This window comes from Ceratotherium simum, chromosome 22 (genome assembly GCF_057802395.1).
Source record: "Ceratotherium simum simum isolate JZ-2026a chromosome 22, ASM5780239v1, whole genome shotgun sequence".
NCBI lineage: Eukaryota > Metazoa > Chordata > Mammalia > Perissodactyla > Rhinocerotidae > Ceratotherium > Ceratotherium simum.
This window is the reverse complement of record NC_141921.1, coordinates 23,516,315-23,660,493: the sequence shown is the minus strand read 5'-3', so window position 1 is coordinate 23,660,493 and position 144,179 is coordinate 23,516,315. Positions and strand designations below refer to the sequence as shown.

At 45.5% G+C, this 144,179-nt stretch overlaps 2 protein-coding genes across 5 annotated transcripts; both read right to left on the bottom strand.

Annotated features, from left to right (window-relative positions):
- Nucleotides 1–34,679: 34,679 nt before the first annotated feature.
- On the bottom strand, nucleotides 34,680–38,590 carry SMIM12 (small integral membrane protein 12). Of its 4 annotated transcripts, none has more exons than XM_087446342.1 (3): nucleotides 38,494–38,576; nucleotides 35,780–35,814; nucleotides 34,680–35,633 (listed from the first exon to the last, which is right to left on the bottom strand). In XM_087446342.1, the coding sequence occupies exon 3, from the start codon at nucleotides 35,626–35,628 to the stop codon at nucleotides 35,350–35,352; it is 279 nt and encodes a 92-aa protein (XP_087302468.1). In that variant the 5' UTR covers nucleotides 35,629–35,633; nucleotides 35,780–35,814; nucleotides 38,494–38,576; the 3' UTR covers nucleotides 34,680–35,349. The 4 variants fall into 4 exon arrangements, with proteins under 4 accessions (XP_087302468.1, XP_087302466.1, XP_087302465.1 ...); XM_087446340.1 differs by having other exon boundaries at nucleotides 35,720–35,814; nucleotides 38,494–38,575; XM_087446339.1 differs by lacking the exon at nucleotides 35,780–35,814 and having other exon boundaries at nucleotides 38,494–38,590.
- A 4,776-nt stretch (nucleotides 38,591–43,366) lies between these two features.
- On the bottom strand, nucleotides 43,367–100,025 carry DLGAP3 (DLG associated protein 3). Its single transcript, XM_087446337.1, has 12 exons — nucleotides 99,862–100,025; nucleotides 78,910–78,992; nucleotides 76,301–77,458; nucleotides 71,853–72,058; nucleotides 71,466–71,538; nucleotides 61,555–61,768; nucleotides 60,961–61,274; nucleotides 60,472–60,557; nucleotides 46,287–46,771; nucleotides 45,221–45,312; nucleotides 44,813–44,956; nucleotides 43,367–44,223 (listed from the first exon to the last, which is right to left on the bottom strand). The coding sequence occupies exons 3-12, from the start codon at nucleotides 77,405–77,407 to the stop codon at nucleotides 44,005–44,007; spliced, it is 2,940 nt and encodes a 979-aa protein (XP_087302463.1). The 5' UTR covers nucleotides 77,408–77,458; nucleotides 78,910–78,992; nucleotides 99,862–100,025; the 3' UTR covers nucleotides 43,367–44,004.
- Between the last annotated feature and the right edge of the window lie 44,154 nt (nucleotides 100,026–144,179).

The window sequence follows — 144,179 nt, the reverse complement described above, 5'->3', positions numbered from 1 at the left end:
GAGAACACAAATTACTAATATCATAAATAAAAGAGTGGACATCAATACAGATCTCATGGACATTAAAAGGATAATAAACGAATACTATGAACAAGTCCATGCTCACAAATTTGATGACCTAGATAAAACAGACCAATTCCTTGAAAGACACAATCTGCCAAAACTCACACAAGAATAGATGATCTGAATAGGACTACAACTATTAAAGAAATTGAATCAATACAGAAAACACCAAACTTCCAAAACAGAAAGCACCAGGCCCACATGGGTTCACTGGTGAATTCTTCCCAACATTTAAGGAAGAAATTTTACCAGTTCTCTACAATTTCTTTCAGAAGATAGAAACAGAGGGAATACTTGCTAATTCATTCTATGAGGCCAGCATTACCATAATACCAAAACAAGACAAAGACATTATATAAGAAAAGAAAACTACAGACCAAAATCTCTCATGAACATAGATGCAAAAATACTCAACAAAATATTAGCAAATCAAGTCCACCAATGTATAAAAAGATTTATACATTATGACCAAGTGGAATTTATCCCAGGTATGCAAGGCTGGTTCAACATTCAAAAATCAATGAATATAATCCATCACATCAACAGGCTAAAGAAGAAAAATCACATGATTATATCAATAGATGCAGAAAAAGCATTTGACAAAATCCAAACCCATTCATGATAAAAATTCTCAGTAAACTCAGAATAAAGGGGAACGTCCTTAACTTGATAAAGAATATCTACAAAAAATCTACAGCTAACATAATATTTAATGGTGAGAAACTAGAAGCTTTCCCACTAAGATTAGGAAAAGGGCAAAGGTATCCCCTCACCACTCCTTTTCAACATCATACTCAAAGGGGTTGAAAACTTATGTCCACAAAAATTTGCACATAGATGTCTATAGCAGCTTTATTCACAATTTCCAAAACTTGGAGACAACTAAGATGCTCTTCAGTAGGTGAATGGATAATAAACTGCGGTACATTCAGACAATGGAATATTAGCACTAAAAAGAAATGAGCTATTAAGCCATGAAAAGACATGGAGGAAACTTAAATGCATATTACTTAGTAAATGAAGCCAATCTAAAAAGGCTACATACTGTATGATTCCAATTATATGACATTCTGGAAAAGGCAAAACTGTGGAGACAGTAAAAAGATCAGTGGTTGCCAGGAGTTAGAGAGGAGAGAAGGATGAAAAGGCAGAGTATAGATGATTTTAGGACGACGAAACTACTCTGTATGTACTATAATGGTAGATACATGTCTTTATGCAGTTGTCAAAACCCATAGAATATACAACACCAAGAGTGAACCCTAATGTAAACTATAGACTTTGAGGGATGATAATGCATCAATGTAGGTTCATCGATTATAGCAAATGTACCACTCTGGTGCTGGATTTTGATAGTGGGAGAGCCTGGGGGAGCAGGGGAGAGGCAGGGGATATATGGGAACTCTCTGTAATTTCTGCTTAATTTTGCTGTGAACTTAAAACTGCTGTAAAAAATAAAGTCTACTTTTTTAAAAAAGGATGGAAAAATACCATGCAAATCCTGAGATAGTTGAGTGGCCATATTAATATCAAACAAAATATACTTGAGAACAAGGAGCATGACCAGGATAAGAGGGGCATCTCATAATGTAAAGGCACCAGTTCAAGAATACATATCAATCCTAGATGGGTATGCATGCATCTAGCAACAGAATCTCAAAATACATGAAGCAAAAATTGATAGAACCGAAAGGTATTAAAAACAAGACAACAGACCCAAAATAGAGTCACTTATGTTGAGCCCCATGTCACCAAACTGAGACCTAACTTAATTACAGTTTCAGCTCTCCCAGAAATGGAATCTTAAACCAGTCAATCAGGAATCATCTGACCAGCACTAGTTAGGTAATCTGCCTGATAGACCCCCGCCATCCCGTAAAGGACAGTAACCTTGCAATAACCAGCCCACTTTTTTGCCAGTATAACTTCCTTGTTCCCGCTCCCTTCTGCTTATAAAAGTCCTGCATTTGTACAGCTCCTCCGAGCTCCTTTCTATCAGCTAGATTGGATGCTGCCCAATTCAGGAATCATTAAATAAAGCCAATAAGATCTTTAAAATTTACTCAGTTGAATTTCGTTTTTTAACAAGGGAGAAATAGACAAATCTATAATTATAGCTGAGGATTTCAATCTTTCTCTTTCAGTAATTGATAGAACAAATAGACCAAAAAATTAGTAAGAATAGAAAAGCCTTTAACAACACTATCAACCAATTTAATCCAACTGACATTTATGCAACTCTCTACCTAACAAGAGAAGAATACACATTCTTTTTAAGTGTATGTGGAATATCACCAAGACAGATCATATGTTGGGCCATAAAACCAATCTCAATAAATTTTAAAGAATTGAAATCATATATGTTCTTTGACCACAATGGAATTGAACTTGAAATCCATAATATAAAGATGGGCTGGCCCCATGGTGTAGCGGTCAAGTGCACGTGCTCTGCTGCTGGCAGCCCGGGTTCGGATCCCGGCGCACACCAACGCACAACTTGTCAGGCCATGCTGTGGCAGCATCCCACATAAAGTGGATGAAGATGGGCACAGATGTTAGCTCAGGGCCGGTCTTCCTCAGTGAAAAGAGGAGGATTGGCATGGATGTTAGCTCAGGGCTGATCTTCCTCACACACAAAACAAACAAACAAACAAACAAACAAAATATATATATATATAAAGATACCTGGAAAAAACCAAAATATTTGGGAAATAACACACTTATAAATAAGGATCAAAGGAGTCACAAGGAAAATTTTAAAATATTTTAAACTGAATGAAAATGAAAATACAACATAAAATTTGCATGGTGCAGCTTAAGCAGTGTTTAGACAGAAATTTGTAGCTTTAAATACTTCTATTAGAAAAGAAAAAGTTCTAAAATCAATAATCTAAGCTTCTACTTTAAGAAGCTAGAAAAAGATCAAAGTGAACCTAAATTAAAGAAAAGAAATAATAAAGATAAGATCAGAAGTCAATGGGGCTGGCCCCATGGCTTAGTGGTTAAGTGCGCACACTCTGCTACTGGCATCCCAGGTTTGGATCCCGGGCGTGCACCAACGCACCACTTGTCCGGCCATGCTGAGGCGGCGTCCCACATACAGCAACTAAGAAGGATGTGCAACTACGACATACAACTATCTACTGGGGCTTTGGGGAGAAAAAGGGGAAAAAAGGAGGAGGATTGGCAATAGATGTTAGCTCAGGGCTGATCTACCTCACAAAAAAAAAAAAAAGAAGTCCATGAAATAGAAAATAGATGAACAATAGAGAAAATCAATGAAACCAAACTGGTTCTTTAAAAAGACATACAAAATTGATAAACCATTAGCCAGATTGATCAAGACAAAAAGGAAGACACAAATTACCAACATCAAATATGAAAGAGTGGCCCCCTCTATAGATCCTACAGACATTAAAAGGATGATAAGGAAATATTATGGACAACTTCATGCCAACAAATTCAACAATTTAGATAAAATGTGCAAGTTCCCTTGAAAGACACAAACAACCAAAGCACACTCAAGAAGAAACAGATAACATGAACAGCCCCATATCTACTAAAGAAATGGAATTTGTAGCTTAAAATCTTCCCACAAAGAAAACTCCAGACCCAGATGACATCACTGGTGAATTCTACCAAACACATAAAAATATTAAAAATTCTACACAAACATTCCAGAAAATAGAAAAGGAGGGAATATATCTCAACTCAATTTATGAAGCAAGCATTACCGTGATTTAAAAAAAAAAAAAAAACAAATAAAGACATTCCAGAAGGAAGGGAGGGAGGGAGTAAGGAAGGAAGGAAGGAAGGGTGGGAGGAAGGGAGGAAAAAGAGAAGAGAAGAGAAGAGAAGAGAAGAGAAGAAAAGAAAAGAAAAGAAAAGAAAAGAAAAGAAAAGAAAAGAAAAGAAAAGAAAAGAAAAGAAAAGAAAAGAAAAGAAAAGAAAAGAAAAAAAAAAAAAAGAAAAGAAGAAAAGAAAAAAAATAAATGATAGACCAATACCCCTCATGAACATAGACACAAAAGTCCCTAACAAAAATTTAGGGATATATAGAGAGAATAATACATTATGACTAAGTGGGCATTATTCCAGAAATGCAAGTTTGGTGTAACATTAGAAAATCAAACCATGTGAACATTTCAATAGACACAAGAAAAGCATTTAATAAAATTCAACATGTAATCACGATTAAAAACTCTCAGTAATCTAAGAACAGAAGAGAACTTCTTTAGTCTGATAAAGAGTGTCTACAAAAAATCTACTGCTAACATCATAATGGTGAACTAGGCAAGGATGTCTGATCTCACTACTTCTGTTCAACATTTTACTGGCCAATGCAATGAAGCAAGAAAAAAAAGCACCCATCTTTGCAAGGAAAGAAGTCAAATTGTCTTTATTCTCAGATGACATGATTGTTTATAAAATCCTAAGGAATCTACAAAAAAGAGATACTAGAACTAATAAGTGAATTTAGACTAGGTTGGAGGACATATATTGCCTGTTTTTAAGACTTACTATAAAACTACTATAATCAGAAAGCTATGGTATCATTACAAGGATAGACATATAGATCAACAGAACTGAATAGAAAGTCCAGAAATAGACCTACATATATGTGGTCAGTTGATTTTTGACAAAGACGCCAAGGTAAATAAGAATGGAAAAGATAGTTTTTTCATCAAAGAGTGCTGGAACAATTGGATGTGGAGGGGAAAAAAGGAACCTGAGCTCTTACCTCACATCTAAAAATTAACCCAAAATAGTTCAAAAACCTAAACTTGAGAGCTAATCATATAAATCTTCTAAAAGTAAAAAGAAGAGAAATTCTTGGGTTAGGTAAAGATTTGTGAAGTTAGGTTAAGAAAAGATTTCTTAGATAGAACACAAAATGCATAAACCATAGAAGAAAAAATTGATAAATGGGACTTCATCAAAAATAATAACTGAAATACACGGAAAGATGCTCAATAATATTAGTAACTAAGGAAATGCAAATTAAAACCATAATTAAATACCACTACAAAACCCACTAGAAAGGCTAAAATGAAAAAGACTGATCATACCAACAACACGGATGAATCTCAAAAACATACTAAGTGAAAAAACCAAACATAAAAAACAATATACTATATGATTCCATTTATATGGAATTCTAGAAAAGATAAAACTTCAGTGAGAGAAAGCAGATCAATAGTTGCCAGTTTCCTCAGCTGTAAAGTGGGGAGTCATTTCCATTAATATCTACCTTACAGGGTTGCTGCAAGGATTAAATGAGAATTAAATGAGATAACCTCTATAGGGAACTAAGCACAGTATCTTACATATGGAAAGAGTTCAATAATTGTTAGCTATATTTTTTAATCCATTGACATTTTTGTGGCAGAGCCTGCTAGGGCTCACCCATATCATGTTGTCCTCTTCTTCCTGGACACATTGGTAGATCCCATTTCTAGCCTCCTTGTATCTAGGTTGGACTATGCAACTAGTTCTCACCAATAGAGTGTAGATGAAAGTGATATGAGTTACATCTGGACAAGGCGTTTAAGAGTGAGTTGCCTTCTCGGTGCTCTCTCTGTTTGCTGGAGGATGGAGAGGACCCAGTGGAGGACTCTGAGACCCAAGAACATGGTGGAGCCACAACACAAAAGGAGCCTGGGTCCCTAAATGACTACATAGACCAGAGCTCCCACCACCCTGCACCAGACTGTGAAATAATCAAAAAGTAAACCTTTATTGTATCAAGCCATGGAGAGCTAGGTGGGTTTTTATTGTTGGCATTATTGTTACTCTGAACACAACTCCCCAAAAGCCCTACTTCGTGGTGGGCTCAGCTCCCCACTCCAGTTTCCATCTCCAACTCTATGCTCAAACCTTCATCTTGACTTCCTATTATAATCCTGAGTCCAAAGTCAATGATTTTTTATCTCTTTATCTTTATCTCTAGGCAGTGAGGCACAACAGAATGAACATAACTTGGCTTTCTAAGACCTAGATCTTAAACTCCTTATGAATTACCAGCCATGTGACTCCATCTCTCTGAGCCTCAGGGTCCCCTTCTGTAAGATGAGAATCATAACGTCTTCTTCACAGCGTTGTTGTGAAGATTAAACTAAGTAATGGATGGTAAGGGCCTACACAGACCCAGATGCAGGAGGCCCTCAGTAGACCCAAAACTGCTTTCCTCATTCCTAGGGGCTACCAAGGCTGACCAGGCTCCTAGGAGCCAGCCAACAACACAGAGGGCTGTGAATGGGTGGGGAGAGGGATAGCATCTCCTCAGCCCCTCTTCCTGTACCCATGGAGACAAAACTATAGACCTCTGACTACAAATATTGTGGCAACCTCCTCTAAATTACACACTGACGATAACACCAACAGCAACAATCATGTACTAACGCTAGTTATAATATATTGGGCTTATTGTGTTGTATGCTCCTCAAGAGAAAACCAAGATGCTAGAAGCACATGTAATTTTCACAACAATTCTATGAGGTACTTATTCTACAGATGAGGAAAGTAAGGGTTAGAGAAGTTTAGTAACCTGCTGAAAGTCACACAGCCACCAGGTAGCAGAGCTAGAAATTGAACCTATTCATAGGTTTGATCTTTCATTGATTTAGTCAACAAATCACTTCTGCCATCTGCTCTGTGCCAGGCCCTGTGCTGGGGCACAGGACACAAAGATGCAAGGAGACAAAGTCCTCAAGTTTCTTAGGGGAAACTGACCCGTGACTCATTAGCTACCCAGGCAGAATGGAGCCTGTGCGATGCTGAGCCCTCTCTGGTCCCCTCCCTCAGCTCTGCTAACTCCCAGAGCCGTGGAACCCCAGCAACAGACCATAGACATTTCCTGAGGCCGCTGTTTTCCTTGGCCCCACGGTGGGAGACAGTGTGCCCAACAAGGTGGAAAACAAGACAGTGGGTAGGGGAGGTGGTGGGGGGCAGACCTACCAACAACCTTTCGCTGTCTCTGGTGGGAGCAGGGAACAGAAGAGCTGGCCTTCTACCCACCCACCAGCCCATCCAGGCTATTGTTCCCTTGTTGTGACAGGGGGTTTGGCTGGGGCCCGCAGACCGGGGGCTTCCTCCCCAGCCCGCCGTGCTTGGACAGCTGGAGGAAACGGGAGGCTGGTGAGCCAGCTCTCCACTCCAACAACAACAGGCTGCCCGCCTGCTGGCGGCCTTGCTGGGGGGCCAGCCTAAAGCCAGAGAGGCCACCCCACTCTCCACCCTGCCACTGGCAAAACATGTTTTCTTGTTTTCTGAGGGGAGGAGGAGGCCCTTACCCATCCTGAGCAAACATGGGAGCTGATAAGCCTGGACAGGCCTGGCTGCCAGGCTGCTAGCTAGGGCTGTGGAGGCAGGGGCAGGGCCAGGCCCTCCCTGGAGCTCACTCAGTCCAGAATGCCAGGTTTAGAGTCAGAGGTGGGACAGCGAGGTCCCAGGCACTCCAGAGATAAAGTACCCAACCCAAAGTCTGCCTTCACTGGAAAGGGAAGTCCCCAGGGGCTGCCAGCCCACAAGTACCGTCACTGACCTCAGAAGCACAGCAGGCTAACCTTTGAGAGCAGGAGTGCACCCACCACTGGGTGCCTGCTTCTCGGCCAATCTCTGTGCCTGTCCCCTTACCAGCATCACCGTTCTCAGTGCTCATAGAGAATAGGAGAAGTAAGATTTGCTGCCCAACACCTTTCTCAGATGAGGAGACTGACGCTCAAAGAGGCAAAGCGATTTGTCCAAGGCCACACAGCAACTGGTACACAGTTGGGATATAAATCCACGTCTGCCAGACCACAAGGTCCGTGTTCTTCTCATCGTGCCCTAGCCAGCCCCACAGCCCATTGTATTTGTAGGGGTCTTTAGTTTACAAAGCACTTATCAGGCTACTATATTATTTTCCTAAGAAGCTGTTACCAACCTGCCATAGCTACTCCTCATTTTTTACCAGGAAGCTCACAACGGACCCATTAGGTTAGTGTCTTAGTTTGGGTTACCCCTAAAGCAGGCCCTGAGGCAAGAGTTTAAGTGCAAAGTAGTTTATTTGGGAGCTGATTCCAGGAAGTTCCCATAAGGGGAGAGAGAGAGAGAAGGGAGGAAACTAATATGGGGGCATCAGTGGGCAGGGACCGTTGGCAACTGGAGCTCAGTCCCACTGGGGATCTCTGGAACACAGCACAGAACACCACTGTCCCCCAGAGATGCAAGCAAGTTGAAACATTTATCCACCACTCCCACCTATCTTTGGGTGAGGGCTGCTCCTGACACCTTAACTCTCCAAGCTTCCAGACTGCCCTGTGAGGGGGCTGAGCAGGCTCCTGTAGCTGGAGAAAGTCCCCAGACAGAGAAATGCAAGTTGACACGGCAGCAGGTGCAGGAATAGTCAGTGCCAAGGGGACATGAGTGGGGCACTGACAGCCTCTGCTACAGTTGGTAAAACAGGGAGCATCACCCCCATCTTGTAGATGGAACCCAATGTCCTGCTAGGCCACATCATCCCCATACCCTATGCATACTAGGACTCTGGTCCTATAGGGCCCTCTTCAGCTCTAAGTAAAAGGATGACCTCTCCTCAAGGGTCACAACCCCTGCAGCCAACCCCACATGGTCTGAACCCCACCACGTGATTAAAAGTCCCACCATCCTCAGCAACCCTGACCCTGTCCAGAGAGAGTTCACGTCCTTCAATTTCTCCCACTTCCCCCTCTGCCTTCCATCCTCATCCATGACCTCCGCCTCCATTTAGTTCCTCTCCTTTTGGGGAGAAGATCTTAATATTACTGTCCAGGAGCCATATAATTAATCCCCAAATACCCTTCACCATTTTGCCCACTACACCCAGGGGTTCTTGTGCAAACCAGACCCCTGGTGGCCTACTGAGGCCAGAGTGCCCAGTGCAGGCATACAAACAAGGCCGCACCAGGCACTTCACTGCACAGACAAGGAAAAGCTCTAAAAGTCAATGGTTTGTCCAACTTTAATGCAGCAAGCTATCTTCTGATTCCAAGTCTTTGGAAAAGAGAGAGTGTGCAAAGAGGCAATAAAGCAGTGCATTGTCTACAGCAAATTTTAAAAGAATAAGAAAACTCAGCCTCATTTTTACTATTACCATGCACTGGCAATTCTAGAGAATATTAGTGACAAAAAAGCCCCCACCCAGGTGAACTGCTCCCCCACAATCCCAACGCACCACTGCACTGTGCTACTCCTCTCCTATTCTCTACAGCACACATTATGAATCTATCAGGTCTCTCTTTCCCACTGAAGTGGGATGCTGCCTCATACATTACTCTAAGCAACCATATTCTGAACTGGCATCAAAACTGATCACTGGCACCTAAGATCCCTGGGACCTTAAGTTTCTTAGCCCAGACGCTGTTCAAAAAGTATTCCATAGGCTATTCCCTGGGCTAGGGGTCTGGCCTGGACTCCATCCTCTCACACTTAACCCACCTCCCCGTCCCTATCTCTCTAATTTCACAATCCTCATCAATCTTCCCTCACTGTCCTCAGCTCTACCTTTGCTCTGCCCTTGTCCAACTACACACCTGCTTCCTGCCCCCAGGGCACCTAAGGCCCCGGCCTGAGAATTCAGTCCAAAAAGGCTTGGCTTCCTGCCAGTCTGCCTTGGGCCAGATCTCCGGATGGTCACACAGCACAGACCCACAGGGAGCACCAGACGGTGACTTATCATCTGTGCCTTGTGTGATCAACCCAACCTTGAACCCTCTGGGAAATCCTCTATAGAGAGACCTGGCCTTTAGTGCTTATAACTATCTGAAGTTCTATTATGGATTTGTTTATAGGTTTGGTGTGTCTCCCTCCATTGGAAAGTAAATTTCAAAAGGGCAGAAACCCGGTCCGGCTTCTTCCCCGCTGTACCACGGTACCTAGAGCAGTGCCTGGGATGTGATAGGCATGCAGTAGCCAGCAGTTGAAAGAAGCAGTAAACGAGTTTTCCTCAGCCCACGCTTTGGCCCCATAGGCCCAGACCCACCTGGGGTAGCCTCAACACTCAGAATGGCTCTGCCTCCAGGATCTCAAATTCGGAGCCCCCTTGGAGCACACTGCCCTTCCCCCGACAGAGGACCTCCAGCTCTTCTGCCACCCCGTCCTCTGTCCGTCAGCCCTGCTGTGCTCTCCTGCCTCCTCCCTGGGCTCTCACCTGTCCTTTGATTCCCTGAGATCTGTGTCGTTCTCCAGTTCTTGTTCAAAAATCAGCAGCCCCAGGGATGGACACATGGGTGGTGGAAAAGCAGAGTATTTGAGAGCTAAGACCCTGAAATGGCTGATTACCTAACCTCTCTAAGGTTCAGTGTCTTTTCATCAACAACGTAGCAAAAGTAATAATACCCATCTCGAAGTTTCTTACAGTGATTAAATAGGGAGCTAAAATATAACACATATATAGCAAGCACTCAGTAGCGTTTACCATTACTAATATCAAGTTAATAATACATTATTAATAATACATTATTAATACCAAGTTAAGAGGCTTTTGTAATAGCCCAGAGGAGAAATTCCAACATACTCAGCCTCCTCCAAGCCTTAAAGGAATCACTGAGGAAAGTGTTCAAAATTTAGGTTTGCATAGAATTCAGATTGAGAAACCCTAGTCTGACCGCTACCCATTTTGCATTGCATCAATGACCCTAATCCTTCACCCCTCCCTGGACTCATGGCCTTTGTCATATGACTTAGTAGTTTTTCTCACTGAAGAGATGGAGTCTACTTCCCTACCCCTTGAATCTGGGCTGGCCTTGTGGCCTGCTTTGACCAACAAAATGCAGTAGAGTGACCGTGTGCCAGTTCTGAGCCTAGGCCCCCAGAGGCCTTGCATGTTTGCCTCTGCTCTCTTGTATCTCCACCACAACCAAGAGACATGCCTGGGCTAGCCTGCGGGAGGATGAGAGACATGTGGAGCAGAGCCGAGCCACACCAGTCAACCCAGCGGAGACGGTGTATATCAGCCAACAGCCAAGCAACCCCCAACATGTGAATGAGCCCATCCAAGATCAGGGGAGATGCCAAGTCAACCCCAGTTTACTCCAGACCTGTGAGCCATAACTCCTTACTGTTGTATACCACTGAGATTTTGTGGCTATTACACAGAAAAAGCTGACCGATACACGACCCAACCAGCTACTGGACCCTTGTGCCTTTCCACCAATGGCTGACCAGCTTCTGCTCATACACCTCTGTGAACGAAACTGGGACCCTGCTCCCTGGCCTAACAGGCAAATCTAGCAAGCAAGTTGCATAGGCTTAAAGTTAGTACGATAATCCATACTCTGCCATGAAGCAGCCATGCAGGCCACCCTAGGCCTGTGTTGGAATTTCCTATTCTAACAACCCCACACCTCATAACTAAAGACGCCAGCTGGACAGATCCACAACAGGAAAAGATAAAGGGTATCTCGCTCCCACATTTCCCAGCTGCGTTTCTTAGAGATTGAGAGAAAAAGTGACGACCCTGGTCCTTGCCTCCCTCCACACATAGCTAACACCAACATTACAAGCCTTGTTTGATGTATAACCAAAAAGTTCTTGTTTATGTTATCTTTGAAGTCTATGATTATTAGATGTGTAAGCCCTTTCCTGCAGATGCACTATTTTGTTAAAAGGTATAAAAACTGCACTCAGATCAGTGGACCTTGGAGCAGCTCCTCAGAATACTCTGTTGGACTGTTTCCTGGGACTCGAGTTCCTCAACTTGATTATCAAACAAACTCCTTTAATTAACCTTTACCCAGACTCTTTATTTCAGTTAACACCTCCATCAACAGGAATCTGATTACCTTCGAAGGCAGACTATTTCCAAAATCTTTCCATATTTTGAGCTAAAATCTCTCTCCATGTCCTTCAACCCTTGGGACAAACTCCCAGATCTACACAAAAATAGCCCATACTCTCTCCTAGGCCCATCTGGACGTCCTCCAACCACTTCAAAGTCAGCACGTCCAAAATAAAAAGCTCCTTTTCTCGTTCTCTGTTTTGCCAGGGCAAGAACCTCTCAGCTCTCTGAAGCCTCGTTCTTCCTCACTCCCAACATTGAAATAGTTGCCAAGACGTAAAGCTTCTATTTCCTCAGAGTCACACATCACTCTCGGTTCTGGCCTCATGTCTCTGGTCTGGATCCCTCCAACAGTTACCTCCAGAGAGTCTCACCCCTCCATTCCTTCCTCCACACCAGCTACAGTACTCCATCCAACCATCTTTCATTCAAAGAATGTTACCTCGCATCTTCTCTGTCCCAGGAGCTGTGCTAAGGATGACCAGATAAAAGGCACAATCCCGACCCTCAGGGAATTCGTCCAGTGAAGGTACTCATCCTTCTAGCACAGGGATCTGATGACGATAATAACATCAACCTTTATTGGGAGCGTATTATATACCAAGTACCTTATACCACACAATATCTCAAATCCTCCCAAGAATTCTTCTGAGTTTTATTGTATCCATTTTTATGGATGAGAAGACTGAGGCTCAGAAAGTTTAAGTGACTTGCTCAAGCCATAGCTCATAAGTGGCAACATCTGCCTATTGGTCCCACAATCCAAGCTCTGCCTATGGCACCAAACTGCCTTTCAGGCTGTCATCATGTCCCTCCCTACTCAAAACATCAGTGACTCCCACGGCTAACAGAATAGAAGCCAATCTCTTTAGCATGGACTTCGGTCCTCGCCTGTTGCTATACTCATACCAGGTCTGCATGCTCCACGCTTGCCCACTTCCCTTAGCTTGTGCCATTTCCTTAGCCTGGGATGTCCTCCCTCACATCCTGACCTACCCATTCCTCAAGACCCAGCTCAGGGGCACCTTCTCCTCAGTACCAGGACTTTCCTGTGTTTCCACAGCACTCTCTCAAGCCCTCTGTGCTGGCACAGGTCAGTATCCCATGACTTAGGGGTCCTTGCAGACAAAGACTGAGTCTGACCCTCCTCTGGATTCCCCTGCTGCATCCCACGGAGGCTCTGCATTCAGTAGCTGTGAGACCAGACAAAATGAATTGGACTGTATTGCTGAAAATAGGAAAGTAGGCTCAATCATGGGACAAAAATTGGTTGTGTACAGTCATGCAATCAATATTTATTGAGCACCTACTATGTGCTCAGTCAGGAGTCTCGGGGATCAGTAATAGTAACAATTCTGGCTAACATACGTGGAAAAAATTACTGGAGGGATATAGAGTAGCAACAGGAAGACTTAAAAATGAGGCTCAGAGAACCACCAGAAGCCCAGGGAGGCTCGGCAGCAGGAGCTCCAGCTGGGATGGCACTGCAGGCAGAAAATTCGTGCAGATGCTGCTGCAGGAGCCGGCCCTGCTCCTGCAGCTCAGCCTCTCTGAATGAACCCTCTGCTGACCCTTATCTTTGGATCATTCTCTCTGGATTCAAAGTCCTGAACCTAGATCATCTGCCCCCACCTGAGCTGCTAGAAAAGCCAGGGGAGGATATCTTGCAAAGGCAGACCTCTGTAGTGAGTGATGGAGCTCTGCTCCCCTCCAAGACTCATATGAGATTCCCTCAAAACAAAGAGGAGGCTTGGGGTGCTGGGCAGCCAAAAATATATGAGGAATGTCAACAATAAACCTTTGCTTCAAGGAGCTTAGTAGACGTGAGGAGGGACCTGAGAGATCATCTATTCCAACGTTTCCCGACATGTTCCAGTGGAACACCAGTAGGACAGGAGTACAAGGCAGGTTAAGTGAGAGACACTGGCTAACTCGGGTTTCTCCATTTCAGGACTTCTCAGAGCCTTCTACACTCCCGTGTGCACTGTGAAAGTCCAGGGGTGGAAGAAATCTTCAGCTTTTCCCTTATTTGACCACGCAACCCTTTTCTTGGAGAGTATTCTGTAGGACTAATGTTCAGCAGACCACACTCAGGGAAACCCCACTCTAACTCAACCCTCATTTTCAGACAGGGAAACTGAGGCAAAGTCCCTTATTGGGCCCCTGGCCTCCTGACTGTCAGCCCAGGACTCAGTGAAAGGACCTGTGCCCGGGAAGAGGAGGCAAAGATGGAGGCAGAGACCTGGGCCAAGGGAAGTGCTCAGGCCCTTCCCTCCCTGGCGCTGCCTTCCCCACTCTCTCTGAACGTGAGCTCACCCTCCAGGTGCAGCTGAACAATGCACACCCCCTAGGCCTTCGGGGCCCACTTCCACCCTCAGGAAACCCCTTCCGGGGGAGAACAGTCACGGCAGCTCTAGGCAACCAAAGCCCAGCTCCCAGCTGCCTCAGCACCAGAGGGAAGTAGGCAGGACATCCAGCAATTAGCAGGAGCTCAGGGCCTGGCTGAGGAGCAGGTGTGCTGGGGTCCAGCCCCAGCTCTGCCACATAGCTGTGGGGCCTTGGGAAAGGTTAGTGAATTCCCTGAGCCTCGGTTTCTTCAGCTGAAAAAAAAAAAATGATCAGTTGAGACATTACAAATGAAAGTACTCTTTAAAGGATGAAGCATTCTTCAGATATGAAGAGCTATTGTTGTATTGGAGATCAGATATGAAACAAACTTTCCTTTTGTTCCTCATGAGAGACCCTGAAAAAGACTTCTCAGGGAGGTCATGGCAACTCTCAGGGGACTTCCCCAAAAGGAGGTGTCTCCTATTTGGTTGTTTGGCAGGGCCATGACCTACCTAGAAACAGAGATAGGATAGCATTAACACTGAAGTATTCATTACAGAAATATTTCCTGAGTGCTACTAGTATGCCAGGAACTGTGCTCATAGTTACTTACACACACACACACACACACACACACACACAGCCCTCATGCTGGCTCGCCACTTCGTCTCCATTCCCTTGCTCTGACAGCCCAGGCTGCTAGAACATGCTTCCCCATCTTCACCTGGTGAATTTCTATTCATCCTTCCAAGCTCAGATGAGGTGTCACCTCCTCAGGGAAGTCTTCCTGGCCTCTCCTCTCTGTAGGCTAAGTTGGGTGCCTCCTCTGTGCTCCATCTGTGCAGATCCTCATGACCAATCTTCCTACCCTAGAGTGATCTTCTCCGTCTGTACACCTGTCTCCTCCAGCAGACTGTGAAAGACCTGAGGGCACGGGCCTATAAGCCTAGCCTGGCACACACAGATTGAGTGAACGAACGTGTAACCCAGCTTTCAGCTCTTTCTGTTGTGGGAAACCTGGGGTTTTTCCTCATGTCACCCTCAAAGCAAGAATCCACACGTCTTCACATCTCCCCCAAAGAAAATACATTCCATGAAGCATCTGAGTGCTGGAGATATTGTAAGGAAAACAGAGGACTTTCACACCCCACAGCAAGATCCCCCAAATACTCATCAGACATGTTTATTCCCAGTCTCATTCTCACCACCAGTAGTCCTCAGTGGTAGGCAGAATAATGCCCCCCACAAGATGTCCACGTCCTAAGCCCCAGATCCAGTGAATATGTTAGGTTACATGGCAAAGAGGAATTAAAGTTGCAGATGGAATTAAGGTTGCTAGTCAGCTGAGATTAAGAGAGGGAGATGATTATCCTGGATTATTAAGGGGGTCATTAAAAAGTGTAAGAGCAAGGCAGAAGCGCAGGTCAGAGTGATGTAATGTGAGAAGGGCTCAAGCTGGCTTTAAAGATGGAGAAAGGAGCAAGTTGTCATGTGCCAAGGAATGGAGGTGGCCTCTAGAAGCTGGAAAAGGCAAGGAAATGGACTCTGCCCTAGAGCCTCCAGAAAGGAACACTGCCTGACAACAACCTTGATTTTGGCCCAGTGAGACCCATTGCAGACTGCTGACCTCCAGAATTGTAAGAATGCATTTGTGATGCTTCAGGACACTATGTTTGTGGTAACTTGTTTCACCAGCAATGGAACACTAATACATCCTCTCACTCCTGCCCCTTACCATGCCCAGACTCTCCTGACTCAAGCAATTCCGCTCTGGCCCCAGATTTGCGCAGCTCACTCAGTTAAACAAAAGCCCTGCAGCTGCCCAAACCCACCCTCCTCAAAAGGCAGTTTGGCAGCCATCTGTTGTCACCCAAGGATCTAGCCCTTGACAAGAGGGCTCATAGCCTAGCAACTCGTCAAAGTATTCCTTCCAAACAGATACAATATTCTCCCTGAGGGAAGTACCAGTAAATCAATTTTCTCCATCTTACTGTGAGTGAAAATAATAATATAGCTAACATTTGGGAGCGCTTACTATGGGCCAAGCACAATTCTTCCATGTGTTAACTCATTTCATCCTCCCAACAACTCACCAAAGCAGGTACTAGTCTCAGCCCCTCTTACAGTTGAGAGAACTGAGAAACCAAGAGTTTAAGTAACTTGCCTAAGTAACAGCTGAGATGTTAATCCAGGCAGTCTGACTACAGAGTCTGAGGTCTTAACCACTGCAGTCTCCTGTCTCCCACTACAAGAGTAAGTGAATAAATCAGGTATATGTACACGGATGCACGTGTGGACATCTGTCTATGTATGCAGACGCTGAGAAACAAAGTCATTAGGGCACCTGCGCTGAAGTTTCTCACAGTCCAGCCGGGAGGCAGAGACCCATCCACACAGCACAGTGCTCTGGGAGCATCCTACACAAAGCGTTGGGAGCAAAGGGGAAAGGAATCCAGATTGGATAGGAGGAATCAGGGAAAGCTTTCTGAAAGACGTGGCACTGAGCTGAGTTTTGAAGGGTATGAAGGCAATCATCAAGTGAAAGGTGGCAAAGGGCATTGGGTCAAAAAGACCCTGAGGCCTGAAAGAGAAATAGAGACAGGACAGAGAAACACTGACTGTAAATTATAGAGGCAGAAAAAAAGCCACAGAGAAAGAGGCAGAAAACAGCTGACTGTGTCATGACTGGCTGTTCCCGGCCCAACCTCCCTCCAGCTCCGGGACAGAAAATAGCCTGGCTGACCCGTAATGTGCACAGCACTTCCTGTGCAGCCCTGGGGACCCCTGAGCTGTACTTTCTCAGGGGTGGGGCTGGTGGTGGGGGGGCAGTGAGGGCGGAGGAGGAGGGGACAAGAAGTCCTGGGCCTGGATGAATTCTCCCGGACAAGAGTGGCTGAAGATGGGAAGGAAGCAGCATGCATATGTCAGGGTCTGTGTACATGCATGAGTGTGCGTGTGCATGAGGGTGCCCAGGGTGTGGGTGATGAGCATCCATGTGTGCACATGGCTAAGCCTGGGGTCTTATGTGTCTCTTCATGGAAAATGAAGGCTGGATGGACATCCAGTAGGTCATGGTGGCTGCCTCCCTATTTTAGGTCCCAGGGGAAAGGGCAGCTCCAAGAGCCTTCTTGAACACACAAGCCATCTCCTCTGGGAAGCCACCAGCTTCAATGTTCCTGAAGCAACTTCCAATGGACTCTTTATCCTGCCTGGTCCCCAAGGATATCACCTCTGTGTGCTCCCTTCATGGGTCAATGACTTGGTCCCAACTTTTGCCGGGGACTGAATGATCCAACCAGAACCTTCTCTGAGAGCCTTCCCCAGGGAACAGGGGGAGAGGTTGGGGGACAGTTAGGCCTGGCTCCCAGAACCCAGAACATCTCATTAGGAAGGATATCCTTCTCTCAGGCGGATCCCAAACTCCCCCAGTGACTTTTCCATGCCTCAGCCTAGCCCCTTCCCCCCCACCTCCTCATTCAGTCCCCATCCCCACCATCCCCAAGGTTGTTTTTAGGACTAACTGTCTTAATCCAGCTCTCCCCATCCTGTCTTTATGCAGGTTATTATTTTAGCCTCTACCCTTGTTAGATTTTTACCATTCCAACGCATGGAGATGTCTTTGACTAGAGCACGCGTTTTTCCTATTTGATAGACCCACTCTCTGAAACATTCTAGCAGAGACTGCATGGCCATCTGCCAGACTGCCGCAGAAGGACCACTGCAGAGGGGATTCCTGCCCGGGAGGGAGGCCGGGCTTTCACTTTCAGCTAGGTAGACATGCGCACTGCAGGAGGAGTCCAGGTGAAACAAGGGTTTTCAGGACACTCAAAATTTACATTCCCTCACTCTCCTCCTAAGTCTGAGGTCTCAGCCGGGGTTACCGCTCCATGACCTTTTGGCTCAAACTCTGACACACCTAACAACCAGCCGGGATCTTTGATTCCACCACATTGGGATCCATGGACCTCATCCCAAAAACCCACAGAAGCGCTGCTAGGCTGGAAGTACACCGGCTTCACCTGGCCAGGCCATGCCCAGCCTTCCTGGCCCTCAGTGGGCCTGCTCCCCTGGCTCCCAGGCAGCTACACAAAGAAGAGGTGCTATCATCCCTGCCTTCCCAAAAGGAGCCAATGATCTCCTGGACTAAGAAAAGGGAAGTAACATTTGGTGAGCACCTATCACGTATCTCCTTTAATCAACACAACAATCCTTAGAAAAGGGAATTGCTATTCTGGTGAAGAAGGGATTTCCAGGGGCTAAATCGGGATTCAGAGTTGGGTTGTGTCTGATACACTGAAAGGACAGCGTCCCCTTCTCCTGGCATCCCTTCACAAGGAGAGGGTCCAACATGGAGGGAGTAAACAGGAGGCGGGCTGCTGCAGAAAGAGAGGCCAGAGCAAGATGACCTTTCCCCAACCCAGCTCACAGGACTGGGGCAGAACCGTAGGCAGAGAGGAGGAGCTGCTGGCAGAGGAGGTTTCTTTCCTGGGAGATTCTGCGAGAAAAGGCTCACAAGCCTCACTGCTCTGTGGCCCAGTGACAAAGTATGATCTGGATTCAGTGAGAGGAACCTAGTCCCCACTTCGTGGAACTCCAAGTGGCTCCAGCTCAGTGAGGACTGAGGGAAACATGATGCCACCTGGCACCCAGTCTGAGAATTTGAGGGCACTGGGACATCACCGGGCATGGAATAAGGGCTCTTTCAGGGGCCCTGTAGCCCTTCTGTGGCCTGCAGGCCAGGACCAGTCATGAAATACCAGGCTAAGAACACACATGAGATATCCTGGGGACTCTCTGAGTAGGTAGAAGTCTGGGTCCTATAGATGGGGAGCCATGAGGCAGACAAAGTGGGGCATTAAGGTCAATGTGATTTCATTTGTAGCCACAGGTTGGGGAGGCCAGGGAAAGTCACACTGCATGCCCTTTAGAGCTGAGGATCAAGCTCAAAAAGGCTAAGTCACTCGCAGAGGTGGTGGAGCTAGTGCAGGGTCTGGCTCCACAGTCACGCTCTCTCCAGTATACTGGTCTGCCTGGGCCACCTCTAATGCCCTTTTCAACGCCCAGCTCCCAGGAATCCACTTCATCATCCCCACCCCAGTTCCATTTCTAAGACCCATGCACTTCTAGTAAGAAATCACCACAGCAGAGAGGGCTGAGCCCACTTTGCAAACCCCTGCCGTACCCAAGAGGCATCATCACACTGTTTCCCCTGTTCTGCCGTCTAAGAAACTGTCTGCCTTCTCTGGGAACAGTGGCCCCATCCACAGGCCACTGCAGAAGCCACCATGTTCTCACCTAACACTTCTTCTTCCTCAGCCACAACCTATTAGTCAAGGGACAGGCACCTGGGCCAGTGTGTCTCTTCTCTGGGATTTTTTGATTTGGAAACCAAGGATCAAAGTCAGTCCTGTGACAGAGCCTGTAACAGATCAGACTTGGGAGCTCTCAGCAGCCCTGTTTTCCTCCACGTGGAAAGAACAGCTGTGCGATGAGAGGTTGAAGCCACTGCAGAGAGAGACCCAGAGGTGAGGGGCAGAGAGAATACTGGTGACCCTCACGTCTGCCACTGAAGCTGCTCTGCGAACTATTAAGGTCTTCTTTTTGCCTGAAAAGTATAAGTTGGATTTTGGTCACTTGCCTAAGGCCCTGTCCAGCCCACATATGCCCTTTCTGATCCATCCCAGGATAGGCAGGACAAAGAGCAGCAGCGCCAGGGAAAAGAAGAGCTGGGCGGGGGGGCGGGGAGGCATCAGCCAGGCCGTCCCTTGGGTTCCTCCAACAATGACAAGGGCAGCACTTTGTTTGTTCTGGGTGGAGACACCTCCCCGGATACCTCCACCCCTCCGCTGGCAGTTGAGTGAGGCAGAGGCAGGAATGGGTGGTAGAGGCAGGTGCTAGTGTCTTTGGAAACCTTCTGATGCCTGGGGACACCCCTCTGATGACAACTGCACATGGGCAGGGAGGGAAAGAGGAGAGGTTAGATGGGGGACAAGAGAGCAACTTGTTCTGTGCTAGGGACGAAGGGAGTGACCCCAGCTGGTGGAGAAAAGGGCTGGGAGACCTCTGACCAGTAGAAGCAAGACGGATGCTTGATCCCTACGCAGACCCCCAGTGTGGCCTTCAGTCAGTCATTTCTCTTTTCTTTCCCTTGGGGTCCCCAACTGTGAAACTAGCAATGGGAGCAGAACATACTCTGAGCTAGAAAACCCCAATTCTGCCAAGTTTGGGGACAAATGCGCCTCACATGTGATCCCAGGCCCACTCCTAACCTTAGCACCCGCCAAGCTCCTCTGAACTCTAACTGCTGTGACTGTCTGTGTACCTGCTCACGGTGGGCAAGCCCAAGGGGCCAACACCAGAGGCCTCAGTTCCCAGATATGCTGGGACTTCACTGTTGGTGCAAGCATATGGGAAAGGACAGGAAACTGGGACTTGGGCAGGGAGGGTGAGCTACTCCAAAGGCAAGATCCAGCCCAACACTACTATCTGTAGGCCAGTTTGATGTTCAGAGCAGACAATTTGAGAACTGGAGTTTCAGGAGATGGGTGTGTTCAGAGCAGGACCCCAGTCCATAGCTCAGGAGCAGAGAAACCCAGCCCAGCCCCTCTGGGGGAGAGAAAGAGAGGGGGAGGGACACTAATGAGGCTACTCAGGGTACAGGAAGCAAAGCAGAGCTTATAAACTGGGAAAGTGCAGCAGGGTTAGGTGTCTAAGGTCCAGGGTTGCCCAGGACTCATGCACACCAGGTTGCTGGCAACAAAGCTAATTCCAGAGCCTAGCAGCCTGCCAAGGCTCAGGACCAGGCCAGGCTGAGTGATGGGATCGGCACCTACAGCTATGTGTGGCGAGTAAGGAGAAACTGAGAGTCACGCGCAGGAACCACCATCTGTGCTTGGGAGGAGGTTGTGTCATCAACATCAGGGCAAGGCCATGTGAATGGCTCTCGTTTCTACACCAAGGCTGGGAGACAAAGAGGGAAGAGTCTAGAGCAGCAGGCTTTGGGACAAAGGGTCTTATGGTAGTTGTGGCTCCTTCAGGCCTAAGCAGCCACAGTTCACACCTGCATGGGGGCCGTGGGACACAGGGCAAACTGTGCTCGTCTGTAAGGCCTGAAGATGACCTAACCCTGGAGAAGAGTCTACTTGGGCAGCTTTCGCAGCCCAGCCTCAGAGGTCCCTGGCATGTGAGTGTTGGCCCAATTGTGGTCTGGATTAACTCCACTGACGGAGGAAGAGCACCACACAGGAGTCCAGACCCCACAGGCACTACAAGCAGCAGAGGGCCATAATCTGACTCAGATCTAAGCAACCCAAATCCTCTCTCCCCATTAATTAATTTCTTTCCACTTATCAGATTCCGTGACACAGCACATCCTCCAGCTCAGCGCTGTGCAATAGAACATTCTGCGATGATGGAAATATTCTGTCCCCACTGTCCAATATACTAGCGACCAGCCACATGTGGCTATTAGACACTTGAAATGTGGCTAGTGAGGAACCAAATTTTTAATTTTAGTTCGTTTTACTTTTAATAGTTACAGGCGGCTAGTGGTTACCATACTAGACAGTACAGTCTTGGCTGTTCCACGCGGTGGGGCAGTATGAGGTCCAGACACTTAACCACGTCTGTGTGCCAGGAATGATCAGAAAGGGCTCTCTGTTTAGAGTAGGGCTGAAGTGACAGAGACAAGAGAAAAAGGGAAAGGAAAGGAAAACATACCCAGGTGGTGGGCACATGCATTACCTTACTTCATCCTCCCAGAACACCTGCAAAGTAAATACGGTCATCCCCACCGTATGAATGAAGAGACTGAATCTCAAAGCAGTCTAATAACCTGCCAAGGGTCACACAGTTAGCTAAGGCCAGAGTCAAGGTTTGAACCCAAGTGTCTGACTCTCGGACTCTCCGATTCCATGGTTTTCCACCTGATCACACAGCTGAGAAGAAAGTGGCCATTCCTGGCACTGGTGGGTTCAAATCGGGCAGGGCAAGCCATGGGCTGCTAAACAGTTCTCTAATTCGTCTCTCCCTGAGCTACCTCTGCCCCTTTACAGCTTCATTATTTGGCCTGAAGGGAATTTCTAGAACTCAGACACACCCAGATTCACACATAAAGCCAAAAGGCACATGGCCAAAGAAAAATTATCTGCTGTGTGCCGTCCATTAGTGCAGATAATTAACTGCTGATTTGATATTCTTGGCATAGGGGCAGGCAGAGCTCTGCTTTGTCTGGGCTGATATTAAAACACCTCTTCATACTCCTGCACACGCTGAGTCGCTCACTCACTGGAAGCCCAGACACTGGGGTCAGCAGTGAGCTGGAAGGGAAGGAGATGAGGGTGGAAAGGGAACTCAGATTTCTTAGACAGCTAATATGTGCCAGGTACCAAACTAAGAACTTCAACAGATTATCTCAAGTAATGATTCTCCCTATGAGGTAGCTCTGACTATTGTTTTCCAGGAGCAAAACTGAAGCCCAGAGAGGTGAGGTGACTTGCCCAAAGTCACACAGTTGATAGTGACAGAGTATGACTTCAAAATCTGGGTCTGCCTGACTGCAAGCCCACTTTCTATCACGCAGGCTCTTGGCAGAGATCTAGAAAACCCACCACTGCTCATAAAGTGCCTGAACTTCTTTGCAGCTCCATCTGGCCCCACGCCTGACGCCAGCCTCCTGCCGCAGCCATCCCTTCTCCAGAAGTTCAGGTTCCCACGGGCAGGAGTGGACCCCAGCCCCCAACCCCATTGTGCAGTCAATGACAATGAGAGCCAGGCACCCCCTTCTTACCCATCACTTTCCTCCCCCCGCCATGGGTGCTGCCAGTTCAGCACAATAGTGCATTCTGTGTCCAAGAGCCTCCACTGGTGGCCCCCAGGCTTTTGCAGCCCCTCCAGACAATGGCAGAGACCAAAAGGCCTGATAGCCAGTGACAACTGTGTGTGAATGACCAGCTCACAGGAAGTAGCCTTCAATAGTCTGATAGCTTCCTGTATCCTGACATTGTGAAGGCCCACTTCCTGTGCTGTCTCCGAAAATACAGCAAGGCAGAGCTGGGGGCAAGGGCAGGGGGAGGGCTCTCCTCTCCTCCCCCGCCCAGGCAGTATTTGACTCAGTCCCCTTAGAATGCCACCAGTCTCACCTGATTTCTGATTCAAGGGCAAATTCCCTGTTGGCCTCTGACCAGTCCCTCCATCTCCTGGCCAAACCCCACCCAAACCCAGTCAGAACAAAACGACCTATTTTTAAAGATTTCACAGCCTTCCTCAGCTCCCCACCACCACCACCCAATTCCAGGATCTCAGGCTTCTGCTGGGAAAGGCTTTCCCATGTCTACTTGCATACACTGGTGCACATAAAACACACTTCCCGGTGTCCGCTGGTCACTCTGCTCTGAAGGATAACCTTCTATAGGCTTACAAATGCTTATTCAGTCACCACTTCAATCTTATCGTCCCAGAGTGGATAATCACAATTCCCTCAGCTTCCTCTGTGTTACAAAAAGCAAAGTACAGCAAGACGGCGGGGAGGCAGGGAGGCCTCTCTCTCGGGGCTCCAGCTGGACTCAGGAAAAGGCTTTCCCAGGTTGTGCCTCCCCATACACCTTGCCTGTCAGCAGAAGCTGCTCAGAGATCAACTAGCATAAGGCAGGGGCAAGAGGGGAGCTAATGTACTGTCTTCTGTGGCATCAAGCACTAGGCTAAGATCTTTCCTCTCGATTACCTGGTGACCTAGGCAATAAATCCTCATATTTAAAACAAGGACACAGAGAAGTCAAGTCACTTGGCCAAGGTCACTCAGCTAATCAGAGGCAATCATACTACCCCCAGCATTGCTTGGCACTGGGAGACAGGTTTAGGTATAGGGGAAAGGGGAGGATACCATTTGCCCCTCTTTTCACACCCCCTCTTAGGAGCCCTACCCCATATTCCAGACATTGAAGGTCTTCCCCCAACTTCCTGGTGCTGCAGAAGCAAGCCTGGAGAGGGGCAGGGGGCTGTGCCCACCCGGCCAGCAGCCTGCCCTGCATTGTTCTCCGTTTTCAATAACACAGGCACTGAATCAGCTTCAGGCCATTGTGGTTGCCTGTGGTGGGGGCTGGTGTGGGAGGCAGGGGTGGGTCAAGAGGTAACAACCCATTCATTCCCGCCTAGCCACTGGAGACCTGAGCGCCCCGCTCAGCCAGTTAGGAGCCCCAGGCCCCCTGGTGTCCAGGAATCAGGCAGAACAAAGAGGTCTCTGGAGATGGAAGGAAGGAGGAGGGAAGGAAGCCCCCGCTGACTTTCCCACCCTCCACCCTCCACTGTCACAGAGGAAGAAAGGCAAAGGGCACAGGGAAATCCCGAGGCACAGCCAGCTTCTCTGGGGGTAGAAAGAACTCCAAAGCCAGCAGACCTGGGCTTGACTCCCAGAACTTTCTTCACCTAGGACTTAGAGGGTGACTTAGCCTCTGAGTCTCAGTTTCCTCATCTGTAACAGGAGACAGCAATCCCTGCCTTGCAGGATCTCAGGAGGATTAAATGAGATGTCATAATGCACCAGGCCCAATGCTTAGTCTGCAGGAGCTCCGTGAGCAAGCAGGTTTTCCCTCTCTTCTTTTCTGGGATTTGTCTGTTTCAGGTTCCGGACACTGACGAGGTCCACAGCAGAAAGAGGGTGGCTGTCCTCTAGCCTTTTTCCAAGAAGCAGGGAACCTCTGCAATCCTGAGACTCGTGGAACTAGCTGGGCAGGAGGCGGCTGGCAGCCTGACCTAAAGCATCCATCGTGCCTGCCTCCACTGCTGGCTCTGGACCTTGGGGAGAATCAGCAGCCACATGAGCCCCTGGGCTGCTGACCCTAGAAGGAGACACCAAGGGCTGGGGCAGGGCAATGCACCACCAGAGGCCCCGGAGATGATCTCTAGTCCACCTAACGGGGCCACGTGACAGCGACAGGGAGGTGGGTTCCAGGGTAAGGCAAGGTGCTTGCTTGTTATCTGTGGCCAATTCTAAATCCTAGCAAACTTCTGAGCCACTTCCCCACCCTGCTCAGCTTTTATCAAAAACCACACAAGCGCGGGAAAAAGTCTTTACTAGAATATCAGCTTGAACCAACCCAATCAGGCAGGTAAATCTTCTGGAAAAAACAAGAGAAGTAATGTTTGGATTCTCAGTACTGTTTCTCCCACTCCCTACCTAGACGGGCAGAGAGTTGCAGAGCTCAGCTAAAACAAGGGCGGCTAAGTTATCCCCTCCAAAGTCAGTGTGCCCCCACAGAGAGAGCCTGGGGCCACAGCCAGGGCCTGGAACAGCTGCCCAGAGGAGGAAGGGCGTCCAGGCTCTGATAAGGCAGGGGAAGGACAGGACCCGTGCCTGGGGCCCGCTGACTGTTCCTTCACCCCAGAGACCACAGGGATAATCAGCTCACAGAGCCTTCCGGCCTCAGGCCTTTGGTTCCCTCCCTAAGGCCTCTTGGGGAGAGGAGGAGGAGCCAGCACTAGCCTCACCCCAGGACCAGGCCAGCAGCCAGGGACCAGCAGGCTCCTGCCTCAGGAGGCTGGACACCCCATGTCCAAGGTCTGGCCGCTGCCACTCTCCTGGTGGAGGTTTCCGCAGAGGCAGCCCTCTCTGTGCAGCTGCGCTATCCTCGTGTTACAGACTAAACTGTGTTCCCCTAAAATTCATGTTGCAGCCTTGTCCCCGTACCTCAGAACGTGACTGTATCTGGAGATAAAGCCTTTAACGAGGTGATTAAGTTAAAATGAGGCCATTAGGGTGGGCCCTAATCCAATCTGTCTGGTATCTTTATAAGAAGAGATTTGGACACTAGGAGAGACATCAGGGGCTCACGTGTACAGAGGGACAACCATATGAGGAGACAGCAAGAGGGCGGCCATCTGCAAGCCATGGAGAGAGGCCTCCGGAGAAACCAACCCTGCCCGCACCTTGATCTTGGACGTCAAGTCTCCAGAACTGTGGGGAAATAAATTCCTGTCGTTTAAGCCCCAGTCTGTGGTATGTTGTTGCAGCGGCCCAAGCAAACTAAGACACCTCCCCTGCCTCGGCTGGGGGATCACAGGAGGGGTCTGGGCGACTTCCTCCTCACAAACTCCACGCCGAGCCTCACCATGGACTGGTGCTCCGAGAGCCACCATAACCCAGGCAGGGCCCCCTCAGCTCAGCCCCACCCTTCAGCTGCCCCACTTCTGCAGCCTCCTCCAGAAGTCTCCATCAGTCTGCAGGCCCATCAGTGAGCCAACCTGGGCAGGGCCGTGTGGGTGTCAGGGACCCAGCTGGAGCTGGGGGATGCTGCAAGGTTCCAAGGCAGTGCAGAAGGGTCTGGGGAGTGGAGGAGGCAGTGAAATGGGGGCAGAGAAGCAGCAAAGGGCAGAGCCAAAGGGCCTCAGGGCCGGAGATCAGGGTGCCCTCACCATTCCTGGGCCCTCTGCTCAGCATTACTGTACGCCTCAGTTTCCCCTCTCTATGTGAGCACCCCCTCTTAATGCCCAGAGAGAGACAGGGGTCTTGAAGCCAGAGTAAATGCACAGAATGGAAAAACTACTACTGATCAAAAAAACCAACTTTTCCTCCAAGATAACTGTACGTGAGTCTGTTCCCAATGCCTTACGTGTTTTCTTTTAATCCTCACACTAACCCTGTAAGTAATATACTAGCCCCATCTGACATGTGGGATTGAAGCACTGAGACATTAAGTAGCTTGGCAAAGGTCACACAGCTATAAGTGGCAGTGCTGGGCTTTGAACCCAAGCCATCTAACTCTAGAGCCGAGTTTCATGGAAGGGGGAGGGGAGACCTGGGATCTGAGCCCACTGAGGCCTCAGCGGACGTCACTGAGGTGACAGCCAGCCAAGGACAGGGCTTTAGGGAGAACAGCAGCTGAGCAATCCACCTTGTCATCAATTGACCAGATAATAAACACACAGACTCCATCTGTGGGAAAGACTGCGACCTCCTATCCTCCTGAACGTGGGGAAAACAGTATGGAGAGAATCAAAGGGGCAGAGCGAGCCCAAAGGTTAACCTCTGGTCTGTGCACTGGGAAAATGAAACCAGGGGGAGGGCAGGAAAAGCGGGCTGCAGCCTCCATCGGGGTAAGTCCTGCGAGCCACCAGCAGAGGTGCTGGAGCTGGGGCTGCTCTATGCCCGACGGCCAACAGGCACTCAAGGGTGTTTCCCTCAAGTCAACCCGTCTGCAGGCTGGCTGACCTTGGTTTGGTGTGATGACAAACTGCAAACTGGGAAAGGGAGGGGGGCAGGGGGTGGCTGCCAGCCCAGCTCTGCCAAGAATTCCGTGTTATCTGGGGTGAGCCATTTCCCGCTCTGGGCCTCGGATCCCCTGTTAGCATAAGGAGGACCAGAGCTCTTCTCCCTTCTGTTTGAACTCCTTGGGGATGAGGGACAAATGAAAAGGGCTTCATACAAATACAGAAGTTTTACATCAGCTTCTTGATGAAACGAAGAAACCAAAGCATGCCCCGTCTGTTTTCAAGGCTTCCACGTCACCTACCAGCGCACCCTACCCTCCCAGGCCTCAGCCACAGGGAAGGCACTAAGGAAAATGGAGACAAGGCAGAGACACTCCAGAAGCAGCGGCTCCCCCAGGCTCCCGGGCATTCCCATGCCTCCCCAGGATTTCTGTCTCCCAAGGGTTGGCCCAGGGGTGTGCGGAGGCTGAGGACGAGCCCCACCTGGTAAGGGCATTAAGTGGTTCCCTTGCAGGGTTCCTTGGAGCGTTCCCACCCACCCTGCAGAGTGCTGCGGAGCTTTGATCCCTACTACACGAAGGGTTTCCTGAATGCTTTCCTGAGGACATTGTTCCCCACTCCAGAGTCATCAGGGTCAAATTCATCATGGGCTATGCTGGTCCAGGTCCTACCCAGTGGGGAAAGCCAGCCCTCTGCCCGAGCCCCTCTTCCCCTGGGAAGAGTCAGCCAGCAGTTTCTTTCGGTTTAGCTCGTTACAGCCTCGGGGGAAGCAAAGCCGTAGTAAAACACTGCTGCCATTGGCTCGAGGCTGCCAGGCACCTCAAAGACACACCTGGTGGCCCTGCTCTCTGTCTTCCAAAGAGGCTGGTCTCCACACCCACACTCCAGCCCCAGTACCTGCTCCATCCCAGAATCACACTTGGGCCTCTTATTTCCATCAACATTCCTTGAAAATGACTCTGTGCGAAGCCCTTTTCAAGGGGCAGAGGTAAGACTTGGTCACTCCCCTCAAGGAACTCAGTCTGGAGGAGACAGACACACCCATCACAGTGCCTTGTAATAAATGCTGAACACAGGGCTGGAGAAGCAGGGAGAGAAGGAAAACTTCTGCCTAGAGGAGTAGGTATGGACCCACATCTACTAAATCTTATAGCGTAATAGTTCACAGGCAGGCACGATGCAGAGAGCACACAGAGGCATCAGGATTTGAACTAAGCACTACACACTCAGGAAACAGCAAAAACTAGGTTCTCTCCTGGGGAGTGATGGGAGGGAGGCTGGGGCAAGATGGTGGAAGATCTTGCATGGCATGCAACGGGCTTTGGTGAGAGGAGCCACGGAGGTCTTTAAGGAGTGACCTCATCAAAGATGTGTTTTAGAAAGAAAATGCTGGCAGAAATGGGGAGAATTTTCAGGAAGAGACCAAAAGTTTAGGGAAGAAATATTGAGGGCGTGAAGCAGGGAAGTGAGATGGAGAACAGCAGATGAATTCCAGATGTAGAAGAAGTGGGTGACCACAGGTTGGCGATGGAACCCATGGTGGGGAGGGGTGGGGGTGAGTAAGAAACAACTTGAGCAACAGGATAGAGGAGGCGGACCCCATGCCAAACACCGTACTGGCTGTTTTACAAACATTCTCTCAATCTTCACAAGAATTACCCCCATTTTACAGATGATGCTTAGAGAAGCTAAGTGAATTTTCTAGTCATACCAACTCGATTACAGAGTTAAGCTTCAAACCCAGGTCAACACTTTGAACCATCAGATTATATGGGAAATCTAGACAGAGATGTATAGTAAGCTGTTTCAGACAACGATCCGGAGTTTAGGGGGAAATTCACAACTAGAGATCGACACTAGGGAGTCATCAAGGTGGATACAGGTGGTGGTTGAAGCCACAGATGAGGCTAAAGCTGTCCAGTAAGAAAGGAGCCAAGAATGAAGCTGGAAGAACACACATTTATAACAGGAGGGAGTGGTGACGGGGGAGAGAGCTGGGGGAGGAAACTGAGATGGTGGTGATGTCAAGAGAAAATGCCACGAAGAGTGCCGAACGCTGCAAAGAGCTATGGGATGACTAGGACCAAAATGAGGATACGAGATTTGCAATTACAAAGGCTCTTAGCCCAAATGGCTTCACCGCTGTAGTGGGAGAGGCAGAGAGCAAGCACAAAGGGCTGAGGAGGGCGGGGATGGGGCTGGGGGCTTGAGGAGCTTGGTTTAAAAGAAAAATCACCTTGAAGGTTGCTTCCAGAAGCCATAAATGGAGAGTCAGACAATAGGGTCATGCAAATTTCTCCAGTGGCACTTGGCAGCTCAGGCCCAGAAGTGAATAGAAATGGACGGAAGTGAGGGGATCGGGCAGTGGAGGGAGAGCATACGGGCACAAAGGACTTTGGACACTTCTCGACAGAAGAGCTGCCTTTGCTGGGACGCCAGTAAAGATTTTTTAAAATCTCAAGTATTTGGAAGACCCATTTGGAATTTTTAAACAAAAAACAAGGCCAGGGTTTACTTTTGCATTATGTAAAAAGGATGTGATAAGCAGATAACTAATGTTAACAAATTTAATTCAAAAAGAATACACTGTTTTTAAGTACATCAGAGGCACCACTGGAACATGGTGCAAACTGACACACTACTTACTAAGTACTCCTCTTTACTCCTAAAGCTGATTCCCCAAAGACTTCTATTTAGCAAACCCTTTGGGAGACTGTAGAGAAAAGGAATAAAAGAGCACTTATTTCTATTTCATTATTCAGACTGGCTGCCATCCCAATTCAATGAAAGTGAGGTTTTACCGGCATATCACAGCACTTGCATGTTTTCACAGCTGATTTCTCCGGGGCAGCCCCGTGGCTTAGCGGTTAAGTGCGCGCACTCCGCTACTGGTGGCCCAGGTTTGGATCCTGGGCGCGCACTAACGCACTGCTTCTCTGGCCATGCTGAGGCGGCGTCCCACATACAGCAACTAGCAGGATGTGCAACTATGACATACAACTATCTACTGGGGCTTTGGGGAGGGGGGAAAAAAAAAAGGAGGAGGATTGGCAATAGATGTTAGCTCAGGGCTGATCTTCCTCACAAAAAAAAAAAAAAGCTGGTTTCTCTCTCTAAACTGGTTTCTCACTCTTTTTACACTATTAGCAGAGAACACATTAGTATTCCCATTTTGCAGGTGGGGAAACCAAGGCCAGGAGAGATGAAGGGGCATGCCCCAGCTCACCCAGTTCTCTTGCCCCCAAGTCCAAGGCTCTTTCTTCTACCCATTTTCCTGATACGTGACACTCTTGGGCATTCCGCAACACCTTGCTCCCTACTTCTTGTCTCTGACTTTGCAGACAGCACCAACGGAAACATTATGTGGCAACACAGGTCTGATGCCCACACTCCCCCTGCCAGCTTGGTTCTTATGCAAGGCAGTCCTTTCTGTAAAATACTCCTAAGAAGCCCCCACCCACCAGGCCTGTAAGGGTCCTTGTTATCACTCTCCCAGCCAAGACTGCTTTCTCCCTCGGATCCCCACATCACCAGGATCACCAGGATACACGCAACTATTACAGGAAATGGAGGCTTTTCCTGCAATAAAATTAAAGCAGTTAATATTTATTGAGCACCTACTGGTTGCCATGGACTCTGCTAAGAAGTGGTGGAGGCAGAGAGCAAGCAGCAAAAGGCTGGGAGGAATGCAGGGACAGGGCTGGGGGGCTTGAGGAGTTTGGTTTAAAAGAACAATCAGGGGCCAGCCTGGTGGCGTGGTGGTTAGGTGCGCGTGCTCCGCTTTGGCGGCCCAGGGTTCGCAGGTTCGGATCCCAGGCGCGGACCGATGTACCGCTTGTCAAGCCATGCTGTGGCAGCGTCCCATATAAAGTAGAGAAAGATGGGCACGGATGTTAGCCCAGGGCCAGTCTTCTTTAGGAAAAAGAGAAGGAATGGCATGGATGTTAGCTCAGGGCTGATCTTCCTCAAAAAAAAAAAAAAAAGAAAAAGGAAAATCACCTTGAAGGTTGCTTCCAGAAGTCATAAATGGAGAGTGCCAGGCAATACATACATTACATTTACATATGTTACACCTTAACCTCACAACAACCCAGCAAAAATAGGTATTCTTACCCTCGTTTTACAGATGAAGATACTGAGGTTAAGAGGGGCTAAGTGACCTGCCCAAGGTCATTCAGCTGGTTGTTGAGGGAGTATTCATAACCCAAGTCTCTCAGACTCTAGAATCCACTTTATTTTTACTCTGCCACAGTGGCTCACCACCCTACAACTGCCTAGAGACCCACACCAAAGCAGAAAAGGACAAGCGAGGCAAGGCAGGAGCTTTCTCGTGTCTACCACCTGGCTCCCAAGCGACTCCGGGGAGCTACTCCCGCAGTGTTCCACTCAGCCAACAGCCCCACCAGCCCAGGCCTCTGGGAAGCTGACAAGAGTCAAAGGGCTCCCTGGCAGGCTTGTCCTGGCCGCTGCCCAGCTGACTTGTGCTAACACAGCAAAAGGCACAGGAAAGGCTCAAGAGAGAGTGGAAAAGCACCAGACAGTGGGCCGCTGAGGGCAGAGACGTGATCCCTGCCCTCTTCAACAGGATAACCCTGCTCTCAAGCCACCATCACCACTAAGCCGGGAGGAGACGTGAGGCAGGGACAAGCCAAAAGCCGCAAGCACATCTACTTGCTGTGTGTTTCAGTGAGTCCTGACTGTGGGGCCAGTCCAGAAGAGGGCCACTTGCCTCCAAGGTGCATTAGGGAGCATGGAGGAAAACCAGTCCAGGCCCGGGTTCATCCCAGCAACCCTGGCCTGCCTTTGCCCACATCCACAGAAACCTTGCTACTTAACATCACCTGAGCAGAGGCAAGAAAGCGTGCAGTCTCACAGCTCCATGGCGGCAGCAGATCTCAGCCAGCTCATGGGAAAGAAAGAACCAGCTGAGAATATTAATAGACTTGCTGGAGGCAGAAATGCAGTGAGGGCAAGTCCTAGGAAATAAAATTATTTAAAAGGGGGCACAAAGTGAGACTAGAAGAAGGGAGCAACTTGGATTTCCAAAGATAGGGATTCCTGAGCCAGGCACTGGGAGGAGGTACACCAGTGGTGACAGGGTTATTCCAAAATATCTGAAAATCCAAAAATGTCTCAGTCTGTGGGAAAACTTTTTTGGTGGTGTTTCTGTAGGCTTTTTTGTCCTCTAATGTTTCGCTTAGGCTGATATTAAACTACGTACGTACAGGATGCCCAGAAGTGTTTCGATGGAAACCAATCGTGGGATCTAATATTTGCCACAAGTTGTTAGATTGCTAAAAAAAAAACACAATGCATACCTCTCGGATTTCATTAGAAGGAGTGGGACGCTTAGAGAGGTCACCACTGGGTCAAATTAATCCCATGGGTATGTTAGCATGCTTAGAACTTTTTTAAAAAGTGAATTGTCAACATTTAAAAATTAGAAGTTTATACACACATACAAAAATCTGAATTTCTAGTATTTTTTAGAAAAAAACTGAAAAAATCTGGTATCATTGGGCAAGCAGCACAAACTGGAAGATGCATAGCCACTGCCCCCTGTAGGCAGGCCTGTGCTTTCTAGTTCCTGGTCTGGCTGGCTCACTTCAGCCACCTGACTGACCCCTGTAGGCATCCCGGGTTGCTGCTCCTACTTCAGCCCAGTGAAGGGATCCAGGCATGCTCATGCTCATGACGGCCACTGGGTGGCACCACTGGTCTGTCAGTGAGGCCTGCCCAGCAGCCAGAGCCAGTAACCAAGCTGGGCCTAGCATATCCTTTCAGCACCAGAAATCTCCTCCTTACTTCAGTAGCAGACACTCCTTCCCCACGCTCCCCGTCAGACTCATTTCCTGAGAAGCAACAGCAGCTCATTTCAACATTCCCACCAGGCCTCAGCGACTGCGGGGAAGTCACTGACTCAACCTCCTCCCTCTTCCCTCTGGCCACCACCTTCCACGTCTCCCAGCTCCTCCCACTCCATAGCTAGCACCTCTACCTGTTCAGGAATTCCACCCTCACCCACCTGTTAACACCATCAGGCTTCAGATCCCAAAGTAAGCAACAGGGCAAACATTTTAAAGGTAGTTCATTCTTCATCAAATGCTCATTACTTGCCTTTGCTCACTTAGGTTAAATGTCAGTCTACTTAACACGACAGGTTCTTAAGCCTCTTCCTGCATCTGCTCTCACTCCCCTTTCAGCCTCACCAGCGCCACCTTAAGTGGCAACATGCAGTATAAACTTCCACAGCCCTTTAGGAAAGACATTTGGTATTATGCATTGAGACCCTTGAAACTGCTCATCCCATTTCATACAAAATGCCATTTACTGTTCCTACCATTTAGTTCAAAATGCAGGAAAAGCCTTATATAAGACCGTCCTTGCAGTATTTATACTAGTGAACAATCAGAAACAACCCAAATGTCTGGCAATAGGAAAATTATTAAAAACTACGCTATATTCCCACTTGATGGCAATTATGCAGCTATTAAAAATAACTTGGAGGTCCGGCCAGGCGGTGTAGTGGTTAAGTTCGAGTGCTTCACTTCTGGCAGCCCGGGGTTCGCAGGTTTGGATCCCGGGCGTGGACCTATGCACTGCTTATCAAGCCATGCTGTGGCAGGCGTCCCACATATAAAGTAGAGGAAGATGAGCATGGATGTTAGCCCAGGGCCAATCTTCCTCAGCAAAAAGAGGAGGATTGGCAACAGATGTTAGCTCAGGGCTAATCTTCCTCACACACAAAAAATAATAATAATAATCTGGATTATGAAGACCATGTGATAAGATGGAAAAATGATTATATATGAAACACTATGTGAAAAAAGAATATAATATTAAATGTACAGTAATGATAACAATCTAAAAACACTACACCAAGAATTAGTGAAAGATAACAAAATGTTAACTTTTTAGTTGTCCTAGAGCCCTGGGATTGTGGGAGACCTTTTTTAAATCCTTACCAAATGTTCTTTAACCTACATATATTACTGTTAGAGGGAAACGTGTGTGTGTGTGAAACTGGATATTTTGACAGCAACTATTAAAGCCCCTGGTCTACTCTAATTTAGACTTTGAGAGGTGCTATAAGCCTCTTGTGATCATGATAAAAAGGCTCTTGGGAATCTGTGCCTCCAGGATTCAATGCAACCACATGAGCAAAGCAAAGCTTCCAGGCCCCGGAGTCCTTAGTTAAAGGCCAATGTTATCCTACCCCAAATGTCTGCACTTGCATAACTCCTCAAGAGATCCCAAACACCATGTGGAAGATAGGATTAGATCAATATGGTTCTCAGATGCCACTTTAATCAAGTTTTGCACTATACAGTGACGGGGGGCGGGGGTGAAAGATGGTGACTGTTTTCAAGCAAATTCACCTACCCCAAGCTGAACAGCCTGGGCTTCCAAAAACAGAAAAATGCGTTCCTTCCCCAGGGAATCCTCTTCCTGAGCTGATGAGATAGGATTTCAGGAAGAACGAGCACAAAGGACAGGACAAACTAGTGAAGGGAGCCAGGTCAATGTTTGAATTCTTCCCAGTGCAAACTGGCACGAGACATGTAGGTATCCCTCGTAAAGGCAACACCACAGTGCCAGGCAACACTCCCACTTGAGGCCAAACTGCCTCCCCACGGAGACTGAGAGTCAATGTTCATTTCCGAACACTCCTCCCAGCAGTGCACCCATCAGCGCAGAAGCCTGAGCAGTTGTGGCCACCCTCCAGCAGATGCAGCCTTCAGCCAGAAGCCTGAAGGGCATTCCTCTTCACTGGCCCCTCAGCTGCCAGTGTGTCTGCCTAACCATAGAAGAGCAGCCAGTACGTGTGTGGCTGGGTGGTGCGGTAGGGGCCAGAATAAGTGACAAAGCACATCAGACATGAGTTCTGGGGCTGGATTGACATGGTGGCAGGACTAGTCACGGCTCATGGAAGGATCCACAGGGCCCTGTGTCCTTCATTAATTCTTCTCCGGGCGGTTTCTGTTCAGGACAGCTTTAGGGGCAAATTCTAGCTTGTCCTTAAGGCTCACCACCTGGGTGTGGTCCTTGCCCAGCAGCTCATCCAGCTTGCGGTCCTCCCGGCGCTCTGAGATGCTCTTCTCCTCCTCCACAGGCTGGGGATCCTTTCCCCTGATGAACCATTCCAGGTGGTAGCCCACAGCCCCGACCACAAAGGCCACAGGAAATGTGACATAAGGAGCATAGGTACGCACCACGGTCCAAAGCACAGGCCACATGACATCTGCAGAAGAGCACAGGCAGCATCAGAGAGAAACCAGCACCCCCTTCCCACCAAACATGGACAACCCACCAGGGCTCTCCACTTACCAGGCAGCCTGGCACAATTTACCGAGCAGCCACCCCATGCAGAGTAATACAAGAGGGTACCTGGCTTTATGCAACAGTTGGGCTCCTGAAACAACCTAGGAAATTTTGAAAGATTCAATTGGCAGCGAAGGGGGGAAGAATCTCTTTTATGTACTATACTCTTTGACAATTATGTAAATTAGGCAACCATATACGGCAGTATTCCCCACGAGGGGACCTCTGAGCCTTACCCAATAAAGCTTCAAGCCAGTTGGTGACTCCAGGCCCTCCTTCCACAGTTTGCCAACATTTCAAGAATGGGAAAGAGCCTTTCTCTGCTCTACACTATTTCTCCATGAGCACAGCCAGCCACCCTCTCCCCACCAGGCATGATCCCACTGTGAGTCTCCTGGCTCCAGGATGAGAAGTAGTTCCTTTGCCTCACATAAAGAATAAGGAGCATAGTTAAGCAGCCAAAACCCTAATCCATTACCCAACCACTCTGGATTTTAGATAAATAAATAATGGTTTTTTCCTACTCTGAACTTGATTTTTATAACAATGACACAAATCTATACTTTACAAATCTGCTGGCCAAACCCCTTTCAAAATACACTCTCTTCAACCAAACCCATATCCTCACGTTTGCATAGTAAGCCCCTAAAAATGTCACCAACCCATTATCCATACTCTGGACACACGAGGACTTGAAAATTCTCTATAAAAAAACCACTGTACAAGCCATGGCAGGAAAAAAAGAAGTGAAATGGCTCCAGGGCCTCTTGAAACAAAGTAAGACGACACCAAAGTAATGTAAAAACACACAAACTGGGTCATTCTAATGGCCACTTAGTCTCAAATGATTATTACTATGATTAATGATTATCAAAGATTATTCACAACGATCATCTAACGATAGCCACCATTTATCGAGTACTTATGATGTGGCAGACTTGGGGCTAAGCACTTTATATATACTATCTCCTTTAATCCTCACATCCACGCTGTGAGGTAGATGGCATTAGCAGAGGACTAAGTAACTTGCCCAAAAGTGTCTTTGTGCCCCGGTAGGTATTTCTCCAACTTGGCTATGTCCGGTCTAAAGTGAACAATGACTCTCTCCCTCTCTCTCTTTGGTTCCAATCCTCTTTGGAGGAATCCCCGCATTTTGTGGACCCAAGACTATAATGGAGCATCATCAGGGGAAAAATCGCAGCAGCTCCAAGATTCCCTTCCTGGTCCTTTGTCTTAACCCCAGGCACTACGCTGGACAAGTCACACACTCGTCATCAACTGATCTTCACAACAACTCTAGCCTAGATTTTTATCTAAGGCCACAAAGGAATTATCAGCCCAGCTCTTTGTCTAAGGCCACAAAGGCTCAGGGACATTGTGTTAACTGGAACAAGATGACTAGAAGTGACAGAGCCACTGATTTGGAACCCAGGCTTTTCCAACATCAATGCCTGTGCTCATTCTAGTGGAAAGAACCCACTGCAGGTAGGTGTATGGTTTCTGTCCAAATCCTGGACTTGGGGAGAGCTTCCTGCAATTTTTTTCCCATCAACTTGGCATTTCACTACCTAGAAGAGCTTCCCTTTTTGCAAACTCTAAAAATATATTCAGAGATTTGTGAACTTACAAGATTTAGAAGTTGTTAAAAAGCACCCTCAAAGAATCTCAAACCTAATACTTCTCCATTTCTTTCCTACTTTTTAGGCAAGTTCTCTCTTTTTAAGCAAACACTTTTCCTAAACAGTAACTCTCCATTCAGATTTCCAACTTGTCTTAACACATTATCAAGCATGAGTCCACAACTAATATTATCTCTCATATGCAGCACAAGGTCTCTCTCTGTCGTCCTACTCACATTCTAATCATTCCCAAATAAGTCAATTCATTCATTTATTCAACACTTACAACCACTGTCTCTGTGTCAGACATTGTGCTGGCCTATCCCACTAGTCTGCATTTCTCAAAACACTTTAAGCTCCAAGAGGGCAAAGACCATGTTTGTTCCGCCCCAGTGGCCTATCCATCCCCCTCTCCTCCTGGCATAAAATGCTCAAAAAAAGTTTGTTGAATGAAAGAATCAATGACAGCTCAAGCAACCACTAGTGTAAAACCACAGCAGTCATCCACCCACCCGCCCTCAAAAGGCCGCAGGAACACAGCAAGTGCCTTTGCTGATTACAAGAAGCTGCATACTCTAACAAGTCACCCCCAGGGCATCAAAAAGAAAGAGGCAAACGTGTCCGGCAAATACCGTGAGGCATATTTCCAGCCTGGCATGGAGGGAGCCTGAGCGTCCGGTAAAGGTCAACTGAGTTGCCGGGAAACCTGCCCTTGTGCCGGGGTCCCGGAGGCCCAATGAGACCCGAAGCCGCAGCCCGAGATTTGATAATTGCTAACAGGGCAGAGGAGATCAGAGAGGGTGAAAGAATTAACCTGACGGTCACTCCAGCCCGGTCCGGGGATGGGAGCGCAAGGGAGGGCAGGGCCCACGGTATCTACCCTTCTCCCTCCCTGGGCTCTCGGTCTCCTGCCCCTATCCCACTACGCTCAGGGCCTCGTCTGCGTCCGTCCTCACTCACGTGCCAGGGGCCGAGAAGCCCTGGCTGCAGAGGGTCTCCAAGCTCCGGGAAGAGAGGGAGCCGTGTGACCAGGGCCCGAGTGGGTACTCGCGATGACCCCTCCCCTTACTCAGAGGTCAAGGCCGGGAGCCGTCACCATGGCACAGTGCGGCTCCGGCAGCCGCCGGGGGGAGGGAACTGCCCCCAGGACCGCGTGCTCACCTGCAGCCCGCACTGCTCGGTCCGGCCCCCGCCCTCCAGCCGCTGCCGGGAGCACCGAGGTCGCCACTCCCAGCGGCCCGTGGGGCCTCGCCCCGGGACCCCGCCCCGGGACCCCGCCCACCGGCCGCCGGCTCTCTCGGAGCGCAGGGATTGGCTGAGCTCCAGCCAAAGGCCCGGAGGAAGCTAGGCGCCGCAGCCGAGCCCGCAGCGCGGAGACGGATACAGCGCCACCTCGTGGTCGGGAGGTTTCCCAGTGACGGCACCATGTGCTTTTTCTCGTGGAGAAAGTGAAAGGTCATCTATTCATTTAGTCAACTGATGTTTATTAGGCGTCTTCTAAGACCTAGGTCTGGGCACACAAAAGCAAAAGACATGATCCCTGACCTCAAGGAGCTCTCTTTAGCAGAATATAGTCTAGTGCTTAAGAACTCTTCAGATCTGGGCTAGGTTCCATCTGTGTGACCTTGGGAACATTATTAATCTGTCGAGCTTCCTTTCCTTCTTATGCGTAAAGGTAATAACACCTATTTCACAGGATGTTGTGCGGGTTAGATGAGATAATGTATGTAAAGTGCTGTACCAGGCACACAGCAAGCAGGGAAATAAATGGTACAATTGTTAGTCTACAGATAACAGAAATTTAGTAAAACCTAAGTCTTACCTAGTGGTTAAGATTTGTCTCTCTCACTGTCTCAGCGGAGTTCCTTTCCAGTCAGGGAACCACTCCCCGCCCCCCACACCCTCCACCTCCCCCCGACCCTGTCTTTTCGTTGTCATACTGTGGCGGCTGCACGTTGCTGTGATGCTGAAAGCTATGCCACCAGGATTTCAAATACTAGCAGTGTCACCCCCGGTGAACAGGTTTCCGTGGAGCTTCCAGACTAAATCAGACTAGAAAGAAGGACCTGGCCACCCACCTCGGAAAAAATTGGCCATGAATATCCTATGAATAGCAGCAGAGCATTGTCTGATAGAGTGCCTGGAAGGTGAGAGGATGGCGCAAAAAGACCGGGCAGGGTTCTGCTCTGCTGTACACAGAGTCGCTAGGAGTCAGAATCGTCTCAAGGGCACTAACAACAAAAGTCTTACCTGACCCCTCAGGGACAAGTATCCACTCCCTCCTCTGTGTCCCCGCTGCGCCCTGTACAGGTGTCTGTTTTATCACGGAAACAAACCCCAAAGCCCAGGCTCCGCAGTGCCCCACCCAGCCCTGCCTTTCCACCTTCATCCCACTAGTCTCAGCCAAGCATGTCTATTTATCTTTAGCAATACATGCTAAACCCCTCGTATTCCCCCATGCAGACCAAACTGTTTCACGCCTCTGTGCCTTTATTTATGCTGTTTCATCTACCTAGAGTGCCCTTCCTGCCTTTCTTCAGCCAAGGTCACTCTGGCTCATTTTTCAAGCTGAAGGGACACCTCCGTAGGAAGCCTCCTAGACTGCATTATCAGGTTAGATACTCTTCATCTTCGACCTCAAAGAGCTCAATGCTAAGCTCAGGCGGCAGAGATGGAGAGAAAGGAACAGTAAAAGAAATATGTGGGAAACCGATATAGCAGAACTTGTTCACTTATTGAATAGGTAGAGAGGAGACGGGAAAAGAATTGCCTAGAATAACTAGCATTCAGTTAGCCAGTTAACATGTGATAGGCATCAGGGATGCAAAAATGACTGAGATCATCCCTGCCCTCAGGAGTTCTCTGACTGAAGGGGAAGCAGACAGGTCTACAAAATGTCAGTAGAATATGAGAAATGTGTTGACAGAAGTATGCACAAGTGGCCCAGAGGAGGAGCCCCAGGAAGAATCAGGTAAGGCTCCCCAGAGGAAGCTGCCCTTGAGCTGAGTCTCAAGTGATGGCTAGCAGTTCCGACAGGCAGAACTGAGTGGGGCGAGAGCACAGACTTAGGAGTCAGACAGATGTGGGTTCAAATCCCTGCTCTGTTGCCTGCTAATCTCAGAAAAGCTATTTACACTATTTGTTTTTTTAAAAAGGCAATAGTAGTACCCACCTCCTAGGGTTGTTCTAAGTACTAAATCACCTAATGTGTATAAGGTGCTTGGCACAGCACTTGGCATCTCCTAAGTGCTCAGAAACGGTCACCAGTATGTTCAGTACACTCCAGATTTACTCCTCCTTCTGCAATGTCCTACGTCCATTTACAGCATTGCTTATTCACTTGTGTCACCTGAGTGACATCTTCAAGGCCTCTTCATCTTTGCATTATTTCCGAGATCCAGCTTATAGCACCTATGCCTCCTGAATGTCTCTCAAATTCATCATCATCATCTCTGACCTGGACCACCTTGGCAACTCCCTCAGTGGTCTCCCTGCCTTCCATTGCCCCTCCAGTCCATTTCCATTCTGTTGGCCAAAGGGTTTTTCAAAAACTTAAATAAAACCATGAACTCTACAGCTTAACCCCCTCCTCATGGGTCACCTTTGGCCACATCTCCTCTATGCCCTCCACCTCCTGTCCTAGCCTGTCAACTCTCTCCAGTCTTTGCTCTTCCCATCATTTCCCACATACACACCCTTCCATGCCTTTGCCCAAGCTGGTCCTTTTGCCCGAAATGAATGTCTTCCCTTCTCTTTCTTGATTGCAAAACTCTAATTCATCCTGCAAGACCTGGTTCATAAGGCCCCTCTGGCAGAAAGCTTTCCCAGACTCCCTGGCTGCTAAAGCCTCCTTCCCCTGGTCTCTGCAGCCCCTCTGGGAGAGCAGGCCTCCCTGTGTACTGTAGCTTTCTGTTTGTGTGCCTGGCTATGCCAGACTGGGAGCGACTCAAGCACAGGGATGGGCTCCAATCCTTCACTTACCTATGGAGCCCAGCACAGCTACCCAGCCACAACACCCAAAGGAGACTCCCTCCAACATCAGCCCACATGGGGAGATTTTAGACAGCACGTCTGTAGCAGGATGCCCACACAGTTGCAGATGCTGCCCTGGTCCTCCGTGCCCACTCCCATATACCTTATGGTTTCCCCCTGGGAAACCTGGCCCAGTTTCTAGGAAAAGGCATAGACCCATAAAAAACTGTATAATGTAGAGGACTCAGCCACTTCCCAGCTTTGTGATTTGGGGTAAGTTGTTTAACCTCTCCAAGCCTCGGTTTTCTCATCTGTAAAATGGTAGTGATTACCACACCTGTTTCATCCGATTGCTCTGAGTATCGTCTAGTTCAAACCTCACCCATGTCCCAATTTCAGAGATGAGAAAACTGAATCTCAGAGAAGTAAACTGACCCAGCCAGAGCCTCACTTGGCAAGTCTAGGGGAAATAGACAAATGAGCATTTCCAGTCGAAACTTCTGGACAGTCATCCAATCTAAGTGTTCTCACACCTGGCTGCCCATCAGAATCACCTGGTGCACTTGTTAAAAACTCATTTGAGGGCAGAGTCTAGTCACTAAGTCCTGGACAGGGCCCAGGAATCTGTTTGGGATAAGCTCCAAGCTGCTTCCTTCATGGGAATTGGGATCAGAGGGGAATCCTCTCCACCTTCCTGTGGTCTTGTGAGTGTGTGTGTACGACTGCTTGCTTTTCAGGTGGTCTCCCACACCAACCTGTAAAATATCTATTCATGCCACTCTCCTGCTCAAAATCCTTCCGCGGCTCCCCACGGCCCTCAGGACCCAGGCCCACCCTCCTCAAATTGACCCAAAAGACCGGCATGATCAAGCCTCTGCACTCTCAATGCCTTTCCCCTCTAGGCCTTTGCACAGCTGTTCCCTGATCTTGGATCATTCTTCCCTGCCTCAGCCCTCCTTTGGTAGCTAATACCCAGCCGTCTTTCCAGAGCTCCCCCTTACATTGTAACTGCTTGTTTACTTGTCTGTTGTTCCCATAAGACCGTTAGAGCCATTGAAGTAGAAACTACACTTGTTCAGGGCTATCTCCCAGGGGCTGGACAGTGCCAACAGCAGCTCTTGATAAATGTTTGCTGAATGAATGAATCAAAAGAATCGGCCAGTCCAATGTGGCCCAGAAGAGCTAACTCCTTGGAAGGCTTTGCCTCCTGCCTCAGGGGAACACATCAACCCCAAGGACTGGAAAGGTTCCTTTCTAAGTGGGGGCTGCCATCAAACTCTTTCCAGGCTCAGAAGGCTGTAGAGCTGAAAACTCATGGTTTACTGGTTTAGCATTAGACAGACCCAGGCCCACCTCTCTTAGCCCTGCCTGTGACTTTGGACAAACGACCTAACCTCTCCTGAGTTTCCGCTTTCTCATCTCATCTCAGCCATAAGGATGAGCTACATTCATGTAAAGCACTCGCCCCCTGCTGGATCCACAGTAAGCATCCCATAAATATTAGCCATCACTACTAGGTTTGGGTTGCCATTTAGCTTCCCAGGAAAGTCCTGTTCTCCCCTCCCTGTGCCCCTACAAAGTGCCCACCCATAGGAGGCATCAAAAAATGTGACAGCACTTAATAGAAGAGTTTTTCTACTGATCAGGAATGACTGGAGCAGAGGGAACACTGGGCCCTTAGGGGAAAGGAAACCAGTATTTGTCCACATCTAAGAATAACAGCACCCCCTGTTTATTGAGCACATGCTGTGTGCCAGGCACTGGGCCCCGGGCTTCCGTCTCTGGGGGAACTCTGGGAGGCAGAGAGAGAAATGGACTGAACTAGAAGTGGAGAGGTCGAAGCCCTCCTCTCTTCACCCCATCTGGATCCCTCCAGCACTGCTCAGGTCCTTCTGTGGCCACCAGGGGGCCGAATCCCCTTTTCCCTGGCTGGCCCAGGCAACACCCGCTCTCCTGAAATCTCCATCCAAGAGCGTGGGCTCCCGGCCCCTCCTCCCTCCATCCACTGTCCCTCACGCACGGGGCGGAGGTGGCTTCTTCTCGAGAGAGCAGCTGGATCGAGTGCAGTTCTGCGTTTTATTTTTCCTGGGATACTCAAGGGGATGTGGGAACAGCCACAGGTGTGGTGAGGGGAAGCCCCCATCTCCCCTCCCCAGCAGCTGGGAAAGGGGAGAGGCCCAGGCGCCCTGGTCCTGGGTTGGTCCAGCCACTGTGGTCCCTGGGCCCGGTGGGCTAAGGGCTGAGGGTGGAGCCCCTGGGAGGGTGGGGCGGGCTCCTAGGCGGGGTTCGGGATTCTTCATAAAAAGCCACGAAGCTTGATTCCCCACGAAGCCCAGCCCCGCGGGGTGGGGGGGGACGCAGAGCCCAGATGGGGGACCCGGCCCGGCCTGGCCCGTGGGGGGAAGTAATGGTGGAGATGGTGCCCATGGGGAGGAGGTGGGGGCGAAGCGTCGGACCAGTGGGTAGGGGTGTCCAGGTGGGGGCGCAGGGCGCAGAGGCACGGCCCCCAGCCCAGCCCGGGCGCCTTCGCGTGGGGTCAGGAAGGTAAAAAACCCACGAGAGTGTGACGGGCAGGAGGGGCCGGGGCGTGCGGTGCCGGCGGGGCGGGCGCACGGGGCGGCCCGCGATCACAGTGACCTCGACGCTGGGTGTACAGTACGGGTAGAAAACCGCGGGCCCGGGCTGGGCGGGCCGGGCGGGTCACAGCCTGGTCTGGGCCTCGGGGATGTAGATCTCGATGCTGTCCGCGCTCTCGGTGGCCGAGCTGTGGCGGAAGGAGGCGGCGCGCTTGGCCGCCAGGAGCCGCTTGCGCGCTTCCTGCCGCTGCCGGTCCACCGAGTCCAGGGAGCGCTCCTTCACCGGCACGCCCCGGCCCCGCGAGGGCTTCTTTGGTATCGGCGGAGGGACCTTCTTCTCCTCCTGCCGGGAGAGGGGGCGGCGGCTTAGTTCCGAAGCGGGGTCCCACCCCGACTCCCCAGTTCACCCCCCACGGCCCGGAGGGATCAACACCGTGCGGCTCTGCCACGTGGGAGCGGTCAGGATCCGCCGCGTTGCCGGCACCTGAAGCCCCACGTGTACTTGTTCTGACAAGGTCAAACCCACATCTTTCATTAAAAAAACCTGATTGATTCGAGCGCCCCCTGGTGGAGCCGTTCTCGACAACTCCCTGCCGGGAAGTGGATATTTTCACTCCAGGTCAGGAGGAGGGCAGCTCCCCCGACCCGGCAAGGCAATGGGGGTTCACACAGCAGGCCCCAACACAGACAAGGTCTAGTGAGATGAGAGCTGAGGGGACCTTCAAGGTCCCCTCTGGGCCTAGGTCCGAGCTGAGGGCAGTCTGCCCTTCTGGAAGCTCTGTTCCTCTCCCTCAAACTGCAGCTGGTCCAAGGTGGCTGCAGCCACCTCAGCGTTCTGGCAGCTCAGGCAGTGATGAGGCCAAGCAGACGGCAGTGACCAAGAGTGTGTTTCCCACGGTCTGACCTCTTGGCTTGAAGGGACCTCCCCGCACCTTAGGTTCCAGGAGTTTCCAGCTGTTGGCCTTGAGTTGCTGTAGCTCCAGGAACTTGAGGGTCACATCCTCGATTGAGAGCTGCAGGAGGTCCCAGAAACCCGCCAGGTCCTGGAAGGTGGGCACAGGGAATGCAGTGGGGTCCTGCAGCAGAGAGAGACAGAGGAGAAGCAGCCAGTCAGGGAGGTCTGTGCTCCAGCCAGGACCAGAGAAAGCCCCACCCACCCTCACTGTCAGGAATCTCAACCTGGGAGAGTGGGGTAGGGACTGGGAGACAGGGAGACAAGAAAGAGCCCAGGCCTCTCCCTCTTGGGCACAAACACCTGGTCTCACCTCTAGGCATGCACACACTCTGGGCCACCTACCAGGTACACACACCTGGTAGGCTCTACACCCAGGGGCACTCACCATGCTTTGCTGACACAGCCGGAAGAACTGCTGAACCTTCTGGGACAGGAGAAGTTGTGTGCTTCCCACGGCACTGCGGATCTTCTCCAGGACTGGAGAGCAGAAGGAGATTCAGGGAAAGGAATGACACCTCTCCTTCCCCCGCCTCCAGGAAGTCTGCCCTGAATGACTCTGACCCCTCCATTATCTGGCACTGTCTATCCATCTTTCTCCTCCAGCCCCCTCCCCATTCCACCCTCAAGTTCCTAAGAAGCAGTTCCTACCCTACTTCACCAAAAAGATGGGATCCTCAGCCACTGATATGTTTCTTCCTTCACACAACCTACATTTCTTGAGTGCTTATCTGCCTGTGTCCTTCTTCCCTCCCACATCACAGAACAGATGGAAACCAGCCCCAGCCTAGCCCTATAGCCTTAGCCAGGCACTACCTTAACGAGCACCCACTGGCTGAACTTTGTCATGCATCAGTATATGACTCCCTGGCTCATTAAGAATTACTGAATAATTTCATGTGCGTGACTCTTGTCTTCCCAGTCACTATGCCATCTACTTTGGGATTCCAGGGTAAGACTGTGTCTCCCCTCAGACTAAACTTGCAGGGAAGGGCCATGTCCTCCCTCAGCCCAGGCCCATGTCTTCCTGGCTGAATGCCCTTCACCCATGCCTCAGGCACACTCTGACGCTGTGCACTGCCTCCTCCTCTGCCTTGAAGTCCAGGACCCATTGCCTGGATCAGAGCCGGATCCCCACACCAGCCCAAGTCAGAACAGAATCCCCTTGGCCCCCATGGACTTGGTGACTTGGACTGGCAGCCATCTCCTAGAAGGCCCCACCCTTTTGCCTGGTCACTTTGCCTGGTCCTAGCCCTGACCCCTGAAGCTGCTCCCTGCTTCCTTCCTGGCATGTGCTGCTGTCGATGGGGACCCACCAAGGTCCGGAGCTAAAAAACCAAATAGTGAGAAAGGGACACTCACACCCAACCGAAGTGCCCTCCTATTACGCTGCCGGCCCGCTCACCCCCAGCCAGGATCCCTCAGCGCACACGAGGCCGGAGCCCCCCACTCACTCTCCTCGGGCAGCTCATAGTCCTCCGCCTCGCGCTCCATCTGCTGGCACCAGTGCTCCAGCTTCTCCACCTCCGCCCTCAGCATCTTGATGAACCACTCGCCGTCCCGTGGGCAGGGGGACGTGCGGCCTGAGTCGGGGAGGCTACGAGAGCCGCGCTCCACCCAGGAGTCACGGCGGCCGGACGCGGGGCCAGGGGTGGGGGCGGGAGCGGGGCCGGGCGACCCATCGGTGGCCGGCGCCTCGTACGGCAGTGGGTAGCCCTCGCGGTAGGCCCACTGGCCCTGCGTGTGGACCGTGCGGAAGACTGAGTAGGTGGGGGCCCGGGGCCCGGGCTGGGGCTCAGAGGCATGCCTCTGGAAAGAGCGTCCGAACTGCAGGGCCTTGTCTTCTGTGGCCACTGTGGCCAGGCCGGCCAGGCCCTCCAGCTCCAGGTCTGCCTGCACGCCGGCCGTCACACTGTTGGAGCGCTTGAACCTCGCCCGCCTGGTGAGAGAGGTGGCTGTCATCTCTGCCCCTGCCCAGTCTCATCCCAGCCCTCACCGCCACCCCAGGCCAAAAGGAAAAGGAAGGAGAAAGGAAACCTGCAAAATGAAGGACATTAATCCACGACCTTTAAATATATCAGTCCTTGCAACAGCTGGGTACATAATATACCTTGTAACACCTCTGGACAGGGGTGACATTCAAAATATTTAACTAGCTGTTTTCCATGGGCAGAACAGATGCTGGGATACGCCAGTCAGAACAGACACAGCAAAGTACTAAGGCATCACCCTGCGGAAGCTGGATTGTGGGGCGGACCAGAGGAGCCCAGGGAGGGTCCAGCGTGGTGGCTCTTTACCAATGAATACAGAAGTATTTCAGCATCTTAACAAACGGTATGTCTTTGCTACTTTACACCAGTTATGCGTGTATGTCCTCAGCCCTACAAAGAGATGAATAAACTAAGGCCCAGAGAGGCCCATGGTCACCCAGAGAGCCAGGATTTGGACCCAGGGCTTCAGGCTGCACAGCAAAAGCCACTTCCCACCACACAGGCTGCTAGAACATCAGGAAGAATGGCCTTGGAGCCGCTGTGGGGTTGGGGTGGCTGCAGCTGGGAGGACTTCTCCTCTGGGGACCTCCACGGCTCAGTCCAGAGCCCGGCCAGACACAGTCAGCCAGCCAGTGCCAGTGGAGTTGAATTAAGTTGTTGGCAGAAATAACATAAGGCCTGGAAATTTCTTGTTTTTGAGTTAATAATATGCAAATACTATGCAAAATAGAAAGTCAACTGGCCTGGTTCTTTTTTCCCCCCCAAGTTCAGAGTGGGGGCTCTTTTCTACGGAGAAGTCAGAGGCCCCCTGAGGTACATGAGGCTAGTCAGACAATACTTAAAGAACTGGGAGTCAGGAGATGCTGGGGTGGCAGGGGAGGTGAACAGAAGTTTGAAGTTTGGAAATTCAAGGACTATAAAAGAAAGACCCATGTGTCCTAAGCTACCTCCACCCCCGTATGGTCAGAAGAGAGGAGGCCTTGGGGAGCCAGCTCTAGGGGCCCCTCCAGCTTCCCAGGAGACTCCCCCAACCCCCACAACTTCAGCTTTCCTCCTGCTGCCCAGGCCTCCTCTCCCTGCCTGCCTTGCCTGCCTGCTTCCCTCCAGCTGGCAGGCTGCCTGCTGGGAGCCTGTTGCCATAGAAACCAGGCCCAGAAGGATGCTGCAGGACCCAGGAAAGAGAGATGCACTCATGTGCAGTCTCCAACGAGCCCTGTGTCCCAACCCCCACCCAGAGAGAGAGAAAGCAAGAACGTATCTGCATCGCTTCCCGCGTGGTCTTCACCTTGGCATCTGCCCTGCCCTGCCCTGGTCAAGACTTGCGTCACCCTCTGCCTTGACTCAGACACCTCTGCCTCCACTCAGTACAGCACAGAAGAAGAGCACTGGACTAGGAGTCAGATCTGAGTGCTAACGTTGGCCTTTGTCACTATATGCCTTTGGGAAATCACTCACTCTCCATCTAGGCCATCTAATACATATGTGTGTGTCTGTGTGATATATATGATTATATATTATATATAAATACACACACATATATTATATAAAATGATAGGAATGGACCACTAATTGCCAAGGTACCTCCTCTGTCTAAAATTATACCTTGCACATTTTAAGATTTGGGGTCCCACATTCCCTCACCAACCCACCCAGGACTGGAGTAGTCTTCCTAGAGCTGAGCTCTGCCCAACTCACTCCCCTGCTCAAAACCCTTCCACAGCTCCCCACTGCCAACAAGATCAAGTCCGAGCTTCCGAGGCTAGCATTCCCGGTGCTAGCGTATTCTCTGGATGTGGTCTTCCTCTCCATCCAGCCTCATCTCCCCTGCATTCTCCTTGTTCCCCAGGGAAATTATACTGGCTCTGACTCTAAGCCTTTGCACATGCTATTCCCCTGCGTGAAATGGCATTCCTCCTCCTCGCTCCCTGTCCATTCCCTACTCAAGTCCCCTCTTCCTCTGGGAACCTCCTGACTGTCCCCAAGAACATCCTCAGTACTGTACCCCCCTCAGCAGTCTTCTTGCATTTGGAGGCAGCCCCACTGCTGGGCTAAACCGTTCTGTTTCTGGTGAGAGTCTTGTGTGTCTAACTGACTTATTAGGACACACTTCGGCTCCCTTTGAATATTTCTGTGACTTTGAGCTCCGGTTAGCTTTTGGCTCCTTCAGAGCTCCAGCAGCTGCAAACCACACAGGGAAAGGGGGGGCTTGCCCCAATAAACACATTATTGAAGATCTGCCTTCCCGGCCTGCTTTCCTGTTATCCCCACATGGATCTGTCCTGTGGCATCACTGGGTTCACTGCCTTTCACCTGTCCTCTGAGGCGTCCTGAGAGGGTCATGCTCTGTCTTGATGGAAACAGGCCACACAGTCTGCAATAGAAACGTAAGTACCCCGGGCTTCATGGCTCTCAAGTGAGCTCTCTCAAGTGAGCTCTCTCTCTGTGTCTACTTCAAGGAAGCCAAAGAAGTTGAGGAGCTTATGGGATTACTGGAAGCACAATCTCCAGCAACACTCCCAGCCAGGGGCCAGAGATTTGCACAGCACAAGCCGGAGTCGGTCATTCTTGTGCAAGTGGCATTTAAAGCCAGCAGTGTGATTACCAAGAAAAGAACAATGGAGCAAAGCTCTAAAGCCCTGGGGAACATGCACATTTCAGGGGCAGGTGGAGACAGTGTAGCCCACACAGGTGTCTAAGCCAGACAGGAAGAGGAAGAAAACCAGCAGAAAGTCACCTAAAGGAAGACAGAGGACAGAGGGTCTCAAGAAGGAATGAGCAGCCAACAGGGAAAATGCAGCCAGTTAAGGATGAAAGGTGTCCATTGATTTGGCAATATGGAAGCCACTGGCAATCAAGGCAAGAGTAGGTTTGGTGGAGTATGGGGGCAGACGCAGGTGGCAGGGGGTTGTCAGGAGGTGGGGAAAACTAGGCAAGACAACTCTTTCAAAGAGCTTGGTTGAGAAGGGAGGAAGAGAGAAGACAGTGTACCTTTAAGGGAGGGATATTTTGGCTATTTTCCAATTATATTTCAATAAAGCTGGGGAAATAAAAGGAGGGATATTTTGTTTAGGGTGGTTCTCACATGCCATATCCCAAGGGGAGAGAACCTGTGGGGTAGCCAGAATAATGGCTGCCCAAAGAGGTCAATGTCCTAATTCCTGGAACCTCTGAATATGTCACCTTCCATGGAAACAGGGACTTTACAGATATGATTACATTAAGGATCTTGAGATGAGAAGAGCCTGGATTATCCAGATGTGTCCAATTTAATCACAAGTGTCCTTATAAGTGAAAGAAGGAGGCAGGAGAGTAAGAACCAGAGGAGATGGGATGACAGGATCAAGGTTGGAGCGTGATGCAATGTGAGGACTCAACTCGCCATTGCTGGCTTTGAAGACAGAAGTGGGCTACAAGCCAAGGAAGGTGGGCAGTCTCTATAAACTAGAAAAGATGACAAAATGGATTCTTCTCAGAGCCTCCAGAAGGGATCAGTCCTGCCAACACCTTGATTTTAGCCCAGGAAACCCAGTTCAGACTTCTGGCCTCTAGAAATGTAAGATAATAAATATGTATTATTGGATGCTGCTAAATTTGTGGTAATTTATTACAGTAGCAATAGGAAATTAGTACAGCCTGTAGAGAGAAATTGATTAGAGATAGAGAAAAAAGAGGCAGTCATCCAAGGACCAGATGTCAGGGGGATAAATAATAACTAATACCCTCTGAGCACCTAGTATGTGCTAGGCTAAGCACTCTACATGACTCAACATGCTCAACCCTCATAAATAGTCCTATGATAAGGGTGTGAGTATCACCCCTACTTACAGATGAGAAAACTGAGGCTCAGAGAGGTTAAGTGACTTCATAAGATCAGATAGTTATCAAATTAGTGCAGTCTGGCTGCAGAGGCCAGCTCTTAAACCATTACACTCCACTGCCTCCCTAGGATTGAGGGAGAGGGGTGGCTTTAATCAGGAAGACAGATGCTTCAACCCCTGAGGCCAGCCTGGTGGAGGGAAGAGATGCAAGTCAGTTGGGGGTTGGTCCGGAAGTGGAACGAGGTGCCACCAGATGACCTCATCATTACAGTGAAGTGAGCGGGGAGGCTGTCTGCTGGAGATTTGGGGGTGGGGGAGGGGAGGAAGGAATGAGAATGAGCAGCTTTAGGGGAGGCAGCCTACAGAGTGGTTAAGCACATACACTCTGGAGCCAGACTGCCTGGGTCCAAAACCCAGCTCTATGGCTTGTGCCCCAGTTTCCTCATCTATCAGTGAGAATGCGAACGGCACCTGCTCATAACACTGCTGTGAGATAATATATGTAAAGAACTTAGAACAGCACCCGGCCTGCCCATTGTAAATGGAAGCTACTATCTGGAGAGGCAGGAAGCTCTCACTGAAAAGAAAGGGAGCAGGACAAATAAAATCATGGGAATGTAGCACTGAGAACCCAGCTAGGGCATTGTAGTTATTAATTATTATGATTGCTATTGATCGTTTCCATCTGTTCTCCCACAGCACTCAATAAAACCTCTTTTATACTCCGTATCACATTGTATTGTAGTTAGTTATTTGCATATCTGTCTCCCTTACTAAATAGGGCACTTCCTCACAGAGACTCTGTTTGGTTGGTTGGGAAGAAGGATGGAAGAAACCACTAATCATTCCCCAACATCTATTCTCCTTTTCTTCCTTGATAATAGAACCCCACAGTCTCAAGCTGGACACATGGCCACTTTGAACATAGATTCTTTTACCGATCTCCCTTGCAGCTAGGTAGCCATGTGGCTAAGTTCTAACTCGCAGGATATGAGCATAAGAGGTATATGCAACTTCCAGGAAATGTTCTTAAAAAGAGAGGGCATGCCCTTCTTTGTTCCTTCCTCCTCCCTGCTGACCAGAATGCCGACATGATGGCTGGACCTCAAGCAGCCATCTTGGAACATGAAATGGAAGCCAAATGCTAAGGATGAAGGAGCAGTAAGATAGAAGCACCTACCAGCCCTCACCTGACTCTCTCTGGCCTTCCTCTAAGCAAGACAGAAATGAATTTCTATCATATTTAAGTCACTGTCATTTGAGGGTTTTCTGTAATTCACAGCCAAACCCAATCCTAACTGTAACAGATGCATTTTCAGGGTAGTGAAGTCCAGGGCTTACGTCCCTATTTAGTTGTGGATTTGACAGTATTTGCTGTGGTCTTCACCAACAGCTGAAAACACAGGTTAGAAAATGGCTTCAGTTATGAATTATCGCTAATTCATAACAATGGCTTTCACAATATTTTCTCCCCAAGCCTTTAAAGAGGTTGAGCAGGCCTCCTCCCCTCGAGTTCTTCAGAGTGACAGTGATCACATTCCTGATGATTCTGGAAGTTGTTGTCATGCTTACTTCAGGGAGACATTTCTACTGGGATTCTCTAAGGGATAACACAAAAGGCTCGGGGAAGAAACTGGCTTATCCCAAGAGACACAGTGTCTAGGGAAAGCTCAACATCCAGGAGTCGTCAGGAGGTTTTGCCAGGAGTATTTGGCAGCAGGCTGGCGGGGCTGGGAGGGGGAGTGGGCAGGGAGGAGGAAGGGCAGGGACATTTCAGCAAGGCTGAGCCATTGTACTAGCTCCCTCTCTGAGAAAGCATCTAAGAGCTTAAACATGTAATCAATCAGGGTCCCCAAGTCCACCACCCCAGCCTGGGGGCTGTGACAGTGATACCGAGGTGGGGCTGGGGTGGGAGAGTTAGGAAGAGTCGTGACGGTCAGTCAGGAACCATCCTGGAGTTGATGGCTGAGGAATGGAGGCAGTGTCCACGCCCCGGGCTTGTGGTCAGTCAGCAACTCATTGCTTTTGCAGAACTGTTCTTGGCATGTATCTTCTTGAGGATGGAAGCTTCCTTCTCAGGGTTCAAGGGGCTCTGTTCTTTCAGCATGTGCCCTTCCCAAGGTCTCAAAGTCAGAAATGACCATGATGCTAAGGAAAGGGTGGCAGGGGGGCAGCCTTCCTACACAGAGTTCTCCAGGTGGCACGGGTTAGGCGCAAGTGGTATAAGTAGGGTTGTCAGATAAAATACAGGACTTCCAGTTAAATTTGAATTTCAGATAAATAACAGGTAATTTCTGGTATAAGTATGTCTCATGCAATATTTGGGACCTACTTATACTAAATATTATTCATTGTTTATCTGATAATCAAATTGAACTAGGCATTCTGGTGTTTTTCGTTTATTTTGTTTTGTTTTTGCTAAATCTGAAATTTAAGATACGGTCTTAGTAGGAAGGATCTGGAGGTAGAAGATACAAGGGGATCCACATGGTTAGAGAGAGTTAAAGGCAAAATCGCATGGTTTCTAAGTTCTCAAAGGGTCTCAGGAAGAGCCTTCTAATGTTCAGCAAGGACATTTTATACACTCATCATGGCCCACAGTGTGCTGGGTCTTAGAAGACAGGTGCTGTGGGATGCCCTAAGACAGGGCTGGTAACTGTTTCTTAAGTATGCTCACTCCCGCCACAGGGCCTTAGCACATGCTCTTCCTTCTGCCTGAACACTCTTATCTCCCATTTTCACTTAGTTAATTTTTGTTCATCCTTCAGATCGCCACTCAAATGTCACTTCCTCAGGGAAGCCATGCCTGACCCCTCTGATTGGGTCAAAGCCCCCTGCGATACCCTCTCATAGTGCACATACCTCTCCTTTGTGGCGCCTGTTACAGCTGTACTTCTACAACATTTACGAGGTTCTTAGGTTAACGTGGCAGTAAGCTTCAGGCGCCAGGCGGGGGCTGTATCTGGTTCTACTCACCTTTGTATCCTCGGTGCCCAGCACAGTACTTGACAAATAATAGTGATCTAATAAATATCTGTGGACAAATGAATCTTGGGTGTAGGTACAGTGGAGAAGCAACTGAAGGGGCACCAGCCCCCACCCCTGTATATTTCTAAGCCAAGTCACCACTAATGATGGGCAACTGGAAGGATCCACAGACAACTCCCAGGTATAAGGGGCAATAAATCTGAACTCCTCACCCAATAGGTTAGCAGGGAACGCCTGAAAGGCAGAACAGGAGAGACCTTTCCTCCCTGGCAAGTTTTAAAGCCAAAGCACAGAGAGAGAGAGATACTGCGACCAGCAAGATAGGAGCAAGGACAAGCGAGCCCAAGAAGATGGGGTGGCAGCGGGCGGGGGGCTCGTCCTGGATGTCTGCCTAGCAAGGCTGCTGGTAGCCATGGCTCGCCTTCTGTACCAGGTGGGGCATGGTGTGTGGTAAGTCAGACTTAAAGTGCCGGGGACGAAAGGGACAGACAGGCCGGTGCGGGTGTATCACTAAGGATGCCTTCAGCAGACAAGCAAGAAAGCCTAGCCAGAGAAATGCGCCAGATCTCTGCTCTCCCCACCTGTCACCCCCTCTGGATTCCCAGTGTGATCACCTGTCCCAAGCAATCCAGTTCTTCAGACATTTATCCAACACTATCTCCCCTCCCCAGCCCACGCCATCAAGACCTCCCCAAGCACCTAACGAGAGCAAGGAAGACCTCATTCTCTGCCTGTCCCCGCCCTTCCCTGACTTCACTCCAAATGCTTCTTGACTTGGTCCACTCCTCTCTGTATCTGCTGCCATCAACCTAGCCCAGACGACTGACCAATATAGTGGACTGAACCAACTTAGGAAACTACCCCCCACCCCGAATATATAGAAATGCCGGAAAAAGAGAAGTCAAAAAAGGTGTTTTTGCTACAATGCCAAACTTGAAAATAGGAAAGAGAAATCTTCAGGTACTAGAAACAAAAAGGAAATTTGAAACCTGAGTAGCGAGAGGGAATCTACGCCAATGGAGCCACAGGAATATGGGGCCAGACATATGCTAGAGGCTAGATGGTGACACCCAGGGAGGACGAGAGGAGAGACCCCATACCCGTGCAGCAGGGGGAGCTGGAAGGAGATCCCATGCATAAAGCCAGCAGCCAAGGAGGTTCATTTCGTTTACAAACTGGGACTAGAAAACTCACGTCATGATTCAGGAATGTGGCCTGGAAGTAGGATGCTGAGAAGCAAGAACATTAAGGCTGCTCTGCGTGTGGGTGTGGGGTTCAAATGAGTATTACCAGTGAAATGCAGAAACCTCAAGCTGAGATATTAACTCGAAAACTGGTCCCAAGATCAAGCAGTACTTCAGCATAAAGCAAAGCGAACCCATGAGGCAGGAGTGGGCAGTAACAAGCAATAGTGAACACGTAAATTGTTAAAACATGTTTGTAAATCTGAACTATTAAACCACTAAAGATAGACAACAACTGATTTAGCGGAGTTTTTAAAAGAGGTATAATCAAAATACTAGACAAATATGACATAGAAGATGGGAGGAGGAAGTTAAGAAGGAAATGAAAGTGTTCCAAGGTTTTTGTTTTGTGCCTAAGAAAGACAGAAATATTAATTTTAGAATTTATTAGAAAAATATGAGATTAAGTAAATTTGTTAAAAATTTAAGGAAAATTACTACTAAAATGTAAACTTCCAAACCAGTGGAAAGAACAAGAGGAAAAAAGTCACCTTGATTAGTTTAACAGAAGGCGGAAAAGCAGAAATTGGGGAAAGCAAAGAAAAAGCATGTCAAATAGAAACATTTTAAAGAGATGATAGAAATAAGTCCAAATAAATTAGTAATCAAGATATATATAAATGGGTTAAAATGTCTATTAAACTCTAGCTCCATACTGCTCACAAACAGCACATCTAAAACATAAGGATATAGGAAGGCTGAAAATAAAAAGATGGAAAAAGATATATTGGAAAATTAACCAAAAGAAAGCACCCATAGCAATAAAATCAGGCAAAATAGACTTCAAGGCAAAAACCACCAGTAAGGATGAAAAGCAGCCTATTTACTGATAAAAGAGCCAACCCTCAAAGAAGATACAACAATCATAAGCCTGAATACTTCTAAACATCACACTGTCAAACTAAAGAAAAAATTAATAAAATTACCAGAGAAAATGACACATCCACAATCATGGTGAAACATTTTTAACACACCTCTCTCAGAACTGGCAGATCAAACATCCAAAAAAAAAAAAAATCCAAGATAAACATTTGAAAGATATAGTTTCTACGTCTGACCATATATGTAATACAAGCGTATATGATGGAGGAAGCCTCAACAAACTCTAAGGAATAAATATCATAGAATGCATACTACAGCCATAATGTAGCAAATTTAGAAATCAATAGTCAAAAGGTAGACCCCCTCCCCCCAAAATACATTTGGAAACTAAAAAAAAAAAATTCTTCTAACTAATTCACAGGTTAAAAAGGAAATTATGATGAAAGTTATAAATAAAAACTATTTAGAACTGAACAATAAAAATACTGCATCTCAAAACTTATAAAATGTAGCCACAGCAGCATAGTTAGAGGGGCACTTATAGCCTTAAAAGCACATGTTAGAAAATAAGAACTGTGCTCAAGAGGCTGAACAAAAGACAAAGATGGTAGAGGAAAGAATATAATAACACAAAAGTAATAGAAGAAAGGAAATATTAAAGATAAGAGAGAAAGAAACAACAGAGATGCTCACTAAAACCAAAAGTTAGTTTTTTTAAAGACTAATAAAATGTAATTTTAAAAATATATTAAAATGATAAAATATACAAACCTTGGGCAAGATTGATCAAGAAAGAGCAGTAGGGCATAAATATATGGTATTAGGAATGAAAAGGGGGGCATAACCTATAGACACAATAAAAATTTATAAAATTATAGTACTATGACAAAGAATATTTGTGCCAAAAATTTTGAAAACTGTCAATTTTTATTAAATAGTCCATCATTTAGGGAAATATAAATCACGACAATTGTCTCAAAAAAAAAAACAAAAAAACAAAAAAAACCCAGAATAGATCAATAACCACCAAAGAAACCAAAGCTGTAGTTCAAAAACTTTCTCCTATCCCCAAAGGCATCAGGCCCTGATAGTTTTATAGGTAACCTTTACTAAATCTTTAAGGAATAGATAATTCCCACTTTACACAAGTTGTTCCAAAGAACAGAAACACAGAGAATGCTACCAAACTCATTTTAGAAGTCTAGCATAACCTTAATACCTGAACCAAATAACAACAATAAAAACAAAATCATAGGCCAATATCACTTATGAACACAAATATAAAAATCTTAAATAGGGGCCAGCCTGGTGGCATAGTGGTTAAGTTGGGTGTGCTCCTCTTCAGCAGCCCGGGTTCACCAGTTTGGATCCCAGGCACAGACCTTCACCACTCATCAAGCCATGCTGTGGTGGTGACCCACGTATAAAATAGAGGAAGATTGGCACAGATGTTAGCTCAGGGCCAATCTTCCTCACCAAAAAAAAAAAAAAACTTAAATAATGTAATAACTAGTCAAAAAGACAGCAATGTATATAAAAATAACACAGCAAGACAAAAACTGCTAGAGGTCCACAGAGCCCTTCTTCTCTTTGTCTTTAGCCATAAGAACCCTGATTTTCAGCCATGTGCTCTGCTCACTGCACACTGCTTCCCAGCTAAAAGACTATTCCACAACCTCCCTTACAGCTAGACGCCACTGTGTCACGAGGTTTCAGCCAACGTGACGTAGGTGAAAGTGGTGTAACTTTCAGGAACTCTTTTTAAAAAGGAAGGACTGAATCCCTCCTCCTCTCTTCCTCCTTGGTACTGCCCAGAATGCAGACAGGACAGCTGGAGCCTGAACTTTGGCTCCTCGGATATGAGGTGATACATGAAGGGTGGAAGACTAACAAGACACAAGGAGCCTGCAGTCTTGACACCACACTTCCACATCCAGGCTTTTTCTCTTCTTAAGTGAGAGAGAAATATACTTAAGATACTACTGTGGCCCTGTTACAGCCAAACTTAATCCAAACTGATAGCAATATCAAGCAGGGTTCATCCCAGGAATGAAAGAATGAGTCAGCATGGAAAATCTATTAATATAATCCACCACATTCCAGATGAAAGAAGCAAGTACGTGATCATCAAAGTCAATTCTGAACAAGCACTCAAAAAATTCCACTCTCATTTTCTATTTAAAAAAAGAAATAAATAAAAACTCTTAGCCAACTAGGAATAGAAGGGAATTTCCTTAACCTGATAAATAGTATCCATCAAAATCTGTAGCAAACATCATCGTACTTATGAGTGGCGCTTGGGAAGCATATCCACTAAAGTCGGGAATGGGACAAGAGTGCTACATTCAACAGTGACCTGGAAGTCCTATCCAATGCATTATTACAAGAAAAAGAAATGAAAAGCATGTAGATATGAAAGACATATCCTCATTTGTAACTGACTACATAGAAAACCCATCACGATTTTCAGATAAACTATGAGACCTAATAAGAGAGAACAGCAAGGATGCTGAACACAAAATCAATATACAAAGGTTAGAAGTGTTCCCATACGTTAACAGTGCCTGTTTATAAAATACAATAGAAAAAAAGATCCCCAACGCAAGAGCCTCCATAGTGCAAAAGACCATCACCTTTTTCTGGATCATGAAAAAGTCCTGCTTACTAGCCTCCCCATACTCACTATTGCTTCCCTCGAATTCATTCTCCACTCAGCAGCTAGAGATCTTTTGTAAACATAAATTAGGTCATGTCACGCTCCTTCTCTAACCTTTTAACAGCTACTCATTTGTTATAATTAAATTCTAGTTCTTTATCATGCCTATGCTCTGCACGGTCTGGCCCCTGCCTATTCCCCAGTCCACTCCCTCACCACCCCCCATCCCATTCCACACCAGCCACATGAACTTTCTTTCAGTTCCTGATGCATGTCAAACTTTTCCTGCCCCAGCGCCTTCACATATGTATTCTCTCTTCCCGGAACACTTCCCCCTACATCATCTCCCGAATGTTCCTAGTCAATCCTCAAGTCTCAGCTCAAATGTCAACTGCTTAATCTAAATAAGGTCCCTTCCCTCTTAGCTCCTGCTTTTTTCTTTCATATTCCCACCATAATGTGTAGTAATATCCCATTACATATTATACCATAATGTGTAATCATATCTTTATTCATGGATTATTTATTCATTACCTTGATTCCCTTCTAGACCATAACTTCTATGAGGGCAAGAGTCACGTCTTTGATGTTTCCCTGAGATTTAATAGGAGCTGTCATATAAGAGATGCTTAACAAGTATTTTCTGAATGAATGAATGAATGGCAGAGTTTGCTGATTTAGCTGGAGTCTCAGTGGAATGCCTGCTGCCCTCTTCCCAGGATTCAGGCTTGTTAGGAGAAATGGGGGGACCTCCAGGGGTCTATCTGGATGAAAGACCAAGAAGCCTCATGAGGGAGTGAGTGGGTGTACATGGGCTTGGTTTATGGCCCATGGGGAAGCATTAGAGTTGGGGCAGGGTTCTGAACACAGAGCTGCATCCATCCATGACTTCTACCCCACCTCTCAAGAGCTCAAGTCATGGACTTGTGGAACTGGATTTGCCATAACTGCTACTTTTTTATGATCTTCGTGGAATATCAAGAGTTTGGAGGACAGTAGCTTTCAGGAGTGATGGGGGCAACAATGGTGACTTTTTGCCACCATTGATGGAGGCGTTTACAGCCTTAGGAGCATATGGCACTGCAGGAGCTAAAGTAAGAGTGGAGAAAAATGGTGAATCCCACAGGAACCCAAAGACTTGATCAGGCACCCACACACAAGACACCCCCAGGGGTTCCCAGAAATAACTGGATGAACTTTAGGAGAAATCTAAAGGCCCAACAATGGCAACTGGAAACAGAGCTGTGAAGGGCTGCTACTGGGACTCTAGTTTTATTCCTCCAGTGAGTATGGCCTGGGACAGGCAACACAGACTACCATGAAACTCTTACAGCCAGCCCCAGGCTGGTTCCCAGACACCACACTTGGGGCCACTGGCCTGGTAGCACTGCAGCCCAGAAGGCAGATGGGCCACTGTGACACTGCCACATGGCCATTAGAGAAAGCATCTTCCCACAGGAACCCAACAGCGGAGGGACTCCTCCCAGATTCCCTTCAGAGCTCGCAAGGCTAATTTTTCAGTTGGAAATTAAGGAAGCAATGTTTCTGAGGCCACCTAATGCCAGAACAGTGGCTGCTGGTAATTCTACCATCTCGGGTACACCACAGACTCAGGCATATAATAGGTACCCCCGACTGGTTAAATGCTTGTGTGAGCCAAGTGAGGAGGAGTGTTATATCTGCCAGGGGCCCCTGAGAGGCAATCTTCATGTTTATTTGTTTCTTTCTGAGCTTACATACTTGTGCACCACAGGAAGTAACGAGGGGTTGGAAAAATCCTGTTATCTTCTGTGAAGGACAATTGTTGGAGGCCTGCTCAGCACCTCCCTGTTACCTCTCCCTACCACCCCCTTCCCCCGACCACTGTATATCTGCTGTCCACCTCGGAGCACCTGGGACAGGCCTGGGTACAAGGAGAACTCACTTTAGATCTGATGACTGCCCTGGTGACATCTCTGTGGATAACCTCTGTGGCTGCTCTGACTCCTCCCCAATAAAAGGGCTTGCTCTCACATCCAGGAAGAGAGGGTGGGCAGGGAGACCCTGCCACTGAGGTCCTCATGCAGCCCTCTCTCCACTTCTCCCTCAAGGAAGCCTGAGATGCCCCCACTCGGACCTACCTCTTGTCCTCTTCCACCTGTACGCCGATGGAGTGGAACTCTCTTCGACTCCTGTTCTCCGTGTCCGAGTCTGAGATAGTCTCCACCTGGTGGCAGGGTTGGGGAGTCAGTGGCTGGGGCTAGCCCAGGGACGCAAGCCCTTCCCAGGGAGAAGCGCCAGCAATGTCTGAGCCCCAGGCAAGCTGGCAGATCCTGCAAAGACAATCTGCCTGAACAAGATGAGAGACCCGGGAGGTCAGAGGCCTCAAGGTGGCAATCTCTGAGCACCGCTCTCCAAGCGCCAGTAGGGGTGATGGAGCCAGGATGAGGGACAAGGGAGTGGGTCAGGGCTGGTTGGAGCAGCCCCGTCGATTACCAGGCACTGGGGCTACCTGCAGCTCAGAGCAAGTCAGGAAAAGATCTATGTACCCCGAAGGCCCCACTGACCTCCTCAACCCATCCCCAACCGGCCGGGGCCTGAGTTTCCGTCGGCGCCTCCTCCTTCCATACCTGCACCCCAATGGACGGCCGCCACTTCCGCTGCCGCGCCAGGCTCCGCAGCTCCTCCCTGCCAGGAATGGTCTTGATGATGAGTGTGGGGGGCTTGGGGCTGGCCCGGGGTGGCACCGGCGCCAACTCCAGGGTGCGCGCGCCCATGGCGGGGCCGTCCAGCCCGTCGGCGGAGCTGCAGCGCCGGGCAGGGCCCTCGGCCGCGGTGAAGCTCTCGTGGGCGGAGTCGGTGCTGCTCTGGGCGGTGATGGAGATGCGGGGCGGGGCCTGGCTTCCCGGCGGGATGGGGGGCGGGGCCTTTCTGAAGTTGAAGGCTGTGGCCAGCAAACGTGGAAACGCAGTGGGTGAGAAAGGCGTCCCGGCAGGTGTCTGTGGCCGACCAGCCCACACACCCACGGGATGCCACAGGACCAGGAGCGACGCGCACTCCACGTGCTGCTACGTAGAGCCAAGGGTTATTCTCCCCATCATCCGGCCCAGAGAGGCAAGCAATCTTCCCAAGGTCACACAGCACAGCAGTGGCAGGGGCCAAAACCAGAATCGAGGGCGCTCGGCAACCTAGGGCGGGGCCAGGGGCAGAGAGGGCGTACTCACAGGAGCCGGGCCTCCCTGAGACAGAGGCAGGGGCAGCAAGGAGGGGCAGGCAGTCGTCGTCTTGAGAGCAGCCGGCCTGGATGGCCCGGAGGTAGCTGTGGCTCCGCATGCGGAAACAGCCGGGCAGGTCCAGGGCGTCCACAGCCTGGGACTCAAGCTCCCCAAACACGGACCCGCACACGGCCTCCAGCTGCTGGTTCAGCTCCTCGCTGAGCTGAGGGCAGGGCCCGGGAGGACAGTTACTGGGGTGCTGGGATGGGGCGGGTTTGCCTCAGGAATCTATCTAGATCTGCAGACGCTGTGTGACTCTTCTGCATTCAGACTAAAAGAAACCCTCACTCTCTGCAAAGATAAGATGGAGGCACATCTGCCCTGTGCTGCTCCCCAGAATGCCTTGGGGCCCACCCTGGGGTCCAATCTTTCCTCAAAATACTCCTCCCTCCACCCCATCTATGCCTCTCCCAGATGTCTGGCTGTACCACAGCCTCCAGACCACCCCATCTTCCTCTCCACCTAGTCCCAGGCCCTCACCTTGCTCTCACCTGACCCTGAAGAAGAGGACCAGGGACCTGATATCCACCCTCCTGCCCAGTATGGCAGTAGGGGACTGCATGGAAGGGCACCTTTTATTGTTTATGATCCACCACATTACAAAATTGATTGAAAGCAACCTATAGAGATATACACCATGTTGCAGGATGGAAATTAATGAGTAAGTGATGGAGCAAAAATTATTACCCGTCAAGTGTTCCAAGCCTTCCCCCACCTTCTGCTCGCTAACTAGGGTTCTGGATTGGCCCCCTTGTTCCTGCCCTGCTCTCATCCTCTGAGGAAAGTTCAGCCATTGTTGGATGGGGTCTTGTTCTTGTTTCTGATATTTTGTGGTGCAGAATCCAAGGGGTTAAAAAAAATTAAAGCAAATAAGAAAAGGACAAAACAAAAATTTTCTTCATGGAACCACAATGCACAACACTGCACTAAGACAAAATATACCAGATGTTGCAGCTTCATTGGCGTTATATGAGAAAACTGGCACAAAGAAAAACTAAAGGTAGGAAAAGAAGGTGGTCCAGTGGTAAGCTCAACACCCAGAGCGCAGGATGGGTGCACATCTGACAGGTGAGTAAACTGAGGCCCAACAACTTTAAGTAACTTTCCCAGGCCACACTGCTAGGAAGCAGTAGAGTCAGCACTTGTATTCGGGGAGGGTCTCACTCCATAGCCTGTGCAGTCAACTCACAGCCTACACTCCTCCATGCTTTGGATGCTCCGAAGCTCAGAGCTAAATTTGCTGGAGATTCAGATTCCGTGGTTCCAACATGGGCCCAGTAATTAAAAAGAAGGACTGTTTGGACTTCTTTCTGCAGCTTTTTCTAAAGGAACTTCATTATAAGTGTACAGAAATCACAGGCCATGGAAAAGTCAATCCAAGATCCTGGAGAGGTTAGGTTCTCCCATATTTGACTGGCATAAGCCACACTGCTGTGGCAGCTGTGGCTTTCAACACGACTCCTTGTGAGTCCACCTCTCAGTATCCCTTGATACTCTGGGGTACCAAGGATCAGCAGTTGCTATGGTACTCCTGAAGCTCAGGAGCTCATCTAACTCTTGCCATTTCTAGGCCGGGATCAAGACACTCCCCAACTAGAACCAGCCAGCCCAGAGGGTCCCTCCTGGCACACAGCAGAGCTAACGTAAGACAGCGGAGAGTGTTCTGGTCTCACGTCTGGACACCAGGGACGGAAGGAATCCCACTCTGTGGCTTATCTCTGTACCTCCAGCCCTCTTCTGTGTGTAAAGCACTAGGCATAAGATCTGGCATATAGGAGATGCTCAATAAGCATTAGCTAGTATTATTAGTAGCAGGAGGCTCTTAAATCACAGTGACAATACCTCTCAGAGGCCTCTCTTTCCCAGGGGTTCTGAAGCTCTTGAAATCCCAACCATATGTTATTCCCATGACCAATTCTATTCAAGGCAGACAGAGGCAGGGTGAGAAACTCCCTGGGGCCACACACTTTCCATCTCTACTGGCCACGAGGAGCTTCTGGAGTTCCAACAAGGGACGAGGACCCAAGGGAAAAGCAGACTTGTATAGACTCTCAGAGGAATACTGCACCTGAGTTGATCTTTACTGTATTATGATTATAAAATTGTAACATTGTGCTGTGAATTCTCCTGTTACCCCTGTGCTGCCTTCCACCCTGCCCCTCCCAACCCCCGCTTTCACAAGAGTTAAAGTCAAAGAATCCTCTTGGGAAATGAGAACCTTAGCCTTTCTCCAAACCAGACTCAGAATCAGTAAATATCTCCAAGGGTGTGGGATATTTAGAAGAAAATACTTTATTTGGATCTAATTAAAAATTGTCAATGCTAGAGTTGGTGGGTCCAGCTAGGGTCTAGGCAACGTCCTGTATACTTTACATATGTCATTTAGTTTAAATAACCTTGGAAAACTCTCTCATTTCAAAACATTCTAAAACACTGGATAAAATGTAACAAATGTTTTATATGCATAGCTGAGCTCACAAGAAAGCAAGATAAGTCCCCAGGGGACAAAAGCAAAGAAGAGACTGGAAAATCAGAATATTAACTGTGTGAGTCAATGCTGCAAACAGCCCAGTGGAGGTGGGAGGTGGGGCAGGGGTGGCTGGTCTCAGTAATCAAATGGCTTCGGTTTTAACACCCACATGGGTGCAGAAGTAAGGTTTTGGGGCAAACATGAAGCATGGAATTGGAAATGAGAACCTGCATAAAGGTAGGAAAGGGGAAACCTTTGATGAAAAGGTAGAGTAGAAAAAAAATCAATTATCAGCATAGACTGATGACACAGAAGCTAGTTTGTGGTCCAGGCACTGGAGGGAGAGGGAAGAAGGCAAATCTCCTATTCTGTGTCGATTCAGGATTCTGCGTCTGCATGAGCCTGCATGGGCCAGACCCACCAAATTAAAAATTAACATAAAGTGGTCCCAGACCAAGAACAGTCTAATAGAAGTGATCGTGAAATATTTCCTGGGGGACCCACTCCTAACCCAAGCTGCCCAGGGTTCTCACAGATAAAGCTCCTTTGAAGGTGAGCTAATATTATACTGTGTAATAGACAATCTCTGACATGGCCCCTAATGATCTCCACTTCCTGACATTCACACTCTGGTGTAGTCCCCTCCTCTTGAGTGTGGACTAAACTTATTGGCCCACTTATAATAAACAGAATATGGCAGATACAATGGGATGTCACTTCTGAGATTAGATTACAAAAGACTGTGGCTTCCATCTTGGACACCATCTCTCACTCTCTGTCTCTCAGAGCCTTTGTTCTTGGGGAAGCAAGATGTTATGTTGTGAGTAGCCCTACGGTGAGTCCCACATGTCAAGCAACCAATGTCTCTGGCCCATCGCCTGCAAGGATCTGAGGCCTGCCAACAGCCATGTGAGTGAGCATGGAAGCAGATCTTCCTACAGTCAAGCCTTGGGATAACTGATGCCCTGGCCAACACCTTGACTGACGCCCTGTGAGACACCTGATCTAGGTGGTACCCAGATAAACTGTGCTCAGGTTCCTGACCCACAAGAACTGAGATAATAAATATTTTTTGTTTTAAGACACTATGTTTGGGGGTAATTTATAATGCAGCAACAGATAACTAATACTAACTGTGACATAAAAAAGAACTAAAGTTTTATGGAGTTAAGCCATTGAGAATTCAAGGCTTATCTGTGTCAGCAGCTAGTGTTACCTTAGCTCAAAGAGATTAGCTTTTAAATTATGTTTAAAATTTCTAAAACTTAAAAGATAAAATTAAAATATAAAGGGAGAACAAAAGGTTTGATAAAAAGGCTAGGAGAATTTGAAAAGGAACCAAATCAGATTTATGGAAATGAAAAAGAAAAGTCAGTGAAATTAAAAACATAATTAATGAGTTAAATAGTAGATGAGACTCAACTGAAGAGAAAATTAGCGAACCAGAAGATACATCTGAGGAACTTACCAGAAGGTAACATAGAGAGGCAAACAGATGGAAAATATGAAAGAGAGGTTAAGATACAGAGAGGAAAGAATAAGAAGGTCCCACATACAACTAACAGGCATTCCAGAGAAGAGACTAGATAGAATGTGGAAGAGGCAATACTTGAAGAGATAATGATAGTGGCTGGAAATTTTCTAGACTTCTGACTTCAGGCATAACAGAGTGAAGGGGACACCAAATCCTATCCCCAAGACAACTATAAAGCTGGACAAAAATTCTCAAAAACAACCATTTCATCACTCTGAAAATCAATAAAAGATATACAACAAAGAAACATTCACAAAAATTGTTGAACTTTGGGTAAGAACAGCATGAGACTGTGGTGTCCTTGCCTGGGGCTGCTCCCATTAACCAAGCTCCCAGGTCCATCAGTTGTAATAGTTCAACAAGGGTGGGGCAGGCTGTGAAAAACAGTTGCTTCACTACCACTGCCAAAGGGACTCACCTAATTTGGAGCATTGTCAGTTACAGTGCCAAGAACAGGAATAGCCAGCAGCACTGCTAGTCTGAGGTTTCAGCACTGTTTGGGGCAAGCAATGGACTGGCCGACTAGCTAGGAATTTAACAGGAGTTCCAGGGGGTAAGATGGGCAGAGGGAGTTTGATAAACTCTCCACATATCCTAGGTTAATCAGAGGCTGGGTGCATGTACACAGAGACCAGAGAGGCCCTGAGCCCCCCACACATGCCTGGCCAATGACGCCTGTGCACATGTGCAGAGGAAACACAAGAGAGCCTGGTGGAAAGTAAAAGCCAGGGCAGGCTTGGAAACAGCCTGAAATTTGTATTCCTCAGCCCACATATAGAACCATAAGCAGAGACAAGAAGCCTTACTGGCTTGAGGTTTTTGAGCACAACCTCTGACCAATTTCTGGTAAATACTAAGCTTTGTAGACACAGGAGCAAGCCCTAGCAAACCAGGCTTAGAAATAAAGACAAGAAAGAAAAAAAATTAGTGGAGACATCAGAGGCCACATTTGGCATAAAGACAGAGGTCACAGATTTAGTCCAAGGATTAACAAACAAATAAACAAGGCCATAACAATCTTCAAGAGATAAAGTAAGAATCCAGAGTTGCTAAAATGTATTATCTAAAATGTTCGGTATGCAACAGAAGAATATGAGACATGCAAATAAACAAGAAAATGTGAATGTTCCTAAATATTTGATTTATCAGACTAAAACTATAAAGCAGCTGTTATAATTAGGTTCAAAGAACTAAAGGAAATCATGTTTAAAGATTTAAAGGAAAACATACCAACAATGATTTTATGAATAGAAAATCACAAGACAGAAACTATTTTTTAAAAAGAAAAAAGAACCAAATGGAAACTCTAGAGCTGAAAAGTACAATAACTGAAATGACAAATTCACTAGAAGGGCTCAGCATAAAAAATGACCAATAAACTTGAAGATAGATCATTATAAATTAATCTCCAACCTGAAGAATGGAGACATAAAAAAGATGGAATAGAAATTAACAGAGCCTCAGAGACCTATGGGACATCATCAGGTATACCAGTATACATGTAATGGGAACCCCAGAAGAAGAAAAGAGAGAAAAAAGAAGAAAAAATATTTGAAGAAATAATGGCCAAAAACTTTCCAAATTGATGAAAAACATTAATCTATAGACCAAAGAAGCTCAATGAATTCAAAGTAGGTTAAACACAAAGAGATCCATACTCAAACACATTGCAGTCAAAATGTTAAAAGCTAAAGACAAAGAGAAAATCTTAATAGCAGCAAGAAAAAAAAGGTTTATCAAATACAGGAAAACAATAATATGATTAACAACTGTTTTTCATGAGCAACAATGAATACCAAAGGCAGTGGAATGGTATATTCAAAGTGCTGAAAGAAAAAACTGTCAATCAGGAATTCTATATCCACCAAAACTATTCTTCAAAAATGAAGTAAAAATAAAGACATTTCCAAATAAATACAGACTAAAGAATGTATTGCCAGCAGAACTAGCTTACAAAAAACACTAATGGAAGTTCTTCAGGCTAAAAGGAAGTGACACCCAATGGTAACTCAAATCCACAGGAAGAAATGAAAAGCACCAGTAATTATAAATACATGAGTAAATATAAAAGACTCTGTAAACATATTTTTCTCACTTTTTCTCTTAAGTCCTTTAAAAGACATAAGATTGTACAAAGCAATTATTATAATGCCACCAATAAGTTATAATAATTGTTAGGTTTATAACATATACACAGGTAATGTATATGACAATAATAGCACAAAGGGGGAGAGAAAAAGGAGATATATTGGTGCAATGCTTCTATATTTTACCAGAATTAATTATATTTTAATAAGTTAAGATACACATTGTCATTCCTAGCACAACCACTAATAACTCAAATAATATAGTAAAAAGGAATTAACAACAAAGAAATTAAAATGTTACACTAAAAATATTTAATTACTTAATACAAAAGAAGGCAGTAAAGGAAGACTAGAGGAACAAAAATGACATGAAACAATCCAACCGTATCAATAATCACATTAAATGTGAATGGACAAGACATCCCCATTCAAACGGCAGAGATTGTCAGATTGGATTAAAAAGCATGTAGGTTGAAAGTAAAAGGATGGACAAAGATGTACCAGCAAACAGTAATCATGACAGAATTTTCCAGATTTCATGAAAGACATGAATCCTCAGATCCAGGGAGCGTGCGCGCGCGCGCGCGCACACACACACACACACGCACACATATATATCATAGCAAAACTGCAGGACACCAAAATCAAAGACAAGATCTCAACAGCAATCAGAGAGAAATGAAAATTACCTAGAAACACAATTAGATTGATAGTAAACTTCTCAACAGCAATAACTGACGACAGATGACAAAAGGAATCTTCAAAACACTGAGAGAAAATAACAATTGACCTAGAATTCTGTAATAAGCTAAATTATGTTGAATAGTGAGGGTAAATTGCATTTTTTGTTAAAGGCAGAATTTGCTACTAACAGACATTCGTGGAAAAAATTACTAAAGAATTAACTTTATGAGGAAGGAATGAAATGTAAGAAGGTATAGTGGCGGAGGGTAAAGATGTGGGTATATATAATCAAGTACTAATAGCATAAAATGTAACAACAATAATAAAGACTAATTTGGAGAGGCAAAAAGAAGGTGGAACTAAAATACTGGGCAACAAGTACACATAAGAAAGGAAAAGGCGATCAAAACTAAAGTGTCCTAAGGTCTTTGCATTGTTCAGGAGAAGGGTAGAAGAAATTGTCAACTTTAGACTTTGCTAAGTCAAATATGCACACTAAAATTATAAGAGTAACTGTAAAGAATAAAAATAGAATATATAACTGCTAAACAGTGTGCAATTTGGTGGGGAGAAAAATGAAGAAAACCCAATGCATCCAAAAGAAGGCAGCAAAGGAGTAAAAAAGCATCATCCAAAAGTCAGGATAAATAGAAGGCACAAAGTAAGATGACAGAAAAAAATCCAAGCATATTAGTAATACAATAAATATAAATGTGCCAACTCTCAAGCAATCATCAGAATACATATAAAATAAAATCTAGCTATAAACTATTTACAAAAGACATACTTAAAACACAAAGAGACAAAATGTTTTAAAGTAAAAGATGGAAAAAGATGTTCTGGGAAAATACTAAACAAAAAAATAGACTTAAGGGCAAAAAGCACTATTATAGATAATAAGATGACATCTCTAGTGCGTTAAACCTGTTTCCTCTTCTGTAAAGCAGAGACTGTAAGCCACACCTCCCAGGAGAAAGATGTAATGTATACCTGATGTTAGATAATGTAAAGTGCTAAGAAGAGAAACAAAAAAACAGAGAAGGGGAATAGGAAATGTTGGAGGGTGTGGTTACAATTTAAATTTTAGACTATTCAGAGAAAGACCTGAAAGAAGTGAGGGAGTGATCCATGGGAGTGTCTGGGAAGGAGAGATCCAGGCAGAGATAGCAGCAAATGCAGATGCCCTGAGGCTGGAGCACACCTGTGTCGTTGGAGGAGCAGCAAGGGGACCAGTGTGGCTGGCGTGCTGAGGGAAGGGAACAGTGTTAGGAGAGGAACTCAGAGGTGGCGAAGGTCAGATCATGCAGGGCCTTATAAGTCATAGCAAAGTCCTTGACTATTCCTCTGAGTAAGGTTTTGAGTTTTTTTTAAATGATCACTCTGGCTGTATTGAAAGAGAATGAAGCAGAGCAAGGGCAAATGCAGGAGACCGACTAGAAGGCAGCGCAATAATCCTGACAAAAGAACATGGCGACTTGAACTGGCATGGTGGCAGTGGAGGCAGTAAGGAGTGTGGGATCCTGGATATACTTTGAAGGTGGGACCAACAGGATTTGCTGAAGGATTGGATGTGGGATGTGAGAGAGAGAAAGGAGTCAAGACTGACTTCAGGCTTCTAGACCAGAGCTTCTGGAAGGATAAAGTTGCCATTATCTGAAATGGAGAAGACAGTGGATGGAGCAGGGAATTTGTGGGGGAAAGGATACCAGCAGTTTAGTTTTGGACATCTTAGGTTTGAAATGTCTACTAAACATCCAAGTGAGATTCAATACACAGTTAGATATACACACCTGGCATTTATGGGAGGGTTTGGGCTAGAGATATTCATTTGGGAGTCATCAGGCTCTTGATAATATTCAAAGCCATGAGCTTGGATGAGCTCACCCAAGGAGTGAGTGTAGAGAGAAGTCCAGGAACTAAGCCCTGAAAACTCCAGTGTTCAGATCCTGGAGAGTGTGTAGGTACCAGTGACACAGACAGAGAATAAGCATCCAGAGAGAGGATCTAGGAAAACCTAAAAGGTGTGTTGTCCTCAAAGCCAACTGAGTAAGGTGTTTCAGAAAGGAGAGAGTCATGGACTGTGTTAGATGTTGCTGCCAGGTCAAGTAAAATGAAAACTGAGCATTAACTAGTGGGTTTAGCAACATACGTTGGTCTGATGTGAAAAGGTGGCTGTGCCAATCAGATTCCCTGGTTCAGAAAATGTAACAACGAAACGCTCAGAGATTGAAGCAGCAAACAACAGGAACCAATGTGGACAGTCTTTCGCATTGCTTTTTGCATTGCTTTTTTTCCCCAGCAAACAGTAAAAATAGCTAACCTTTATTGAGTACTGGCTATGTTCCAAGAACACTATTATGATGCCTATTTTTAAAGAGGGAAAGTGGGGCTCAAAAAAGTCAAATAACTTGCCCCAGGTCACTCAGCTGGTAAGTAGCTGAGCTGGAATTCAAACCCATCTCATGCATTTACTTACTAAACTGCGCTGCCTCCATTTAGTTGAGGGGAAAGTCTACACTTAGGTATGAAACTCACATTTACAAAGTACCAATTTGGGGCCGTGTACCTTGTGTTTGCAAACGTTTTTTCACTGAACTGTCACAAAACCTCGGTAAGATAAATACCACTACTGTTGTCATTTTAAAGATGAGAAAACGCAGGCGTTGAGAGGTGAAGTGTCTTGCTAGTGGTCCCACAGGGTGGCGGTGGTGGGGGCAGAACACAGCCCAGATCATCTCGGAGGCTGCAGCTCTGCCCATCCCCTGTCTGCACAGTCAATCTTACCATTTGCATGAGGGTAGGCTGGAAGCAGTCAGGTCAGGATGGGGCTGGGGAACCTGAGAGAAGTGATGTTGCCCTCACAAGCTCATCACTTTGAGGACGCTTGGTGGTTTCTAAGGATGTGACTCTCTGAGATCCTCAGTATGAGTCAGCTCCAGGAGTCCCAAAGTGGGCCTCCCTGGTCCCCCAGAACCAGACCTGAGCTCTCTCCATGGGCAGACCTCTGAGTTTAAGGCTTAGGCTGAGCATGGGACTGAATCTCCCTTCCCACACTTTCCTTCAGGCACCCTGGGCCTCTCCCTACCTGTCCAGTGGTGAGGGAACGGCTGTAGCCAGGAATGGAGCTCCGGGGGTGGATCCGGGGTGGGACACAGCAGCTGGGAAAGGTCAAAATTCCAGATTCAGAATGGGGGTCTGCTAGGAGGTGGGGGAAGGGAATGATAGCATTGGGGCCCCGGAGCAGGTTCTATCTCCCAGAAACCCCCAGGAGACTCCTGGGTAAAGGAACTCTCCCAAAGAGGCACTCAGACACGGGTTGTCACCCAGGACCCCCTCTTTATATGGGGCAGAGCAAGACCCCCCGGTTGAACCCTAAGCAGAGAACCTGACTGGTACCCACTCTACACACATCTCCTGCAGGTACCCAGTATCAGCTTCCCACCCCCTCGCCCCCAGCATTCCCTGTCCTTACTTGATCCGGGCCTGGTCCACGCTGGAGGAGCGGCGGGAGGTGAAGCGCCGGGCGACTGCTTTGGGAGACGTCTTGGGGCTGCCGTCTGAGTCTCCGCTCTCCTCATCCCCCATGGCTTTGATGTAGCTGCCGCTCCGCATCCTGCGGCAGGGGATCTCCCCATCCTTGCCCCCAGTGGGGTAACCCCCCCAGTCATCTTGCGGCACCTGCGGGAACAGGGTCCTCTGTCTCTCAGACACGTCCCTACTAAATCTAGAGGCCAGGACCCACTTTCCCCACTGCCACAGGGAGATGCTCTGCCCTGGCTCGAGCAGGCCACACTCAGGAGCATGCAGAGGTGGAGTGGGAGGCGAGGTCTCAGGCTATCCCCTCCCTCACAGGAGATGCCTCATCCTCCTCCATGGACCCTTTGCTACTTAATTGAAGGCCACCAGAAAGTCTGGGGGCTGACATGCCAGATGCCAAGAGGTTGAAGATCAGAGGCCAAAGTGACCTGTGTCAATCCCACCCCCAGTAGTGAAGCATCACCTGACCTCAGTCACCTTTTGCCCCTCCTCCTCCTTCCTCCTCTTAACCTGCTCATATCCCAAATCCTCTGATTTGCCCCCTTCCCTTCTGTGAGGAGCCACAGAGGGTTTTAAGCAGGGGAGTGACATCAGATTCTGTTTCAGAAAGAGCAATCTGACAGTCCAAAGAGAGGATGGATTGTGGAGGGCCAGGAGCAGGGCAGGGGCTCAAGTGGCAGGAGGGAGACCAATTAGGAGGCTGATGCTGTTATCCAGGCAAAAGACGATTAGGCCTAATTTAAGCCAATGACAATGAGGGGGAAGAGGAGATGGAAATGAGAGGTGTTAAGGAGCATCAGTGAGCCTGATTAGATGTGGGGGGTGACAGGGCGGGGAGGAGTTGAGGATGACTGGGAGGCTGCTGGCTGAGGACCTGGGGGATGGTGCTGTCGCTCACTGAGCCATAGAATCCCAGAGAAACAGATGTGGGGAAAAGGTGATGAGTTCAGGGTTGAGCATCTTGAGTTTGGCAGAGAACTGCTGAGCAGGTGGTTGGATGTTTGGTTCTGGAGTTCGGGGAGAGATCTGGGCTGGAGGCAGACATGTGGGAATCATGGGCGGCAGCTGAATCCACAGGAGTGAATGAAAGAGCCCAAGGGAAAGAAGAGAGCTGGGAGGGATCCACTGACATTTAAAAAGAGACTGCAAAGAAAGGAAGAGGAGCCTATGAAGTCACCTGAGAAGGAGTGGGCAGAGGGGTAGGAGGGAAGTCAGGAGAATGCCATGTCATGGAAACAGGAGACATTTCCAGAATAAAAAGAAGTGATAATGTCAAATGCCACAGTGCATTCAGAGGTTAGTAATTCAGGCTTGGGAGTTAGATCCATGTTCAAATTCTGGCCCCATCACTTGCTAGCTAGGTGAACTTAAGCGAAACTGATTAATTTCTATCAGTTTCCTCATCTGTGCCTTGGTAATGATAATTATGCCTAGATCACAGGGTTGGTGGGAAGGATAAATGAGCCAATATAGAGTGCCCAGCACACAGTAAGTGCTGAATAAATGTCAACTATTATCATTATAAGCATTGAAATGTACTTTTCAAGACGAGCTCGCAAGAGACCATTGGTGACCACTGCCAGCACATTTTAGAGGACGGGGGTGTGGAAGTCAGACTGCAGTAAAGGGGAGAATGAAAGAAAGTGAAGTGGAGTCTATGCTCTAAGAACCTATGATATGAAGGGAAGACACAAGACGGAAGGGGCTATGGGGCTGAGGAAAGGATTTTTTGGATGAGAGACTTGGGCATGTTTTCAGGATGAGGGAAAGAGCCAGTAAAGATAAAGACAGTCTTTAAATGTGGGGAGGAAGGAGGGACAGACAGTTCAGGGATGGAGAGGATCCTGGGGAGATGGGCTCAAGCCTTGCTGGAGGGATCAGCCTGGGATGGGTGGTCCTGGCTTCTCCTCTGAGCCAAGAAATAAGCAGATGTGGTGGCTGGGAATCTAGAGGAGTCTACAGGTGGGCTGACAGGCAGGTGAGGGGGTCTGTGATGGTCGGCTGCACTGCAAAGAATGAGTGTAAATGAAGGTGTGGGGGAGAGGGCTGGGGCAGGTAAGGAAGACTTAAAATACCTCTTGTAAAGAACAGGTTAAATGGGGTGGGGATTGGCAGTCAGGGCTCAGGGAAGGGACAGAGACTCTGGGGGTGAGGCTAGGTGAGGAGACAGACATCAGTGTGAGAACAGGGACCCAGGGATGGGATGGCGCCCCATGAAGGGGCCTACGGGGAGGGACAGGGCTCAGTGAGGGGTTGGAGCTCAAGTGGAAGATGGGAACACAGGGAAGAGACGAGGTTCCATAAAGGAACAAGGACTCCAAGTGGCAAGAGGGGTTCCACAGGAGGGGTGAGGGACAGCTGGGGTCCAGTGAGAGAAACAAGGTCTTGACAAAAGGGTTGGAGACCCAACAAAGACACCTAGTCTGACGGGGCCAGCTTCCCCTGCTTCTGTGCCAGGGGAGCAGCAGGCTGTCTTGAGGGTCCCGGCAGCCCCTTGCTCTCCCCCAAATGGCTTCAGACTTCCCCGTCCTAAGATGCCCTGGAACCCAAGACCCTGATGGATCATTCTCCTTCCCCATACTCTACAGAGAGGAGCCACAGGCAGGCAGAGAAAGACAGGCCAGATGACAGGACAGCCAGGGCACGCTTTTCCACACTGCAGGGCTCCCACTCCGTAGCCACTGCAGAGCTCCTCGCTCCTCTGCAGGACACTGTGAGGTGCATGTTAAAAAGGAAGCCCCCAGGGAGGTCAGGGCAGCACTGGAGAAGCAGCAGGGAGCAGTGGAGTGGCAGCAAGGCTCCAGGGATGGCAAAGGCTCAGTTACTGGAGAAGGGTTGATGTTCCCTCCTTGGCCCTTTCTGTGAGACCCTTCAATTCCCTTAGAGAACCTCTCCACCCAGGGAGGGGGCAATCCAAGGCCACTTCAGAAGTCCCGGAAGTCTCCAACCTTCCCTTCTGTCTCCCACTCCTTCCTGCTTCCAGTGTGGCCCTAACTGTTCCCTTGAGCTTCCCTAAGTTCCCCACCCAGGAGAGCGCTAACATGTGAACAACTTACCAGCAAGTCCAGTGACACCCAAAGACACATACAAGCTCAATTTTCCATACCTTTGAACATGCTGTAGCCTCTTCCTGGAACACCCTTAATCCACTCCTGCACTAATCCAACTCCTCCACTGAGATTCAGCTCAGGGGACATTCTTCCTAGTAGCTGCTTTGAGCAACCCCTGGCCACCACCACCCCAGGTGGGTGAGCTCCCACGGTGCCCAGGGCTCTCTCCTACCACAGCCTCATTGTACTGTATTCCATCTGCTTCCTTGTCCATCCCACCTCTAAACTGTGAGCTCCTACAACCTGCATCTGTGTCTTCATCCTTGTATCTTCAGCACCCAGGAAAGGCTCACTGAATGAATGACTGGGGAATAACTATGTGAAATGTGGGTTTGGGGGATAACCCTAAGTCTGCTGGACTTCTAGAACTTGTATTGACTTTTTGTCCTAAACTATGGGAGGGCTCAAGAAAATATGTCAGGGGGACGGGAGGAGGCCTGGGGCAGAGAAGAGGAAGGTTGATGGTGAGAAAAGTCTCCAACCCAAGCTCAATAAAAAGATGGAGAGTGGATAGTGTGGGATGGATGAAGGCTCCATAAGAAGAAGAGGTCAGAGCTCCTAGCATCACCTGCGGAGACCACAGAGGTGGTGAGACAGGATGGGGATAGCATGCTGGCTATCACCTACACCATCCACTCCCAGGAGGCCCTGTCCTGGCATTGTTTCTGGGGCTCAGACCCCAGCATGTCGCCAGTCTAGGAAAACCCATGGGACAGGCTCCCAGGGCTCTTCCACAGTCTCATGGGCTGTCCTACTGTAGGTACCCCAGAACAGCAAACCCCAGCAGAGGCACATTCTAGAAGTAACTGACCTTCATATTCACACAATATCTGGACCACCCAGATTTGAGCAGAAAAGAGGTCTGGAGAAGGCCTGGGGGCAGAGAACTGCTTTCCAACTGCTGACCTCCAGCCTAGAAGCTACAGCCAGGGAGCGCCACACTGTCCTGTCCACTGCCTACCCTCAACCTCATTCTGCCTCCAACCTCACAAGACAGAGGCCAGCACAGCTTGTCCAAAACAGCAGGTCAAGGGGAAGTCTTCTTGGCACTGACACAACATCAGAATAGGAGGGCCCTTTCATTGCACAAATGGGGAAACTGAGGTCCCAAAAGGGCCTCAAGGGGACACAGTGAGGCAGGGCAGAGCCTCCCTGCCTCCAGGCCCTCCACCATGGGGACAGCTGGCTCCCATCCAACCCTTTCCGTAGCTCCCTGGGTGAGAACACTGATGAGGACCGAGGACCCTGTTCCCCACCCCTACCAAAGCCTCACCTGCAGATAATGATAAGTCCTGGCTTTGGCCTTGGTCTCCGGACCCAGGAGCCCCTTGCCTGGCCCGGCCCCTGGGTATCCATCCCGGCCCTGGCTGACCATCATGGTATGCCAGGCACTTCGCTTGACCGATTGTCCATCCAGTGACATGGACATGCCAGTGCAGGCAAGACAGCGGCCTTCCGACCCACCCGAGCGCCCCTTGAAGCTCAAGTCCCGGTAGGACCCATCTGGAGCTTCCAGGCAGAAGGGACCACCAGGCTCCCCAGGGGCCCGCCCACCCGCCAGGAAGCCACTATCACTGTCCAAGTTGTCGTCGGAGCTCCACCAGCCCGCGGCCTTGCCCTGGTGCCGCCCGTCCCCCTTGCGGTCCTTGCTCTTGCTCCTCTTGCCGTGCCGGGACTGGTGGTGGTGGTGGTGGTGGTGGTGATGGTGGTGGTGGGAGGTATGGGGGCCTCCAGAGCCCGGGCCAGGGTAGCTGTCTCCCCCAGTGCCACCTCTTCCCTCGGCCTTGGGCCCATTATAGTCCCTCTTCCCTGGGGCCTCCAGAGAGTGGGACTTGGCAAAGAGCTTCTGCACAGAGTGAACAAGGTGCCGGATGCGGCTGGGGCTCTCGCTGCGGGCCTCCGGGGCAGTGCCAGACCCCGGCCCTGGTCCGGGCCCGGCCCCTGCTGGACCTCGCTGGTATGGTAGCGTGTGGAAGCCATCCTGTTGAACTGGCAACTGCTTTTCAAACTGGTCCAGAAGTGTAGGAGGCAGGCGAGGGGCACCCTTGCCCTGTGGGTGGCCCACACAGTCTTCACAGGTGTCGAAAGGACCCTGGCCAGGGTACATCCTGGGGAAGGTGCTGCTACCCCCCCCAACCCCGGCCCCCCCTGGCCCTCCCTCAGGGCCTACCGATGGCCCCTCACTCAGGCTCAGGGGCCCTTCAGGAGAAAGGTGTCCCAGGCCAGCTCTCGGGGCACTGAAGCGGGGCTCGGTGGAGAAGGCCTCCCCGGAGCCCAGCAGGTACGGGGCCCTGGCAGCTGGGCCCACGTCCATATGCTGCTGGTCAGCAAAGCGGGCTGGGCGGGGATGGCTGCCTCGGTCGCCATGGTAACCCCTCATGGCCTCAGCAAGGGCTCTTCATAGTGTTCGGGGCCAGGCCCCAGGGATCTCCTGGGAAAACAGGGAGAAAAGGGATTCAAATTGAACAACAGGCCACTTCACCTAAAACTATCTTTTATGAGGTATTTTTGTATCCTTTTTGGTAATGCTTATCAATTTATTGTGATTAATTGTACTATCTTCCCACAAAAGGGCTTAAAAGTCCTTAAAACAGTTGTACTAGACAAAGAAATTCACAAGGGCACAAAATAATACCATCATTCATCAAATGCTGCAAATTTGATAAATACTTATTCCCAAGAGGAAATGCCCTCAGCCAAATGAATTTTTTAAAATCCTTAGGTTACCAAAAACAAAAGGATACCCAAACAGACATAAAAAAATATTCCAAGAAACCAGTCATCAGGTGAACTTCTAACAACTGGCTTTAGGCAAACTGACCGAGAGCCTCACCTCTGCCCCCTCCCTAGCCACTTCCACTGCTGTGAGGAGCCAGGCCCCTGGGTCACAGCTCCCAGCAGTAGTAATGAAAAGAACACTGGACCCAAAACTACATCTCCAGCATGATTCTGCAGGAAAGCCCCTCCCCTTCCTTCCACACCCTGCTCCTTCCAGCTGGCTGCAGGCTCATTCTCCCTCCTTCCAGGACTGAGATAGGAACGAATAACCTGAGATGACTCCTCCTTCCTCTTCCGGGTTTCAAATATTCCCCAGTGAAATTTCTCCTTTTTCCTTTTACCCACCTCCCCTCAACCCCCATTCCACTGGAGGGGAGTCATGAAGGAAGGAGAAACCATAAAGAGGAGGAATGCTGCTTATTCAAGTCAGCATTTGAATCCTAAACTGGATAGGAACCTAGGAGTTCCTCCTCCTAGGAACAGTGGGCTGGCAGGGCAGGGAGGTGATGGAGAGAAAGTGTTGGAACCAGTGTCCCTGGCCCCCATCCCAGGCTTGCCACGGCTACAGGACAGAGAGGTCAGCTCTCAGCAAGAACTGCCTCCAATCAGGACTCCAGAGCTGCCAGGACAGGAGCTTCAGCAGGAGGGGGTGTCAGCAGGAGGGACAGGGACTGAGAGGCTGGCAGACGGCGCCCTCCCTCATCCCAGACCAGGCTCCTGGGCCATCTGCTGACTAGGAGGGGATGACAGCCTCAGACTCCAGACAGCAGCCCCTCCGAGACTCATCCTCCCTTCCTCCCCACCGCCACCTCCCCATACCCACCGTGTTTCAGGCTTCTTCCAGATCCTGCTCACAGCTCATCTCCTATTTCCCAAGCACTTGCTAGGTACATGGTACTGTGCATACCTAATATTCTCCAATCCCACTGCAATCCTGTGTATAGATATTAACCACATTTACCCATGAGAAAACTGAGCTCAAAATGGTGAGGTCACAAAGCCAGTAAGTGGGTAAGTCACTTTGAATCAAGATTCAAACGCAAGCCATTCTGATTTGAGAACCCCCAATCTAATCCCCATCTCTCAGACTCTCCTACCACTCACCATCCAGGGTACCCCATCCTTGATGTCAGGATCCCCAGCGCCAGGCAGAATCCCAACTTCAGAAGGCTCAGGACCACTGGCTCCTGACAGAAAAGAAGAGTGATGAATGAAGGGGACAGAGAGTCTCCCAGAGTCCTCAGAGGACCAGTCTCTGGTCTTGCCAGTTCCCCTTTCCAACCCCCCAAACCAGGACTGATTGGATCCCCCATGATGCAGAGCCTTTGCACCCCCCCGGGAAATGAAGTTGGCTTCATTATGCAAATACATGCAAATGAGCTTACAGGTTGGACTACCTCCAACTGCAGGTGTCTGTGTGATCTGTCCGTGGTGCTGAGCCACTGCATTTTCATTGCCCTCAAATATGATTCCATTCCACAAATATTTGTTGAGCAGCTACCATAAGCAAGACTCTGAGTGAGAAGTGTATAAGGTGATTTAAGTGTGCTCCCTGTCATCGAGGGGCTTATAGCCTAAGAGGGGAACAATCTCTCACATGACAGGGTTATTTTAGGTCCCTGTATTTTTGCACAAGCTGCTCCCTCCTCCTAGAATCTCCTTTCATCCACCCCTCAACCCTTTCCCCTGGCTAATACTTACTCATATTAAGCCCCACCTTCCCTTGAAGACTTTCTGTACTTTTATTCTGGGTTATGCCTCTCTGTTGGGCTTTTATAACACCCTGGGCTCCCCCATGAAAGCAGCTTTCACAAGGCACTGAAATTGTCTGTTTCAGTTTCTGTCTTCCCAACTAGAATGTGGTCTTCTGCAGAGTAGGAACCAAATTCTATTTATCTCTGGATCTCCAGCACCTAATTCAGGGCTTTGCCCAGAGCAGGTCCTTAATAAATGTTCATTAACTAGACGAATAAATGACTGGGCTGGAAAGACGTACCAAAATGTTAGGCTAGTTCAGACAAGGGCAAGACCAGATTCAACTGGGGGAAATTGAGGAAGACTTCCCAGAGAAGAGTGTGTTTGAGACGGAGAACAAGATGGCTGTGTATTCCGCAGACAAAAGTGGTGGGGGAGAGAGAATTCCCAGTGGAGGAAACAGCAGGCACAAAGACAAATGAGGTGGGGAAATAAGGAATTCTGAGGGGTGGGCTGGGAGAGTTCCAGCAGATATTTAGGGTTTGGAAAATATTGGGAAGAGGTGGGAGACAGAGAGTCAGAAAGGAAGACAACTCTGAAGTTTGCAGCAGCCGTGACTGGAAGACTAATGATGCCATTATTAGACACAGGGATGTCAGGAAGAAGAGCTAGCTTTGCAGGCATGATTAATAGTAGTGGAAGAGACACAGTCAGACATCAGGAAGAACTTCCTGACCCTGAGGGATATGAGACAATGAAGAAGATTGTGGAGTCTCCTGGGAATCTTCCACAGAGGGGAGGGTAAGACATGCCCAGCACCCAGCCCACCCTGTTGCCTGCACTAGAGAAGCTGTTGGTTATTTTGCCTGGAGGGAAACTGGGGTGACCTCACAGATATCAGCTGCCTGGTTCTAGATGACAATTCTTCTCCTCCATCGCCCTTCTCTGGGGAAGCGGAATTGACTTCAGACCAAGATGGCCTTGAAAGCAGTTGCTGTAAAAGCACCTGGAAGCATCTCCCTGCCTTGGAAAGAAGCTTTGATAGCCTGGTCCTTTGTCCATGGTGTAGTCCTCCTCCTCCCGACCCAGGCAGGACCCACACTGGAGACTCATAGCAGGAAAGGTCACTTTGGCAGAAGCCCAGACCACACCATTGGCTTTGTTTGTGGTCACATCAAGCGGGGGCCTCATGCTGAGCCTTCCCAATGGTGGACATTCCCAGGTTCCCCCCTCCTCGCCCCACACAGGAGCTGCTGCCAAGCCGCTGAGCCCTCATCAAGATCTTATCAAACTTCAGTCTCTTTAGCATCAATCCATATTCTCCTGGCTCTAGTCTCAGAGGTTATGGGCCCCTGTAGTTGCTCCTCTCCAGTCAAACCATCCCTGACTCCCTTACCTATGTTCTATACGGCAACATTGCCTAGTGGGAAAAGCACAAGCCCCGAGACCAGAAGGTGTGTGACACTAGACAAGTGACCTACTCTCTTTGAGCCTAATGATACCTGCTCATCTATTTCCCAGGGTTTTAATGAATATCAAATGATACAATGTATACAAAACCACTTTATAACCTCTAAGATTACACAATGTCATCCTTCATGCAAAGCGTTTATTTTGGATTTCCAAAATCCCCAATGTCCAAAATAGTAAACAATACAATCAAATCCAAATTACTGGGGGAAGGAGATATTCAACTTACAAAATTTCCTAAAGAGAAGATTTAATTGATATAGATTTAATTATATAAGCTTCCTCCTATATATTATGCTTTATGATCACATTCCTCCTGCTGCCACCCCATTACTAAACATAATCAATAGGAAGGAAAAATGAGCAAAGAAGGGACTAAGAATTCGACCCATCACCAAGTCCTATGGATTTTGCTTCCTAAGAATAGAGCAGCCCACTTATTTCCATATCCACTAAATCATTGTTGGCTCACTAGCTAAAACTCATTCCCAACCTCATTTCCCCTTTCCCAGTCTCCCTTATAACTAGAGGCCACATGATTCACTTTTGGCTAATGATATAAACATAAACATCTGATGAGGGTTTCTGGGAAAGATCTGCCTTTGTGATAAAAGGGATGGAGCTTGCTAGTACCAGCCTTCCTCCCTTCCTTCTCGGCTTGAATACAATCATGATGCCCGGAGCTAGGGCAGCTGTCTTGCCACCACGAAAGAAAGGCCTAGAGAATCACTGAAATGCTAGTTCCGGATTCATTGAGGTGTGGAACCAACATAAGCAGTTGCCTTCCTCCAGGCCTAAATGCAGTAAGGAATATACTCCTCTTTACTTAAACTACTGTTGGCCAGATTTTCTGTATTTGCAGCAGAAAACACTGCTAACTAATCGGACTACCTCAGAATGTCATCTCCTGCCTGGACATTGGCAAAAGCTCCTAACTGGCCTCCCTGCTTCCGTTCTTCCTCTGCTCCAATCCATAGGGTCATTTGCAAACACAAATCTGATCATGTCACTTCTCTGCTTAAAACTCTTCATTGGCTTATTGACGTTCTTAGGACAAAACGCCTTAACCTGTCCAATAAGGCTTGCAGGGTCTGGTCCTTCCTACGTTTCCGACACCCTCTCACAACACGGCCCCCCTTACTTCCCCTGCTCCAGCCAGGCCAGCCTTTTTGCAGTCCCATGATCCCTCCCATCATGGGGCCTATTCCCCTGTCCAGAAAGCTTTTCCTGCCTACCCCTCTGCCTTGCTAACTCCTACACACCCTTCAGATCTCGGCCCAGTTGTTGCTTCCTCAGGGAAGCTTTCTCTGGCCTCCCTGACTAGGTCAGATCCCCCTGCTGTTTGCTCTCGAGGCACTGTGTCCCTTGCATAGCTCTCACAGCGTTACCGTTTTCAATTTGTGTGATTCAGAGATTCTCTGGCTCTCCCACTAGAATGCAAGCCCCATGTAAGTGCAGGCATTTCATCTACCTTATTCACTGCGTTATCCCCAACCCCCAGCACAATGCTTGGCATACGATGGGTGTTTGTTGAGTGAATGTGAGCCTACAAAGAACAAGATCCTTTCACTTATGACATTTTATTTAATTCCCACAACTATTCCAAGGGATAGACATTATCCCGTCGCCCAATTTACAGAAGAAAAAACTGAGGCTTGGAGAGGCCAAGTGACCTGCCCAATATCACAGAGTTGGTGGCAAACCCAGAAGCCAAACCCAGTATTGCCTCATTCCAATGCCTTATCTCTTCTCCTACCTGTGGTTTGAGCTCAGAGAGGCCAAACTTATTACACATCATTCTGAAGTAAACACAGTAATGAAAGTGAATTTTCTTTTAAAAAAAGGAAACACACAAATAAAAAAAACCTCACACATACCACACACTCTAGACCTAACCAGAGTATGGTTTCACCTTTTCCCATGTGGCGAGTACCGAGTTTGTTGCAAGTCCTAGGTCAGATAAGTACAGAATAAAGGAAGCTCCCTGAAGCCCTGTGACAGCTCTGGGTGCTGGTGTTATTCTCCCATTTTACCACACTCAGTCGTCTATCCACTACCCCAGGACCCAGAGAGCAGCCCAGACAGTGAACCTCTGGGCCCAGGGAGCCAGCTGCTTTTGCAGTTGCCCGTGGCTGGCTGGGAAGTAGGGAGGGAAGGAGTCTGGGAGGGTGCCGTGTGTGACAAATTCTCTGATGCAGCTCGAATCCATCTGGGAATGGAAGAAGTGGCACGCATGCCGTCACCAAGAAATTACCCAATTTAGCACCAACTACACAATCCAGCAATTAGTTTCTTAAACCGGAACTTGCTGGGGGCTGCCAGGCTGGCGGGGTTGTTGTTACAAATCTCACTGGGAAACCAGCTGTGTAATTCGCCAGGAGGTTGTCACTGCCCCAAGCAATTACCTTCCAGAAAAAGAATGGAAAATGGAGGAAGGAAAAGGGCTGCAGAGCAAAGAGTCAGAGTGTTTTCTTCTCCTCTCCCCCAGGGCCCTGCCTGGCTGAATCAGTTGATTTTCCCTTTCTTGAGACAGAGGCGATTCACAAATTCCCTGGATCAAAGCAGTCATCGGTGTAGACTCCGCTGTCAGTCTCTCTGGGTTCAAATCCCTTTCCACTCACTAGCTGTGTGTACTTGGGCAGGTGATCCACCTCTCTTAGCCTAATTTCTCATCTGTAAAATGGGGATAATTTTGGAGCCATCAGAAAGGTATTAACGACATGATGGTTAATGGGATAAATCATATAAATCCGTTAGTCTTGCACCTGGCACGTGGTGAATACTCAGTAAAGGTCACTATCATTATTTGTACCTTCATTTTTACGACTTTCTCCATTGGTTTACAGTGTGACCTTGGGTAGGCCACTTAATCTCTCTGGGACAGCCATGTAAGACCAAAAGTATTCTGCTGGGGAAAAGCAGTTCTTACCAAAACTGTCCACACCTGGGCACCCAGGGCTCCAGGTGTGTTTGACAAAGACCAGTGTCTCAGAGGTTGGCACAAAGTGATGCCTTGGGCAATGGTAAAGATGTGAAAAAACCAAATATTAACTGATTCATGCCTTCCCCATGAAGTTGTCTGGGAGAGCGACAAGCTGGGCACAATGGTCCAGATGGCAGCAAATGGGGACAGTTGCTCTGTTGCTGGAGATCAGTCCTATCTAGTCCCCTCACATTGGAGCCTATGAGGTCATCCCATACCAGTTCCAACATAGCAGAACTTACAGCAAGTGAGTCTTGGAACTCATTTTGCAGCAGTATGTCTGGGTTCCTCCATGCCCTTGGGACCCCAAAGTTTCAGGCTTTGCCTACCTACCCCCTTTCCCTGTGCTGACTTAACCAGAATATCCAGGATTCTGCCTCAGTTTCTCTGTCCAGTCCTCCACCACCACCTGTCCTGACAGCAGCTTGGGGGGCTGGGGCTGTATGTCCACTGTGAAAGGGCTAGCTACTGGGGAGCCTGAACACAGAACCTCTGACTGTAGCCCACACTCCTGTGCCCATGGATAGGCATTCCACCCCCAGCCCCCTGTCTCCTCTTGCAGCCAGTTCTGCCCAAGCCCCCTTGACCATTTCGACACTGGCTTTGCCCAGCTGCCTTTGGCAGGATCTCTGTAGCTGGGCTGGTGCCCTCATCCCTGGCATCTCTCAACCCCATGACCCAGCACTGTCACTGAAGACTCAGCATGCCTTGTGCCCAACCCTAGCCCTTAAGACCCCAAAGAAAAACCTCTTTATCCTACTTTCACTGCTCCAGAAAATGGAGGAGGAGGAAGGAAGAACAGAATAGAAGGAGGGAGGTTTGGGCTATTCTTCATTCACCTTTATTACTTTATTTAATCAACTCTTCCTGGGGGTTGAGGGTAGGAATTTTACAGAAAATGGGCTTACTGCTCCAAAACACTCGAGACATTTAGGCAGAGCCAAGTCTAAATCCATCTCCTGACCCGTTGGACAGTGCTCAGCCTGTGAATAACCCACACTACCTGGAATCTCTTTGAAAATCCCACCTCAGGGGGCTTTTGACTTGATGTTCTCTCTGCTGGAACACTCTGCCCCAGATATCCCCGTGGATTCCTCTGTCTCATCTTTTGGGTCTCAGCTCAGAGAAGCCTTCCCTGACCACTCATAACTGAAGCCAAGCCCCATCCCCCAGGCACGCTCTACGTCATCCTGTTTTGTTGCCTTCATAGCACTTACTGCTCTTTGAAATTATTTTCTTTATCGATTACATGTTTATAGTATGTCTCCCCATAGCAGAACATAAGCCCCAGGAGGGCAGGGACTACGTCTGTCTAATGTGTTGCAGTATTCTGAGTGTCTACAACAATGCCTGCCACTAAAAGGTGCTCAAAAATATCTATTGCATGAATGAAAGTCTTCACTTGCCACCCTCATCCACTCTACTCCTGTGCACAACCGTCCACAGAAAGGACCTCCACTCCTTTCCTTCGAAAGGCTTTGGAGAGCCCCTGGAGGATTTTGTATTAGAAATCGAGCCTCTAAACCCAGCCCTGCTCATCATTTATCTAGCCATCCTCGAGTGGCAGGTAAAGATGGTTCTTTTCCAGTCACATCTGGGTCTCTCCAGATGTGCCCCTTTGCATAGCTCAAGGAAGGCAGTGGGGGGAAAGAGGAAGGAAGAGGGGAAAAAGTGACCCTCCCCACAGTGCAGAGAAGAATGAGACTGTAAGGAGGGTTCTCAGTGCTCGGGGTCCACCACCCAGCCCCAAGCAGGTATCTTCCTTCAGACTCTCTGGGCCTCAGCTCCTCTCCCAGCCAGAGCCATGTGGCCAAGAGGCACCAGAAGCGAAGTTCCGGCTTCCTCCTCTTTCTCTAGGGCTGCCAAGGGCCCTATGGGACACAATTCAGCCTAAGCAGGCTCATCCCCTCATGCCCCCTAATTGCACCCATGGCCAGCTGCTTTTGGCCCATTCTTTCCTTTCTGTGAACTGAACAAATTCTCAGGCTGTTCTGCCTTGTCATGTCTATGCTCCCCCTCCTGAGGGTCTCCAGGGGCCTTCTTTGGGGAAGTCATCTCTGCCCACTGCTGAGAGGCAGGACTCCCAGGACAAGACTCCTATAGGACCCTGGTCAGAGGCAGCCAGTGAGAGAGACTGGGCATTCTGAGTCTTGAGCTGAACTGTCTGAGTTCACGTCCCAGGTCTACCAGTCACTAGTCATGTGGCCTTAAGGAAGTCCCTTCATCTCTCTCAAGTTCAATTTCCTCAACTTCCAAATGGAGGCAAGAATGGTCCCTTTTGTGATTTCACAATGATTGAGATACTACAGGAAAAATGCACAGTGCTGAGGGTTAGCTTTTGATAACTCAGGAGAAACCACTAAAATGCAGGAGATCTGGAAGCAGAGCCTCGGAGAAGGTTTCTCAGTCAGCCTTGGGCAGAGGCTGTAGCCATACCTGACTCAGGTTGCATCAGAAATAGGTACTCTAAAAACTCATTTGTCTCATTTTTCATCCAGGACTTTCCGTTTGCCTGGGCTCCTTTGGAAGACCTCCCACACCCTGAGCACGCTGAAGACAGAAGAGCAGGCCTGGTGGGCAAAGAGGGTGGCATCTGAGGAACTAGAGGCCCTTGCTTTGCAGACCCCCACCAAACCCTGCAGCTGGGGCTAGTGGTCTCTCTTCCAACTCCAGGGATCTGGAAGGGAAGGCCCAGTGACCTTATTGCCGGTTGTTGCAAAGCCAATCATCTGCCTCCCACCATTGTATCACAGCCTACCTGCATGACGTGAACAACTTGTTTTATCTGTCTGAATCTCAATTTTTCTCACCTGTAAAATAGGGACAACACTACCTACCTCCTAAGGTTGTGGCAATGAGTAAATAAGCTGACCTATCCAAGGTAACTGGCACATATGTCCCCATATGTTGGCTTCTCCTGACTTCAGCATCCTAGCACCTTCTTTCATTTGTACATATTTGATGAGATTTGGGCTGGTGCTGCCCTGGTCTCCAGGATGCTGCCAGACCTGAGCCTGCCAGGGACACCAGAGAACAACAGGTAGGATTCCAAGGTCCACTGGGTAGCAGCTTCTCAGCCAGGTCAGACCCACAGCCTTTCCCACCCGCTGGCCCAGATGTCTGGTTCCCCCATGGAGGCCAGAGCTTAGGGCTGTCTCCTGGGTTAACACACTGTCCTGTAAGCTCTCTATGTGAGCTAGAACAGGGGCTGCCAGCACTAGGGCCTGTCTCCTCCTTCTATGCCTCTCCCAGAGGGAGTCAAGCACAGGGCTGGGCCCCACAGGGCCCCATGGAGCTGCTTGGTTAGCTGACTACCAGGTTCACATTGTAGCACCTCTCACCCCTCAGCTCTGCCTGATCCTGCCCCAGCTTCCAGGGTACCCTATCCTCTGCTCTCCTCTCTGGATTTCTGGGCTTAGCAAGAGCCAGGACCACAGTGGGAGAGAGCATGGGCAGCACAGACTGTGAGATCCCTCCATATACAAGGCCTGTATATGGCCCTTGATACAGTTTAGGTATCTTCTCTTCCTAGAAACCTTCACTAACAGTGCCCTCCCCACTAATCGCAGGCCACAGCAGTTGCTACCTCCTCTTGGGTACAATACTTCAACACAGTAGGGTAAATATTTGTTTGCAGGCTGTGAGCTCCTTGGAAACCAGGATTCATCTGATCTGTCTCTGCATGGACAAGATCTGGCATACAGTAGGTGCTCAACAAGTTCTGGGTCAGTGATTGAGCCATCAAGAAGTAGTACCCCTCAGCTGGGACACAGGGAGAGAGGGAGAAACAGGAGAAGGCAGGAGGAAAATAACTCCCTGTAGCGGGACTAGAAGTCCCCAGCAGGCAGAGCTGGTCCAGTGTGATGTGGGTTTCCTGAAGAACTGGGAGTGTCCTGTCCAGGGAGGCATATAAGTAGAGGTGGGAGGGCCACTTTGGAGGATGGTATAGGATGGATTCAAGCACTGAACACATTTCAGACCAGACAACCTCTGGTGCCTTTCAACTCTGAAGTCTAAGGCTAAGCTCTCTGAATGCCTACAACTGAACAGGCATTGTGTTAAATGCTTTAGATGCACCTCTTCGTGTCCTCCTCGCAACTATGCCTTGCAATAGGTAGCATTATTACTTCCATTTTACAGATGAGGAAATTGAGGTTTAGACATGTAAAGAAAATTGCCCAAGGTCACACAGGTGGTGGAAGAGGGATTTGAATCTGGGTCTGAGTCCAGGCCCGACACTCTCAACCACTAGGAGACCAAGCCTCGGCAGGTCTAAAGCAGCATGTTCTCTGACTAAACTGGTCTGATGAGGCCAGCAGGTGGACCCCCAGTGTGCCCTGACTCATCACTCAGCCTCAGGAAACCTCCACCCCTGCCATCCCTCCCTCACATATGGGCACACATGTTCCCAAGACTGCTTCTTCACAATGTAACACATGTATTCATCCAGAGGCAGATCACACAGCCATGCAGTCATCCAACACAATTCACAGGGCATTTGTCCTCACATATATTGTTCATCATCACATAACGTGCACAGATACACACAAACTTGTTCCCACAAGGGTTCACGCACGTGCATTTTCATCCAATGGACATTGATGCTTGCACACACAGAAGCTGCACCGATACAAAACCTTACATACAAGTCCACATGTTTATCCCCATACAACAGACATACATGTTCACTTCACCTCACTTAGGCACCCACATCTTCTCAATACTCCAAATCCTCCGCCAACAAGAACTTTATCCATTGTTCCCAGATCCAATACTAGGCCCAGGTGAGCAATGATGCTCCCTCCCTCTGGGGTTGTCCAGGCAGCCCTGAGAGGGGGAGAAGTCTCAGCCTGCCTGTGATGGATGGAATTAATCTACTGAGCTGGAGAAACTAAATAATTAAATCCCTAATCACCCCCCAAGCCAGCCCAGGCCAATATAGCTGAGGGAGGGAGGGGGCGCTGAGGCCCAGACCAATATCCTGGAGAGGGGGAGGGGTTTGGGAAGAGAGGCACAGACAGAACCCTCTAGGAGCGTTCTCTGGGAGGAGCTCTGGCAGGCAGACAGAAAGACAGACAGACATGGTTCTCCAGTGCCCCAGGCTCTCCCTTTCCACAAGGAAATGGAGCAGCTTCGGAAGACAGCCCACCACCATCCACTAATACAGGATGAGATGAAGGGTACGGTCCTCCTCCTACCCTCCCCAGAGCCCTTCCTGCCCCTCCATGGGGTGCATCCCGTGAGCATATGGGGATGGCAGACAGGACACTCAAAGTACCCAGGAACGTGGCCGTCAATGAGGTCTGCCCAAACTGGAAATGACGCAGGATCAGGCGGGCCCTGGCCCAGCCCTGCCCCACTCAGAACAGGCCCTTCCCCAGCCTGGCATAGACGGCAGGGAAGGACCCTCCACATAGGTGCACCTGCTTCCCACAGGAAGTGGATCCAGCACGTGGCTAATAAGCTGAGGATGGGGCAGAGGCCTGGGCAGGGGGGCTCAGGGAATCAGCCTGGGAACAGGCCCCAGTCTGATTGGCTGAAAAGTGGGTCATTTTCCTTTTGAAAAATAGTGAGAAAATGGAGAAGTAGGTCGGGCTCTCATCCCCTCACACCCAGGCACCATCCCCGACTTGCAGGTGGGGAAAGAAGGAGAGATCTGCTCTTGCCAAAGCCCCACTTTCCCCAGAACCCCGCTGGGGCCCCCAGCACGGGAGGCCAAGGTCATCATCACTCAGGACACCCAAGGGCACACACACTGAGGCCAGGACTGGAGCACAAGCCCCGCCCTGCCCTGGGCACCTGGAGTGCGAGGAGCTAGGGCCCAGCCAGGCTGGAGGGGTGGCAGCTCCAGTACACAGGCCCCTGAGGAGCCCCTTCCTATCCCCACGTCTGTCATGATGCCTCCTCTCCTCTCTTCTCCTCCCTTTCCTCATCGTCCACGTGGGCAGAGTCGTTGCCATGACACCGCGGGCAGGTGGGCGGCTCTGGCGGCTGTTTCAGCCCAACCCCCAAGCTCAGAGCCCAGGTGGGAGGGGATCGACTGCAGCGCCCCCGCCCCTAGTCCAGATGAGCAAGGAGATTGGCAGAAGCCCCCCATACACCCCGGAACCTGCAAGGGGCTCTAGCACTGGCCTCTTGGGAACCAGGCAACCCAGGCGCAGGCTTGGATGTCTGGGGGAGGAACTCTCAAAGAGGATTTCAGGCCTTAATGCCCCGCCACCCATACCAGAGGTCAGGAGGCGGCACCAGGTGGGGCTGACCCACAACTCCCACTTCCTCCCCCTTTTCTCACCAGCCCCCCTCCCAGATGTCCCCACATAGTATTGTCTCAGTCCTTTCACCCTAGCAGGCAATTGGTCCTGCCTGAGGTCTAACCTCAGTTCCTCATTCTGCAACACAAGCTCAAGTCTCCATGCTCTCTTGAGAGAGAGGAAAACAGCCAAAGTTGCAACTCTCAGAGAGATTCCTTCCCTACCACCAAACCCCTGGCCTGTCCTCTAGATATTGTCTCCCCTTTCCCTGGGTGTCCCCCATACCTGAATTCACATCACCGCCTAGGGGGACCACTCACTCCTAAGCCCATATTTGGCCAAGGCATCCACCCCACAGGAGAGAAGAGGGAAAAAGGTGGAGGCTAGATGCTGTCTGAGGATGCCACCCTGCATCCCACCACGTCTGGCCTCAGGAAGACTGGGCCAGGTCTGAGCTCACCGGCTCTGAGCACTCCTCTCAGGGTCTACATGCCTCTCTCTGCATGTCTCTAAGTTTCTGTGGCTCTGACTTCCTTAGACCCTTCCCACTGTTCAGGACCCTGCTCCCTACCCCTGTTCCCTAAGGCAAGAGCCCAGTATCACTGACCAAATGGAACCAGAGGGACCCCTGCATGGCAGCCCTCTGCAGCCTAGCTGGCAGGGGTAGGTGTACGTGGGGTGGTGGTGGCAAGATCCAAAGGAAAGGAGAATGGCAGCCAGGGTTAGCTGGTGGGTGTCCAGCTTGTCATGGGGTGTTCATGACATACATACCACATATACACATAAAGACACTTTTACTGTCTTCCTTAACCTTCCGCTACTGACTAAGACAGTAGATCTGACTGGCTAAAATATATATGTGTGCACCTGTGTGTGTGTGTGAGCATGCATTTGCGCATTGTATCTCCTTTCTCCACCTCCACTGCCAGTGTTGTACACCAGGCCACCCTCATCCTAAGTTCTCACCAAAGCTATTACAACAGGTTCCTCACTGGTCTCCCTGCCTCGCATCTTGACCCAGCTCGATCTATTCTCCTCACTAGCTGCCAGTGTGATCTATCTAAAACTGTTTATTCACCAATATGTATTGAGGGCCGACTCTGAGCCAGGCACCACTCTGGACACAGTGGGTGCAGCAGTGAATAAGACAGACGAAGCTCCCATTCTCATGAAGTTTATATTCTGGTGGAAAAAGAGAGATGATAAACAATTACACGAAATAATGGAGGTGGTAAGTGCGGAAATTAAAAAAAAGTGGGGTGAGGGGCTAGAACGGCAAGGGGCTATTTAAGATAGACTGTGGGGGAGGCCTCTCCAAAAAAAGTGACTTTTGAGCAAAGACTTGAATAAAGTGAGGGAGCAAGTCACGTGGGTGTCTGGGGGAAGAGCATTTCAGGGTGAAGGAAAAGCTAGTACCACAGCCTCGAGGTGAGACTGTGCTCAGCTTCTTTGGGGAATTGAAAGGAAGCCCTTGTAGGGGTGGCACCTGGGATCAGGGAGGTCACTGGAAGCTATTTTACACATAGCACTTATGTCAGTCAGGCCCCACTAAGCACTTGGGATTTAACTCTGAGGGAGATGGAAAGCCATTGGCAAGGCATGACCTCACCTTAGTCCGGCTGCTTTTGGGGGGAGAATCTAAGCAGTAGGGCCTGGCAAAGGTGGAAGTAGGGAGACCAGCGGGGACAATCCTGTCACTGAAACACCTTTTCCTACAGTTGCCCACGTGCCAAACACCTGTTCAACCTTCAAGCCTCAGCTCAAAGGCTTCCTCTCCTATGGATCCTTTACCAAACTCCTCCCTTCCCCACTCCAGAACTGACCAACCCCGTGATAGGTCCCCACTGCCCCCACGTATGTCCTCCTACCTTCCTTAATACTCTCCTCACTTGGTCCCAGGGCTTTTACTTTCTCTAGATTGTAAGTTACTGAGGTCAAGGACCATCCACAGTGTCTAGCACAGTTCGTGGCACATCACAGGCATAAAATAAACATTGGTTGAATGAATGGAGGCATTGGGTGAAGCACATGTGATGGAAAAGGGACTATTTGCTGGCTGTTGTTAACCTGGGTGAGTGAGGTGCACCTGTATGTGGTCACGAGTTGCAAACAGGCCAGTATTAGCATATGCCCACATATTTCTGCATACTCTGTTCATATGTATATGTGTGTTAGCATGTGTGTACAAGGTGACAAATCCCTATGTTGGTATATACATCCCTGTAGATTTGTTCATGTATGTACACTTTAGAAAGTGTGTTTGTGTTGAGATATACACATTAAGGCACAGACAAGTAATGTTCACATGTACACATACACACGTCTTGCCACATGCCCTGCACGTGTGAGGCTTATGCACACACTTGGACTTCCCTAATATCCCTGCCTCTTTCACTCACTAAGCCCAACTTGTTCTGCTCGATTCTTGAAACCTCTGGAATAATGTTAACATTCAAGCTCCCATACTCTTTCCCCACATATACCCCTGAGCACCATAGCATCTGAGCAGCTTTGGGCTCGGCTTCCTTACTCAGCTGTCCCCAAGGCCTGTATAGGGTCCTCCTCTCCAAACTCCCTTCATATGGATGGTGGTGAGGAACAGCTGGGTCCCTGTGACATGAGAATTTGAGAGATCTCAAGGAGCCTGCTTTCTGGAGAAGAGCCACAGGCATCAGGGTGGATCAAGTTCAAGCTTGTGGGAAAACAACTTTTGGACAGCCCCAATGTTCAGTCAGAATCTCTCTCTCTCTCTCTCATTCTTTCTCTCTGTCACATTTATTCACATATATGACCCAATTTATGTACATATATTTGTATGCTGTTAAGTCATGTGTGCATACATGTGACCCCACATATATGCTCACATACATGCTCACACTTATATACATGCATCATTGGGTGAACACTTCACACATACACACACACGGGTTTAGTTATGTATGTGTCCACACATATACAAACTCATAAATGTGCTTTTACACAGTCACACAGCATACTCACATATATGTATGTACATATACACAGTCATACACCCACTCACAGGCAGAAACACACATGCATGTGCACTGGACTCACAGAGATATCCAGCCCCTCCTCTGGCTTCTATCCTGTGCACAAAGCCAGGAGTTCATATTCTCTCCAAGTGACATCTCAAGTTTGCGTTTGCTCTTTCCTCTTGCCAATCTCACACTTCTCCATTTGGAAAGTTGTTCCTATTATCATTAGGATATGCCCCATTCCTGGACTCACCCCATTTGCATCCCCTCTAAGAAAAAAAAAAAGTCATTCTAAGAAAGGGCTCTGTTATCCCCTTGTCCCATGCCTGGAGTAACCAATATTTCCTCAAACAACGCATATTTCCCCACCCCTTATTTATACATAACTCTTTAATTCTAAAAGGGGAAACGAAGAGAAAATATCAAGGCCAGAGTTCTTCCTCCCAATACTTCTAGGTATGGCCCACCGATCTCAAACCCCAAAATAGTTATTGGGGCAGAGGAAGGAAGAGTAAGAAAATTATCTCTGGGCCCTAAAACCTTCTAGGATGCCTCTCTTCTTCCCTAGAGGGCAGCTTCACGATGTTCAGTGAACCCCTCTCATCCCAGCCTAAGGACCCTGCCAAGTAGAGGGTAGACCTGGAGGCTTAAAAATGTAAAAGGGGTGACCTAGGCTCAAGATAACAAAAGAAGCAAGTATTTAAAAAACAAGAGCTGGATAGGGAGCAGGGAGGCAAGCTGAAGATGCCTCACAGCAGGAAAGCAGCTGCTGGAACACTGGATCATGAACAGCAGGACTCTCCAAGGGGCCAAGGAGAAGGGGGTGGACATCCAGCATTCCGTGTGGAGGTAGAGGGGTGACTGCTTCAGGCAGTAGCAGCAGCTCCAAAGTAAAGTCTTATCAAAGCTGTTATGTAACCAAGGGAGCTGAGTGGAGCACAAACACCTCCCCTCCCCAAACAGGCACCCACACCCACACCCACTACCTCCCAGCACCCACAGCATAGGAAAACTCAGCTCCTCCCAAGCAGCTAGAGAAGAGAGGAATCATCTTGATGAGTTACATCAAAAACATGATGGGTGAGGGGCTCCTTATTAACTAGAAGTCACATCTGGGAAGGGGTGAACTGATTCAGTTTGGGGTCCCTAGATACCTCCCCCTTTTCTTGAACTCCCTGCCCCACCCAATTTTTGCCCAGCATCATCTGGAAACCCTCTCCTTCTTCTCCCCTCAGGAAGGATCCCATTTGAATATTTGATTGTGCTCTTGGGGATGGGAGGTGAAGCTGCCATCAACCCCTCCTGCCTGTTGTTCCCCCACAGTCTCATCTGCATGTCCTGACATTTGGCTCCCATCTCCCTGGGATGACAAGGGAAGGGACCTGGAGAACTAACTCCTTGCTCTATTCCCTTCAGAGTTACAAAGACAGAGCATAAGAACCCAGAAAATTGAGATGACCCTGACCCTAGGTTAGTGTGGAAAAGATTTCCAAGGGAGCTGAGGATTGAAACCCAGACCCTACCCCCCAATTTAAATATTTCTTCTCCCCCAGATCTTCCTCTTTTCCCATTGCCCTCTCTCTAGTAGCCTCCTCCTTCTCTGCTCCACGGCATTGAACAATCCCCCCACTCCACTTAAATCCTTGGCTTGTAAATCTTCCTCCCCAACAAAAGTCTCTCCCAAATGATGCTCTGAGCTGTGGTTAGGGTAAGCAGAGAATCAGACAGGATTGCAGAATATTTCACTGTCCTCTGACAGAAATTCCAAAGTATGGTGGGCAGAGGGATGAGGGCAGATTGATTGGTGGTCAATCAAATTATCCTGAACTTCTTAGCTGTATCCACACCAGGTCTAACCAGCAAAACCTAGCTTTCCTAATTGAGAACCGCCATGAGCCTGAACTTCTGGGACCCAGTAGGAGAAAAGCTGGTGCAAGTACCCCTAATCTTGTTGCACTAAAAACTATCATGAGAAGATAGCTCACATCCACAATAACATTCTCCATCGTACCCCACACTACCAGTAGGGTGGTTTTGGAAAGGGGAGGGGGAATTGAAACAGGGAAAGAGGAGTTCCTTTCCCAAATATCACTAATACCTATGAGGCCTAAAGCCAGAGGGAGGACCCCCAAATCTATCTTTCCATCCAGGGACTCTGTCCTTGGAAAATGGGTCATCTGGGAGAATTTTTTCTGGCGAGCCCTCAGCACTGCCCAGCCGCCTTTCCATCATCGGGCCCCAACACAGCTCCATTCAGGACCCGGGACAGTTCCAAAGGAGCAAATCCCCGCAGAGTCCCATTCAGCACTCGGGACAGCTCCCAGGGACTCCGGCCGTTGCCAGAAACCCCGCCTCCCAGAAAGGAACAGGCTTACCCCACCACACACCCTCATTAGAGCAGAAGCCCCTCGCCCCTGCCCCTCCTACACTCGCTCCCATCCGCCAGGGGAACCTGGTACCCCTCCCTTTCCTCTATGTCCAAAGAGAAAAAAGAAACCCAGACAGGAGGCCTCCCTGAGGGAGCCTAGAGAGAAGACCCCACCCACCTCCATTCAGTCCTGAGCCTCTCAACGCCACTCACAGCTGGTTCTAAAAACCACTTTCTTTCTTAACCAGCATCCCCAAAATAAAAGAAATACTCACGTTGGGGCTCCCAGCCCTGTAGGCAGATGTGGTAGGGGGAGGCAGAGAGAGGTAGCTCCCCACACCCTGCTCTGAGCCCCCTTTCTGAAGGAGCCAGCTCCCATCTGGACTGGGGGGAGGAGAGACATGTGGAAGCACTGAGTGTGGGGAGGGGAGAAAAGAGGGGAGGAGGCAGGAGCGGGGGACTGCGGGGTGGGGGTGTCAGGATGGGGGCGAGGGAATCCTTTTTAATTTCATTCTCTCCCCATGTCTACATCAGCCCTGCAGGCTCAGCTCTAATATTTACACACAGGAAGAGGAGAGGATGAGAAAGAATAGAGAGTTAGGGGGGCAGGGGATACCTGAGCTCAAGGGGCACAGAGTCCAGGGCCTTCAGGAGCTGGAAGCTTGGGGCCCCCACACCATACCCAGCCCTCTCTCATTCTGAGCTCTTGACTGGAAGGAAGAAGGAACTCTGGGACCATTCTGTCCCTTTGTTAACAAGACACTTTGAAGCTGCATCAGAAAAAGATCAGATCCCCACCCACATACCTGGACACCCCCACAAACCCAGATTTCTTGGGTGCCTTATGTGCAGACGGTAGAGGCAGTATCATGTACAAGCATGTTCTGATGCTTGGAAGCATGTTTGCATGTGGTCTGCATGTAAAAGCACACGAACATATCATCTAGCATGTACAGATTTATACAAGTATGTTCTGAGTGTATTCACATGTAACAGTCCATGCAATCATATGCAAACTTATATAATCATATGTGCAAATCAGCCCCCAAGTGACATCCTCCCCTCAGTTACAACCCCAAGGACATGGCCACCCACCTCCCCAGACTCCTTTATTCACAGGCCCCTCCCTCACAGCCTCACTTTTTCTTTCTGTGACATGGGGAGAAGGGCTGGTGGGAAGGCAGGCTGCATTTGAGCCCAGGGACTTGACAAGTTATTAGCAACCATGAGCTGGCAGCTCGTTACCATAACGATGATGCCACCGCCTCACCCCAGCTCAAACCCAGACTCCCCAGACGGCAGGAGGCCCGCTGAGCCAGCAGCCTTCAGACTGGAGGGGGTGGGGTAGGTAAAGAGGGAATCAAGACATAATGCTTGTATGGTGGAGGGTACGCAGCTGTTCTTCCAACCCCCACTGAGAGACAGAGCTTTGAACCCACCAAGTGGGAATGAAATCAGACCCTGGAAAGGTTTCCTGACCACAGCGATGGTAAGACACTGGAAGTGGTCTGTAGAAGCCCCTCTAGACAAAAGCTGCTGTTGTCATTTGCTCCCTTCATCCCCTCGCTCCAAGAACCTCTTCAACTGATCTTAGCAGATTAAGAGAAAAACCAACCAAATAGTAGGCTTTTCTCTGAATTTCAGTCTTCCCATCTGTAAAATGGGGACAATTATCTTTATCATTTACCCTAGGCTCCTGGAATGTTTAATTAGAAAGGGTTTAAGGGTAACTACAGACTCTTCCAAAATCAGACAAGCCCCAGAAGTTTCTCTACCCAACAGGAACCCACAGAGTAAAGAACTGTCAGGCCAGCTAGAGGGAAAATGCATCAGAAACCGGGTAGGATGAAGGAAAATGGAGCTCAGCCAGCTCAAGCCCAACATCAGCTGGAGGGAGATGATGTGAGGTGCCAGGCAGCAGCTGAAAGCAGGCACTGTCACAGAAGAGAGTCTGGGAGTCTGGCCTGCAGCAGCTTCAGTGCCTCACCAGCAGGAATCAAGACAAGCCCATGGCCTACCTCAGTGATTGGTATGGCTAGGAATCCCCATCCCCAGGAAGATCTGTAGCTTCCTCTCTTTGGAAAGGGGTCCCAAGTTGAAGGATCTACAGCCTTAGGCTTATTGAGTCTTTGATCCTTCTCCCCAGATTCCCTCTGGTCAGCTCTGATGGCATTGGGGGGGGGGCAGGAATGGAAAGCAACATGGAGGGTTGGAAAGTTCCTTGGCTAAGACTAGCCAGGAACCCACAAGTTTGCTGTGTGACCTTGGGCAAGTCCCCTCCCTTCTCTGGACTTCAGTGTCCTCACTTGACAATTAAGAGTTTGGATCAAGTCAATTCTAAGTTTCCTCCCCTGGCCATCATTCTACAGCTACACACAAGCTCGCTCCTTGGAAGTGAGCCCCCTGGCATAGAATGCAGTGGGCACTGCCTGCCAGATCAGTGGGGCACTGGGGGTGGGGGATGCGGGGGTTGTATCTGATGCTGTTCATCCTATGTTCGTGTTCCTTTTAGAAACACCTGCCACCCTAGCCCTCCCGCTCCCTTTTTAGACCCTGATTCACTGCCAACTCACGAAGCCTCTCCCTCCCCTCCCTCCTCTCTTCTCCCCCTCTCTCCCTTTTAGGCCTTGGCAGCTGGGTGCAAAAGTAGCCCCAGCACTCAGGCAATGCTAGGTGGAGGTGGAGATCAGTGCCCCCAGGGTCAGAGAGAGGACACCAGGGGGTATCCCTCTCTAACCTCAGCCCAGCCCAGCTCTGCGGGTCACCAAAAGACCTGGGTTGGAGTCTTTCTGTACCAGTGACTAGCAGTGTGGGATTATGGGAAATGCAATTCACCTCTCGAGCCTCAACATCCTCATCTGTAAATTGGCATTATATTAAGTTGAACTACACGAAATTGCTATTTTTGTAGGTAAAAAACAAAAAGTTGAATATTGGCAATTTCATATGGCTTAACCTAGCTTGCCTGTTTCCCGGGGCCTTTGCGGAGATAAGAAGAAAGAGTTGAGAGGGGAGCATTTTTCAAAAGCCCTAAACTGATAAAAGGGCATATTATTATCATTATTACTACTTCAAAGAGCTTTAGCACAGACCCTCCTAGAGCCAGTGGGCTGAACCAATGACCCAGAACTTGGAAATTGAGGGCTTGGAAGTCTGGGAGACAACCACCTGCTCTGATGACTAAGAACCGGGCAGAAGCTTCCACCTGGCCTCCTCAGCTCCAGGCTCTAAAGGGCCTTTGGTGAAACATTATTGGGATGACACAAGTTCCCAGGCCCCAAGAAGAAGCACACATACTCCAGCTCACCCCAGGCCCCACCACCACCAGGGGCCCCAGCATGCAGCAAGGACACAACCAGCAGCATCACAGAGGGTACCCCCTGAGGTGGGTGAAGGTGGGGACCAAGGTGGGGAGTGCAGCATGGCTCTTGCCTGAGTCAGGGGTGAGGAGTCCCTGGGGAGGGGGATGAGCTGACCTCTAAAAAGTCTGATCTCCCTCTCCCACGCCCCCCACCCCCCAGGAATCCCTGGGGGGAGGGGGGACAAAGCCCAGGTGTGGGTGATTCAGAGTGAACCCTGCTCAGATACATTCTCACACAGCCAACACACACACACAGGCCACAGATACCTGAACCCACTCACAGAGACACAGTCACACCGGCACACACACACATCCCTTCACATACACACTCACAGAGACATACACAGGCACACACGGTGACAACACACACACTCATTCACACACATGTCCACAGACACATACACAGTAACACCCTCCACACTCACACTGCATACACCCAGTGACACGCACCGAGTCACTGCACACACTCACTGGCACACACAACCACCCACAGACCTACACGGTGACACACTCTCATCACAGACACACAGTGACACGCACTCACACTTACACACCTGCAGAGGAAACTTCTCTCCGGATCTCCCCAACACCACCACTTCCCCCCACAACCCAGCTGGCTACTCCCTCCCAGACCCAAGCCTCCAGCCGGGCCAGAGCTGGGCCAGGGCTGGCCGGCCCCGGCGGCTCTGGCCGGAGAGCCGGTCCTCGCTCCGCGTGGTCCCCTCGCCGGTCCCTGGGGTCAGGCCCGCGGGCCGTCAGGCCGGGGCGGGGGCGGCAAAGGAGGCCCAGCCTCCCCCCTCCCGGGGCCGGGAGCCGAGGCCGCCGGAGCCCGGGGCGTGGGCGGCGCCGGGGCCGCAGCCAGGCCGAGGCTGGGGGGCGCTGCAGAGGGCGCGGCGAGCGCGGCCCCGTCCCCACCCCTCCCCGCGGCTTACCTGGCCCGGCTCGGGCTCCGGCCGGGTTACATGGTGCCGGCGGCCCGGGCTGGGGGCGCTGCGGCGGCGGGCGGGCGGGCAGGGACGGGGCCCGGCACTGCGGAGCCCCCGGCGGAGGGGCCGCGCCGGCTGCGGAGCCCCGAGCGAGCGCCGAGCGGCAGCGGGCGCGGGAGCGGGAGGCGGCCAAGCCACGGAGGCTGGATTTCCCGGGGACCAGGAAGGGGAGGCGGGGGGATCCCGCCCGCGCGCTCCGCCCCCGCCCCCGCCCCCGCGCAGGGCCGCCGAGCCCGGAGCCCGCGAGAGGGAGGGGGAGACCGAGCTCCCCGCCCCCGCACCGGACCCGGGAGGGCCGAGGTCGCAGCCGGCGGGCGGCCGCCGGGGTCTCGGAGGAGCGCCCGCCTCGTTGAGCGACAGCGCTGGGGAGGCCCACCCCGGGGGTGGGAATAAGCTCCCCCTCCCCGGGACCACTGGGTCAGTGTCAGCCGGGGACCCAGGAACAGACACACAGTGTCACGGCCACGCACAGCCGACCTAGGCACAGGGACCCGAGCCCAGAAGCAGGCGGTTGGGGAGACAGTCACACAGTCTCACAGACACGGTCTCGCGCCCCACCGAGACACAGTCACATCCTGAATGTCACGCACGGCCCCCCAGGCACATCCCCTAAGGAGACTCTCCTTTGGGTTTTGCGGGTCAGCTACCCGACTTCAGCTCCTGCCCTCGGTTCAAGGAGCCCCGTTCCTCTGCCCCAGCCCCGGCCGAGGTGGGGCGCTGTGTCCTGCCTCAGAGCCACCGACCGGCGTTCCCCACCCACAGTCCGCACAGCCGAGGCATCCCCAGTGTGGAGGGAGAACCCCGCTATACCTGCCGACTTTGCTGGGGCCCCCACCCATGCCCACTGTGCCCGCCCACCTCTAGGCCCTGAGCCAGGGGTTGTGCCATGGCGGGGGCGGGGAGGGGGGGTGAGGGAAAGGGGACTGTCCGAAGCCCAGCCAGAGGCTGCAGAGCCAGGACACAGGCTGCAGGAGCCAGGAGAGGCGGAGGAGAGCTGACTGCAGCAGTCCCTTGGCTTGAATCCGTCTTGGCGCCCAGAACGATGCTGTAATGGGGGGGAGGGGGCCGCACTGGGGAAGCCGCAGCGGGAGGGGCTGAAGATGTAGGGGAGGGGCTGGTCTGGATTCTGATTTCCCAGGGTGGGTGTGAGGGAACACTGCCTCAGGCGCTGAAAGTTGGGATGGAGAGTAGTACGCATCCTCAAAGCGCTCTTGCCCTCTTTCCTGCTCCACATTTTCTGGTCTTGAAAGCTTTGAGGTAGTGAGGTGTGGGTTCAGGCGGCTTGGGAGACCGACTGTCCACCTCTTTAGGAACGGACCTTGCAGTAGTTCTGATTAAACGCCCACCCAACAATTCCCTTCTTCCTATACTCCTTTGGGGCCACTGGCTCTCCTCCTTGTGTAAAGAGGAAACCGAGGCACAGAAAGAGAAGTCACAGGCCCAAAATGGTTAGAACTGGGAGCCAAGCCCTTTCCTCTTTCCCCAGGGAGATGTTTCAAGATGCCACAGTACATAGATGACATAAAGGGGGTTGGAGAACCCTTTCCCCAGGAAACCTAGAAGTCTGGTGGCAGACTGGCAGGCTGGTCACCTATCCTGCTGCCTGTAAGACCGATTCAGTCTACACTTGTCAATCATGAGCCAAGGTTGCAGACCATTCCCAGCCCAGGGATCAGCCAAGAGCAGATATCAGAGAAAATAAGATTGAAAGTTGGTCCTAGGAACCTGCTTTGGGACTGGAAGAGGCATTTCACTTTCCATGAAGCATAAGAACAGCCATCATGTAGGATGCTAAAAGGCACCACCATGTTTTCTCAGTTCTAAGATGTACATTTTGTGTTAACTGAAATTGGAAAGCATTTTACAATGGATAGGGACGTTTAATATGGTTTTCTACTTTTTCTTAAAGCTGCTATCAAAGAGATGATGTGTTTTAGAATTGAGAACATAGTGTAGTTTTCATTTGTTCATTCAACAACCATTTATTGATTGTACCTGGCACCTTGCTAGCCTCTTGATTAAAGATTAATCAGATAGGCTTAGCTTAGACAGTGTTCTCTCACATCCATCCAGTATATATAAGGGAGACGGAGATGTAAACCAACAATTACTATCAGGGTCAGCTTCATGGGAGTGTGAGCTGTACAGTCACACAAAGCCCCACACTCAAAAGGGCCCCACTCTTGGTTTAATGCTGTGCTGTCACCATCTTGAGAGTCTTAATAATTTTTGAACAAGGGGCTCTGCACTCCACAAATTATGGTTGTTCTATTAGGAATTCCATGCCTTAATAGAAATAGGCACAAAATACTTCTAGAGTCTAAGGACAACAGCCAGCTCTGCTTAGATGAAGAGCGGCAGTCAAAGAAGTAAAGAAGCATCAAGGAGGCATTTGAGTAGAATCTCAAAGATCGGGAGAGAGAATTACAGGTAGAGAGCCACACATGTACAAAGACGGAAACTCATCAAAATGTCAATCAAGCAGTGTGGCAGACTAGGTGCTTGGTTGATCCTCTGCTGAAAAAGTGATAAATGATAGAAAAAGTGATAAATGATAAAAAATAATAAATAAAATATTTTATAAAATCTTAAATGCATCAATGAGCTGGCAAGAAAATAAGAATCACTGCAGCCAAGATGTAAGAGAAGGCAGAACCAGAGAAGTAAGCAAGGCACTGAAGCCAACTTTAGCCTTGGGGGCCATGATACATTGGTTGCAAAAACTATACCAATTCCCCACCTCTCCCTGAATCCATGTCCTTTGCCCTGTGACTTTGCAACTCCCTGCATCAAGAGATGGACTCTATTTTCCTTGAATCTGGGTGGACTTGTAACTTGCTTTGGCCAATAGAATGTGGAAGAAGTCATGATGTGTCAGTTCTAAGCCTAAGTTTTAAGAGGTTTGCATACTTCTACTCTTTCTCTGGGTCTCCTGCCTCCATTGTGAGAACAAGCCTGGAATAGCCTGCTGGAGGACGAGAGACAGGGTGCAAGAGAGCCATGCTATTCCAGCCAAGACCATCATAGAACAGCAGACACCCAAACATGTGAGAGAGCCCGGCCAAGAGCAACATAGATATCTACCTGACCGCGGCTAGCTGCCGATACTTCAGTGAGACCAACTGAATGAGAAGAACTATTGAGCTAATTTGAGGACTCTTAAGCAATAATAAATGCTTATTAATTTAAGCCACTGAGTTTTGGAATGGTGTGTTATGCCACAATATTGTGGCAATAAATCACTGATACAGAGATATTTGCTAACAGATAAAATTGAACTTCAGTTTTCATGACCTCTCAGGGCATGTGGAAAAGAAGATAAACTGCAAGGTCTACCCAAGTTTGGCAAATACTCCCCTGCATAAACTTAGAACCCCAAAGGGCTCTGCTCTAATGTACAAGGGAACTAGAAAAAACTCACCCCATTCCCACAAGCAGGAAATTGCCAGGAAAACTACCTGTTTTAAGCCTTGGCAATAGCAATGAGTGTAGGGAGAAAGAATCATCTCCTGAGAATCCATAACTACAACTTAGACCTCACACCACATGCAATCAAATTCACTCTACCTAGGTGATCTGAAAAACCTCAAACAAAGAATTTAGTATAAAATGGTCCCAGACTGGTAGTACCCCAGGTGCCTGGCAGAAGCAAATGTAAATCTTTGTTAGAGGAACTCACCTTTATCTCAGGCCTCAAATAATTTCCACAGATAAAGTTCCAAATAAAATGAACAGCACACAGTCAAATATCACTAAACACACAAGAAAACATGACACCAAGAACAAGAACCAGCAAAAACAACAAACGGCTGAAATGCCTCTGCAAAGAACTCAACTACTGGACTTATGAGACACAGAATGTAAAATAACTATGTTTAATATATTTAGGGAAATAAAATAATCCTGTTGCTTCTGGCTTATCTTCCTTGTCTTATTGTACTAGCCAGGTCCTAGAGTACAATGTTAGATAGAAGTGGTGATGGTGGGTATGTTTGTCTTGTTTATAACTTTAGTGCTCTGACATTTTTTCTTAAGGATGATATTTATTGCAGGATTTTTAGAGACCTCTCTTGCTCAGGTAAGGGAAGTTCCATTTTATTTCTAATTTCCTAAGAGTTTTAATCAAAAGTATGTTGAATTTTATCAAGGGCTTTCTGCATCATTTCACATGATCATATGGTTTTTTTCCTTTAATCTGTTAATGTGATCATTTACATTTAGAGATTTTCCTAATGTTAAATTTTACTTGCCTGAGATAAACCCAACTTTCTCGAGGAGCTTTATGACACATTTTACATATATCATTGGATTTGACCTGCTAATATTTTGTTTTGGATTTTTGCTCTATATTAATAAACAAAATGAGCCTAATATTTTCCTATCTTTGTTGTCTAGGACTTGGTATCTAAGTTATTCTAGCTTCGTAAAATGAGTTGGGCGAGTGTCATTTCTTTTTCTTTCTCTGAAAAAGTTTGTATGATTGGAAAGATCTGATATTCGTAAGCTTGTTGAAACACATCTGTAAAACCATCTGGAACTGGTATTTTCTTTATGGGAAGTTTTTTCTTTTGTTTTACTATAGCTTCTGTTTCTTTAACAGGACTATTTAAGGACTATTTCAGGCTTTCTATTTCTTTTTGAGTCAGTTCTAATAAGTTATATTTTTCTAAGAATCTGTCTATTTGTCTAAGTTTTCAAATGTATTGCCATAAAGTTGTTGATAAAATTCTTATTATCCTTTGAATCTCTGCTTCCTCTGTAATTGTGCCCCTCTTTATAATATTTCTTTGTGCCTTCTTTTTCCTGATTCTCATTGCCAGAGATTTGTTCATATTGTAGTCATTGTAAAGAATCAGTTTCTTAGCATCATTGATCTTCTCTATTGTATCTTTTCTAATTTCTTGATTTCTGCTCTTACTTTTATTATCTACTTCCTTCTACTTTCTTTAGATTTACCTATTCTTTAACTTACTGCTTAAATTAGAAACTTAGTTTCTTAATTTTCAGCTTTTCTTCTTTTTTTTTTCCAGTTTTGTTTTTTGGTTTTGGGGGGTTTTTTTGCTGGGAAAGATTCGCTCTGAGATAACGTCTGTTACCTATCTGCCTTTCTTTTTTTTTCTCCCCAAAGTCCCAGTATATAGTTGTATATTCTAGTTGTAAGTCCTTCTGTTTCTTCGATGTGAGCCGCCACCACAGCATGGCTACTGACAGACAAGTGGTGTTGTGGTTCCATGCCCAGGAACCAAACCCAGGCCACCAAAGAGGAGCACGCCAAACTTTAACCAGTAGACCATCAGGGCTGGCTCTAGCTTTTCTTCTTTTTTAATATAAATATGTAAGGCTATAAATTATCCTTGATGAACTATTTTCACTGCATCTTACATGTTTTCATTATCATTCAGTTCGGTGCATTTTAAAATTTCCATTATGATTTCTTCTTTGGCCTATGAATTATTTCAAAATGTGTTTTTCATTTCCAAATAGCATTTAGTGTGTATTTTTGTTATGAACTTCTAACTTAATTGCATTATGATCAAAGAACCTTGCCTGTATGATACTTATTCTTTGAAATTTATTGAAACTTGCTCTGTGACTAGCATGTAACCAATGTTTGTAAATGTTACATGTGTGCTTGTGGTTGTCAGTCTCCAAAGTGGCCCCCAATTATTCTCATCTCAATTTGTGGTCTTTGGTAGTCCCCACCTGCATGGAATAATAGGGCTGATATGTAGAACCAATAGAATGTTGCATAAATGACAGTATGTGACATATGAGGCTGTCATAAAACACATTGCAGCTTCCATCTTGCTGTCTGAGGTTGCTCACTCTGAGGGAAGCCAGCTGCTGTGTCACAAAAAACTCAAGAAACCCCATGAGAAGACTTCATGGGGAAGAACTGAGGTTTCCTTCCAACCACCAGCACCAACTTACTAGTTATGTGGGTCAACCAATTTGAAAGCAGATCCTCCAGCTCCAGTCAAGCCATAAGGTGACTGCAGCCACTGACAACATCTCTGTGAATCTCATGAGAAATATTGAACTAAAACCACCCAGCCAAGCTGCTCTGGAATTCCTGACCCACAGACACTGAGAGATTTAAAAAATGCTTATTTTTGTTTTACACTACTGAGTTTGTACAGCAATACATAAATAAAACAGTTCTGGAGAATATTTTGTACTCTCTAATTGTAGGAAGCAGAATTATGTATATGTCAAGCCTCTGTTCAATTTTACTGTTCATATCTTCAATATAGTTAGTGGATTTTTTTGTGTGTGTGTGTGAGGAGATCAGCCCTGTGCTAACATCTGCCAATCCTCCTCTTTTTTTGCTGAGGAAGACTGGCCCTGGGCTAACATCCGTGCCCATCTTCCTCCACTTTATATGGGACGCTGCCACAGCATGGCTTGCCAAGCAGTGCGTCAGTGCACCCGGGATCCGAATCGGTGAATGCCAGGCTGCCGCAGCAGACCCCGCACACTTAACTGCTTGCGCCACCAGGCCGGCCCCTAGTTAGTGGATTTTTATCTGCTTGACTTATCAATAATTTAAGAAGATGTGTTGAAATCTCCCATTGTGATGGTGGATTTGTCTATTTCATATCTATTGTAGCCCTATCAAATTTTCTTTATATATTTTAAGACACTTTGCTAGGTGCAAAGTAGGATGTTAGGATTAAAGAGGAAAAATAAAACCGTCATTATTTTCAGATGACATAATTGCTTACCTTGAAAATAGAAAAGAATCCAAAGACAAATTATTAGATGTAATTGTATTTAGCAAGTGTCTGGATAGAAGATCAATATACGAAAGTCACTAGCATGGTTTTACATTAGCACATGTATAATTAGCACACAATACATTACATTGCAATGTTTTTACATAAGCACACAATAATAAACATGTAACTTGTAAAAGTACATCATTTACAATAGCTACAATGATGTTAGATATTTAATAATAAACCTCATAAAAGATGCAGAAAAGTATAAATATTTACTGAACGTCATTAAAAACGACTTAATCAATGGAGAGATATTTCACATCCATGGATAAAAAAATTATAATTTTATAATGATGTCAGTTCTTCCCATATTGATCCCCAGACTCAATGCAATTTCAATAAAAAACTATGTAATTTGATAAGCTGATTCTAAAATCAATATAAGAAAGTAAAGAACCAAGAATGATTAAGACACATTTTTTCAACTTTTTATCATGAAAAACTTCAAACACACACAAAAATATAAAAGAGAGAATAACACCTCCCCGTGTATCTATTACTGAAATTCAAGTATTATAAATTTCTGGCCAATTTTGTTTAATCTGTATCTTCCACTCCCCTTCTCTTTGTATTATTTTGAAGCAAGTCCTAGACATAATATTTTATTAATAAATATTTTAGTCTGTATCTCTAAAATACCAGAACTTTTTTGTTAAACATAATTATAATATGATCACATCTAAAAAATTTAACAATAATCCCTTAATAGCATCAAATATCTAGTGAAATGGCCAATCAAATTTCTCTGTTCTTCTCATACATTGTAATTGATTGATATCACTTAAGTCTTTTTTTAATCTATAGATTCCCTCCCTCTATTTTTTTTCAGTGAATTTATTTGTTGAAGAAACAAGATTGTCTATCTTGAGAATTTCCTATACTGTGGATTTTTTGCCTGCAGAGATATTTATCATATTTCTGTATATCCCATATTTTCTGCAAATTGGTAAGTAGATCTAGAGTTTTGATTAGATGCAGGTTCAATTTTTGGGTAATAATTCTTCATAAGTAGTGTATATTTCCATCAATAGAAATATCATATCTGGTAATCTCTCTTTTTATGATGTGTCTTTCTTATGCATTATAGGTTGTAAAATGGTGGTACACCAATTATATAATTCCCTCCTCAATTATTAGCTGGAACACTTCCATAAAGAGAAACTGCTCTCCTCAACTATTTTATTACTCTAATGTATAGTTCATGCAGGAAAAGCAAGAAAACACTTGATGTGTTCCCTTTAGTTTTCACTTGGAAAAACAATGAGTGGGACAAAAATGAACCTTGACATCAAAATGTAGGAAGCTTGACTACAAAAAACCAATTCAAAATGGATTGTAGACCTAAATGTGAACAGTAAAATATTAAAGCTTCTGGAAAAAAATAGAGGAGTATATTTTTATGACCTAGAAGTGGGCAAATATTTCTTAAGCAGGATGCAAAAAGTGCTAACAATATAAGAAAATATTGACAAGAGGATTCCGGGAAGATGATGGAGTAAGAAGCACCAAGAATTTGTCTCCTCACAACAATTGCACTGGCAGAATCTGTCCGATGTAACTGTTTTGGAACTCTGGAGTCTATTGAAGGCTTGTAACTTCCAGGGGAAGGTTTGGACAGTAAATTGCTGTTAATTTTGGTCACTTTCAGCTCTTAGCACAGTAGCATTTGCCCATCCCTCACCCCTAGCCATGTGGCAGGCAGCTGTGCACATGTTCCTGGAGCAACTTACAGAAGCCAGGGTACTAAAAGGACCCTGTTCTACATATATCAGAGATCTATTCTTTGATCACTGAAAGCTGTTTCTAATAACAGAAGTGTAGACAAAGTGGAGGTGGCCATTGTTGTTGGACCTCCTCCCTTTGCTGCAAGACCCTCCCCCTCCAGCTAAAGTGACTTCCAGAGGATATAAGGGGCTAAAGCCTTTTTTTATCCCTTCTTTTTTTTTCCCCCCCTTTTTGGGAACCAGACATTAAAGATTGAGATATTCAAAAGCAACTACATATACAGAAGAAATTAGAGTGTCATTGTGCATGCCCAGGAAAAGGCACAGGCTCAGAAAACACTTGAGAAAACCTTAAGTTTGCACCCCAGATGGATGCTTGGCACAGAACCAGCCTAGAAGAATTTGTTTTAAAAAAAAATAAAAAACAGCAAACCCTGGAGATAGGGGGAAAAAATCTGATTTCCAGAGTTAACACATTATTAGATACAAATGTCCAGTTTTAAACAAAAAAATCACAAAGCATACAAAGAAACAGAAAAGTGTGGCACATTCAAAGGAAAATAATAAACCAACAGAAACTGTCCCTGAAAAAGACCTAACGGTGGATCTACTAGACAAAGACTTTAAAACTACTGTCTTAAAGATACTCAAAGAACTAAAGGAAGATATGGAGAAAGTCAAGAAAACAATATGTGAACACAATGGAAAGATCAATAAAGAGATAGAAAACCTAAAAACATATTTTGGAGATGAAAAATACAATAACTGAAATAAAAAAAATTTACTAGAGGGATTTAAAATCAGATTTGAGCAGACAGAAGAAAATATCAGTGAATTTGAAGACAAGACAATGGAAATTATTGAGGCTGAGGAACAAAAAGAAAAAAGATTGAAGTAAAATGAACTGAGCCTAAGGTACCTACAGGACACCATCAAGGGTGTCCTATATGCATATTATGGGAGCCCTAGAAGGAGGTGAGAAAGAGAAAGGGGCAGAGAGAATATTTGAAGAAATACTGGCTGAAAATTTCCCAAATTTGATGAAAGACATGAATATAAACATCCAAGAAGCTCAACAAATCCAAGTAAGATGAACTCAAAGAGACCTACACTGAGACACATAATCAAACTGTCAAAAGACAAAGACAAAGAGAGAAGTTTTGTGTGTGTGTGAGGAAGATTAGCCCTGAGCTAACATCCGTTGCCAATCCTCCTCTTTTTGCTGAGGAAGACTGGCTCTGGGCTAACATCCGTGCCCATTTTCCTCCACTTTATATAGGACGCCACCACAGCGTGGCTTGACAAGCGGTGCATCGGTGCGCACCCTGGGTCTGAACCCCGGGCTGCTGCAGAAGAGCGCACACACTTAACCACTACGCCACCAGGCTGGCCCATGGAGAGACAATTTTGAAAGCACAAGAGAGAAGCAACGTGTCACATACAAGGGATCATCAACAAGGTCATAGCAGATTTCTCATTAGACACTTTGGAGGCCAGGGGCTGGCCCCGTGGCATAGCGGTTGAGTGTGCGTTCAGCTGCTGGCGGCCCGGGTTGGGATCCCGGGCGCGCACCAATGCACCGCTTGTCAGGCCATGCTGTGGCAGTGTCCCACATAAAGTGGAGGAAGATCGGCATGGATGTTAGCTCAGGGCCAGTCTTCCTCAGCAGAAAGAGGAAGGATTGGCAAGGATGTTAGCTCAGGGCTGATCTTCCTCACTAAAAAAAAAAAAGAAAGAAACTGGAGGCCAGAAGAGGGTGGCTGATATATTCAAAGTGTTAAAAGAAAAAACTGTCAAACAAAAATCCTATATTTGGCAAAACCGTCCTTCAAAAGTGAGGGAGAAATTAAGACATTCCCAGATAAACAAAAGCTAAGAGAGTTCATTACCTTTAGACCTGCCCTGCAAGAAATGCTCAAGGGAATCCTGCAGGTTGAAATAAAGAACACTAGACAGTAACTTGAAGCTGTATGGAGAAATAAAGATCTCAATAAAGGTAAATACATGGGCAATTGTAAAAGTTAGTATTATTGTAACAATGGTTTGTAACTGTATTTTTTGTTTGGTTTAAGGGACTAATACATTTAAAGAAAAAAATTATTCCTATAAAAATTAGTATTACTGCAACTTTGGTTTGTAACTCTAAATCTTCTTTTCTACATAGTTTAGGAGACTAATGCATTTTTAAAAATTACTAGTTTATGTTTCGGGACACACTATTATAAAGATGTAATTTTGTGATATCAACAACGGAAAGGGATGGGGACAGAGCTTTTTGTATGTTATTGAAGTTAAGCTGGTATAAATCCAAATTAAAGTGTTATAACTTTAGGATTTTAAATGAAATCCCCATGGTAACCACAAAGAACATAGCTCTAGAATATACACAAAAGGAAATGAGAAAGAAATTTAAGTGTTTCACTACAAAAACAACTAAAAACAAGAGAAGACAGTAATGCAAGAGTGGGAGTGGCTATACTAATATCAGACAAAATAAACTTTAAATCAAAAAACATTACAAGAGAGAAAGAAGGACATTATGCTAAGTGAACTAAGCCAGTCATAAAAAGACAAATACTGTATGATTCCACTTATATAAGGTGCTTAGAGTGGTCAAAATCATAGAGACAGAAAGTAGAATGGTGATTACCAGTGACTAAGGAGGAAAAGGGAAGAAGGAGTAATTGTTTCATGGGTATAGAGTTTCGGTTTTACAAGAAGAAACGAGTTCCAGATGTGATGGTAGTGATGGTTGTACAACAATATGAATGTACTTAATACCGCTTATCACAGACTTAAAAATGGTTAAGATGGTAAATTTTATATTATGTGTATTACCACAATTTTTAAAAATTGAAAAAAAATATTGCCACATTGGATTTTGTTAAAATTAAACTTATATTCATCAAAAGATACCATTAAGTTATTGGTGTTTTCACACTCATTAAGAGAGTGAAAAGGCAAAGCACAGGTGGGGAAAAAATGTTTGCAATACACGCATCCAATAAAGAACTCATATCCAGACTATATGAAGAATCCCTACAAATCAATATGAAACACAAAAAAAAGCCAAAACTTTTAATGGGAAAAAATACTTTAGTAAGCCCTTCTCAAAAGAGGACCTCCTCTTGGCCAAAAAACCTCAATTGAATGCCACCACACATCCAACAGAATGGCTATATTTTAAAAAGAACAATACCTAGTGTTGGTGAAATGTGGAACAATTAGAACTCTGCTACATTGCTGTTGAGGGTGTAATGGTACAACCATTTTGAAAAACTGTTTGACAACATCTGCTAAAGCTAAACATATGCTAACCCTATGACTCGGCAATTCTACTCCTAGGTATAAACTCCTCCAAAATGAGTGCATATGTTCACCCAAAGACATTTACAAAAATGCCTATAGCAACTTAATTCATAATGGCCCCAAACTGGAAAAAACAAAAATGTCCATTGATGGTAAAATAAGTAAATAAATGTTGGAATATTAATACAATGGAAAATCATGCAGAAAAAAAAAAGAACCCACTGCCACTTGCTACAACATAGAAGAATTTATATCCTTGCTTCTCAACTGTGGTCCACAGACCAGCAATATCAGCATCACCTGGGAGCTTGTTAAAAATGCAGAGTCCGAGATCTCACAATACACCTACTAAACCAGAACCTACATTTTAACAAATTCACCAGCTGATGCATATGCATATTAGATTTGAGAGGCACTATTCTATGTCTTCTTTTGAGTGATAGTTACATAGATATATATATATATATATTTGTGTGTGTGTGTGAGGAAGATCAGCCCTGAGCTAACATCCATGCTAATCCTCCTCTTTTTGCTGAGGAAGACCGGCTCTGAGCTAACATCCATTGCCTAATCCTCCTCCTTTTTTTTTTCCCCCAAAGCCCCCCAGTAGATAGTTGTACATCATAGTTGCACATCCTTTTAGTTGCTGTATGTAGGATGCGGCCTCAGCATGGCCGGAGAAGCGGTGCGTCGGTGCGCGCCCGGGATCCGAACCCGGGCCACCAGTAGCAGAGCGCTCGCACTTAACCACCAAGCCACGGGGCTGGCCCCCATAGATATATATTAATGAAATTTTCATCAATCTATACATTTAAGCTTATGCTTTAGATTATACATATTAAGATCTATTTTTTTTTGCTAAGATCTACTTTTATTACAATATATTGTAATATGTTACTATGTATTTTTATTTTTATTTTTTTATTTTTTTAATTTTTTGTTTATTGCAGTAACATTGGTTTATAACATTGTATAAATTTCAGGTGTACATAATTATACTTCTATTTCTGCATAGATTACATCATGTTCACCACCCAAATACTAATTACAACCCATCACCACACACATGTGCCAAATTATCCCTTTCGTCCTCCTCCCTCCCCTCTTCCCCTCTGGTAACCACCAATCCAATCTCTGTCTCTATGTGTTTGTTTATTGTTGTTATTATCTACCACTTAATGAAGGAAATCATACGGTATTTGACCTTCTCCGTCTGACTTATTTCACTTTGCATTAAGATGCAGTTTACTGTGTCTTTTTAAACTCAATACAAAATTAAGGTAATCTAATAAAAGTAATGATTTGGTTCACTAGCATATTCCAAAGTTGACCAATGAGAGTTTTTTTAGTATCATTATAAACTCATGGTTTAAACATATTTGATGTATTTTAATTCACTGAAATTGTTATTCTCTTTATGCTCCATTTTCCCCAACTTTGACCAAAGGGAGCCTCTTTAGGTTGGCTGCTGGGTCCTTTGCAAACCCAGAAATATTGGTAATTTCGCTTTCTGATATAAGAAAATGTTTCAACTTCATTTTGTACATTTTTTGTTCAGTCTGAAAAATAGCCATTTTTTTCAAGGATCCGGGGTCCTTTTAATGTGAAATGGTATTAACCAAACTGGGTACTAAGAGATCTCATCAATTACCTTAAACACTTCTGAAGAAGAGAATAAACAGTTGTGATTTGCCCTTTCAGATATCAGGACTTATTAAGAAGGTACAGCATCAAGACTATGTGGTACTGGCTCAGAGAGACAAAATGATCAGTACAATAGGCCAGAGAGCTCAAAAACAGATTTGCATATGGAACTTAGATGTATAACAGTGGTGGCATGGCAGCTAAGTAAAAGGAGGGGAATTGATTATCTATTTAGAAAAATATTACTTCACGTAATACACAAATTTCAACTCCAGTTGGCTTAAAGACTTAAATGTCAAATTCAAAACTCTTAATAGAAGTTGCATTAGTCAGGGTTCTCCAGAGAAACAGAACCAATAGGAAATGTAGATATATAAAGATTTATTATAAGGTATGTTTATTAAGTTTATTAAAGATATATAAATATATTTAATACATATTTTAAATATAAATATATGTAAATATTTATAATTTTTTATTGATGTTTTAATAGTTTATAACATTGTGAAATTTTTGGTTGTACATTTTTGTTTGTCCATCACCATATACGTGTCTCCCTTCACCCCTTGTGCCCACCCCCTACCCCCATTGCCCCTGGTAACTATAACACAGTTTTGTGTGTCCATGTGTTGGTTTATATTCCACATATGAGTGAGATCATATGGTTTTTGTCTTTCTCTTTCTGGCTTATTTCACTTAACATAATACCCTCCAGCTCCATCCATGTTGTTGCAAATGGGACGATTTTGTCTTTTTTTATGGCTGAGTAGTGTTCCGTTGTATATATATACCACGTCTTGATCCAATCATCAGTCGAGGGACACTTGGGTTGCTTCCACGTCTTGGCTATAGTGAATAATGCTGCAATGAACATAGGGGTGCATAAGCCTCTTTGGATTGTTGATTTCATGTTCATTGGATAGATTCCCAGTAGTGGGATAGCTGGATCATAGGGTATTTCTATTTTTAATTCTTTGAGGAATCTCCATACCGTTTTCCGTAGACGCTGCACCAGTTTGCATTCCCACCAGCTGTGTATGAGGGTTCCTGTTTCTCCACATCCTCTCCAACATTTGTTGTTTTTTGTCTTGGTGATTATAGCCATTCTAATGGGCGTGAGGTGATATCTTAGTGTTGTTTTGATTTGCATTTCCTTGATGATTAGTGATGTTGAACATCTTTTCATGTGCCTATTGGCGATCTGTATATCTTCTTTGGAGAAGTGTCTGTTCATTTCCTCTGCCCGTTTTTTGACCAGGTTGTTTGATTTTTTGTTGTTCAGTTGTGTGAGTTCTTTATATATTATGGAGATTAACCCCTTGTCAGATATATGTTTTGCAAATATTTTCTCCCAGCTGGTGGGTTGTCTGTTCATTTTGATTCTGGTTTCATTTGTCTTGTAGAAGCTCTTTAATCTGATAAAGTCCCACTTGCTTATTTTTTCTTTAGTTTCCCTAGTCTGAGTAGGCATGGCATCCGAAAAGATTCCTTTAATAAATATATAATCTATAATTATAGATTTATATAAATCTATTGTATATATATACCACGTCTTGATCCAATCATCAGTCGAGGGACACTTGGGTTGCTTCCACGTCTTGGCTATAGTGAATAATGCTGCAATCTATAGATTTATATAAATCTATAATTATAGATTATATATTTATTAAAGATATACATATATATATATATTTATTATAAGGAATTGGCTCATGCGATTATGGAGAACAAGAAGTTCCAAGATCTACAGTAGGCAAGCTGGAAACCCAAGAGAACCAATGGTGTAGTTCTAGTCCAAGTCCAAAGGCCTGAGAACCAGGAGAGCAGATGGTATAAGTTCCAGTTGGAGTCGAAGTCCAAATGCAGGAGAAGACCAATATCCCAGCTCAAAGACAGTCAGGCAGACAGAATTCTTCCTTATTCAGCATTTTTATTCTATTCAGACGTCAATGGATTGGATGAGGCCCACTCACATTGGAGAGGGCAATCTGCTTTACTCAAATGTTAGTCTCATCCAGAAACACCTTCAGAGACATACCCAGAAGTACTATTTAACCAAATATGTGGGTACCCCATGACCCTGTCATGTTGACCCATAAAATTAACCATCACAGAATTATAGGTAAATATCTTTCTGACCTTGGATTAGTAAGATTTTCTTAAACAAGACATACAAAAAGCACTATTTAGGAAAGAAAAGATTGATACATTTGACTATATTAAAATGAAGAACTTCTATTCATAAATCATCTTAATTTATTTTTTAATTTCATAAATCACCTTAAAGAAAGTGAAAAGCTACAAATGGGGGGAGATATTTGTAACATACATAACTGACCAAGAATTGGCATCAAGGATTTTTAATTTCTTTATATGAACTCCTTCAAATCAATAAGAAAAAGACAAACAAAAATACATGATACAGGGCCAGCCCCGTGGCTTAGCGGTTGAGTGCACGCGCTCCACTGCTGGCGGCCCGGGTTCGGATCCCAGGCGCCCACCGATGCACTGCTTCTCCGGCCATGCTGAGGCCGCGTTCCACATACAGCAACTGGAAGGATGTGCAGCTATGACATACAACTATCTATTGGGGCTTTGCGGGGAAAAAAAATTAAAAAAAAATACATGATACATGAGTAAGATACATGAGCAAGACATATGAGCAGGGAATTCTCAGAGAAAATGCATATAGCCAATATACGCTTGAAGAGATGCTCAAACTTATTAGTAAACAGGAATGCAAATCAAGACCAGAATGAGATACCAATTTATACCCATTCAATGGGCAAAAATTAAGATATCTGACAAGTCCAAATGTTGGATGGAGTGTGAATCAACAGGATCTCTTATATATTTCTGGTGGAGGTATGAATTAGAACAGCCATTTAAAAATAATTTGGCCTTAGCTTACAAACTTTGCCATTCATAGACCCTTAAGGATAACATTCAGAGTATTAACAATCAATGCCATATGAGTACTGACCAATAGACTGGATGCTACCCAGTAGCTCTACCGTTGTGTATTGGCTGACTACTAATCCTACATATACTACAACCCAGCATTCCACCCCTAGTTGTGTGCCAAATGGAAACTTCTGCTCGTGTTTTTTTTTTTTTTTTTTTGGTGAGGAAGACTAGCCCTGAGATAACATCCAATGCCAATCCTGCTGTTTTTTGCTGAGGAAGATTGGCCCTGGGCTAACATTCATGCCCATCTTCTTCTACTTTATATGGGACGCTGCCACAGCATGGCTTGACAAGTGGTGCCTCAGTGCGCGCCTCGGATCCGAACCTGGGAACCCCAGGCCGTCAAAGCAGAGCATGTGCGCTTAACCACTGCGCCACCCGGCCAGCCCCTCTGCTTGTGTTTATCAAGAGACAGATACAAGAATATTCACAGCAAGACTGTTTGCTGTAGAGAAAAAAAATAGAAGCAACCAAAATGCCCACTAACAGAAGAATGGATAAAATAACCATGGAATAGCCACACGATGGAATATTACATAGAGCATGCAAAATATGGAAAAATCTTTTTTTTAAGTTCCAGATTTTTTTTAAAGTCCCGGAAGATGATATACATCATAATACTCTTTTCATAAAGTTCAAAAACAATTAAAACTGAACAGTATATTTAGGTCACATATATATAGTTGATAAAACTATAAAAACAAAAAAGAAGGGGAATGATGATCACAAATTTAGGAAGGGGCAAGCAGAGTCATAGGATGGAGAGGAGCAGAGAGGGAGCTCGTCTAGCTCTTGGGCTGGATGGCGGGATTACAGGTACTTACTGCATTATTTTATAAATTCACACACGTGTACATTCATACACAAAATAAGAGGGCTATGTCCAATGATGATGGTGACTATGAACAAAGCATCATGATTTATCCAACTCTGTGTGTCTCAGACTCATTAAAGAGTAAAAGACAATTTTGAAATATGAGCAAAGAACGAGGCATTTTAAAGAATGACCAAGCAGATAATAAAAGGAACTAAATATAACTTCTAGAAATGAAGAATATAATAACTATAATTAGAAATTCAGTAAATGAGTTTAACAGTCAATTGGATGCAGGTGCTAATAGAATCAGTGAACAGAAAGATAGAGCTTAAAAATAGACCCAGAAAGCATCACAGAGAGATACAGCTCTGAGAGAGAGGTTAAGAAACATGAAGGACCTAACACACACCTAATCAGAAGCCCCCAAAAAGAGGGAGAGAGTGGGGCAAAGGCAAAATGTGCAGAGGCAATGGCTGATAATTTTCCAGAATTAATAAAGGTATCAAGCTACAGATGCCCAACAAATTTCAAGTAGAATAAATAGAAATAAATCCACATCTACAACATCATATTAAAACTGCAAAATCAAAGATAAAAAGAATTTAAAAGCAGCCAGAGAAAAAAATAGGTTGCCCTCAAAGAAGCAATAGATAAGCTGACAACTGACTTCACAAAGTGACAACAGACACCCAGAGGACAGTGGAATGGTGTGTTCAATGCACTGAGGGAACAAAATGGTCAACCTAGAAATCTGTGCCCAGTTAAAAAGACTTCAAGAACCAGGGTGAAATAAAGACATTTCAGAGAAGAAAAAATTGAAAGATTGCCCTTAGCAGATCTTCACTAAAGAAAATTATAAAGGCAATTCTTTAGACAAAATAAGACCTCATGTGTAAGAAGTAATCTCAGATGGAAGGTCTAGGATGCATGGAAGTAAGGAAGAACAAAGAAAATGGTAAATATGTGGCTACATAGAAATAAACCATGATTGTATAAAATAGTAATAATAAGGTCTGGTGGGTTTTTCAAAGATAGAATTAAAACATATGACAACAATAGCATATATCTCTGGAAAAGAATGGCGTTAAAGTGTCTAAGGTCCTTGTATTTGGAGGGAGGAGGATAAAGAGATTGATTAACTTCAGACTTTGATAAGTATATATGTTAAAATTTCTAGAGTAATCAATAAAAGAATAGAAAGAGAGGATATAACTTCCAAATTAGTTGTAGAAAAATTGAAATCAGAGACATTCAATGAAAGTGGAAATCCAAGTACTATTTCAGGATGATTAGACTGTGTGGGGATAGTGGCAGAGGGTGAGATTAATGATACAAAGAGTCAAATGATGGAGGGTCTGATGAGCCTGGCTGAGGAGTCGGACTCCTAAGCAATGCAGAGTCAGTGAAGAGTTTTAATTTAAGCAAGACCGACATGATCAGATCTGTTTTAAGAAACAGCTGTCTAACAAAAGAGTGGATACAGACCAGATTTTATACACACACACACACAAATATATGTATATAAAATCCCACAAATATAATCTCAACCTTTGCCAGTTGGTGAATACAAATGTCAACCATCAACATTCACAACTAAATCTTGGTAGCTTAAAACCCAGAATTCCTGCAAGCAAGCAAAAAATGGAGGCGTTAGGCCACGGCTAGCCAAGCCAGAAATTTGCACACTCAGGGCCAAACCATTCATGGAAGCGCCACTCCACACTGCCAGTTGACTCCCATCATTGCCATGAGCCATTGTTAGCGGGGTTGAAATGCTGCTGCTTTGGCTTGATGCTTGAGATTAAAGTTATCTCTTGTGAAATGGAGAGAGTGCCTTTTCTATGTTATGCTCTGTTGGAGAGAACCTGCAGTGAAATTGTTTGAGCCGTTAGTTATATCACTCTTTTTTTTTTTTTTTTTTTTGCTGAGAAAGATTGGCCCTGAGCTAACATCTGTGCCCATCTTCCTCTACTTTATATGGGATGCCCCTACAGCATGGCTTCATCAGCGGTGAGTCGGTGCATGCCCGGGATCCGAACCTGTGAACCCCGGGGCCTCCTAAGCGCAGCGCGTGCACTTAACCCATGCGCCACTGGGCGGGCTGTGGTTATATCATTCTTTTACTTACTGCCATGGACATCCAGTCTGGGACTCCATAATCTAAGGCCCTAATGATTCCACAAGAGTCATACTCCTGCTGAAACTCCATTCCTGTTGATGTTATCACGATACACCACCACCAGGAAGCAATGAAGCCGGAACTTAGCCATGCCACATGCTGTTAGAGCTGGAATTCAGCTGTAGCCTGAAGGCCATGAAACTTGGACACTGCGTTGCACTTAAGGCAGAAAGTCCATTTCTTCACTCCTTGGAAGTAAGAAAGATTCTCCTAAAGAATGCTCAGTGGAAGAGAAGAGAGGAGCCACAGCAAGTTTGACTGAGCCCTATGGTGTTTTAGACATCAATTCCAGTTTGAACTCATAACCCATGTTAGAGTTCTTCCAACTTGAACTCATAACCCATGTCTCCCAGGGTGCACACCTGCCACTAGAGTGGCTGGGTTGGAATTACCTCGAGTATCAGCCACTGTCTTGTACCTGGAACCAGCACTTATCTCCATTACTTGAGATCCATTGCTAGAGCTGGTTCATGTACTCAACAACTTTTTCCATTTAAAGGGAGTTCTCCCTCAGTGGCTTCTGGTCTCCTTCCCCATCATTAACCTTCTGTTGAGGTCACTCCTGTCCATATTTTTATAAGTCTGAAGACTTCGAGACTTCTCTTCAGGGGTTCCTCAGGCCCGTGTAAATCAGTAGATGTAAATGGATACAAAGGAGGAGGATTTGCCCAACCTCTCTCAGAAACACCTGAGCCCTAGTCCATACCAAACCATGGCATTCTGTTACATTTATACCATTTTAAAGCAGTTTTTAAAATACATTTTTCTTTTTTAAAATAAATCTTTAAATAAATTTAAATTTTAAATAATTTTATTGACTTGCAATTGGATTGTATGTACATATGCATACATATGTACATACCTATATACAGTGCATAAATTATAAGTGTACCACTTGATTAACATGTCACAAAGTAAACACATACCTGCAACCAATCCTAATCAAGAAACGCCACATTATCGGCACCAAATTATATGTTTAAATAAGGAGGCCTTGGTGGGAGAAGAAAGGAAGAGCCTGAGATCACCCCAGGGTCAGGCTCAGATGACTGAGTTGATTGTGGTGCCATTCACTGAAATAAGAAACACACAAGGAAAAGCAAGACTGGGGGAGAAAATTATGAGTATGATTATGAACATGTTGAGTTGGAGATGCCTATGGGACACACAGGAGACTATTTCTAGTACTCAGTTGGAACTATGGGATTAGAACTCCAGGGAAAGGTTGGGGCTGGATAGAGATTTGATGACCGTATTTTCTCAAACAAGAACTAGTAACCGTGGTTTGCAATGGATTTTTGTGCTTCTCCCAGATTTAAGAGAGAACATTTTAATACAAAGTGTTGACATTCTTGGGCTATGTCAATGTTTGAGGAAATTTGCTTAACCTGTCTATCCTCTCAGTCTCCTCATCTATAAAATTGGGATAATAGAGGTATCTACTTTATGGAATTCTTGTAAGTAAACACTGAATATTTCATGAGTAAATAAATGTAATATGCTTAGGACAGTACCTGGGACATAGGAAACACTCAGTAAATGTTAGCTATTCTCACTTATGGGGACAATAGGACTAAATATTTGAAATGAAAACTGTTCTCAATATTGGGAGACACAATTTCTTACTACAGACCAGTTGTTACGGAAGAAAACAAATGGGCCCAGCCCGTAGCCTCCTTAAATTGAGGCAACAGGGGTCCATCTCTGGTCACTGTGCTTTGGAGAGCCTTGCATATCTCTCTCTGTCTCTCTCTCTGTCTCTCTCTCCATCTCTCTCTCTCTCTCTCTCTCTCTCTCACACACACACACACGCACACACACATCAATTTATTAAAGAACACATGGATGACTCTGTCACTCTGGATCTAGAACTGTTGAAATTACGTCTAGTAATTATGTCTGGGAAGAAAAGGCTAAAAAAGAGCAACAATTGATAGTACTAAACAAATATAAACCTTGATATAGACCATTGGCATGATAGTCTAAAAGAATAATATTGTATTTTGATATTTAACCAACAAAAGCACAATATTTCTAGAAAGGAATAGATATTTTCTAGGTATAGTAGGAATGATTTTGAAGTTTGATGATAGAATGGTCAAACATGTAAGATGGATAAAAAAAAAAGTAATGATAAGATAAATAACCACTGTCTGAGATAGAGAGTAAATGAGATTAGTAATTTAATGGACAATAGAATGAGAGACAAAATTATACATAAAATTTCAAAAAGTAAATATTACTCTGCTCACTAGATTATACAGAAACGAGTCATGTTGAACAAAAACCGTCTTTTCCTTTTTTGTTGTAGCACAATACACATAAAATTTACCATCTTAACCATTTTTAAGTGTACATTTCAGTAGTATTAAATACATTCACCTTATTGTACAACCATCACCATTATCCATCCCCATAACTCTTTCATCTTGTAAAACTGAAACTCTATACCTATTAAACAATAATTCCTCATTCTCCCTTGCCCCCTGTCCCTGGCAACCACCATTACACTTTCTTTCTCTATGATTTTGGCTACTCTAAGTACCTCATATAAGTAGAATCAAACAGCATTTGCCTTTTTTGTGATTGGCTTGTTTCACTTAGCATAAAGTCCTCCAGTTTCATCCATGTTGTAGCATATTGCAGAATTTCCTTCCTTTTTAAGGCTGAATAATATTCCATTATATGTATATACCACAATTTGTTTATCCGTTCGTCAACTGGACACATGGGTTGCTTCCGCGTTTTAGCTATTGTGAATAATGCTGTTATGAACATGAGTTCTCTTCAAGTCCTTGCTTTCAATTCTTTCAAGTATATACCCAGAAGTGGAACTATTGGATCTTATGGTAATTCTACTTTTAATTTTTTGAGGAAGTGCCATACTGTTTTCCATAGCAGCTGTACCATTTCACATTCCCACCAACAGTGCATAGGGTTCAAATTTTACCACATCTTTGCCAACATTGGTTATTTTCTGGTTTTTTTACAATAGCCATCCTAAGGGGTGTGAGGTGGTATCTCATAGTTTCGATTTGCATTTCCCTAATGATTAGTAACGTTGAGCATCTTTTCATCTGCTTATTGGCCATCCATGTATGTTCTTTGGAGAAATGTCTATTCAAGGCCTTTCCCAATTTTTGAATCAGGTTATTTGGGGGGTTTTGTTGTTGAGTTTTAGGAGTTCTCTATATATTCTGGATGTTAATCTCTTATCAGATATATGATTTGCAAATATTTTCTTCCATTCTATGAGTTGCCTTTTTACTCTGTGAATAGAGTCTTCTGATGTACAAATTTTTTTAATTTTCATGAAATCCAATTTATCTATTTTTTCTTTTGTTACCTGTGCCTTTAGTGTCATATCCAAGAAATCACTGCCAAATTCAATTCATGAAACTTTTGTCCTATGTTTTATTCTAAGAATTTATTGTTTTAGGTCTTACATTTAGGTCCTTGATCAATTTTGAGTTAGTTTTTGTATATGGTGTTATGTAAGGGTCCAACTTCATTCTTTTATATATAGATATTCAGTTTTCCCAACACCATTTGTTGAAAACATTGCCCTTTCCCCATTGAATGGTCTTGGCAACCTTGTTAAACATCATTTGACCATATATGCTAGAATTTATTTCTGGTCTCTCTATTCTATTCCATTGGTCTATATGTCTGTCTTTATGCCAATACCACACTGTTTTTATTACTGTAGCTTTGTAGTAAGTTTTGAAAACAGGAAGTGTGAGTCTCCCAGTTTTGTTCATCTTTTTCAAGGTTGTTTTGGCTATTTAGGGTCTCTTGAGATTCTATATGAATTTTAGAATGAGTTTCTTCAAAAAGCATCATTGGAATTTTGATAGGGATTGCATTGAATCTGTAGATCGCTTTGGATAGTATTGACATTTTAACAATATTAAGTCTTTCAATCCATGAACATGGGATGTGTTTCAATTTATTTATGGCTTCTTTAATTTCTTTCAGCAATGTCTTGTAGTTTTCATTGTACAAGTCTTTCACCTCCTAGGTTAAATTAATTTCTAAGTATTTTATTCTTTTTGATGCTATTGTAAATGGAGTTGCTTTTGTAATTTGCTTTTCAGATCGTTCCTTGTTTGGGTATAGAAATGCAACTGATTTTTGTGTGATGACTTTGTACCTTTTACTTTGTCGAATTCATTAATTAGTTCTAACAGCTTTTTTGTGGAGTCTAGGATTTTCTACACATAAGATCATGTCATCTGGGGACAGAGACAATTTTACTTCTTCCTTTCCAATTTGGATGCCTTTTATTTCTTTTTCTTGCCTAATTGCTCTGATAGGACTTCCAGTACTACGTTGAACAGATGTGGTGAAAGCAGGCATTCTTGCCTTGTTCCTGATCTTAGAGGAAAAGCTTTCAGTTTTCCACCATTGAGTATGATGTTTGCTGAGGGTTTTTCATGTGTGGCTTTAATTACATTGAAGTAGTTTCCTTCCATTCCTATTTTTTTGAGTGTTTTTATCATGAAAGGGGGCTGCATTTTGTTAAATGCTTTTTCTGCATCAATTGAGATGATTATGTGGTTTTTTTCACTTCATTTTGTTGATGTTGTGTATTACATTGGTTGATTTTTGTATGTTGAACCATCCTTTCATTCCAGGAATAAATCCTACTTGATCGTGGTATATAATCCTTTAATATGCTTCCAAATTCTATTTGCTAGTATTTTCTTGAGGATTTTTCCATCTATGTTCGTAAGAGATATTGGTCTGTAGTTTTCTTGTAGAGTCTTTGTCTGGCTTTGGTATGAGGGTTATGCTGGTCTCATAGAATGAGTTAGGAAGTGTTCCCCCTTCTTCAATATTTTGGAAAAGTTTGAGAAAAATTGATGGGTTCTTCCTTTAATGTTTGATAGAATTCACCAGTGAATCCATCAGGTCCAGGACTTATCTTTGTTGGGAGATTTATTACTGATTTTATCTCCTTACTAATTATAGGTCTATTCAGATTTTCTATTTCTTTGTGATTTAGTCTTGGTAAGTTTTGTCTTTCTAGGGATTTGCCCATTTCATCTAGGTTATCCAATTTTTTTTGACATACAGTTTTTTAGGTTTATAGTACTCTCTTATAATCCTTTTTATTTCTGTAGAATTGGTGGTAATGTCCCCACTTACATTTCTGATTTTAGCAATTTGAGCTTCTTTTTCCATAGTCCACAGTAGCTAAAAGTTTGTCAATTTTGTTAATCTTTTCAAAGAACCAACTTTCGGTTTCATCAATTTTCTCTATTGTTTTCTATTCTCTATTTCATTTATCTCTACTCTAATCTTTATTATTTCCTTCCTTCTTCTTGCTTTGCTTTTAGTTTGTTCTTCTTTTTCTAGTTCCTTAAGTTGTAAAGTTAGATTGTTGATTTGGAATATTTCTTGTTTTTTAATGTAAGTATATAGAGCTATAAATTTCCCTCTTAGCACTGCTTTCCTTATGTCTCATAAATTTTGGTATGTTGTGTCTTTGTTCTCATTTATCTCTTTGTATTTTCAGACTTCCCTTTGATTTCTTCATTGATCCATTGGTTGGTTAAAAGTGTATTATTTAATTTCCACGATTTTGTGAATTTTCCATTTTCCATTTGTTATTGATTTCTAACCTCATCCAGTTGTGGTTGGAAAGATATTTTGTTGATATCTATCTTTTTAAATCTATTGAGACTTAATTTGTGGCCTAGCATGTGGTCTATCCTGGAAAATGCTCCATGTGCACTTGAGAAGAACATGTAGGGTGGTGCTCTGGGTAGAGTGTTCTGTATATGTTCTGTTAGATCTAGTTGCTTTATTGTGTTGGTTAAGTCTTCTATTTCCTTACTCATCTTCTGTCTGGTTGTTCTATCCATTATTGAAAGTGGGGTATTGATGTCTCCGACTATTGTTGTAGAACTATTTCTCCCTTCAATTCTGTCAGTTTTTGCTTCAGGTATTTTGATGGTCTGCAATTAGGTGTGTAAATGTTTATAATTGTTATATCTTCTTGCTGTATTAAAACATTTATTAATATATAATGTTCTTCTTTGTCTCTTGTAAACTTTTTTGATTTCAAATATATTTTGTCTGACGTTAGTGTAGCCACTCCTGCTCTCTTTTGGTTGCTAGTGCATAGAATATCTTTTTCCATCCTTTCACTTTCAACCTGTTTGTGTCTTTGGATCTCAAACGAGTCTCTTGTAGACAGCATACAATTAGGTAGTGTGTTTTTATGTATTTTACCAAGCTCGGTCTTTTGATTGGAGAGTTTAATGTATTTACATTTAAAGGAGTTATTGGTAATGAGGGACTTACTTCTGTCATTGTGTTTGTTTTCTATACAGCTTCTAGCTTTTTTGGTCTTTGTTTCCTGCATTACTGTCTTCTTTTACGTTTAGTTGATTTTTTTTTTTTTTTGGTAAAATGTTTAGATTCCTTTTTTGTTTCCTTGTGTGTATATTCTAGAGCTATTTTCTTTGTGGTTACCATGGGGTTACATTTAACATCCTAAAGTTATAACACTCTAATTTGTATTTATACCAGCATACCTTCAATAACGTACAAAAACTCTGCTCCTTTGCAACTCTCTCCCCACCACTTCGCGTTATTGATGTCACAAAATTACATCTTTACACACTGTGTGATCAAAAACATAAACTAATAATCCTTTCAAATGCATTAGTCTCCTAAATTATGTAGAAAACAAGATTTGGAGTTACAAACCAAAGTTACAGTGATGCTAGCTTTTGCACTAATGATTATTTGTTTTTCTTTAAACGTATTAGTTTCTTAAATCGTGTAAAAAACAAACAAAAAGTACAGTTACAAATCATTGTTACAATAATACTAGCTTCTATAAATGCCCGTGTACTTACCTTTACTGGGATCTTTATTTCTCCACATGCCTTCAAGTTACTGTCTAGTGTCCTTTTATTTCAACCTGCAGGATTTCCTTGAGTATCTCTTGTAGGGCAGATCTAGTGGTAACAAACACCCTCTGCTTTTGTTTATCAATTTGTCCCTCACTTTTGAAGAACAGTTTTGCCAATATAGGATTCTTGGTTGACAGTTTTTTTCTTTTAGTACTTTGAATATATCAGCCGCCCTCCTCTGGCCTCCAAAGTTTCTGATGAGAAATCTGCTAGTAACCTTATTGACTATCCCTTGGATATGATGATTCACTTCTCTCTTGCTGCTTTCAAGACTCTCTCTGTCTTTGACTTTTGACAGTTGGATTATAATGTGTCTCAGTGTGGGTCTCTTTGAGTTCATCTTACTTGGATTCGTTGAGCTTTTTGGATGTTTATGTTCATGTCTTTCAACAAATTTGGGAAGTTCTCAGCCAGTATTTCTTCACATATTCTCTCTGCCCCTTTATCTCTCTTTTTTCTCCTTTTGAGACTTGTATGATGCATATATTGGTCCCCTTGATGGCATCCCACAGGTTCCACAGGCTCTGTTCAATTTTCTTCAATCTTTTTTCTTTCTATTTTCCAATAATTTCCATTGTCCTATCTTCAATTTCACTGATATTTTCATTGAACTGATATTTTCTGCTCAAATCTGCCTTTGAATCCCTCTAGTGAATTTTTCATTTCAATTATTGTACTTTTCATCTCCAGAATTCCTTTGTGGTTTCTTTTATGTTTTCTCTCTCCTTATAGATATTTTCATTTTGTTCATACATCATTCTCTTGACTTTCTCCACATCTGCCTTAGTTCTTTGAGCATCTTTAAGACAGTTGTTTTAAAGTCTTTCTCTAGTATATCTGCCATTAGGTCTTTTTCAGGGACGGTTTCTGTTGGTTTAATATTTTCCTTTGAATGGGCCACACTTTCCTGTTCCTTCGTATGCCTTATGACTTTTTGTTGAACACTGGACATTTGAATCTAATAATGTGGTAACTCTGGAAATAACATTCGCCTCTTTCCCAGGGTTTGCTGTTTTTTCTTATTGTTTTTGTTTTTTTTCTTATTGTTGTATGCTGTCTCTCAGCTGAGGATCAGCCTGACACATAAACTTAATGTCTTCTTACATCTTTCTGAGCCTTTCCTTGGGCATCTGTGGCCACTTTATAATTTTCCCCATATATATATGTATATAGTGCCTTTGAATGTCCTAGTCTTTAATGTCTGGCTCCCAAGAGGGGAATAGCAAAAAATGAAGGGATTGCTCTTTAAATCCTCTGGAAGTCACTTCAGCCAGATGGTCTTTCAACAATGGAGGAGGCGCAACAATGGCTGCCTGTCTCTTTATCTGCACCTCTGTGATCAGAAGTAGCAATCAGCAATCAGAACACAGATCCCCTATGTTTGGAGGACAGGATCGTTTTTGCCCACCCTATCTCCCACACGCTGTGTGTAAGCTGCTCCAGGAGCACAGGCACAGCTGCCTGCCACATGGCTGAGGGGTGAAAGATGGGTCACTGCTATTGTGCTAAGAGATGAAATTGACCAAATTAACCACAATTTACTGTCCAAGATTTCCCTGGAAGTTGCAAACCTTCAACAGACTCCAGAGTTCCAAAATAGTTATATCAACAATTCTGCCAGTGCAATTGTTGTCTAGGTGGGAGACAGATTCCTGGTGCTTCCTCTTCTACCATCTTCCCAGAATCCTCCCAAACAACAAAATTTTATTATATATATTGTGAACTACCGGAAGAAAAGATGGAAGTCAAAAATAATGATCACTTCATTAGTTTTATACCTGCTGTTAGAAGTACAAGATTTTTTCTTTTTTATTGGGATATACTCTATGCAGTAAAGTGTACAAATCTTAAGTGTACAGATCCATGAATTGTTACATATGTAATTGCCATCTGGATGAAGATATAGGCATTTCCAATACCCCGTCAAGTCTCCCTTATGCACCATGCCCCTTGATATCTCACAAGAGATAACTACTATTCCGAATTCTATCACCACAAAGTAGTTTTGGCTATACTTTATAGAAAAACAGAAACATACAGAGTGTAATTTTTTGTACCTGGCTTCTTTTGCTCAACTGTATAACTGTGAGATTCATGCAATAACTGTGTTATTGCATTCACTTAATTGTTTTTCATTGCTGTTTAATATTCTGGATATGACTATGCCATAATATATTTATCCATTCTACCATTGATTAACATTTGATTTGCTTCCAATTTGGGACTATTATGAAAAATGCTGCTAAGAATATCTACATACATGTCTCTTAGTGGATATATGCATCCATTTCTCTTGGGCATATACCCACGGGCTGAGTTGCCCAGTCATGCAGCATATGTTTGGTTAGCTTTAGTATATGCTGCCAAATAGTTTTCTAAATGTTTGTACAAATTTATACTCCAATAAGCAATGTATGAGACTTCCTGTTTCTCTACATCTTCACCAACTCTTGGAGTTGTCAGTTCTTTTCATTTTAATCATTTTGAAATTGTATGAGTATGAGGTGGTATCTCACTGTAGTCTTAATTTGCCTTTACCTGAAAAATAATGACGTTGAATGCTTTACAAATGTTTATTATCCATTTGCATATCTTCTTTTGTGAAGAACCTATTCAAGACTTTTATCTTTTTAAAACGAGTTGTCAGTCTTTTTTTTATTATTGATTTGAAGGGGTTCATTATACATTCCAGTTGTGAGGTTTTTTCCCAAAATATATATTGTAAACATTCTCTACAAGTCTATGGTTTCTCTGTACACTCTCTTAATTTTGTCATTTGTTGAAGAGAAGTTTGTAATTTTGATGAAGTCAAAATTACCAGTCTTTCCTTTATAGTTAATCTTCTTAAGTCCTGTTTAAGAAATCTTTGCCTATCTGAAGGTTATGAAGATGTGCTTCCCTGGTTTCTTCTAGAAGCTTTATCATTCTACCTTTCACATATAGGTCTATGCTCCATCTCCAACTAATTTTTAGGTATGGTGTGAGGAAGGGATCAAGGTTAATTTTTTCTATATCATTTATTTAAAAGATCTTCTTTTACCACTGAATTGCAGTAACATTTTAGTTATAAATCATAGGACTGTATATGGGTGGAGCTGTTTCTTCCCTTCTATTCTGTTCCATTGGGCTATTTGCCTATTCTTGGACGAATTACACACTATCTTAAAGAAGTATCTGTCTTGACTTCTGCTTCTGGCAATGATGGAGTAATAGTGCCCATGCTTACCCTTCCACCAAAATAACTAGGAAACATGACAAAACATATGAAACAACTGTTTTCATACATTAGACAAATAGTACAGAACTGTGAACCTGAGAAAAAGGAAGACAAGCAAAGTGAGCTCTATGAATTCCCCAGCTATGTGCCTGGAGATACATTCTGGACCGTGGTGCAGAGTAGAAGATCCCAAGCAGAGTATGGAAGTCCTGTTTAGTGGAGAAGGATAGAAATTGGCATTCATGGAGACTGAGGTACCAGCAAGCAGCAGGGCAAAATTACAAATACGAGGAACTTTGCAGAAAAAGACCTTTAGAAATCTGACTAGAGTTCCCTTGGGTTTATGCTGACATCCAAGCCCATCTACAAAAGGATGAACACCATAAGACAGGGCAAAAAACATGTAAGGAGTTGTAAGCTGGGCCGGCCCCATGGCTTAGCGGTTAAGTGCACGCGCTCCACTACTGGTGGCCCGGGTTCGGATCCCGGGCATGCACCGACGCACAGCTTCTCCAGCCATGCTGAGGCCGCATCCCACATACAGCAACTAGAAGGATGTGCAACTATGACATACAACTATCTACTGGGGCTTTGGGGGGGCGGAAAAGGAGGAGGATTGGCAATAGACGTTAGCTCAGAGCCGGTCTTCCTCAGCAAAAAGAGGAGGATTAGCATGGATGTTAGCTCAGGGCTGATCTTCCTCAAAAAAAAAAGAAAAAGGAGTTGTAAGCTGAAAAATTATCAGAGCTTACACAAGGTTGGGAGACATTCAAGCTCTGACCAGGCAAAATGGAGAGTCCTCATTGAACATCCATGGCATTTACTAAAGATCTCAGGAGGATCACGCATTAGTAGTAGGGCTAAATTATCCTTAGAGTAAAAGCTACTACAAACTAGCCCTGATAAAACTTTAAAACAAGGCTCAAGAGGATCAGTATGATCTGAATGTAACTTAGTTGCCTCACAGGACAAAGTCCAGTGCTCCTTAGAGGAAGACACCAGAACTCAATAACATAACTTGCACAATGCCCAACATCCAATGCAAAAATAACAGACATGCCAAGAATCAGGAAATTGTGACCCATAATCAAAAGAAAAAAAATTAGTAAATAGAAACAAAGATCAGAAGTGAGAAAGATGATGGAATTAGCAAATAAAGACTTTAAATAGCTACCATATATATGTTCAATATACTCAAGAATTTGAAGGAAAACATAACAAGAAAAGAATTAGAAGCCTTAAAAATAACTAAATAGAATTTCTAGACATTAAAAGCACAACATGAAAAAGTCACTGGATGGGATTAATGGCAAATTAGACACTGGAGAAAAAAATGATCAGTGAAGTTGAAGACACACAATAAAAACTTCAAAATAAAGAACAGAGAGGGAAAAAAAGACTGGGAAAAGTAAACAGACTCAATGGAACAATTTTTGTTTGTTTGTTTCATGTTGGTTTTTTTTTAATTGAGGTCATAATAACATTGTGAAATTTCAGTTATACATTATTATTTGTCAGTCACCATATATATGTGCCCCTTTACCCTTTTCACCCACCCCCCCACACCTTCTCCTCTGGCAACCACTAATCTGTTTTCATTGTCCATGCACTCGTTTATTTCCCACATATCAGTGAAATCATACAGTGTTTGTCTTTCTCTGTCTGGCTTATTTCGCTTAAAATAATACCCTCAAGGTCCATCCATATTGTTGCAAATGGGACAATTTTGTCTTTTTTTACGTCTGAGTAGTGTTCTATTGTATATATATACCACACCTTCTTTATCCCAGACTCAATGGAACAATTTTAAGTGGATGAATATACCTGTAATTGGAATCCAAGAAAAATAGGAGGAGAATAACACAAAACTATTTTAGGAGACAATGATCAAAACTTGTCCAAATGTGATGCAAACTAAAAAGTCATTGATCCAAATAGCTGAAAGAACCACAAGCAGGATAAACAACAAGAAAAGCACAAAAAAGGCACATTATACTCAAATTTCTGAAAACAATAATAAAGGGAAAATATTAAAAGAAGCCAGTTCAAAATACATAATACATACAGAGAAACAAAAATAAAAACTGAAGTCAGAAACTGTGCAAGCCAGAAGACAATGTAATAACATCTTGAAAGTGCCGAAGGACAAAAAAATGTCAGGCTAGAATTCTATATGCAGAGAAAATGTTCTTCAAAAATGAAGGCAAATAGGGCCAGCCCCGGTGCCCCAGTGGTTCAGTTCAGCATGCTCTGCTTCAGCGGCCCAGGTTGGGTTCCTGGGCGTGAACCTACACCACTCATCTATCAGAGGCCATGCTGTGGAGGCAGCTCACATACAGAACAGAGGAAGATTGGCAACAGATGTTAGCTCAGGGTGAATCTTCCTCAGCAAAAAAAAAAGAGAAAATGAAGGCAAATAGATGAATTTTATGATATGTAAATTATACGTCAATAAAGCTGCTTTTGAAAATAAAGAAAAACTACAGATTTTTTCAGAGCAAAAAAAGCTAAGACATTTCATAATCACCAGACTTTCATTTGAAGAGATATTAAAGAAAATTCTTAAGGTAGAAGAAAAATGATAGATGGAAACATGGATCTACACAAAGGAATAAAAAGTGCTGGAAACAGTGACTATAAAAACATTTGTTTTATTTTTAAAATGTCTTTAAAACATAATCAATGTGGGGAAGATGGGGAGTTGTTCAGTGAGTGCAGCGTTTCAGTCATGCAAGATGGAGGGTCCTGGGGATCCTTTGCACAATAATATGCATATGGTTGACAATATTGTGCTGTACACTTGGGAATTGTTGGGAGAGTGAGTTTTATGTTATGTGGCTTTTTTGTCACAATAAAAAAACATAATTGATGCAAAGCGAAAATAATAATTTGTTGTTGGGGTTTATAACTTATGTAGAAGTAAAACGCATGACAACACTAGTACAAAGGATTGGAAGGAGGACGTGGAAGTATACTGTTGTGAAGTTCTTATGTAATATGTGAAATGTGAAATGGAATAATATTATTTGAAAGTAGTCAGTGATGAGTTAAAATGTATATTGTAAATCCTATAACAATCACTAAATAAACAAAACAAAGAATATAGCTAATAAGCCAGCAGTGGTTATTAACTGAGAATTTAAGATACTCCATTAATATAAAAGAAAGCTGGAAAAGAAAATAAAAGAAACAAAGAACAGATGGGAGAGATAGAAAACAAATAGCAAGATGGTAAATTCAAAACCAATGGTGTCGATAACTACATCAATTGTAAATAGTCAAAACACTCCAATTAAGAGGCAGAGATTATCCACTTTAAAAAGTTTTGGAGATGCTAAAAGTAAAAGTATGGAAAAAGATACACTATGCAAACACTAATCAAAATAAAGTGAAGTGGCTATACTAGTATCTTATAAAGCAGACTTCAGAACAAGGATTATTACCAGAGATAAAGAGCTACATTTCGTAATAGTAAGGAGTCAATTAAACAAGAGGACATAACAATCCTAAATCTCCATATATCTAATAAAAGAGCTTTAAGAAGCATGGAGCAAAAACTGGAAGAAGAGAAAGGAAAAAAATAGACATATCTACAATTACAGCTAGAGATGTCAATACTCTAAGTAGTTGATAGAACAAGCAGACAAAAATTAGTAAAGATATTAGTAAAGACTTAAATGTTATCAACCAACTTGACCTAACTGATGTTTATAGACCACTCCACCAACACAGGAGAAGAAGCATTCTTCTCAAGTGCACAGGGAATGTTCACCAAGACAGACCATGCACTGAGCCATAAAATAAACCTCAATAAATTCAAAAGGATTAAAATCATACAGAATATGTTATCTGATCATAATGAAATTAAATTAGAAATCAAAATTATAACTACATGTGGAGATAACACAAGTGTTTGGAATTAAAACAACCTAATTCTAAATAATCCATGGTCAAAGAAGACGTCAAAAGAAAATTAGAGGGCCGGCCCTGTGGCTTGGTGGTTAAGTGCGCGCGCTGCAATGCTGGTGGCCCGGGTTCGGATCCCGGGTGTGCATCGAGGCACCACTTCTCCGTCCATCCTGAGGCCGAGTCCCACATACAGCAACTAGAAGGATGTGCAGCTATGACATACAACTATCTACTGGGGCTTTGGGGGGAAAAAATAAAATAAATAAAATCTTAAAAAAAAAAAAGAAAATTAGAAAATATTTTAAACTGAATGAAAATAAAAGAATAACATATCAAAATTCATGGCAATGCAACTAAAGCAGTGCTTAGAGAGGAATGTATACCTTTAAATGCTTACATTAGGAGAGAATAAAGTTCTAAAATCGATAATCTAAGATTCCACCTTAACAAGGTAGAAAAAGAGCATATTTAACCCAAAGTACAAGTAAAGAAATAATAAAGATAAGAGCAGAAATCAAAAAGTAGAAAATAAATAATAAAAAAAATTAATGAAACATAAAGCTTCTCTTTAAAAGACCAATACAATTTATAAACCTCTAATTAAGTTAATCAAGGGAAAAATGAGAAGACACAATTTATCAATATAAAAATTGAAAGAGGATAAACCAATGTGACCTCAATAAAATTAAAAAAATTTGAAAGAGGAAACATCATGATCCTAAAGGAATTAAAAGGAATATAAGATAATATGAGCAAATTTACTCCAATAAATTCATCAATTTTGATGAAAGTGACTACTTCCATGAAAGACACAAACCATGACTGATGAAGAAATAGAAAACTTCAATAGCCCTATACTATTAAAAATAATTGAATTCTTAAGTAAAAACCTTCCTTAATTAAAAACAAAGAAAACCCAGAAGCCCAGATAGCTTCACTGTGAATTCTATCAAACGTCAAATAATAATAATAATACTCTTGCGATGGACTGAATGTTAGTGTCCCTCAAAAATTCATATGTTGAAAATCCTAACCCCCCATGTGATGGTATTAGGAGGTGGGGCCTTTGGGAGGTGATTAGGTCATGAGGATGGAGTCCTTATGAATGGCATTATAAGGTCCCTTATAAAAGGGACTCCAAAGAGCTCTCTCTCCCTCTTGCTCTTATGTGAAGACAAAAGAAATCAGCAGTCACAACCTAGAAGAAGGCTCTCACCAGAACCTGACCATGCTGGCACCCTGATCTTGGACTTCCAGCCTCCAGAACTGTGAGAAACAAATTTCTGACGTTTATGAGCAACCCAGTCTATGGTATTCTGTTATAGCAGCCTGAACTGACTAAGATAGGAATTGGTACTGAGATGTGGGGGTGCTCACCGCCGTAGCAAATATCTAAAACTGTGGAAGCAGCTTTGGAACTGGATAATGGGTAGAGGCTGGAAGAGTTTTCAGACACATGCTAGAAAAAGCCTAGATTGCTGTGAACAAACTCTTAAAGGCTATTCTGGTGAGAGCTCAGAAAGAAAAAGAAGAGATCTGTAAAGAAAGCTTCCATCTTCTTAAAAGACTACCTACATAACCATGAACAGAATGCTGATAGAAATATGAACAGTAAAGATCATTCTGAGGGGCTGGCCTGGTGGCGCAGTGGTGAAGTTTGACACGCTCTGCTTCAGCAGCCCAGGATTTGCAGGTTCAGATCCTGGGTGGGAACCTACACCACACATCAAGCCATGCTGTGGTGGCGTCCCACATACAACATACAGGAATATTGACACAGATGTTAGCTCAGGGCCACTCCTGCTCACCAAAAAAAAAAAAAAAGACCATTCTGATGAGGTCTCAGATGGAAATGAAGAACATGTTATCCGGCAATGGAGAAAAGGCAACCATTGTTATAAAGTGGCAAAGAATTTGGCTGAACTGTGTCTGTGTTTTGTGGAAGGAATAACTTGCAAGCAATAAAACTGGATATTTAACTGAGATTTCTAAGCAAAGTATTGAAGCAATATTGAAGTATTCAACCAACCAACAGCTTGGTTCCTCCTTACTGCTTATAGTAAAATGAGAGAAGAGAGAAATGAATTGAAGACAGAATTGTTAAGCAAAAGGAACCAGAACTTAAAGATTTGGAAAATTCTCAGCCAGTCCGTATTTTAAAAAATGAGAAAGAGTGTTTGGAAGAGAACTCTAAGGACGTGGTGGACCAACGTGTGGGTATGAACCACAGATTTAATCAACCTTCTTAACAAAAATAAGGAATAGAAATGGAATTATACCAGCAGAAATACTGCCAGTGGGACTAAAGGAAACAGAAAATAGGACAAATTGAAGAAGGACTATCAGACTTCTTAGACCCTATAGGAATGGACCATAGAACTACTCAGCTGCCAATACTCACTATTCTTCAAGACAAGGGAAGAAGGACTTTGAAGGTGATTCAGAGATCATCAGGGCTGCCATTCCCACCACAGGGCCAGAGCACACAGGCACAGGGTTGCCTCCACCGGGATTTCAAAGGGTGGGACAAACACCCAGGAAAGCCATGGGGGCGGGACCACTTGCTGGAGCCCTGGGGGCATGATCCCCCCCCAGGCCCAACAGAGAACTCGGCATGGGTGGGGCCCAGCAGGTAGCCCCCTGACAAGCTGTGGGGGTGATGCTGCCACCCCAGTGGGTCCAGAGGGAGGGATCTCCACTGCCCTAGTGGGGCTGGAAGGCAGAGCATCAAGCCAAAGATGATTGTTCTCCAGCCTTAAAATCTCATGGAGCTTGCCTTGCTAGGTTTTGGACTTGATTGGGACCCATCACCTGTTCCTTCTTTCCTATTTCTCCCTTTTGGAATGGGAATGTTTACCCTATGCCTGTCCCACCACTATATTTTGGAAGCACACAACTTGTTTGGTTTCACAGTTTCACAGCCAGAGGGGGACTTTGCCCTGGGATGAATTATACCTTGTGTCTCACCCATATCTGATTTAGATGATATTTAGATGAGACTTTGGACTCCAGCTTTTAGAGTTGATGCTGGAATGAGTTAAGACTTTGGGGGATGTTGGGATGGGATGAATGTATTTGGTGTGTAAGAAGGATATGAATTTGGGGGTGCAGGGGTGAAATACAATGGACTGAATGTGTTCCCCCAAATTCATATATTGAAATCCTAACCCCCAATGTGATTTTATTGGGAGGTGGGGCCTTTTGAGGTAATTAGGTTATGGGGGTGGAGCCCTCATGAATGAGATTAGACAATCATCCTACACAAACCTCTTTCAGGAAATAGATGAAAACACTTCCCAACTTATTTATAAGACCAGCATTGTCGTGATGTCAAGGCCAGACAAAGACATTTCAAAAAAAAAGAAAACTACTTATCAGTATCTCTCATAAACATAGACACGAAAAATCCTAAACAAAATATTAGCAAACTGAATCAAGCATTATATTAAAAAATAAGTCTTGCTATCAGGAAGTTTTCCAGATTAAGTTTTCCTGTCAAGACTGCCTTGGCTATTCTAACTAACTTTATATTTTTATGCAAATTTCAGAATTAGCTTGTCAACTTCCATAAAGATAACCCTGCTTGGATTGTTACTGAGAATGCACTATATCTATAGTTTGAGGAGCATTAACATCTTAGCAACATCGAGACTTTCAATCTGTGAACTTGCTATATCTCTTCATTTTTTTTTTTCTGACGAAGACCGGCTCTGAGCTAACATCTATTGCCAATCCTCCTCCTTTTTGTTTTCCCCCCAAAGCCCCAGTAGATTGTTGTATGTCATAGTTGCACATCCTTCTAGTTGCTGTATGTGGGACGCGGCCTCAGCATGGCTGGAGAAGCGGTGTGTGGGTGTGCGCCCAGGATCTGAACCCAGGCCACCAGTAGTGTAGCATGTGCACTTAACCACTAAGCCACAGGGCCGGCCCTACTATATCTCTTCATTTACTTAGATCTTCTTTAAGAATATCTTAAGATATTTCAGTTTAGAGAGTCTTGTACATCTTTCATTGGATTTATTCATAGAATTTGCATGTGTGCCTGTGTGTGTGTGTGCATACATGCATATACTATGGTAAATGATATTATTTTGTTTTGTCTTCTAAATGTTTGCTGCTATTATATGGATATACCATTGTTTTGGCATATTGATCTCTTACTCAGTGACCTTGGTAAATTCACTTTTTAATTCTAATATTTCATCAACTTGGATTTGTACACACTCATCTACAAGTATTGATAGTTTTACTTCCTTCTTTCTAATCTTTTTAACACTTATTTCTTTTTCTTTCTTTATTGCTAGAATTATCTTATTTCTTTCTTCAGTGCCTAGAATCTCCAATAAAAAGTTGAATCACGTGGTGATGGTGAACATCATTATCTGTTTCTGACCTCAGGCATAAAGAATTCAAAATTTCATAATTAAGAATAATGTTAGCTGTAGAGCGTTGGGCAAATAGCTTTTATCAGAATAAGGAAGTCTTTCATTCCTCATTTGCTGAAGACTTTTTATCATGAATGGGTGTTGAATTTTATTAAATGCTTTTTCTGTGTCTGTTAGTTTTTCTTTATTCTGCTAATGTGGTGAATTACAGTGACTCATTTTTTAACGTTAAACCACATCTTGTATTGTTGGAATAAATCCTCCTTACTTGTGATGTATTATCCTTTTTCTATATCATAGAAATAAGTTTTCTAGACTCTTCCTTAGGATTTTTGCATCTGCGTTCATGAAAGATATTGGTCTGTAATTTTCCTTTCTTGTAATGCCCTTATCAAGTATCATAGCTATAGCGTCCTCATAAAATAGTTGAGAAATGTTTGCTCTTTTTCTATTCCCTGAAAGAGTTTTTGACTAACGGTATTAGTTCTTTTTTTTTTTTTTTTGTGAGGAAGATCAGCCCTGAGCTATAACATCCATGCTAATCCTCCTCTTTTTGCTGAGGAAGACCAGCTCTGGGCTAACATCTATTGCCAATCCTCCTCCTTTTTTTTCCCCAAAGCACCAGTAGATAGTTGTATGTCATAGTTGCACATCCTTCTAGTTGCTGTATGTGGGATGCGGCCTCAGCATGGCCGGAGAAGCAGTGCGTCGGTGCGCGCCCGGGATCCGATCCCGGGCCGCCAGTAGCGGAGCTTGTGCACTTAACCACTAAGCCACGGGGCTGGCCCACGCTATTAGTTCTTCCTTAAATTTTGGAGATATTTACTAGTGAATCCATCTGGGCTTGGAATTTTCTTTGTGGGAAGGTTTTATTATGGATTCATATTATTTTATATATATAGAAATATCGTAATTTTTTATTTTTCTTCTGCTAGATTTATGTCTTTCAAAGAATTTGCCCATTTCAGGTTTATTATCTTTTTAATATTTGCTGTAATAATTTCTCCCATTGTTACTTATATTGATAATTTGATTTTTCTACCTTGTTTTTCTTTTTCAGTTATGCTAGCCATTTACCAATTTTATCAGTCTTTTCAAGGAATCAATTTCTGGCTTTGTCGATTTTATATTTTAAATGTCTGCTTTATATTTCATTGATTTCTGCTCTTATCCTTTATTCTTTTCCTCTTCTTTCCTTAGATTTAATTTGTGCTTTTTTTTTTTCTTTTCTCTTTTTTTGTGAGGAAGATCAGCCCTGAGCTAACATCCATGCTAATCTTCCTCTTTTTGCTGAGGAAGACCGGCTCTGAGCTAATATCTATTGTCAATCCTCCTCCTTTTTTTTTTCTTCCCCAAAGCCCCACTAGATAGTTATATGTCACAGTTGCACATCCTTCTAGTTGCTGTATGTGGGATGCGGCCTCAGCATGGCCGGAGAAGCGGTGCGTCGGTGTGCGCCCGGGATCCAAACCCGGGCCACCAGCAGCAGAGTGTGCACACTTAACCTCTACGCCACAGGGCCAGCCCCTTTTTGTAGCTTCTCAAGATGAAAGCTTAGATCATTGATTTTAAACCTTTCTTCTTTTCTAATATACTTATTTAAAGTTATAATTTTCTCTCTAAGCATTGCTTTAGCTGATTCTCACAAGTATAATAAAATATTTGGAGCTGAATAATGAAAATGCAATATCATTCTGCTCAAATATTTTATAATTTACATTGTGATTTCTTTTTTGACTCAAGTTATTTAAGTGAATTGCTTAAAATCCAAATATTTGGAGGATTTTCTATTCATCTATTGTTGATTTCCAGTATAATTTCACTGTGGTCAGAGAATCAGGTCAGGCCAACTTCCGAAAGTTGCTGAGACTTGTTATATGGCATATCATATGTTGAATGGTCCATGTGCACTTGAAAATAATGTTGTTGACTATCCTGTTTTATAAATCTCAACTAGGTACAGTTGATTAATTGTGTTGTCAAACATTTTCTATTCTGCTGAATTTTTCTCTGTATGTTATATCAGTTTCCGAGAGAAATACACTAAATTTCCAATCTCATTGTGGATTTGTCTATTCTCCCTTTTAGTCTTGTCAGCTCTTTCTTTACATATTTTTGAAGATGTATTAGTAGGTGCATATAAATTTAGATTTGCTATGTAGTTTTTTGAATTGACTCGTTTATCACAGAAATGTCCATTTTTTCTCTATTAATACTTCTTGACTCAAAGTCTACTTTGTCTGATATTAATATAGCTGCATCACCTTTTTAAATTAGCATTTATATAGTATACCTTTTCTATGTTTTCACTTTCAACCCTTCTGCATCTTTTTATGTAAAGTGTACCTCATAAAAAGCAAATCGTTGGTTTTTGTTTCTTATCCGATCAGAACAAAGTTGTCTGTTAATTTGATTGTTTGATCCATTTACACTTAATGTAATACTGATATAGTTTGGTTTAAATCTACCATCTCGATATTTGTTTTCTCTCTGTCCCATTACTTCTTTGTTGTTTTGTGTTGCTTTCTTTTGACTTAATCAGGTATTTTAATTTTTTTTCACCTCTATTACCTTTTTTGTTATTCATTCTTTTATAATTCTTACAGTGTTTACCCTAGAGATTACAATATGCATTCTTGACTCATTATGGTCTACCTTAAATTAGTTTTTCTTGTATTGTGGATATACTAGTGATGACGGTCCTCAGCTTTTTTTGTCTGAAAATTTCTTTATTTCACCTTTGTTTTTGAAGGATTTTTTTCCTAAGTTGCCATTTTTCCCCCAACACTTTGAAGATGTCATTCCATTGTCTTATAGCTTTCGTATTTCCTTTGAAAGAGTACATATTAATCTTATTGCTCCTTTGACTGTAATGTGTCTTTTCTTCTGTATGATTTTAAGATTTTCTACTATCTTTGGATTTCAGCTCTTTGACTATGATATGCCTATGAGGTTTTTGTTTGGATAATTGGTTTGGTTTGGTTGTTTGTTTGTTTTACTTATCCTGCTTGGGGTTCACTGAAGTTCTTGAATCTGAGTCAATATCTTTCATCAATTTTGAAAAATTCTTAGCTCTAATTTCTTCAAAGATGCCTTCTACCCCCATCTTCTTTCTCTTCTCCTCTGGTTCTCCATTACGAGCATATTGGAGTTTTGATTGACCTCACGTCTTTTATGCTCTGTTCTTTTTAAAAATGTTTATTCTTTATTCTCTTCATACTTCTATTTGGATATTTTATATTGACATTTCTTTTTTCTCTTCTTCTTCTTCTCCCCCCCACCCCCCGAGGAATATTAGCCCTGAGCTAACATCTGTGCCAATCTTCCTCTACTTTATATGTGGGTTGCCGCCACAGCATGGCTGATGAGTGGCATAGGTCTGCACTTGGGATCCAAACCCGTGAATTTAGGCCACCAAAGTGGAGCATGCCAAACCTTTAACCACTATGCCACAAGGCTGGCCCCTCTACTGGCTTTTCTTGAAGTTCGCTAATTTCATAGTCTATGTCCAATCTGCTGTTAAACCTGTCCAACAAGTTCCTAATTTCAGGTATTGTATTTTTCAGTCCTAGAATGTTCATTTGATTCCCTTTTTTTTTGGAAAAGGAAAGAAAAGAAGCAAGTTTATTTTTTGTTTTCTTGGCAAATGGTGATGCCCATGGGTTTTAGACAAAGATGAGCTATAAGCTCAACTTGAAATCCCCAGCTCTGACCAGTCATTGACAGTCACAGTCATTGTTGGGAGGTAGTGTTAGAAGGGACTCTCCCTTCAAACAACATTCTCTGTTCCATTTGCAATGGAAATCTGTGAGCACTTCTTTTAGCAGGGGATATAAGCTGCTGTCCCTATTTGCTTAAGCCTGTCCCATCTTGTAATAACAGCAGACTTTTCAGAATGGCCACTCCCCTGAATCAGCCAGAGGAACCTGTTTTTTCAGTGCATCCTCTTGTTTTAGTCAACATTCATAATGCAGAAGATAAATTATAGCACAAATCTCACACATCTCCACTTCTTACATTTGTGCTGCTAGTTTCTTCTCACTGTTATATCCCACCTTCTCTGTTTTAACAAAAAAAAAACGCAAATGTAAATTCATTTTTACATATCCAGATTTTCTTCAATATTCAGAAGTAGATGTATAGTTTCAGTGTCTGTCCTGAGTGTGTGACCAGTGCTTAGCTGCCACGTTTTATACCTCATTATATTGTATTTTATTCCTACAGCTCTGTAGAAGCAAATCTATTCAAAGAAGTCTAAATTAAAAAGGAAAATCTTCAAAAGAATGAGGCTTTTATCTTCAAATATCAATTCCATCACAGTTGTAAGAATTATCATCACCACCCATTGGCCCCCTTATATATCCAAGTATTGTATGAGACACCTTATGGTGTTACATCCTTTACTGTTGGGTAAAACTGGGCATGTGCAAGGACAGTACTTTGCCACGGTCCTATATCTGGAACATGGTGGAGCTGGGATTTCATCCTAGGTCTCTATAACTCCAGGACCCATGCCGTTTCCCCTCTGTATCCCAAGCTTCTGTCATGCCTTAATTCCCAAGCAGAATTTAATAATCCAAGCAAAATAATTTGGACTAATTGGAATATTAGACTTTGCATTCCTTTCAAATCATACTGATATATAATTTTTCTCAGCTAACATTTTTACAAAGACAGCTTGCTCCTATGACTTCCCCTTTCCCTATGAAAACTGCTGCTGTTCTTTGAATTTTCAAGGGTTACCTACCCCACCTCTGATTACCTCTAATGCCCCGGGACAGAATCCCCGGCAGGCTGCATCTGAGGAAGTTATTTGACTACTTGTCCTCCTAAGTGCCTGAGGCCAATAAAGTATTTGATAACAGACTTTTCTTATTTTGTTTCCAGCAGCATTATTGAAATGCTAATGATTCTTTCTTCCTAGAAAAATTACCATGGTAAAAATTTACCATGTAGCATTTATTACTCATGTTTATTGATAGATTTGCTTCCAGCCAGGTCACTTAATATCTTTTACTTTTACATATAGATTTTTGACTGGGTAAAATTACATAAACGTGTGAATTCTGCTTATTAACTGTTATTCTATTATAAAAGAATCCCAAATCCTACCAATGTTACCTTCACTATAGTTCTCAAATCAATAATTTGATTTCTTTTTGTGAATTCTAAGTCTCTGTTGAAAAAATCTATTTTTTTCATTCATTTTGCCCATATTTTCCTCTATTTTCTTTAATCATTTTAATTAATTATAATTTTTTAAAGTCCTTGTCTTATTACTCCAACATCTAGATCATTTATGGGTCTAGTTCTATTGTCCATTTATTCTCTTGATGATCGGTCACATTTTCCTGCCTCTTTGCATGTCTAGTGACTTTTTATTGTATGCCAGACATTGTGTAGAAAAGACATGCAGAGGTTCTGTATGATATCTCCCACCAGAGAAAGTTCCACCTTTCCTCTATTAGGCAAATAGGACAAGGGACTGGTCACTTCAACCCAATCAGGAGTTAACTAAGACAGAGCTGGGTGGCAGTTTTAGCATGATTCAGTCCCCTCCTGCTTCATTCCTGTTTTCAGGCTGGGCCTTCCTGGGTTTTTTACTGAGAGTCTAGTGGCTCTCTGTCTCCCCAACCCTGAAAGACCTGCAGGAGATTCAGTTCTGCCCTTTGGAGGTTCTGCACTTGGCACTTTAGCCTTTTCTCCTACCTCCTCTTTACCCCCACAGCTTCAAAATCTGGACAATTTGTTGAGGGGGATACCAGCTATGTTTTTGCATCAGGCCTCATTCCTCTAGTTAGACGTAGTGTCCTAAGCATCTCAAGATTATGAGAGATTTCACTTGGCCTTTTAGAAGCCCTCAGCCTAGTTTTCCAGATTTTCACAGTCTCAGAACTTGGAAAATGTCATAAGGTTACAACCAGCTATGCTTTGAGAGACCCCAATTTTTCACAACAACCCCATTTAACTGCCTAAAGATTTGCTGGTTCCTTTTTCTACCAGAAGAGGCTCTCTGCATGGGTCAAGCTCAATACTCAGTTCTTGCACAGAACGAGCAAAGGTTCCCAGGGAAGAAAACATCCAGTGACAATCAACTCAACTCAGAAGGCATACTCCCCATCTGAATTCCAATTCTTCTAGTCATTGTTGCTTCTACAGCTCTCCAGTATCTTTTTTTTTTTTTTTTTTTTTTGGCTGAGGAAGAATCACCCTGCGCTAACATCTGTGCCAATCTTCTTCTATTTTTTTGTACATGGGTCTCTGCCACAGCCTGGCTGACAAGTGGTGTAGGTCCACGCCCAGGATCTGAACCCACGAACCCAGGCTGCCAGAGCAGAGCATGCCAAACTTAAGCACTACGCCATGGGGCAGGCGCCCTCCAGTATCTTTAAAATACGACTT

What these genes read in the sequence shown, in the direction of transcription:
- DLGAP3 (XM_087446337.1), bottom strand. Translation starts at nt 77,407, where the DNA reads ATGAGGGGTTACCATGGCGACCGAGGCAGCCATCCCCGCCCAGCCCGC. An exon ending in GGACTTATCATTATCTGCAG is followed by an intron (nt 72,059 to 76,300) that starts GTGAGGCTTTGG and finishes CTGTTCCCGCAG; the next exon opens with GTGCCGCAAGATGACTGGGG. An exon ending in GTGGACCAGGCCCGGATCAA is followed by an intron (nt 71,539 to 71,852) that starts GTAAGGACAGGG and finishes GACCTTTCCCAG; the next exon opens with CTGCTGTGTCCCACCCCGGA.
- SMIM12 (XM_087446339.1), bottom strand. Translation starts at nt 35,628, where the DNA reads ATGTGGCCTGTGCTTTGGACCGTGGTGCGTACCTATGCTCCTTATGTC.